A 120135-nucleotide genomic window follows, 5' to 3' on the forward strand; every position below is an offset into this window, starting at 1 on the left:
AGAAACTGATTGTCACGTGAACCAGTACGAATCTGGTGCTCAAATACAGACACTCACTAAACTGAATGAAATCTCCATGAAAGAATTTGCCAATAGCAATTAGAAGCTGAAAGTGCTTCTTTCTTTGACTAGTAACACTGAAGGCCACAAAAGTGCACCTTTACTGATATACAAACATTGTCGCAGGTATGTCCACACAGAGCAAATATATCACTTCCACCCAATCAAAATCTGTTGGACAATTATCTCAGTGTTTGGAATGCATGTCCAGTATACCTGTAATATAAGAAGCCTGTTCCTAGGAGGAACAAAACATTGAATTAATGACGTAAGTTTACCTCTCATGCACCCTGCGCTGGACCGCAGGCTAGCACCATCAGATCCTATCATTGTTGTGTTTAATTGAGTGAAACTTGTGAGGCAATGTTGGTGAATATACACACTGCTCTATAATCTGGGTCATGTTGAAGTGGGTTTGTTTAATATTGTACAGTTGACCCTTCTTTAGTTGTTACCTTAGTACATAGCCCTTAATTTGAGCAACTCAGGCAAAGGGCATTGGCCCGAGGTCCATCACGTACGTTCAAAGGTGCATGATAGGTGAGTTAATAAAGAATTGGTGATTCAGTGAACAATAACAACAACATGAATTTGTGCAATGCTCTTTCTGTAAAATTCCTCCCCAAGTATTTTGTAAATAAGACATAAACTGAGCATGAAAATGGAAGAATTAGAAGGGGTCACTAATAGCTTGATCGAAGAAAAGAGTGTTAAAAAGGATTTTTAAAAGAGAGAGAGATGAAGATGACCCAGTTGAAGTATTTCATACCAATGATGGGAATGGGCAGGAAAAGCTGAAGTCAAGGAAATGGAGCAGTGACAGGATTTTAGAGTTGGGGGAGATTGTGGAAGGATGTGTGTTGTGAGGTTATTGAGGAATTTCGAGAGGAGAATTTTGATTTTAATTCTTTGGAGGGTTAAGGAACCAACATGTGTCAGTGAGGAGAGCTTCTGTAGATTTATGAAAGACTTGAGGGAGGGAAAGAATTGACTGTTTTCAGCTCCAGAGAAACACTGAGTTATGAAGCAGTGCAGTTAATGCTTAAAGGCTTAAACTTATACCTTGAAAGGCTGGCGACCACCAAGTAGATTAACAAATAAACGGTTTATTAATGTAAATAACTTTACAGAGAATGAGATAAAGACCGCCATAACCATGCCTCCAGGTTCCAAACTGCCAGCGAAAAGTCACACTCAGTCCCAGGCTTTGCACGCTCTAGCCCAATTGGCCAAGCTGGTCAGATGACCCTCTGAGAATTTGTCTCTTAAAAGGCCACGCTGTCACACTGATTTGTGTCCGGTAATTCTATTCTAAGGAAGCCGTAAAAATGAAGGAAGGACCGATTTGAAATATTCACCAAGTACAACATTAACCAAGAATATAAATGTTTTAAAGACCACAATATTTTGTGTCTTCATTGCTTGCAAGGAAGGTAATTTTTATGCATTATCAAAATGCCTGCATGACATGCAGTACATGTAGTACATTGTATATATTGTGGTGCCCTATTATGTATTCTCATGTATTTTCTTGAATTCTGTTTAATTCCCTTTTCTTCCCATGTACTGAATGATCTGTTGAGCTGCTTGCAGAAAAATACTTTTCACTGTACCTCGGTACACGTGACAATAAACAAACAAATCCAATCCAACATGCAGAAACCTATCACCATGTCCAAAGGTACTGATAAATTCACAAAGCTTTCTGTTGCCTGATATGGTAAGCACAGCCTCCATGTAATGGCACACCCCACTTATCAAAGTCCAGAAGTCATATAATCGCACACTACTGAGGAAACCACTTGGCTCATTGTGCTTGTGTCAGCTCTTTCAAAGAGCTACCCAGATAATCTCACACCCTTGCTTTTTCCAATTCCTCTGCGAATTTCTACTTTTCAAGTATTTATCCAAGGACCTTTTGAATGTCATTACTCACCAGGCACGGTGTGTCCCAGATCATAACAGCCCTTTGCATAAAGCAATTTTCTTTTTTTAATATAAATTTAGAGTACCAAATTATGTTTTTCTAATTAAGGGGCAATTTAGTGTGGCCAATCCATCAACATCTTTTGGGTTGTGGGGGGAAATCCCACGTTGATACGCAGCACCGGCCCTAGGGTTGCTGGCGCCCCGGGCAAGCTGAACTTCGGCGCCCTTGGGGGGGGGGGGGGGGGGGGGGGGGCCTGGGGGGGGGCCTGGGGGGGGGGCCTGGGGGGGGCCTGGGGGGGGGGCGGGGCCTTGGGGGGGGCCTGGGGGGGGCCTGGGGGGGGGCCTGGGGGGGGCCTGGGGGGGGGGCTGGGGGGGCCGGGGCGGGGCGGGACCCGCGGGGGGGGGCGGACCCGAGGGGAGGGCGGACCCGAGGGGGGGGTGGGGGGGCGGACCCGCGGGGGGGGGACGCGGACGGAGGGGGGAGCGGACCGGGGGGGGCGCCCTGGGGGAGGGCGGCCACAGCGGGGGAGGGCGGCCACCGCGCATGCGCTGGTTGGCAACCGGCCCAACTGCGCATGCGCGGGACCCGAGTCTGGCGCCCCCTAGCACCATGGCGCCCAGGCGACTGCCCAAGTTGCCGGTGCCTTGAGCCGGCCCTGTTGATACGGGGGGAATGTGTAAACTCCACACAGACAGTGACCCGGGGCCGGGATCGAACCTGGGTCCTCAGTGCCGTAGACAGCAGTGCTAACCACTGCACCACCTCAGCATAAAGCAATTTTCATCAGTTTCCCTCTGACTGTTTTCCAATTATATTGGGCATGATTTAATGGTCACGTTGCACTTGAACGAGAACTTGACGCAGCCGTTAGATCACAGGAGAGGCCAAAATCGGGAATCCGTGCCCGGCACTGACCTGTTTCCAATCTAACCGGCCCGCTCCATTGGCAAAATTAGGATCCGGTCGTGGTGTGGCAAGAAACCAGTATTCATGAATTAAGGCCAATCTCCATACAATTAACAGGGAAGATCTCCTATCTAACGGCCTCCTGTGACCTATCCACCTCACCAGCAAGTGGTCACGCAGGCACCGATTAGAACTCCTTTTTAAAAATGTGAAGCTGGTGGAATGGCTACTGTGGGGACACGAGGTGGTGACAAGCCGTCATCGCTCCCAGGCAATGAGCCTGGGGAACTGGGCTTGCTGGCCCAGTGATTGTGGGGAGGGCGCCCCCGGGGGGACCGGAGGGAGATGACCAATGTGGACACCCGATACAATGAGGCCCAAGCAGCCACCTGCCCTGTCATTGAGTGGCGTATTGGACTCTCAAAATGCGGTTCTGATTCCTCGACCGCTCTGGTGGTGCACTGCTGTACACCTTCCAGAGGGTTGCCCACTGTGTGGTGGTCTGCTGTGCCTTCCATAACTAGGCAAAACAGTATGGCGAGGTTTTGGGGGCTGGTTTAGCTCAGTGGGCTAGACTGCTGGTTTGTGATGCAGAACAAGGCCAGCAACGCGGGTTCAATTCCCGTACCAGCCTTACACAAACAGGCACCGGAATGTGGCGACTAGGGGCTTTTCACAGTAACTTCATACTTGTGACAATAAAAGGTTATTATTATTAGAGATGGAGGGCATGGAACATTTGGCCACCTCCAAGGAGGAGGACATGGAGACGCCGCACCAGGAGGCGCTGGATGATCAGGCCGGGGAAGACACGCAGGGCCAGACAGGTGATGGAGGACAGGCAGCAACGGTGAGGATCCGCCAACCCTGGAGGGCCATTGAGGCCCTCATCCTAACCCACTTCACATAGGATAGGCCTTGTGCATCATTGGATCCCCTCCGCCCCACCTACATTCCTACACTCCTCCTCCTACCCTCCCTTCTTCCCTCTCCCTTCCCCTTCCTCTTCTCCCCCCGCCACCCGGTTCCACCCACCCAGGATATGTGTAACATCACTCCAGGATGATGGGACTGTGTTGCCACTGTCAATGGGTCAGTGTCAAAGGCAGGGGAGGTAATGATAACTTGCCGAGCGCTGAGAGCTGCTGCTCAATCTATGCCATAGTCTGACATAGTCGCATACCCATCACCTACACGTGGTGTGCCTAGGTGGGAGGTGGAATTCAAGGCCTCCGTGCCCGGGGGTGTTGGGTCAGGGGATTGGTGGTTGGCTTGTATTGCGGAGGTAAGTGCCAGAGGTATCGTATTTCTTGGGTGCAATGATTTTTAATGCTGTACTTTTGTGTCCCCAACTGCCCCGAACCCACGATGGTGCCACCCACCTAGGTGTGACAGGTCATCTAGGTGGGGGCCGGTGGAACCTCACCTCTGTGCCATACGGCAGGGGGGCCAGCTTGTGCGGCACTGCTGGGCATGCGTGGGCCGGGGCACAGTATGCTGATGGATGGGCATGGTGCCAGGTGCATGCTGTGGGGGGCTGATGCAGGATCTGTTTAAGTGCTACTCCCCCTTGTTAGTAGGGAGCTGATGGTGCGGTCCTGTCAATCAGCTGACAGAACCATCATTTGCGACGTGAAGCCCTTGATAAGTGGACAACTTAATTTTTGGGGATTTTATTTCATAAATTTAGAGTACCCAATTCATTTTTCCAATTATTGGGCAATTTAGCATGGCCAATCCACCTACCCTGCACATCTTTGGGTTGTGGGGGTCAAACCCACGCAAACACGGGGAGAATGTGCAAACTCCACATGGACAGTGACCCAGAGCCGGGTTCGAACCCGGGTCCTCAGCGCCATGAAGCTGCAATGCTACCCACTGCAAGTGGACAAATTAATGTTTGATATCGATGATGGCCTCACAGGTTGTCCATCAGGAAGCTCATGGCAGTTCCCACTTGCTACCACACGTAGAAACATTTCCATGGGCGGCATGGTGGTTCGCACTGCTGCCTCACAGCGCCGAGGACCCGAGTGCGATCCCGGCCCCAGGTCACTGTGCATGTGGAGCTTGCACATTCTCCCCGTGTCTGCACGGCTCAGTCTCACCCCCACAACTCAAAGATGTGCATGGTAGGTGGATTGGCCACTCTAAATTGCCCCTTAATTGGATTTTTCTTTCTAAAAAAGAAACATTTCCATTAAATCACGCCCATTAGGTTTATGCCCTCAGGTTATCTACAAGCACTGTGAGTGTACCGACACCACATGGACAGTGGCACCTTCTCAAGGGCAAATATAGATGGCAATAAATACTGGCCTTGCCAATGATGCCCACATTCCATGAATGAAGAAAAGAAACCCTTCTTATTTAATCTATAAAACCCCTCATAGTTTTGAAAACATCAATTTAATCTCCCTTAATGGTCTTTGTTCTGCACAGTCAGCTGTTAGTGATCCCGTGCACATGTGACACTGTTAGAACTTAAACAATTAATATCATAGTCAGCTAATTTAGAGTACTGGAAATGTTCTTGCTGCTTGTCTAGACAGGACCATGCTAAATATTAAAGCTTTGGGTTTCAGGGTTATCTGAAATTGAATGGGAAGCATCCCAAGAGGTCTACACTTGCAGGGTCCAACACTAAGCCATGCTAGTTGTCTTTAGTAAGACAATAGCCCAGGAGTACAGCAGACCAGACTGGCAAAGGTATTAGTTATAGGGCTGTCACTGTGGGGTGCCTTGCTTCCAAACTTCCAATCTCCAACAACATTCCCTTTCCTAAGATGCATAGTCAAATTCGGCAAGCAAGAATTCAGCTGCAAGTTTGAATCCTCACTAGGCAGGCAGAAGGTATCAGAAACTCTTTTGAGCTTTATAGTAGGCAGCAAAAACAACAGTAAGATATGTGCATGTTTGTCACCAGGACTCCTGACTATAGAATGGCATAGAAACACACCCATAGCCAGTTAGATATAGTTCCGCTAGGCAGAGGGACCACGACCACCACCTCCCAGCCAGGAGAATAAATAATTTAGCATGTTTGAAGTGGAGTGTCGCAATGGAGGAATTTGAAGATGAAGAAGAATTTATACAGTGCCTTTAATGGAATAAATGTCCCAAGGTGCTGCACTGGAGATTTATGAAACACAATTTGACATTGAAGGAGATATTAGGGTAAGTGATAAAGTTTGACCTAAGAGGTAAATTTCAAGGAGCATCTTAAAGGGAAAGCAAGAGATAGAGAGGCAAATAAATTGAGGGAGGGAACTACAGAGCTTAGGCCCAGGCAGCTAAAGCCATAGCCACCAGTGATAGAGTACCTGTAATAATAATTGCGGATGCTCAAGAGGCTAGAATTAGATGAGTGGAAATGCTTCAGAGTTGTGGGGCTGGAGGTTATTAGTGACAGAGGTGAGGCCATGGAAGGATTTGAAAACAATAATGAACATTTTAAAGGCAAGGAATTGCTTTACCAGGAGCTAATGTAGTACAGTGAGCACAGCGGTGATAGGTGAACGTGGTGTGGTGTTAGTAAGGAGTTGAGCAGCAGCCCTTTGAGTAAAGTATTCCAACAGTATCTCTCTTAAGTCTCAGAATATCCTCATCTGTTATCCAACTGACATCTGCCTTGAGCTCGATGAAAGGACCGACATGGCGATATTTTTCCAAGTGTTCTAGTGCATCAATGTTATTGCGCAATGAGCATCTTTGTTCTTTATAGCACATCACTTGATCAATTGCTTCCTGTTCAAAATAGCTTCAGACCTGTACATGTTGGCAGGACAATTTCACCCTGTCATATCACAAATCTATTCTGAGAGTGAGGAGGCTTGATAATCCTGACCGTACAGAAATTGTTTTGGATGGCTGATTCCTGCTTCTTTTCTTCTTCGACAAATTATGAAACTAACAATTCTGTTGGCACATTTTTTGGAACATCCCACATTTCCCACTGCAATGAAAAAATGCTTTAAATGTGAGCCAAGTTGCAGACGGTCAAAAGATGTCCATTCTAAAAGTCTATCTTTTTGTGAGTACTGACAATGGGTCACAGTTTCAATTAAAAATCTCTACTTTCTGCAAAAATACTGTGAGAATTAGGTTTCCTTGGGAATTATTTTTATTATTATACAGTGTCAAATTATGATGACCTGGATTGTTACCCAGACGCTGACATGATAAAGTCCTGTACTTGCAACATGAAGTTAAGCATGTCACTTTCAATAGTAAGTTTCATCAGTTGCCAGACAAGCTTTTGAGAGAGAAATTGTGTCAGCTGGGTGCTTCACTTTGAGACCTATGAAAAAGTGGTTATGCCCACCTGTCATAAGATCCTACAGTGCCATTGATAGCAGGCAGAATGAGCTCTGCAAGCTAGAGCATCCAAAGAGTAACACTTATTGGACTCAGGAGCAGGGCCGGTTTTAAGCCTATTTGACCAATTTCATCAAATTGGGCCCCGCACCTTAAGGGGGCCCCGCGCCAGCGGCGACAGAGTTACCGTTTGAAGCCTTTTCTGTATTCTAAGAGGAACTATAGGGTAGTTTTTACTTTTGGGGAACGCACCGCATTACTGTCGACAAATCCTTCAGCCCTGCACCGCCAAATCCTTTCGCCCGGGTAAGTAAGTTTCAAAATTTTAGTATATCAAGCATTTAATGTTTTTTTTTGGTTAAAGACAAGCATACTACACGAAATATAAACATACATAAATTTTTACTTTTGTAGAGTAGGGGCCCCGCCATCACTTTTCTAATTGGGCCCGCAATTCCTAGCACCGGCCCTGCTCAGGAGCAACAATATCCATTTTAGTTTGTTTAAATTAGCTTGTACTGAGTGCCACTCTACTCCTCATGAACTTTATTTCTAAGATTTCTCTAATATTGGCAATTAAGCATGAAAAGGAGAGTCTGGCTGTCAGATTCATGTCACGCTATTGCATCTATGGCACATTTCCATACTGGGACTGGTCCTCCGATATTTTCTCCCCTTCACAAGGACATTCTACTGTTAGCTAAGAATCAATTATCTTCAAATGCTGAAAAGAATGAGGTTAATGTGAATGACAGTCATGGCTGGGATTTTTACTGTGCCAGTATCTTTCCGTCCTCTCCGAACTCGCTGTCTGAGTGGAACAGTTCTCCTCCAGAACCTTATTCCACTATAGTAGGAGGCACCTCAGACAAGAGATCCACTCAACACTACACATACGCACCTCAACGAGTTTTATGGTGGTGATCAGGAGTTACAGCCTTGCTTGATATTTCCCTAGCTGTTTCGGGGAATGGAAGTTAATTACAACTCTTTAAATATTACTCCAACTGAGATTAGCTAATGCAGCACAGTTCAGCGGTAAGTCTGGACCGAATGGCTCAGATACTTTATTGAATTGACTTGCTGACCAATCAGGGGAATCAAACCCCAGGATTTCTGAATGGAATTATTGTACTATGCCAGACTTAGCAAACATACAGGAAATTGATTGGTTTTAAAGGATACCTTCTGACTCACTTCTAACAATTTCATGTACATAGTGGAAAAAGGCAATTACATGCACATGTATCAGGTAGACATGATAATATACTGAAAGCCTTTTAATACAGATGATATGGATGAACTTGAGAACTATTGATCAGAGCTACATTACTCTAATGCTTCTTTCCATTCTTTCCAGTAGTGTTTATGTGAGAAGATATTGATTAGGTTGAATAACTGTGTCACATGATGGTTGCTGTTACAGCAATGGAGACAAGCGAAGGAGAGAATTAAACTGCCTCTCAATAGATTTCCATCTAGATCTCAGTCACAATAGAGACAATTAACATGGTTTCCTGATCCTAATTGCTAACTCATGATCCTTCTCGAAGTGCATATGTGCGAAAGTTATGATGAAACAGATCAGGTTCAAAATAATTCCTAGTTTTCTACAGACCGGTATGTATTTTCTTTGGAAAGCCAAGATGAAGGATCTTGGCCCACAATCTAAGACACAAGCAAGGATAAAAATGTGGATAAATCGGGAATTAATTAATGGACGATGTCAACCTTGGCCTTCAGAGAGCTGAAGCCTGTCTGAGGAAGGAAAGACTGAAAGAGGGAAGGTATTCCACAATGTGGGGTCCTAGAAAGGAGTATACTGGTGCAGGAGTATGTTCGAGAAGCTGCTGGGGGAGGGTGCGCTTGCTCGACCCTCGACCCTTGGAGGTGGACAGGGCGCACGGAGCGCTTATGAGGAAGCCGCTGAGGAATGAGCCGCTGTGGGCGATGATGGTACAAATGCACCGGTTTCTGGACAAGGAGCAGATCTTGAGGTGGGCCAGGCAGATGAGGAGCTGCATATGGGAAGGCAAAGAGCTGTGTATTTACCAGGATTTGGGTGTGGAACTGGCCAAAGGAAGGGCGAGTTTCAACAAAGTGAAATCAGCCCTCTTTAAGAAGGGGTTGAAGTTCGACATGTTGTACCCAGCGTGTTTGTGGGTCACTTATGAGGGCCAGGAACTTTATTTTGGATGAGGTGATGAACTTTGTTAAGGACAGGGGACTGGCAAGTGATGGAGAACATTGAACTTGGAAGCAAGGAGTTGTGTTCTTGGTATGCTGCTAAATTTTTTTTCTCTTGGGGTTTTGTATGTGTTGTTTTGCACTAAGTGTTCGGCCGTTGCTCAGTTTTCTATGCGGGTTAACTTTGTTCTTAATGGGGGATGGTGGGTGGAATTTTCTTCTTTATGTTTGTTGAGAGTTGTGATGTTTTGCATATGTATGTTTGAGCAGGGGAGGGGGACGTCAGTGGGGGGTAAGATGCTTGGTGCCATGGGCGGAAGCTACTAGGCTAGCTGGGCGGGCTAGCTCACAGAAGCGCAGTGGGGAGCGAGCAGGTGATAAGTTTGTTGAGGGGGTTGGGATTGTTATTTTGTTATACGGGAGGGGAGTGACGGGGGTATTTATCTGCTGACAGGGGAGGGACCAGAGCTTGGAGACAAATGGGGGATCGATGACAGTCGATGACGGTGGGCATCTGAGGGTGGGCCTAAGGAGGAGCGTGACACAGGGGAGGTTTTGGCTGCAATGGTATGGGAGGCATTGAAGGCGGTAGTTAGGGGGGAGCTGATTTTGGTGCGAGCTCATAGAGAGAAGGTGGAGTGGGCAAAGGTGGATAGCTTGGTTAGGGAGATCCTCCAGGTGGATAGAAGTACTCAGAGGCCCCGGAGGCGGGGTTGTTGAAGGAGCGGCAGAAGCTGCAGATGGAGACTTCCGGTGGCTGTGATGGAGTAGGAAGCCACATATTTGGGAGCTCCCGTTTTAAAGAGATTTAACGGAAATTTTTCGACGTCTCCCGGTGGGGGAAGGTGTGCTGAACGACTTTCCCCGCAGTCCATGCCTCGAACACGGAGTGGAAAGGGGGAAAAAACAGCAGCAGCTTCTCAGAAAAAACGGGGGAAGGGATACAAGATGGCCGCCGACAGAGCTCCAGAGGAATGGAGACTCTGGGCCCAGGAGCAACAAACTGATCTCCTGCGCTGCTTTAAAGAATTCAAGGATGAAGTACTGAGCTCTCTGCAGGAAACGAACAGAAGGCTGTCAGAGATTCAGTCCACCCAGGGTGCTGCCATCAAGGAGTTGCAGACGCAGGCCACTGAACGAGAGGAGGAGGCCGTGGTCCTCGTGAGTAAGGTGGAGGGGCACGAGGCACTCCACAAGAAGTGGCAGGAACGCTTCGAGGAGCTGGATCACCGCATGAGGCGGAAAAACCTGCGGATCTTGGGCCTTGCGGAGGGGCTGGAGGGATCGGACCTGACAGCCTATGTGGCTGTAATGCTGAATTCGCTAGTGGGGGCCGGGTCTCTCCATCTGCCCTTGGAGCTGGAGGGAGCGCACAGGGTGCTGGCCAGGAGGCCCAAGGAAGATGAACCCCCGCGTGCGGTGCTGGTGCGGTTCCACCGGTTCAGTGATCGGGAGTGCGTGCTGCGCTGGGCCAAGAAGGTGAAGAGCAGCAATTGGGAGAATGGGGTAGTGTGGATCTACCAGGACTGGAGTGCGGAGGTGGCTAAGCGGCAGTCTGGATTTAATCGGACAAAAGAGGTGCTTTATAGAAAAAAGATAAAGTTCGGAATGTTGCAGCCCGCGCGCCTGTGGGTAACTTATTTGGACCGGCACCATTATTTCGATTCCCCGGAGGAGGCGTGGGCCTTCGTGCGGACGGAGAAACTGGACTTGAACTAGGGGTTGGGGGTTGCGAGGTCGGCTGTAAGATATTAGTGCTGGATTCTGCTGTTGCTGTGTTCTCTTTTTCTTCTGTTTTTTTCTTCTTGTTTTAGTACTTTTGCAATTTTGATATGGTTATTTACGGAGGGGTTGTTCTGCTATGTTTTTGTTTTTGTGCTGTGGGGCATTGTTTGGGCTGTGTATCTTGAGGGGAGGGTCGGGGGGGTTTGTTGTATTCTATGTCGGAGTGGGGGTATGGAGTGGGGCTGATATTTGGGAGCTGCGTCAGAAAGGTGTGGTGGGACAGGGCGAAAGCGCGGGCTTTCCTCTGGTTTCCCGCGCTGCGGGGCTGGGGGGTGGAGACGGTGACGGGGGAGGCGGGGCCTTAACTGGTTCTTCCCCACGCTGGAGCGGTGCCAGGAGGAGGGATAGATTGGGGGATGATCCCACTTCGGGAGGGGTCGGGCTATTGGCGGGAGTTTCCGGGGTCAGCAGAAGTTAGCTGACCCACGGAAGTACAATGGAGGACGGTTCGCGGCTGGGAGGGTTCCTAGCCTGGGGCGGAAGGGAGGGGGAAAAGGGGAATACCGGGTTGCTGCTGGTAGGGTCAAGAAGGAGTTGGTGGGGGCTGGGGGGACAGAGGTGAGGGGTTGTCGCTATGGGGACCGGGTCAGGCAGGGGGTGCTGGCCTGGGGCGGGCAGTCGACGGGCTATGGCTAGCCGACGGGGGAGGGGGCGGGACGCCCTCTGATCCGGTTGGTCACCTGGAATGTGAGAGGGTTGAATGGGCCGGTGAAGCGGTCGAGGGTACTGGCTCACCTGAAGGGGCTAAAGGCGGATGTGGCAATACTTCAGGAGACCCACCTGAGGGTGGCGGACCAGGTCCGCCTGAGGAAGGGATGGGTGGGGCAGGTTTTCAACTCGGGGTTGGATGTGAAGAACCGGGGAGTGGCGATTCTGGTGGGGACAAATGTGTTGTTTGAGGCATCGGAGGTGGTGGCGGATAAGGGGGGCATGTATGTTATGGTTAGGGGCAGGCTACAAGGAGAGAAGGTGGTACTGGCTAGTGTGTATGCCCCAAATTGGGACGATGCGGGCTTTATGAGGCGTATGTTGGGACGGATCCCGGATCTGGAGGCGGGAGGTCTGATCATGGGGGGGGACTTTAATACGGTGTTGGATCCTTCACTGGATCGGTCCAGCTCTAGGACGGGTAGGAGGCCGGCGGCGGCCAAGGTACTGAGAGGGTTTATGGATCAGATGGGTGGAGTGGATCCATGGAGGTTTGTGAGGCCGAGGGCACGCGAGTACTCTTTCTTCTCCCACGTACATAGGGTCTACTCTCGGATAGATTTCTTCGTGGTGAGTAGGGGACTGATTCCGAGAGTGGAGGAGGCCGAGTATTCGGCCATTGCAATCTCCGACCACGCTCCGTATTGGATAGAGTTGGAGATGGGGGAGGTGCGGGACCAACGTCCGTTGTGGCGGTTGGATGTGGGGTTGTTGGCGGAGGAGGAGGTGTGTAGGAGGGTCCGGTCAAGTATTGAGGGGTACCTTGAGGTGAATGATACGGGGGAGGTTCAGGTGGGGATGGTCTGGGAAGCCCTGAAGGCAGTAATTCGTGGGGAGCTGATATCCATCCGGGCACACAGGGAGAGGAGCGAGAGGAGTGAGACGGATAAACTGGTGGGAAAGATGCTGGAGGTGGACAGGAGGTATGCAGAGGCACCAGAGGCGGGACTGTTGGGGGAGAGGCGCAGCCTGCAGGCTAAATTTGATTTGCTGACCACTAGAAAGGCAGAAGCACAGTGGAGGAAGGCACAAGGGGCAGTGTACGAACATGGTGAAAAGGCGAGTAGGATGCTGGCTCATCAGCTCCGTAAGCGGGATGCGGCTAAGGAGATTGCTGGAGTGAGAGACAAGAGTGGGAATGTGGTGCGGAAGGGGGTAGAGGTGAATGAGGTCTTCAAGGACTTTTACGGGGAACTGTACCAGTCGGAGCCAACGGGGGAGAGGAGGGGAATGGAGAGGTTCCTTGACAGGCTTTCTTTCCCGAAGGTGCAGGAGGAGAAGGTGGAGGGGCTGGGTGCGCCGATTGAGCTGGAGGAGCTAGTTAAGGGGATCGGGCAGATGCAGTCAGGGAAGGCACCGGGGCCGGATGGGTTCCCGGTGGAATTTTATAAAAAGTTCGTGGACCTAGTGGGCCCCTTGCTGGTGCGGACACTCAACGAAGCGTGGGAAGGGGGGACTTTGCCCCCGACGATGTCGCGGGCGCTGATCTCGTTAGTTTTAAAGAGGGACAAGGACCCCCAGCAGTGTGGTTTATACAGGCCCATATCTCTCCTCAACGTGGATGCTAAGGTGCTGGCAAAAATCCTGGCCACCAGGATAGAGGACTGTGTGCCAGGGATTGTGCATGAGGACCAGACAGGTTTTGTGAAGGGAAGGCAGCTGAACACGAATGTGCGGAGATTGTTGAATGTCATCATGATGCCAGCGATTGAGGGGGAGGCAGAGATAGTGGTGGCGCTGGATGCGGAGAAGGCCTTCGATAGAGTCGAGTGGGGGTACCTGTAGGAGGTGTTGGGGAGGTTTGGATTTGGTGAAGGGTTCATTAGATGGGTAAGGCTGCTATATGAGGCCCCGATGGCGTGCGTGGCCACGAATAGGAGGAGGTCGGAGTACTTCTGGCTTTACCGAGGGACCAGGCAGGGTTGCCCCCTGTCCCCCTTGTTGTTTGCACTGGCAATCGAGCCGCTGGCGATGGCGTTGAGAGATTCAGAGAGGTGGAGAAGCTTGGTGCGAGGTGGAGAGGAACATAGGGTGTCGTTGTATGCCGACAACCTGTTACTGTATGTGGCAGACCCGGTGGGAGGGATGCCGGGAGTGATGGAGTTGCTAGCCGAGTTTGGGACCTTTTCAGGTTATAAATTAAACTTAGGCAAGAGCGAGGTGTTTGTGGTGCACCCTGGAGACCAGGAGGAAGGAATTGGTAGGCTCCCGCTTAGGCGGGCAGGGGAGAGCTTTAGGTACCTGGGGGTGCAAGTGGCCAGGGACTGGGGGACTCTCCACAAGCATAACTTTACCAGACTGGTAGATCAGATGGAGGAGAAGTTCAGGAGGTGGGACATGCTGCCATTGTCGTTGGCGGGGAGGGTACAGTCCGTCAAAATGACGGTGCTTCCGAGGTTCTTGTTCCTTTTTCAGTGCCTGCCCATCTTTATCCCCAGGGCCTTCTTTAGGAGAGTGACCGGCAGTATTCTGAGCTTTTTGTGGGCACATGGGACTCCGAGAGTGAGGAGGGTGTTCCTGGAGCGAGGAAGGGATAGAGGCGGGCTGGCGCTGCCCAACCTTCTGGGGTACTATTGGGCAGCCAATGTGTCAATGGTGCGTAAATGGGTGATGGAGGGGGGAGGGGCGGCGTGGAAAAGAATGGAGATGGCGTCATGTAGAGGTACGAGCCTGGGTGCCATGGTAACGGCGCCGTTGCCGCTCTCCCCTAAGAGGTTTACCACGAGCCCGGTGGTGACGGCGACCCTAAGAATCTAGGGACAGTGGAGACGGCACCGGGGGGAAACAGGGGGCTCGATGGAGGCTCCACTGGGTGGTAACCATCGGTTCATCCCGGGGAACACGGATGGGGGATTCAGGGGATGGCAAAGGGCGGGCATCAGCAAATTGAGGGACCTGTTTATTGGCGGGAGGTTTGCGGGCCTGGGGGAACTGGAAGATAAATTTGGCCTCCCCCAGGGGAACATGTTCAGATACCTGCAGGTAAAGGCGTTTGCTAGGCGACAGGTAGAGGGATTCCCTTTGCTGCCCTCGCAGGGGACAATGGACAGAGTGCTTTCGGGGGTGTGGGTAGGAGAGGGGAAGGTGTCTGACATCTATAAGGTAATGCAGGAGGTGGAGGAGTCGTCAGTGGAGGAGCTGAAGGCTAAATGGGAGGAGGAACTCGGGGAGCAGATAGAGGACGGGACTTGGGCGGAGGCCTTAGAGAGAGTCAACTCTTCCTCCTCATGTGCGAGCCTTAGTCTCATCCAATTTAAGGTGCTGCACCGGGCCCACATGTCCGGGACTAGGATGAGTAGGTTCTTCGGGGGTGAGGACAGGTGCACCAGATGTTCGGGGAGTCCTGCGAACCACGCCCATATGTTCTGGGCATGCCCAGCACTGGAAGAATTCTGGAAGGGGATGGCGGGGACGGTGTCGAGGGTGGTTGGATCCAGGGTTAAACCAGGTTGGGGACTCGCGATTTTTGGAGTTGCGGTAGAGCCGGGAGTGCAGGAGGCGAAAGAGGCCGGTGTCCTGGCCTTTGCGTCCCTAGTAGCCCGTCGAAGGATTCTGTTACAATGGAAGGATGCAAGGCCCCCAAGCGTGGAGACCTGGATCAGTGACATGGTGGGATTTATAAAATTGGAAAAGGTCAAATTTGCCCTGAGAGGATCAAGACAAGGGTTCTATAAACGATGGCAGCCTTTTCTGGACTTCCTGGCTCAGAGATAGGTAACTTGGTCAATAGCAGCACCAACCCGGGGGGGGGGGGGGGGGGGGGGGGGGTTGTTCATGGGGATGGGGCGAATGTATATGATTGTTAATATTATTGTTATTTTCGGTATTTGACTAAGGTGCGTCAATGTTGTATAAAATCAAAATTTTTCAATAAAAATTATTTTTTTAAAAAAAGAAGCTGCAGATGGAGTTTGGTCTGATATCCACAGGGAAGGCGGTGGGGCAGTTGAGGAAGGCGAGAGGGGCGGTGTATGAATATGGGGAGAAGGCCAGTAGGATGTTAGCACACCATCTCAGGAAACGGGAGGCGGCCAGGGAGATAGGAAGAGTGAAGAATAGAGGGGGGAACACGATTTTGGACCCAGTGGGGGTGAGCAGGATGTTCAAGGAATTTTACATTTGGCTGTATGAGTGGGAGCCCCCAGATGGGGTAGAGGGGGTGAGGCAATTCTTTATCGACTTCCTTGGGGGAAACTAAACTGTTAGCAGATACAATAAGGGGGGGGGGGGGGTAGGGAATGGGGGGGGGGGGGGCTAGAGGGGAGTTAGTTTAGTTTACTTTAGGTGGGATCAGCGAGAGGGGATGGAGGGACTTGGGAATTGTGTGTATAAGCTATGTTGGCTGGGTATGGTTGTTAGTTGTTGGGGGTGATATGTACGGAATTATGTTTACATTAATATTTGTATTTTTTGTTGTTATAAAACCATAAATGCCTTAATAAAATGTTTGTTAAAAAAAACTCTGTTTAAATCTTCACTGTTCATGAATTCACAACAGTTCACACCATAGTGCGGCAATAGTGAATATTGAAATTTTGGTCAAGGCCTCAGTGTGGAGATTCATTGTAAATTAGGCAGAAACAGAAAAAAATGTTCTTACCAAGATCACATACAATGCATGAATAGCACAGGTCATTAGCCCAACCAATCCATGCAGGTGTTTATTCTCAATGCAAATGACTTCGGATTTTTACACTAAAACAGTGACTACAGGGCGGCATGTGGCACAGTGGTTAGCACTGGGACTGCGGTGCTGAGGATCTGGGTTCAAATCCTGGCCCTGGGTCACTGTTCCATGTGCAGTTTGCACATTTTCCCATGTCTGCATGGGTTTCACTCCCACAACCCAAAGATGTGCAGGTTAGGTGGATTGGCCACGCTAAATTGGCCCTTAATTGGGAAAAAAATAATTGTGTACTCTAAATTTTAAAAACAAACAAACAAAGTGACTACACTTCAGAAAGTACTTCATTGGCTGTGAAGTGTTTTGGGACCTCCCAAGGTTGTAAAATGTGCTATAAAAATGCAAGTGTCTCTTCTTTTTTATTTATAAAGAAACATTATTTTTTTTTAATCAAACCTAAGTCTTTAAAAGCTTACATCAGGGATTCCTATTGTTCCTTTAAAATACTGTGGGTCGTTGGCAGCAGTTTCTCCATGTTAAGTAATCACTGGCTCGAACAAAACTGCTTTGCAAATTCCATTATGGCACACAACAGGATAGAGAAGCGATAGGGCTGGGTTTGTGTTCTGTACTTCTATGATAAGAAGCAGATTATAATAATATCATAATAGCATGACAAAGCATGCATTGTATTTTCAGTCAATTAATTGGGACCTCAGCTGCCATGCTGAATGTTGCAGTTTGGTACCCGTAGTACTATAAGCCACAAAATAACAGGAAATTACATGATGTCCTGACAAATGTGTGAAAACAGGTGCTATGTTCTTCACAAAATATATCTGTTTATTAGAAAGAGATTTTAAAAATAATACAGCAGTTTCATTGTGAAGCTAGAATCATAGTATCATATGGTATAGGAGGATGTGACTCAGCCAACATGTCTTTGAAAAAGGTATTTCATTAGACCCATGCCAATGCTCTTTCCCCAGAGTTCAATTTCTTTTAAAGTACTGTATACATCCAGTTCCCTTTTGAAAGTTACTATTGAATCTATTTTTCAGGCATTCCACATCATAGCAAATCATTGCGTAAAATAATTTATCATTTCCCCTCTGGATTTTGTTTTTGCTTGGCGTCACTTTCAAGAGGTAATATAGCATAAACCAAAAGCTCCATAATGACTCAATTGATGAATTCAGTGTTCAGTTTATAACTGAGCCTCACAGAACCAGGAAGCTCCACAATTGGCTCTCTAATTTGTGCTGATGTTTGTGAGAACAGCACCCAGCACATTTCAAATTGGTGCTGATGTTAAATGAGGACAGAATCAGTGTCAGCTGTAATACCCTATAACCTTCCAACAAATACTGTCTACAATCACACATCATCCTCTGCATAAAAAAACCTACATTGCACATCTCCTCTAAACGTTCCCACTCGCATCTTAAACCTATGTCCCTAGAAATTGACTTTTCCATCCTGGGAAAAAGCATCTGACTATCCATTCTGTCCATGTCACTCATAATTTTGTAAACCTCTATCAGGTCGCCCCCTCAACCTCCTTCATTCCAGTGAAAACAATCTGGGTTTATCCAACCTCTCCTCATAGCTAATAGCCTCCAGACCAGGCAACATCCTGGTAATCCTCTTCTGTACCCTCTCCAAAGCATCCACATCCTTCTGGCAGTGTGGCAAACAGAATTGCACGCAATATTCCAAATGTTGCCAACTAAGGTTCAGTACAGCTGCAGCATGACTTGCCAACTTTTATACTCAATGCCCCAACCGATGAAGGCACAAATGCCATTGCCTTCTTGATTACCCTATCCTTAGCCACCTGCGTTGCCACTTTCAGTGATCTGTGTACCTGTGCGCCCAGATCTCTCTCCCTGTCAATACGCTTACACTTCGTCCATTTACTCTATAATTCCCACCTGTATTAATTAGACCTTCCAAAATGCATTACCTCACATTTGTCCAGATTAAACCGGATTAATGCATCACTTGAATCCCCAGAGTCTGTCCACCATGTACAAGGTACAAGTCAGGAGTATGATGGAATACTCTCCACTTGCCTGGATGAGTGCATTTCTAACAATGCTCAAGAAATTCGACACAATTCAGCTCAAAGCAGCCCGCTTGACCAGCACCCAATTTTTATTTATCTTTATTTAATTTTTTAAACCATTTTTATTTATAAATTTGGAGTACCCAATTATTTTTTCCAATTAAGGGGCAATTTACTGTGGCCAATCCACCTACCCTGCACATCTTTGGGCTGTGGGGATGAAACCCACGTAGACACGAGGAGAATGTGCAAACACCACACAGGCAGTGAATCGGGGCTGGGATCGAAACCGGGTCCTCCGCCATAGGCAGCAGTGCTAACCACTGCACCACCGTGCTGCCTGACCAGCACCCAACTAACCTACTTAAACATTAATTTCCCCGATCGCCAATGCACACTGGTAGCAATGTATCATCCACAAAATGCACTGCAGCTACTTGCCAAAGTACCTTCAATAGCACATCCCAGCCCCATGATCTCTGCCATCTGGAAGAACAAGGGCAGCAGATACATGGGAACACCATCACCTGCCAGTTCCCCTCCAAGCCACTCACCATGCTAACTTGGAATTGTATCGCGGTTCCTTCACTGTCGTTGGGTCCAAATCCTGGAATTCCCTCTCTAACCACACTGCGGTTAAACCTACACCACATGATTGCAGCTGTTCAAGTAGAGGGCTCACCACTACGTTCCCAAGGGCAATTAGGAACGGGCAACAAATACTAGCCGTGACAATAATGTTCACATCCCAAGAATGAACATTAAAAAAAATCCGAGAAAGATGCATGTGTAACGCTGATGAAAGACTAAGTAAGTGGGCAGAGAACAACTGTCAGAAGCTAGAAAAGATCACAGGAACCAAGAACACAGTGAAAGGAACAATGATGGATTGATGACACTGGATAAACATATCAATGTTACTTGCAAACCAGTCAATTTCTTTGTCCCACAAATCTTCAGCATTGGAAGACAATGTACTACTGATTAATTGGCAAAGTCTTTCATGCCAGCAGGATTTTCTAAAACACATCCCAAGCTGTCAAATTCCTAGGTCTATTTTATTGTATATAAGATTTACATTCAGTTTACACCAGGCTCGGATTCAACCCTTTGTTTCAGCAGGAAGATGTTGGTGTGAAATACCTGCACCTGGAAAACTTTGACTAATACTTTTCTTCAACAGCACTTTCCGTACCAACAACCTCTGTCTCTAGAAGGACAAGGCCAGCAGATGCAAGTGAGCTTCACCCTGGCAAGTTCTCTCCAGGTCACACACTATCCTGAATTGAAATATATCACTGGTCCTTCATTTTCACTGGGTCAAAAAACTGTGCTCCCTCCGAACAGCACAGTGAGTGAACATACACCACACAGACTGCAACAGTTTAAGGAGGCAGCCCACTACCACTTTCTCAAGGTTGACTAGGAGATGACAATAAATTCTGGCCTTGCCAGTGATGCCAACATCTCATAAGCAACTAAATGATCATGGGCTGGATTCCCCGTTGACCGATGTCGAAATCGGGAACGGCAATCGGACGGAGAATAGCTCCCGACGCCGAAATCGCTGCAGGCGGCTGTTTAACGTGAATCATGATGCGCCATCCGCTCCAAATGGCATCATTGCGACGCACGCTGAGTGTAGTTGAAACACCATTCACATCTCATCAGTGAGAACGATGACAGTCCGTTGGAAACCAGTGCCCTGGGTCACATAGGTGACCCCCCACCCCCACCCCCCCTCACCCCGAACACCTACCTGGGTGCCCTCTGGCCCCAGACGACCCATCAGCCCATCAGCTGTATGGGCGATCCAGGACAACAAGTGCCATCCTTTCGGCTGCGATCAGTGTGTGTGGGGGCGGGGGTGTATAGTGTGAGTGCGACTGCAACTTGTCAGCCCTGCAAGTGTTCATCATGTACTCGGCAATTCCCTCACTGTTCCACACGGCGCAGATGCTAGCCCCTAACTGGTGGCGGAATCGGTGCGGGTGTGGTGCTGATTTTTCTGATGTGGAACTCCACGGATCCTCCGTTGGCGGCAGCACTTAGACTCAGGGATGGAGAATCCAGCCCTATGAATATGTTAGAAGGAGCAATGCCAGGTGCAGATTAGAGTTATAGATATTCTACAATACACATGGAAGCCAATTGTTTGTGATATATATTTACTAATCAATGTATACTGCCTTGGAACAAAATTAAACTAGCAGAAAGAAATCCCATTTATTTACATTACAGTGATATCACTGACAGTTAATGCAACTGTACCTAAATCCCTATTTAATTGTTATCTGCTAAAGTGCCCTCAAAGCTGGAAGAAAACTTTTTATACACAGATAGGTACACCATAAATCTAGTTTTCTTTTTAATATAGCACAGGAACAAAAGAACATTGCATTTTAAAAATTGAAACTAGGTTTTTCGAGACACTACATTACAAGGAAACAATTTAATATATTAAAATGGGAGAGAATTTTCATTTTATTTAACCTGATCATACAAACACATCGTGTAAATGTTCATGCTTTTGTCATCCTCCCAATATCCCAATCAGCAAATTCCCCATGGGATACAATTTAAAGCCATCTAGACTTAGAAAGTTCCAGGTTTGATCCCAAATCTTTATGATTTACCCAGATTCAGCTGGTGTGACTGAGAGAGCACTACTGTTAACTTCAATGTTTCTAGGCTAAGGAAAGGAAAAGTCAACTTTTCAATTCCTGATTCCTAACCCAGAGGTTCTTTTTCAAATGTATAGATTTTTGTGCGTTTGGTGAGAATATGTTGGATTTTGGTCCAGTTCCCTTCCCTACATCTTGACTTCTGGTCCACCAATGCACCGATTTTAAAATATGTATGTGCAAATTCTTCCATGGTTTCACCTTAATTTCCTTATCTCTGTATCCTTCATCAGGCCGAGAACCCTCCGAGAATTGTAACTCTGTCCTTTCGTCTCTCCCCAATTTACTTTGCCTTACTTGCAGCTATACCTTCAGGCATTTAGATTAGGATCTGAAACTCCCTTCCTAAAGTTTGTGCTTCTCCAGCTGTCTCTGCTCCTTTAAAACACTCCTTATCTGTTTGACCAAACTTTTGGTCACCTGTCCTAATGTCCCATTGCCGCAATGTGAAGTTTTGTCTTATTATGCTTCTGTGAAGCACCTTGGAGCATTCTGGCAAGTTGAATGCAGGTTGTTATTGTTGAATGCAAGATTTTTATTCGCCTTTTGTTCTTTACGGTGGCACAGTGGTTAGCACTGCTGCCTCACAGCGCCAGGAATCCAGGTTCAATTCTGACCTTGGGTGACTGTGTGATGTTTGCATGTTCTCCCCATATCTGCTTGGGCTTCCTCTGAGTGCTCTGGTTTCCACCCACAGACTAAAGATGTGCAAGCTAGGTGGATTAGCCATGCTAAATTGCCCCTTAGTGTCCAAAGATGTGGAGGTTAGGTTATGGGGTTATGGGGATTGGGTGGGGGAGTAGGCCTGGGTGGAGTGCTCTTTTGGAGGGTCAGTGCTGACTCAATGGACCGAATGCCCTCCTTCTGTACTGTAGGGATTCTATGGATTTCTAAGAATATAAGATGTTGTGTTATGTAATTTCATGCAAAAACTCACCTTTGGCTAAAGGTACTAGGCCTTTTGATATCTGTGGCTCTCTCATGGTCTCCACAACTCCGAATTGTGGTAGTCGGTATTAGGGGTATTACGGTACCCAGGTTGATGCTGTAAGACCATTGGTGTGGGAGGTACCTGAGACAGCAAGATCATTGGTGAAGCCTGCCTGCTGATTCCGCCCAGTAAGGCGGAGTATAAGAGCCTGTGTCTCCCCAGCTGCTGCATTCTGTACCTGCGCTGCTGGGGGAAACATCTAGTCCAATAAAGCCTTAAATTGTAGTCTAATCACGCTTCTGGAGTCATTGATCGAGCATCAATTTATTGGACTAGATTTTAAAGAATGGAGCTCCGAATCAAGCCGGAGTGTCTGCAACTCAGCCCCCACGCGGCAAACTCAGCAGCAACCTTCAAACACTGGCTGGCGTGCTTCAACGGTTACCTCAGGACGGCCACAACTACACCCATGGAGGACCAGAAGATGCAAGCTCTCCACTCGAGGGTGAGCCCAGAGATCTACATCCCTCATCAAGGATGTAGACAATTTCGAGGCCACGATGGCCCTGTTGAAAGGACACTATATTCGCCCAGTAAACCAGGTTTACGCCCGACATCTGCTAGCGACAAGGCGACAAATCCCCAGGGAATCACTGGAGGAATTCTACCGTGCGCTCCTGCTGTTAGGTCGGAACTGTGACTGCCCGCAAGTTTCAGCCAGCGACCACACAGAACTTTTGATCCAGGACGCATTAGTTGCAGGTATGCTGTCCTCCCAAATCTGCCAGCGGCTGCTGGAGAAAGAGACACTAGGCCTCAAGGGGGGACAGGCCCTTGCTAGCTCCCTGGATGTCGCCTCCCGAAACGCCCGCGCGTACGTCCCCGACCGCGCGGCAGCCCCTTGGGCAGCGTGGAACCCCCTCGCGGCCGACCCCGATGCATTCCCCATCTCCCCACAAGCTTGTGCTGCGCGGCTACAAGGCAAACCCGGGGGGCACCGCTGTTATTTTTGCGGGCAAGCCAAGCACCCCCTGCAGCGCTGCCCAGCCCGCTCCTCCACCTGCAAAGGGTGCTGCAAAAAGGGCCATTTTGTGGCAGTATGCCAGGCCCAGGCGGTCGCTGCGGTCTCCGGGGGCGAACTGGGACCGCCACCACAACTCTTTCCACGAGCCACATGCGGCCAGCAGGCGCCACCATCTTCCTTTTCCCGAGCCACGTGCGGGCCCTGGGCGCCGCCATCTTGTTCCCCAGTGACCACGTGCGACGGATAGGTGTCGCCATCTTGCACACCACCAGCCATGTGTGACTAGTGGGCGCCGCCATCTTGGCTGGAGTCTCAGGACCCCGATTCGGATGACCACACACCGCCCAAGGAAAATATCCAACTTTTACCATGACTCGCCTCAGTGACCCTGGACCAGTCATGGCCTCGAACACTCTCGACCGCGACGATGACCGTGCTCATCAACGGGCACGAAACATCCTGCCTGATCGACTCCAGGAGCACAGAGAGCTTCATACACCCCAACACGGTAAGGCGCTGTTCTCTTACCATCCACCCAGTTAACCAAAGAATCTCCCTGACCTCCGGGTCTCACTCTGTAGAGATCAAAGGGTTCTGCGTAGCGATCCTCACGGTCCAGGGAAGGGAATTAAAAATTTCCGGCTCTACGTCCTCCCTCACCTCTGCGCTGCCACACTCCTAGGGTTAGACTTCCAATGTAGCCTCCAGAGTTTTGCTTTTAAATGCAGCGGCTCTATACCGCCCCCCCCCCCCCCTCACTGTCTGCAGCCTCGCAACCCTCAAGATCGATCCGCCTTCCCTTTTTGCAAACCTCACCCCGGATTGCAAATCCATCGCCACCAGGAGCAGACGGTACAGTGCCCAGGACCGGACCTTCATTAGGTCGGAAGTCCAGCGGTTACTGAAGGAAGGTATTATTGAGGCTAGCAACAGTCCCTGGGGAGCCCAAGTAGTGGTTGTAAAGACCGGGGAGAAGCACTGGATGGTCATCGATTATAGTCAGACCATCAACAGGTATATGCAGCTCGACGCATACCCTCTCCCCCGCATATCTGACTTGGTCAATCAGATTGCACAATACAAGGTCTTTTCCACGGTGGATCTCAAGTCCGCCTACCACCAGCTCCCCATCCGCCGTAGCGACCACAAATACACTGCATTCGAAGCAGATGGGCGGCTCTACCACTTCCTAAGGGTTCCCTTCGGTGTCACAAATGGAGTCTCGGTCTTCCAACGGGAGATGGACCGAATGGTTGACCGGTACGGCTTGCGGGCCACGTTTCCGCACCTCAATAACGTCACCATCTGCGGCCATGACCAGCAGGACCACGACACCAACCTCCGAAAATTCCTCCATACCGCAAAAATCCTGAATCTAACCTACAACAAGGACAAATGTGTGTTCAGCACCGACCGTCTAGCCATCCTCGGCTACGTAGTGCATGATGGAATTACAGGCCCAGATCCCGAACGCATGCGCCCCCCTCATGGAGTTTCCCCTCCCCCACTGCTCCAAGGCCCTGAAACGCTGCCTGGGATTTTTCTCATATTATGCCCAGTGGGTCCCCAACTATGCGGACAAGGCCCGCCCACTAATTCAATCCACGGTTTTTCCCCTGTCGGCAGAGGCCCGCCAGGCTTTCAGCCGCATCAAAGCGGACATCGCAAAGGCCACGATGCACGCAATCGATTAATCCCTTCCCTTCCAAGTCGAGAGCGACGCGTCCGACGTAGCTCTGGCGGCCACCCTCAACCAAGCGGGCAGACCCTTGGCCTTCTTCTCACGCACCCTCCACACTTCAGAAATCCGCCATTCTTCCGTTGAAAAGGAGGCCCAGGCCATAGTAGAAGCTGTGCGGCACTGGAGGCATTACCTGGCCGGCAGGAGATTCACTCTCCTCACTGACCAACGGTCAGTTGCTTTCATGTTCAATAATGCACAGCGGGGCAAGAGACAAAATGGTAAGATCTTACGGTGGGGGATCGAGCTCTCCACCTACAAATATGAGATCTTGTATCGTCCCGGGAAGCTAAATGAGTCTCCTGATGCCCTATCCCGCGGCACATGTGCCAACTCACAAGTGGACCGACTCCGCACCCTCCACGAGGACCTCTGCCACCCGGGGGTCACTCGATTCTTCCATTTCATCAAGGCCCGCAACCTCCACCCACACCCCTCCCACCAATCCCACCCTCCCTCCCACCGGCGCACCCCACAGCCACCCCCTTACCAGGTGGATCGGTCCTCCCACTGGTCCCATCTGGGGGTGATGAAGCTACCGAAGAAGCCGAAGCCACGCTCCCGGAGCAACGGATGCCCGAGCCGGCGCCTGCATAACCGCCGAAACTGTGACGATTGCAGAGGATGACCAGGGCCCCTGATCGACTAATTGCTTCATTTTGACACATGAATGTAAATAAATACTGTAAATAGTTGCGACATGTAACGAGGCAAAACACTGTGCTAATGTATACCAGGTACCACCATAACCTCAATCTCTACCACTGTATAACGCGAGACCACCACCCCGCCGGACTCTATTTTTTAACAGGGGGTGAATGTGGTAGTCGGTATTAGGGGTATTACGGTACCCAGGTTGATGCTGTAAGACCATTGGTGTGGAAGGTACCTGAGACAGCAAGATCATTGGGAAGCTTGCCTGCTGGGTCCGCCCAGTAAGGCGGAGCATAAGAGCCTGTGTCTCCCCAGCTGCTGCATTCTGTACCTGCGCTGCTGGGGGAAACATCTAATCCAATAAAGCCTTTAATTGTCGTCCAATCACGCTTCTGGAATCATTGATCAAGCTTCACAAATCATACCAGATAAGGCCATCAATTACTGGTGTATAAGCAGTGTCTCTGGAGCAGCCTCACGCTACACCTGTCCATCCCAGAATTGGAAGCCCAGCCGATGTTCCCCTCTTGCAATGAAAGTTCAGCTGAAGATCTGTTTCAACTAACTCAGCAAACGGCTCAGTTAATCACTGCCTTAACTGACTGAATCAGAAAGGGACCTGAATCCTAATCTTCAGTTTCTGGCTTCCCCTTGGGCCTACAGGTTGACTTTTAGTGGCCTTGGTTGGGGACGAACCCAAGATTGCATGGTGTTTTTACCATATCGTCCTGAGGTTGTGAAAAGCAATATCCAAATAAAAGTCTTTTGTTTGCATTTATTGTTGCTGCAGTGCAGCTGAAGGAGTTAACCAGGGTGCAATACTGTGATATTTGTTGAGATATCTTCAGAGAATACATTCTTTTAACCAATGAAGAAGCCAGAGGTACAGGAGATGAAAAGTGAAAATCGCTTATTGTCACGAGTAGGCTTCAAATGAAGTTACTGTGAAAAAGCCCCTAGTCGCCACATTCCAGCGCCTGTTCGGGGAGGCTGTTACGGGAATCGAACCGTGCTGCTGGCCCGCTTGGTCTGCTTTCAAAGCCAGTGATTTAGCCCTGTGCTAAACAGAGATACAGAGGGAATATTTTCAGGAGGCAGAGTGCAGCAAATCGTTTTAATTTGCTCAAGACCTTAGTGTAACCTGTGCCATACTGAAAATCCAAACTCCAGGCAAATACAACGAAATGCTGACAATCAAGTTGGTGTTGCTGTTAAATTTACAGATGCCAGGATGCATTTTGCAAAAAAAAAACCCTCAGTTTTACACTCTACAATACTCAACCTGGCACAAAACCAGGAATGTTTTGATGACTTGGTAATGCTAATTTTCAGTGTGTTCACATCGGTAATGTGGCGCAAAGTTTAGAACGATCTTTTATCAGTGGCTTGTGTGCCTTGTGGTGTCGGAGGGGAGGGCACAATCTTGAAACTGCGAGAAGAGCCTTCACCAAAACTCAGGAGCCAATTTGCACCCACCAATTAAATGAAAATCTCCCCTGCCCCTTGCGCAGTCTCACGTAAGCTGTTGAAGGTGCTATGAGCCATCCTTACATTCAAAGAGAGGGGACGGGAGGGGTGGAGGTACAGACAGATTAAGGTTGTCCTACCTTTACAAACTTTTGCTGAAGCCATTTCCAGATAAAATTGCATCAGGTTCTTGCTGGGCAGAAGGGCAAAAGGTTGATGCCTTCTCCATGGGAATAATCAGCAACTCCAAACGTTTCTCAGCTTCCAAAAAGAACTGAGCCAGCTATCTTCTATTTTGCGATCACATGGAAATGTCATGTACAGAGTATGTTGTAAAGATCTTTGATTTTTTTAAAGAATACAACCCTGGTTTAAATGCACAATAATATATGCAGGCACATCTATCTATACATATAGTGTACAGATGGTATATTTATGCATACATTTACAGTACCCACATTGCAACCCTTTATAACAATGTCACGATATTGCAATGCTAAAATGTTCACAATGTCACCGTAAAGTGAAAAAGTAAATGGCGAACCATCACTAGCTTGCAAATCTCATAAAACTGATAGATTATCCAGTAAAGCAATGAAGATAAAAGATTGCATGGATTCATATTCTTTATGAATGGCAATTCCACTAAAACTGGTTTAATTCTGCAGATTGATTTTATCCTTAAGCAATGGGGAACGTGATCATTATTAAACAGTTTAAAGGAATGACACCGAACATTTAGTGTGGGTAACACGGGCCAACCAAATGAGAAAGAATAAGGAGATAAATGGTCAAGTTAAACACAATGTAATTTTATTACTGAACGGATTGTGCCCTTTAAAAGAAACCTTATGGAATCAAGACGTCTCCACATTGTGGCTCCCTGTACACTTCGAAATAGAAATAAAGAGAAACTTGGGCTGAACAGTGGTATTTTAATCATTTTCATTTTAGAGCCCATTTTTCAAACGTAGAACTGCAATTTGCACTTTAACCTTTGCTATCGCTCTAATTGTTCATCTTCATACTTGGTGAGCCCACGGTGTAACTACAGGCCGGCACCAGACATTAATAAACCCCATTTATTTCTACAAAAATCATTTGGCACTTTGAATGCGCTGGGTGCCTTTTTTTTTAAATAAAGGGACAATTCTTGTAGGCACATTTCGTGGCAAATTGCAATGCAAATAAGAGGCGAGTCGTTGACGTTTCCTGCAAGTGACAAACCTTCCCTGTAATTAAAAACAAACTGTGCCGGGGTAGGAAGGCAGCAGTCAGGAAACTCGAGAAGTGGTGGTGCGGGGAACGGGGTGGGTGGGAAGAGGCCAATCATTGGTCAAAGAAAAAGTAAACAGGAGGCTTATCTGAGGCTCTGGGTGAGACCAAAGTTAAAATAATACGCTTACGCATGGTGGACGAGCCAATCATTTAGGAGCACAAGACGTTTGCAAGCTCCTCCCCGCGTTGCCCCTCTTCCGGAACACTATATAATCTCCATCTGACCCAGTAACAAGAGGCACGCTTCAAGGAGCTGGATACAAAGTGAATCTTAACAATTCATGTAATGTGCGAGTGTACGAGCGAAATTTCATAGGCGATTGAGGTTTCCAGTCCAGTGACTTCGTTCTGCAGTTTTTGTTTTTTTTTTAAAAAGAAGAGGCGAATAAGGTGGGTGTTTTTTCCTCCCTACTTCCAGTTGCACTTTCTTTTTTTTTTAAAGGTAATTCTAAACTGGTCATGAAATTTGAAGGTTATCTGAGCAATGAACCTCCTTTTAAAGAATCAGTTTTTTTAAAAAAAGAATCCGTATTCGGATTTGCAGTCCCGTCCGCCACACAAAGGCACGATGTAAAAAGTTTGGTTGGGGAGCGCGGATGCATTTTTCCAACCTGTGTTGGGGATGGTGCGGGTTACAGTGTAATTTGTTGGTGCGGGTTACAATGTATTTGGTGTTTTTTTCATTGCAGCGACTCGAGATGGCAGAGCACATGATGGTGTCAATGAATCCTGGGCGGTTTCCTGATGCCACGAACGGCCTCCAGAATTATCGCATGGGGATAAACAGTCTTCAGAGCCCGCAGCATGCCCAAGCCGGATTAAGGCGAGATCTCCCCGGCGCCCCACTTCTGCACTACGGCGGGGCCGGTATGGACTCGAACGGGGGCATGAGGCCTCGCCCTGGGGTGGGGAACCTGGCCGGACAGATGAGCCATCATCAGATGCCCACCAGCGTGATGTACAGCCAGCAGCAGCAACAGCAGCAGTTCCTGGGAACCCTGAGCCCTCAGCAGTTAATGGCCACTATGCATCTGCAGAAACTGAACAATCAATACCACGGCCACCCGCTGATTGGCATGAATAATGGGATGGTAGCCGCTGGGCAGCAGTACCGGAATACCATGAACCAAAACCCGTTGCCCAATATCCAGCACGTTACGCCCTCCTCTCTCTCCTTAAACGTTATGGACACCGATCTGATCGACGAGGACGTTTTAACATCTCTTGTGTTGGAACTGGGCTTGGATCGTATTCAGGAGCTACCGGAACTCTGGCTGGGACAGAACGAATTCGATTTCATCTCAGACTTTGTCAACAAGCAGCAGCCGAGCACTGTGAGCTGTTGAGAACGGCTGCCTCTGGGGTGGGTGGATTATCGGCTACAAGAATCATCACAAATGTTGCACTGGAAAGAAGGGGTCGGCTCATTCATTGGAGTGTGGACGCTTTCTCGCTCTTTTTGTCTCTCTCTCTCTCTCTCTCTCCTGACGCCTGGCATCGTTGCTGCACTTCTAAAAGTGGCAGCTTTTGTTGTTGTTGCTGGGGTGTTTTTGTTTTTTTTTTGGGGGGGTGGAATTGCTTTAACTACCTAAAACCTAGCGCAGGACTCGTCAAAAGAAAAAGTAATTAAGTTCTCAAAGGAAAAACCCAAACACTTTTTTTGTTGTTGCAAGAGAGAATTCACTAATGCAATGTCATTCTGATCGCTTTCAAAACATACTTTCGTTTCGAGCTCTGGCCAAATGTGGCGCCCTGTTTGCTGCTGCCAATAACTTGAGCAAATTGATTTCAAATGCTCTTTTTGATCATTCAAACATGGCCAGCAATACGGGCATCGTTTCTTTTTGAAGCAACAGCAATGTCTGCCTGTGAGGATACTTAGACTCCACTCAGAACTTTCACCGTTGTTCCGACCTAGATTTGCAACTCTGACCGCAGCAGAGTATTAAATGTATTGTGTATAAATATTTTAAATCGTAGACTTCAGAGACTGGCACCTCCGGAGCTGTTTATGACTGATGCAATCATGTATAACTTTAACTATTTTATGAACAAGATCAGTGTAAAGTCCAGTTGTACTTTATGTTTGACCGCTGGATTTTTTTTTTTGCTTTTTTTTTTGGGAGTGCTTAATTTCGTCTACTGCCAGTTGCTTCCGCCACCTATTGTTCTGGATAGCAAATTGCAGCTCCTCATTGTTGATCGATGAAGCGAGACTTTTAAAACAAAACACACAAAAAAACCGAATAAAGACATTTCTTCCAAGTTACTGCGAGCTTTCTTTTCCTCCTCCATCATTTGCATGACATAGTTGCTCAAGGCTTAAAGCTGAAACTACACAATAGTTCTGGGCTTTTTTCAAAATGTTTGTAGTTAAAATTTGGGCTTTACTTTTTCAACATGATCAAGACCAAAGCATTTTGTATTTATTTTAAAAAAAACAGTTCTAAGGAAACCAGAGATTAAAATTACCTCTAGGGATACCTGATCCTTGAACTAGGAGATAGTTTTCTTTCAATTGCAGAATATTTCATTGAGAACACATAGGAACTCATTAGGATGAAAAGTTCCAAGGTCCTCGATCCAACCAATTAGTCAGAGGTGAAATCAGGCATTCAAGAAATAACTGAAATTTTGTTGCAGCTGGTAACTGACACAAAGCTAGGATTTATTTAAATAGTAGTACTGTACCATCATTGCAAGTGAACATGTCAGTTCTCCTAAAACAACATTGCTATTCACTACTGGTTTAGTTCTGTTTTCTCTGGTTTATTAGAACCAACATCTACTTCTTTCTCCTAAAACTTAATGTCCAATAAGTGTGTGCGTATGCATTCAATACACTCTGCTGATAAGGGCTTGTTGCTAAACCTTATGTACTTTTAACATTGGCTTTGGAGAGTTGGGAGAAAGTCAAGACAAAAGACAAACTTTTAATATATTGATTAAAAGTAGTCCAAGATGTTCGGCTTCTAGCATATGATGCTTTGTAAGAGAGAAATAGATTTCAGATTTTCCAGAATGAGATTGGTTTGAAATTGTCCTTGGTAGCAAAGCCAATTTTCTCTTTTTAATCTGTTACTGACTGAGAACAATTTTGTTGATTTGTGATAAGAGTGTGAAAGTAACAGTTGAAATGTCTAATCTTATTGGACTATAATCTGAAGATTTTGTCAGTCACTTGCACCAAAAGCACTGTTTCAAAAATGGAACTGTTGCAAGTCATTCTCATTATCTTTAATATTTGGCTTTGTAGTTTTTTTGTTTTTTGCAGGTTGAATTCATGAAGATCATTTATCCACATGTTTCAACAATTGTGCCATTTTAATCTTCCAGTTTCCTCCCCTTTTCTGAAGACATTGGCTGGCACTCTCTGGCCATTGGGGTTCTTTCTTCCTGCCTGCAGGTTTCCTGGCGGTGTGGGGTGACCATTAACAAGCAGTGGGAGTAGAGAAGCCTGCTGCCAGTGACTCTGGCGAGCCGCTGGGAAACGGAGCTGGGCGACTAGAGAATCCTGCCCATTTGATTTGATTGATGTCATGCTGAGTGCTCTCTGATATTGCAGCTACAACTAAAGTTTGAGTGATGGCAAGTTATTCAGTTTTTGGGCAGTGGGGATTGTAACTTGATTCATTGGCTGGTTTTCCTCTTCTTGCCCAACTGTAGCATGTTTACAACTACCCACTGAAATATCTGAAGTGGTTTTAATATTTAAATTTAGTTATGATGCTGTCAAGATAACCAGGAGTAAATTTGACAGATTTGCTAAGGCTGCCCACCAGGAGAACTTGGTGAAAAATAAGTCATTCCAGCAACTCTGAGCTAAACAACATTTACTTTGCAGATAGCACTGACTATGTTGGACCTGAGCATCAGTTGCTTTTTATCTGGGATTTAACAGGTTAGTTCATTTCATGACCATGGTTTAAAAATTGGAACCTACCACACTAGCCTTGACTTGGGGTATCTTGATAGTGTCACTATGATTGATTATTGTTCACAGCAATGCCCTAATCATGTCTATTATCCAATGTATGAGCAAAATAGAAAAATCAATGGATGGTAATGTTCATAATTAATATGTATTTAATGAGGCTAACTTTGCATGTTAAATAGATCGTACAACATATACAAATGACTAGAGAATTGTTGGCGATGTTGTTGCTATTTTTCCAAATACCTGGAGGCTCTTGCGTAAATGAGCTAAACTGCAAAGGGTTTATTTTATTTGTTTGCTGCTATTGGTATTTTAACCCTATTAACTCGTGTAGAATGCTTAATCAAGTATTCCTCCTGCACCTCACAAATGACCACAAGAAGCCATCACCTTCCTGTTTTGTTTTATACCTACCGGAAATGTGTACAGCCTTAATGAAAGTAGCTGGGGCAAAGCACATCATTTAAAAACTTTAAATATCTATTTTGAGATTACTATTTGACTTTGTGCACTTTTGAAAAACAGGGCTGCATGATGATTCTTATGCAGCTGTTCTAATAGTTTTTGTTAAACAAAGTGACTAGGAGGAAGGCTACAAGGTCATAATCTAATTGTTCAAAAGAAGGGAGTTACAGGAAGTAAGGGTGATACTTGCACTGACAACACAATCTCTTGTTGCATTCCACACAGTAACTCAAGACAGAGTGTCACCTTAAAGTGAAGCAAGGTTGGGAGTGGGAGATAAGAGTCCACTCATGTGAGTCAGTCCCCATGTTTTTATTTGTTTTTTAAAAAAAAAAAAATTCCAATTTTGCATGGCCCACCCTGCATACCTTTTGGGTTGTGGGGGTGAAACTTCCACACAGGGCAGGGATCAAACCCAGGCGCTTCGGTGCCATGAGGCAGCAGTGCTAGCCACCACACTACCTAATCAGTCCCATTATAAATCCTGGTCTTTGCAAAAAAAAAAAAAAGATTTTTTTAAAAAATCATTCTTGCTCTTGCATACAATTCTTAATGCAATGAAAGTGTGTAAAGCTAACATGCTGCAATTACATCCCCCCCCCCCCCCCCCCCCCCCCCTGTGTCTGCATGGGTTTTGCCACCACAATCTAAAAGATGTGCTGGGTAGGTGGATTGTCATGCTAAATTGACCCTTAATTGGGGAAAATGAATTGGGCATTTAAAAAAAAACAGTTCAAATTCAATGTTAAACATGATTTGGATTTGTACTTCCCATTTACTGAATGTTTCACCTACCGTAACCATTTAAATCTGTTAATTGTATAGCCGAGAGTGTGTATTTTAGATTAAACTCCTTTTTTTGCTGAAAGAAGTCTGATTTCAAAGCAAGCTACATTTATATGTTATTTGTGTTATTTCCTGTATCCGTGTTTAAATAAAAATTTCAGTGAGGTATTTGTTATATTAGTTTAGTACGAGTTACAAAGTACATAAACTTCCTTTCATCCATAAAAATGTTCCACTCTGTTCCAACTTCTGTATTTTACATATTTGTATGAATACATTAACAATTACACAGGGATGTATTTCAAGGCAAGTAACACATCTGGGGACTTGGTTGGATTGAAATGATTCCTGCAGCTGTTAGTTACTTTTAGTTGCCTGCTGGCTTTGCAGTTAAACGGAGTGCCCAGGCCATGTGCTCTGATGCTCTCCCATGCTTATGAATAGTATGTAACCTACAAACAGGATACAGGTGGACTTAAAGTGCAGAATTACATTTTTTTAACTTTAATTTTCCTGAAATATGCAAAAACTCCACTATGAGCCTGTAACTGATCTATCACACACATGTGAAATGAAAAACATTGGTTTTCTGAACATTTTCCTTGAATGTATCCCAGAGTATACTCGAGGAGGAAAGGTAACTTGCAGAGATGACAGCTGGTTAGTGGTCTGCAGTCTTGTAAGGAGGCCAATTTAATGGAAAGCAATGCTTGTACTTTCCTGCAAACACTAACCTTCCTGAGGGTTGGCGCGGGGGGGGGGGGGGAGGTGTGTGTGTGTGTGAAGAATCAGATGAAGGAATTTTTCATTTAAATAAAAAATTCCAGTACCAATGTTATCATAGCGAAACTAGTATTAGGCTATGCCAGTATTGAGTCAGTATTACAAACGGTACTTCAATAAAGACATAGTATCTCTTCTGAACAAACATTTAAGTCTTTTGCACAAACATTAAGTCTTATGAAACCCATGGGGGTTTCCAGAGGCCTAGACTTCATCATCATAGTTATAAAGATGCTCCTGCCCTACTGAAATTATTATCTTCCTTTGATGGTCATACATAAAATTTTATAAACACTTTCTGAGCCTTCCGAAGCTTGCTATGTGAACAAGACAAATTTAATCTTATTAAGACCAACCGTAGTGTAGGAAACAATCTCCCATTGTTTAACATGACCTGAATTTTGTTGGTTTTGCATAAATTCTCTTCCAAAATAAAATGTTTATTTATAGAAGCATTGAAGAACTTGTTTGTACAGTGTCTTGCACAGCACCAGGATGTCCTAAAAGAGTATCATCGTGAATCAATTTTTTAAAAAAAAGTAGTTACTGTTTTGTAGATAACATATCTTGACTCCCCAAAGCCTGTCTATCATCTACAAGACACAAAGTTTGGTGTAGTACTCTCCACTTGCCTAGATGACAGCAACTCTTAACACTCAAGAAGCTCAACACCAGGTAAAGCGGCCTGTTTGATTGGCTCCCCAACCGCCACCTTAAATATTCACTCCCTCCATCAATGTAAGAACTCCTCACATCTCTTTCAACAGCATATGTCTAGCAGTGACTTCTATCACCTAGAAGAACAAGTGCAGCAGATGCATGGGAACCCCACCTCAAGTCACATAACATCATCACTTGGAATTATGTCACTATTCCTTCACTGTCACTCAGTTAAAATCTTGGAATTCCTTCCTTTAATAGCACTGTGTGTACCTACACCACATGAACTGCAGCGGTTCAAGAAGGTGTGTCACCACCACCTTCTCAAACACAATTTGGGATGAGCAATAATTGATGCTCTTTTCAGCAATGTTCAAATTCCGTGAATAAAAACAATGAGCAACAACTTTGCATCCTGCAAGGTCCCACAAACAGCAATTAGATGAACATCGAACATACCGTGCGGAAGGAGGCCATTTGGCCCATTGAATCTGCACCGACACACTTAAGCTCTCACTACCACCCTATCCCAATAACCCCTCCTAATCTTTTTGGTCACTAAGGGCAATTTATCATGGCCAATCCACCTAACCTGCATCTGTTTGGACTGTGGGAGGAAACCGGAGTGCCCGGAGGAAACCCACGCAGACACGGGGAGAACACTGCACAGACAGTGACCCAGTGGGGAAATCGAACCTAGGACCCCTGGTGCTGTGAAGCAACAGTGCTAGCCACTTGTGCTACTGTACTGCCCACACACTCATGGTCATGAATGCGCAGTAAATCTGATTTCATGGTGTTAGAGAGATACGTGTTGATCATTAGAGATTATCTTGAAATCTTCCTATGTCCACCTGAACAGTTGGACATTGCTTTATTTTAACACCACCATCAAAGAGATGACAATTGTAACAATACAGCACTCCTTCAGCACAAATGTTAGCCTAGATTATGAACTCAAGTTCTTGAAGGATCTGGAACCCTATATACTGAGGGGTGATGGTGGTGTCGTGACAATGTCACTGGGCTTGTAATACAGCCACCCAGGCTAATGCTCAGGGGATGTGGGTTCAACTCTACTATGGTAGCTGGTGGAATTTGGAATATAAAGTTAATGGTAACCATCACTACTGCAGTAAAAATCCATTTGCTTCACTAATGCCCCTTTGGAACTCTGGCCCACAGCAAATGTTGTTGACACTTAACTGCTCTCTGAAATGGCCTAATAAATCACTTCAGTTCAAGGGCAATTAGAGATGGGCAACAAATGTTGGCCCTGCCAGCGATGCCCACATCCCATGAAAGAATAAAGGGGATATTTATCTGGCACAGACATTTTCTTTTTCATAAATTTAGAGTACCCAATTCATTTTTTCCAATTAAGGGACAATTTAGCATGGCCAATCCACCTACCCTGCACATTTTTGGGTTGTGGGGGCGAAACCCACGCAAACACGGTGAGAATGTGCAAACTCCACACGGACAGTGACCCAGAGCCAGGATCGAACCTGGGATCTCGGTGCCGTGAGGCAGCAGGGCTAACCCACTGTGCCACCGTGCTGCCCTTGCACTGACATTTTCTAACATCATAAAGATGTTCAAATATTTTTATGACCAAAGTTATTGTCAATATATTTAATGGTACGTCAGTGTTGACATATGTGCAAAAAGACCTTGATCCTATATCTGATTTAAACTCTGAGATGAATAAAACAGATCGTTAAAAACATGCTGTAAGGGGAATCAGGGAAAATGCTATTACGAGAATTCTGCATTTGGCTACAATCTTTGCCGACAAACATTCACCAGCTCATCAGGAAATAATAACATTCTGCTGAAAAACTATCAATGCGCTATATAGTACGATGCATGTCAGTTACCAAACTGTACTGTTCAGAATCAAAAATGAAATGAAATTGTGGTTTCCCACACAAGTGAAAAGAAAAGTTTCCACTGCATTATAAGCGATTCTTAGGTCATAAATTACAATTGAAAATAAAATAATAGGAACTTAGTTTGGCCACCTACAGAGGTTTCCTGTAGAATAACACTCTCCCATTTATGCCGGTTTAACCTGTGGTTTTCAACAGGCAAAATGTTAAAGCAGGGCTTCATGGGGGTTACAAAATGGCACTGGAATGAACACAGACATGGTTTGGGGAGACCTGATGGTTACAGAGGAGTGACTTGTGGAACTAAATATGCACCGCATAATTGTTTCGGTTTTTGCCAACATTCTGCCCTCCTTTCTTGAAGGCGATGATGATTCATGTTGGGGTTCTATTAGCTTCAGCACCTCTGCAGTGCTATGCCTATGTTTATTCTTAATGTGCGAGCCCAGACAATGAGAGTTGGACAGCTGTTAAGAGTGTGGAGGTCGGGAGCGGCACGTGATGCAATGGTTAGCACTGAGACTACAGCATTGAGGACCCGGTTTCGAATCCCAGTCCTGGGTCACTGTCTGTGAGGAGTTTGCACATTCTCCCTGTGTCTGCATGGGTTTCACCCCCACAATCCATAAGCTATGCAGGTTAGGTGGATTGGCCACACTAAATTGCCCCTTAATTGGAAAAAAATAATTGGGTACTCTAAATTTATTTTTAAAAAGTGTCGAGGTCACTACAGCCACAAAAGATCTGGACCTCCCTTACATCAATGCTTTCCAGCAGTGCTCGGTCACTATTCAATAATTGTTAACCTGGTTGACCAATTTCAACTCCCCTTGCCCAAACCCTAGATCAGGGTAATGAGGTTAACTACTGTTTACTACTGTCCTGGCTGAGATAAGCCAATACAGTTCATACTGCAGATTGAACCTTAGACTTTATCCTAGTCTCTGGCTTGGTTACACATTACCTTCACCAACAGAGCAATCAATAGAGCTGTTGGCATGGTTTTAAAGGAGGATTGTGCAAGGCTTGGTCACAAATCAGCTTTGGAAGAGATCTTGGAACACACAATGAGCTAGAAGTAAGTTATTTTGTCTTTTGCAAAGATTGACTATGGTATTTATCCATTTAATTTTTAAAGTGTGCATTGATTTTGGTGTCATTTAGTGTGAAGGCAATAATAATAATAATAATTTCAGATGTGGTCAACAGCACAAACCTTAGACCCGATTTTAACATTGTCTAAGTGAATGGGTTTTGAGTGAGTTAAAATCAGGAGCAAAGTTTGCCTCTGCCTGGCCTGTCTCCAATCCTTCACTTCTTCCATCTCTGAACCAAGCAGCAGGAGGAGTGAGAGAAACTCTAATTTTCTTTCCCTTGTGAGGTACTAAGGTGTTTGATATGTACTGAGAAGCATCGTAAATGAAGGATGCAGCAAACGTGTGTCACACAAGTGCTTGCTCCAGACAGACCTGGACACAAAATCTGGGAGATATATATTTCGAGATAGAAGGATATAGCAGCTTTGCTGTACCACGCCAAATAAAAAGGAACTCCATTTGTTGACATGACAGAACCATGATGAGTGCCCTGAGTTAGATTTACTGTATGAGTGCTGGAACAGACACACTTCAACAGTATGGAACTATTAAATTTTCTTTTTCAATTAAGGGGCAATTTATCGTAGTCAATTCAACTACCCTATGGGTATGGGTGTGAGACCCATGCAGACACGGGAAGAATGTGCAAACTGCACACAGATAGTATCCCGGAGCCGGGATCGAACTCAGGTCCTCGGCGTCATGAGGGGAACTACTGAAATAAAAGCAAAATACTGCAGGTGCTGCAAATCTAGAATAAAAACAGAAAGTGATGAAAATACTCAGCAGGTCTAGCTGCATTTGTGGAAAGAGAAACATCGTCAAGAGAGGAAGAACAAAAGAGAAGGTTTGGGATAGGACAAAGGTTGGAGAGATTAAATAACAAAGGTGACAAGGATCAAAAAGCAACAGGCGAGGTAATGGTTGTAATAAAGGAAGAAAGCATTGGTCCAGAGCAAGCAAGTGTTAGTGACAGAATAATGAACAGCTCTGAAAGCAAAAGCATGAAAACAAGATACAGGCTGGCACTTGGCCAAAAAAACTAATCAAAATGGAGGACAGAGTTTATGGTCTGAAGTTGTTAAACTCATTGTGAGTCCAGAAGGCTGTAAAGTGTCTAATTGGAAGATGAGATGCTACTCCTCAAGCTTGTGTTGAGCTTCTCTGGAACATTGCAATGGCCCAGGACAGAAATGTGACCTTGAGAGTAAGATGGTGAATCAAAATGGCAAACAACTGAAAGCTAAGGGTCATGGAACTACTGAAGTCTTGCATTGTACTGTTGTCATAACAAGGCAAAAGAAGCTGTAATATCACTCTTGGATGTGCAGTTATTTATATACATTCCTAAACATTAAAAATTGAGGACACCACTTTGAACTGTCTAACATTTACGTGGTTGTTGCAAAGCAGTATTCCACGGGGTTAATAAAGTTGAAATTATTGATTTAAACTTCTAAAAATCCAGCCTTTGAAGGTGAAACTTAGACGAGCAGCTAAAACCAACACACCAGTGCCCTCTATTGATTGAACTGAAGAAGCTTCCAAACAAACAGGAATCTTTCTCCTAACCTTTCTAAAATGGGCTGCTGCTGCGGCCCACTGGGCCCTAACCCATTCAGTCCCTCCGCATGTTAACAGATTATTTGACAGTGAACCAGGCACTTTGCCAAATCCACCGACACCCACATTCCAACGTTTGCATGCAGTCTCCTGAATTATTTTTCCATTTCTTAACCAAGAGCCTATGAGGCTGCTGTGACCACTTATTTTTATTTAATCATTCACATGGTGCCTGTGTCACTTGCATGTCCAGCGTTTATTGACAATCTTGAATTGCCCCTGAGAAGTTGATGGTGACAACTTGGCATGTTAGGCCATTTCAGAGGACAGTTATGAGCCAATCACATTGCTGTGGGTCTGGTGTCACATATAAACAAGACTGGGTAAGGACATCAGCTTTGCTGCCCTAAAGGACATTCAACAACTGGTTGCGATTTTATGAAAACCCAATAGTTTCATGGTCCTCGTTGCTAGTACTAATTTTATTTTCCAGATTTATTCAATTAACTGAATTTAAATTCCCTAACTGATGGGATTTTAACTCTCGTCTCTGTCTTACTGTCCGGGAACATAACCACTATGTCACTATATTCATTAACCATTACATCCCGATTGTTTCTGCAATGTAGACCTGGTTTCCAAACTAGAGCCTTCCCTATCAGGGTTACTTTTGGAGCATATGTTTTATGTAAGCTGTGTTTTAGTAGCAGCACTCACCTCTGGGTCAGAAGGTTGTGGGTTCAAGACCCACTCGAGACTTGACCACAAAATCTAGTTTTTCAATATTAATTTCCGGGATGTAGGCATCACTGGTTAGGCCAGCATTTATTGCCCATCCTTAGTTGCCCTTCAGAAGGTGGTGGTGAGTTGCCTTCTTGAACCACTGCAGTCCTTGAGGTGTAGGTACACCAACTGTGCTGTTAGGGAGGGTGTTCCAGAATGTTGCCCCAGCGACAGTTAAAGAGCAGCGATATATTTCCAAATCAGGGTGGTGAATGACTTGGAGGGAACCTCCAGATGGTGGGGTATCTGCTGCTCTTGTCCTTCTAGAAGGTGTTGCCTAAGGAACCTTGGTGAGTTACTGCAGTGCACCTTGTAGATGGTACACATGGCTGCCACTGTTCGTCAACGTGGAGGGTTTGAATGTTTGTGGAAGGGGGAACAATCAAGCGGCCTGCTTTGGCCTAGATGGTGTTGAGCTTCTTGAGTATTGTTGGGGCTGCACTCATCCAGGCAAGTGGAGAGTATTCCATTACACTCCTGACTTATGCCTTGTCGATGGTGGACAGGCTTTGGAGGATCAGGTGAGTTACTCGACGTATGATTCCTAGCCTTTGGCCTGCCCTGGTAGCCACAGTAGTAATGTGGCTAGTCCAGTTCAGTTTCTGATCACTGGTAACCCCCAGGATGTTGATTGGAGTTAACATTCCAGCGTAGTACTGAGGGAGTTCTGCACTGTTGGAGGTGGTGCTATTCAGCTGAGATGCTACATTGAAGCCCTATCAGGTAGATGTAATAGATTGCTGCACATTATTTTTGAATAAGGGGAAGTCTCCCCAGTGTGCTCCATATCACAGTGACTACACTTCAAAAGTACTTGATTAGCATCATGAGGATATGAAAGGCTCTATCAGAGGCAAATTAGTCTTTGTGTTGTAGGGCTGCAATTTGGTCCTTTGATTTCTAAAACATGCATCGTTGTAATGGAAATTAGCAATGAAGGCATATTGTGCATTGGGATATACTGTGAGAAACAGAAGGGAGAATACACAACAGCGCCTTTACTTCCTCAGGAAACTAAGGAAATTTGGCATGTCCACATTAACCCTTACCAACTTTTACAGATGCACCATAGAAAGCATCCTATCGGGCTGCATCACAGCCTGGTATGGCAACTGCTCGGCCCAGGACCGCAAGGAACTTCAGAGAGTCGTGAATACCGCCCAGTCCATCACACGAACCTGCCTCCCATCCATTGATTCCATCTACACCTCCCGCTGCCGGGGGAAAGCAGGCAGCATAGTCAAAGATCCCTCCCACCCGGCTTACTCACTTTTCCAACTTCTTCCATCGGGCAGGAGATTCAGAAGTCTGAGAACACGGACGAACAGACTCAAAAACAGCTTCTTCCCCACTGTCACCAGACTCCTAAATGACCCTTTTATGGACTGACCTCATTAACACTACACCCTGTATGCTTCATCCGATGCCAATGCTTATGTAGTTACATTGTATATCTTGTGTTGCCCTATTATGTATTCTCATGTATTTTCTTGAATTCTGTTCAATTCCCCTTTCTTCCCATGTACTGAATGATCTGTTGAGCTGCTTGCAGAAAAATACTTTTCACTGTACCTCGGTACACGTGACAATAAACAAATCCAATCCAATCCAATCCAAATACATGAGGAATGTAGAAATATTCATTTTGTTGTCATAAATAGAATGGAGAAAATGTTGATGTCCAAGAGCACTCTACTTTTGGTGCTTCCTTTATATCTAGGATTATTGACGAATGCTGTGATTGACTCATTATGGGATTAACAGTGTTATGGCCCCCTGGGCTAGTGCAAGGTCAGTTCCAGCCCACTTAACTCAGAGTCGCAACACAATTGAAATTAATAAATAATTCTTAGAGAAATACCCAAAGAATTTGGCCCTTAGCTGCTCAAAAACTACAGTCACTAGGTTTGTAAATACAAACATATATAAGTTTATTAATAATAGTAACTACTACTAAATAAGCAGCAAATATAACGGGTTAACTATTATCTAATTCTTACCCCCCACACACTTAAACTCTCTCCGCTCACTATATATACACACACACATGACAGTCAAACACAGAAGGGAGAAAAGTGGTGTAAAAATAAGGATAAAAGTAAAAAGATACGAGTCTTTGTTTCAGATGGTCATTTCTAGCATAATTCTTCTCTTCAAACTTCGCTTTCAGTTCAAGGTTTTCATTTGTAGATTTATTCAAGTCACCGCAGTTTCAGAAATACAGCAGCTTTTCTGGAGAAGACAAGAGTGAGAGAGCGAGAGAGCGGGTCCTTTACCCTCAGCATCCATGTTTCAACTCCGCTTTCCTTGAGTCTCTGGAAATCACTCTACTCGAGTATGACCCAATCACCACCTGTTAATGGGCAGAATACAGCCTTTGGGCCAATTCATTGGACACCAGCCAAACAATCAAACCAAGACCCACCCCATCTCTCGGGTGCCACAAAGTATGAGTTCTGTTGCTCTAAAACTAGCACCATATAGTATGTTTCAACATTTTGAATTCCTCATTCTCCCTGCTACTTGACTTAAAGATACATGTCCATTAAGCATCCATGGATCACTTCCGGTGGCGGCCATGGAGTGAGCGGTCACACATTTGGTGGCTCCCGCTCAAGGTGGTATTTTTTGGTTGTTTCCCCGTCTGAAGGGTAACATTTTGGATGGAAAGAGGAGTACCTGGAGAAGATGTAACTCCTCTGGTGTGGTTGGTGGATGGATCTACAAATTAGGAGTGGGATGAGAAGAAAGGAGCTGTTGGAACAGGGGAGTGTTAGTGGTGTGCCACAGGTAAAGGTGGCGGAGAGCAAAGGGTCTGTTCTGCCCGCCCAATGGTCAACGGAGCAGTTGGTGGAAATTTTGAATGCTACATTCAGCCAGTAGAGGAAGGGGGCCTGGAAAATCTGGCCAAGGTGGTGGAGCTGGTTAAAGCAGGTATCGAGAGAGTGGAGCAGAGGCTGGGGTCCCAGGGCCAGGCGATCCAGAAAATGGAGAAAGCGATGGGGGAGCATGAGGAGCAAACCAGAAGAGGCTGAAGGAGAAGGTGGAGGATCTGGAGAACCGCTCCAGAAGGGAAAATTTGAGGATTGTGGGAATGCCCAAAAGCATTGAAGGTGTGGAGGCGGCACGTTTAATTGGGTCAAGGCCGCCCTCGTCAAGAAGGGGGTGAATTTTGGAGTGCTGAACCTGGCCTGCCTCTGGGTAACTCTCCAGAAGCGTGAATATTATTTTGGCAGGCCAGAGAGGGCGATGGAGTTTATGAGGGACAATGGACTGGGAGGAGAATGAGGACATCGAACTTTGGAGGAGGTTTTTTTTGTTCTCGAGAAACTTTTCCCCTGTTCTTTTGCTTTTGATGGCGGGATGTTTGGAGGACAGGTCCTCCCATGGGAGGAATATCAAGGGTGAGTACACCTTTTCTGTTTTTTACGGTAGCGTGGATGGGGCGGGGGAATTGGGGTGGGGGGGCAGGGGGTTCGGAGGCCTTGGCCGGGAGCCACCATGCTAGCTGGGCGAGCTAGTAAATGGTACTTCAGTGGGGGGTTGTCATGAGATAGGAGTAGGGGAGGAGGTTGGGGTTGTTGTTTTGCTTGGGAGAGGGGGGATGGGGTGCTGGGTGCTGTGGCGCAGCTGGAAAGGGAGTGATGACGGTGGACATCCAAGAGTAAGCCCTGAGGGTCACATGACATGGGCTAGGGGCTGGTCCAAAAAGAGATATGGTTCATCGGCAGGGGAGGGGGGGCAGGGGCCTCCCCAACCAGGCTGATCACATGGAACGTAAGCAGCCTGAATGGGCCGGTCAAGCTGTCACGTGTGTTCGTGCACCTGAGGGGTCTGAAGGCGGACGTGGTCTTTTTGCAAGAGACGCACTTAAAGATAGGGGATCAGACAAGGCTGAGGAAAGAATGAGTGGGGCTCACAGTGGAGGCTGGATGTGGGATTGTTGGCGGATGAGGAGGTGCGCGAGCAGGTGAGGGCCGCCACTCGGGGATGTGTGGAGCTCAATAACATGGGGGAGGTCACAGCCAACACGCTGTGGGAGGCACTCAAGGCAGTGGTTCGGGGGGAGTCTATTTCAATTTGAGCGCATAGGGTGAGGGAGGAGTGGGCAGAGTTGGCAAGGCAGGTGGAAGAGATTCAGAGGGTGGATAGAAGGTATTCGGAGGCAGGGTTGTTGAGGGAGAGACAGAAGCTCCAGATGGAGTTCAGATTAGTGTCCACGGGGAAGACGGTGGGGCAACTCCAGAGGGGCAGTATGTGAACATGGTGAGAAGGCGAGTACGATGCTGGCCCACCAGCTGCAGAAGCTGGAGGTGGCGAGGGAGATTGATAGAGTAAGGATGAGACGGGAAGACTGGTTTTGGACCCGGTGGGGGTGAATCGTGTGTTTGAAGCTTTTTACACGAGATTATATGAGTCACGCCTCCCCAGCCGGGTGGGGGAGGGGGGTGCGGAGGCAGCTCCCTGATGGGTTGGAGTTTCCCAGGGTCAACGAGGAGTTGGTGCAGGGAATGGGGGCCCCCATCAGGTTGAGGGAGGTGATGGAGAGTATGGGAGCAATGTAGGCAGGATAGGTCTTGGGCCCGGATGGGTTCCCGGGGTAGTTTTATAAAAGGTTTGGTGGGGGGGACCTGGGGCCACTGCTGGTGAGGACATACAATGAGGCTGGGGAGAGGGGGGATCTCCCCACTACATTATCACAGGCATCCATTTCTTTGTTATTGAAACAGGACAAGGATCCGGAGTAGTGTGGATCGTACCATCCAATATCACTACTGAGTATAGAACCAAGTTGCTGGCAAAGGTGTTGGCTTTGTGAATTGAAGTCTGCGTCCCAGGGGTGATAGGTGGGGACAAAAACAGGGTTTGTGAAAGGGAGACAGCTGTTGGCGAATGTGAGGAGGCTGCTTAATGTGATTATGATGCCTCGAAGGGGCAGGAGGTGGAGTTGGCAGTGGCGATGGATGCGGAGAGGCTTTCGACCGGGTGGAGTGGGAATATCTGTGGGAGGTGCTGGGGAGGTTTCAGTTCGGGCAGGGGTTTGTAGACTGGATCTGGTTGCTGTACAAGGCACCGGTCGCAAGTGTGCCAACGAACTGGTGAGTTTGGGATATTTCGGGCTGCATCACGGGATGAGGCAAGGGTGCCCGCTCTCCCCATTGCTTTTTGCCTTGGCTATAGAGCCATTGGCTATGGCACTTAGAGCGTCGAGGGAGGGGGGTCGTCGAACACAGAGTTTTGCTGTACGCGGTCGACCTGCAGTTATATATTTTGGACACATTGGGTGGCCTTAGGGACATTTTGGAGATTTGGAGGACTTTGGCTGGTTCTCCAGGTTGAACATGGGAAAGGGCGAGGTGTTCCAAATTGAGGCTAGAGGACAGGAGTTCCTGATCAAGGCAGTGGGGGTGAGTTTTAGATACTTGGGCATTCAGGTGACGCAGGGTTGGGTGCAGCTGCACGTGTTTAATTTGGCTCGGCTGGTGGAGCAGATGAAGGGGGTCTTCAAGAGGTGGGATATACTGTCACTTTCGTTGGCCGGACGGGTGCAGACAGTAAAACTGGCGGTGCTGCTAAGGTTCCTGTTCGTATTTTAGAACCCCCGATCTTTGTCCCGAAGTCATTCTTCATAATAATAATCTTTATTAGTGTCACAAGTAGGCTTACATTAACACTCCAATGTGAAATCCCCTAGTTGCCACATTCCAGCACCTGTTCGGGTACACTGAGGGAGAATTCAGAATGTCCAATTCGCCTAACAGCATGTCCTTCGGGACTTGTGGGAGGAAACCAGAGCGCCAGAAGGAAACCCACGCAGACATGGGGAGAACTTGCCGACTCCGCACAGGCAGTGTCCCAAGGCGGGAATCAAACCCGGGTCCTTGGTGCTGTGAAGCAACAGTGCTAACCACGGTGCTATCATGCCGCCCATCAAAAAGGTTAAAGCGCTGATCTCTGGGTTGTTTTGCTGTTCTCGCTGGCCAAGTACTCTGTGTGCCCAGTGGTAGTGTCGGCCTTGAGGATGTGGGGGCAGTGGGGCAGCATTTGGGACTGGAAGGTGCCTCGGTGTGGGTACCGATTTGTGATAATCATAGGTTTGCACCAGGGAGGCTGGATGTGAGGTTTCTGGGGTGGCGGCAGGCAGGGATTGAGCGATTTGGGACCTGTTTGTAGGGGCATCTTTGCAAAGTTGGAGGACCTGGAGGAACAGTTGCCTAGGGGGAACGGTTTCAGGTACCTGCAGGATTGGGATTTTGTGAAAAGGGAGGTGCCCTCCTTTCCTGGGTTACTGTCCTTGTGGTTGCAAGACAAGGTGCTGTCAAAGGAGGAGATAGGGGAGGGGAAGGTGTCCAAGGTCTACAAGGCCTACTGATGGATGGGAAGGGGACCCTGGTGAGGGATATAAAGTGGAAATGGGAGGAGGAGCCGGGTGGGGAGATGGAGGCTGGGACGTGGACCTGAGGAGGGTGAATGCATCCTCGTTGTGTGTGAGGCTAAGCATCATCCAGTTTAAAGTACTTCACAGGGCACATATGAAGGTAGCGTGGATGAGTCGATTTTTGAGGGGGTGGATGATAGGTGTGGGTTGTGCACGGAGAGGCCCGCGAATCACGCCCACATGTTCTGGGCATGTCCGAAGCTAAAGGTGTTCTGGCAGGGATCTGCGGACATAATGTCCAAGGTGCTGGGGGTGAAGATAGCCTCAAGTCCAGAGGTAGTGATACTCGGGGTGTTGGAAGACCCAGGAATCCAGAGGGCGAGAGAGGCCAATGTCTTGGCCTTTTCTTCCCTGATAGCCCAGAGATGATTCTTACTTGCACAGAGGAACTCGGAGCTTCCGAACGCGGGAGTGTGGGTGAGTGACCTGGCAGAATTCCTGAGGCTGGAGAAGGTCATGTTCGTCCTGAGGGGGTTGGTTAATGGGTTCACTTGGAGGTGGAAGCCGGTTTGTTGACTTCTTTAAGGAGGATTGAGGGGTCAGCCAAAGGGAGGGGGGAAAGGGGTTAAAATGGGGGAAACAGGACGGGAGGAGGTGGCGTGAGTGGGGAGCAGGGGGGAGAGTGGTGGTGGTCATTTATAATGGTATATAATTTTGCTTCCGCTTCAGTTTGTTTTTTATTAAAATGCCTGAATAAAATATTTTTTTTAAAAAGCATCCATGGACCAAAATGATAATGACAAAATAATAAATGGGAAAGAAAGGAAATCAACATGAAGGACCCTAACATCAGCAATGCGCTTGAAACTGACTCTCACTTACATGTACTTTATCAAGACCAGAGTCTTTATTGTTATGGCTGTCCTTACAACTAATATGAATGAAGATGATGTATATTAAAGTGTGACTAGATTTTTCTAAAGTGCTCGGTACATTCCTTCATCATCACTGGGTCAGAATCCTGGATTTTTTTGCAGACCACCATCATGAGAGAACCAGCAGCACATGGATAGCTGCAGCTCAAGGGAAGGTTCAAGAATATATTTCCATGGGAAATAAATGTGGAGATTCAGCATTGCTCACATCACAAGATTATTTTTTAAATATCCAGCTCTAAGGAAGCTAATGGAATATTAGCTCAGAAATAACTGGGTGTGATATTAATACCTGCTACTTTCGTGGTAGCATTAAACAAATTTAAGTAAGCTGGATAACTCTTGGAATGTCATCAAATGAAGTAAACATTTTTTTGCTAAAATCAGGCAACAAGTGTCCTTTTTTAAAATACGTTTAAAATGCCCAGTTCTTTTTTCTACTTAAGGGGCAATTTAGTCCTTTCCCCTCTCTCCCCACCATCCCTTTCCTTTCTGTTGGTGCAGAAGCGAGGGTATCTGGTCTCTCCAGCGCAAGGTTTAGTGCTTGCACCATTTGTTTTTTTGTACAACTGTGTTGTGAACTTTAAATAATCAGAGTATCCTACCCACCCACCCCTCCCTGTACGTTGGTACTGAGGGAAGGGTACCCTGTTTCTCCAACACAAAATTAGTGTTTGTACCGTTTGTCCTTGGATATATTTTTTACTGTTTTAATAAAAAGATATGGCCAATCCACCTACCCTGCACATCTTTGGGTTGTGGGGGTGAGACCCATGCAGATACAGGGAGAATGTGCAAACTCCACAAGGACAGTGACCCAGGGCCAGAATCGAACCCGGGTCCTTGGCGCCATGAGGCAGCAGTGCTAACCACTGAGCCACATGCCCAGCATGGTGCTTAATATCTAGTTTAAAAAAAAATTCATTTTAGAGTATCCAATTATTTTTTTACAATGAAGGGGCAATTTAGCATGGCCAATCCACCTACCCTGCACATCTTTTTGGGTTGTAATATCTAGTTTTAATCTGCTGTTATATAAAACAAATATGATTGTCTCTTGGGAAATTATGTGCAATAAATATTGATACATTTGTCAATACTTTCAAGTGTCCAACATCTCCATTTTTATTAGCCTGAGAAATCATTCCATTACATTTTCGGTATTTCCTTTGCGTGTACAGGCAACAGATAATATCTGAACACCAATGTTTGTTTTTCTCATTAGAAGTCGGCCAAGTACCTTGCAAGGTCCAGTGGTGACAGTGGACGGGTCCACCATTCACATCTATCCATTCAGGTTTGGGGATCTGTAACCTTCGTGAGCACCTGCAAAAGAAGCACAATGCCAGCACTCCTAAGCCAGATAATCACTTGCGAATACTCAGACAGCTGCTCCACAGGCTCCTAGAGTCTCCAAGAATAACAGGATCTCATGTCCAGCATCAACGTGCTGGCCGGGATAAAGACAGAAAATGCTGGAAATACTCGTCAACCTCTGTGGAGAGAGAAATAGAGATAATATTCCAGAACTGATAGAGAAAGAAAGCAAAATCATTTTTTGAAACTTTCTTAACACGTGGCTTAAAATTATCCTTTGGTTAATGGCACCAACCAGTATCTCTAAGCCAAAGGGTGTGTGATGGAAGACAGAATAAGGAGAGAACTTGTGGAGTGTGTCGAGAAATTCCCGAGGTTGCAGTAAAGAAGACAATGTGAGTCAGTCGTCTCGTAGATCAGAACTTGAGTATTGCTGAAAAAAATATTCCCCACTGGGTCACTGTCTGTGAGGAGTCTGCATGTTCTCCCCGTGTCTGCATGGGTTTCCTCTGGGTTTTCCAGTTCCCTTCTACAGGCCAAAGATGTGCAGGTCAGGTGGATTGGCCACGGTAAATTGCCCTGAGTATCCAAAAGTTAGGTGGGGTACCTGGATTACGGGGATAGGGTGGAGGTGTGGGCTTAAGTAGGGTGCTCATTCCAAGGGCTGGTGCAGACTCGACAGGCCGAATGGCCTCCTTGTGCACTGTAAATTCTATGATTCCATGTGGTCAATACTCCACCCACCAACTTATGTGGTGTATGTGCACTATCTACAGAATGCACTTCAGTAACTTGCTAAGGCCTGTTCGGCACCACCTCCCAAAGCAGTCCAATCACTAGCAAGGTCACAACTTCAAATCCACATTTCCCTCCAAGTCACAAAACATGCTGAATTGAGCGTGTATCTTTGTTCTTTTATCGTCACTCGGACCAAATCTTAGAACTCACTGATGAACAGCGCTGAAAAAATACCTTCACTATGGACAGCACGATAGCACAAGTGACTAGCATTGAGGCTTCACAGTGCAAGGGTCCCAGGTTCGATTCCCCGCTGGGTCACTGTCTGTGCGGAATCTGCATGTTCTCCCCGTGTTTGCATGGGTTTCCTCCGGGTGCTCCAGTTTCCTCCCACAGTCCAAAGGTGTGCAGGTTAGGTGGATTGGCCACGCTAAATTGCCCTTAGCAGAAGGGGTTATTGCGTTATGGGGATAAGGTGGAAGTGAGGGCTTAAGGTGCAAACTCGATGGGCTGAATGGTCCCCTTCTGCACTGTATATTCTATGTTCTATGCACGTAGATTCAAGAAGGTGTCACGTTTCAAGAAGGTGGCTCATCAGCAATTTGCCAAGGCCAACCAGGCAAGGTAATAAATGCCAACATTGCTCCTGATACCCACATGAATCATAGAATCATAGAATTTACAGTGCAGAAGGAGGTTATTCAGCCCATCGAGTCTGCACCGGCTCTTTGAAAGAGCACCCTACCCAAGATTAACAACTCCACCCTATCCCCATAACCCAGTAACCCCAGCCAACACTAAGGGCAATTTTGGACTCTAAGGGCAATTTATCATGGCCAATCCACCTAACCTGCACATCTTTGGACTGTGGGAGGAAACCGGAGCACCTGGAGGAAACCCACGCACACACGGGGAGGATGTGCAGACTCCGCACAGACAGTGACCCAAGCCGGAATCGAACCTGGGACCCTGGAGCTGTGAAGCGATTGTGCTATCCACAATGCTACCATGCTGCCCCACAAAGAGTTACTTTGAAAAATATCATGACTAGATATTGCCTGCTGAAACTTGCCCATTGATGATGCTAGCTAGTATAGTCGGCAGAAAGGGGAGCTAAAGTGAGCAGGAATTGGGTGGCTAAAGGATTGAGGTACAGAAGTTGGAAAGGGCAAAGAAGGGATGAGGATAAACTGCCAAATACCAAGCATTCAGTGCCCCAGTGGTTGGGGGAATTGGAAGAAGGGCTATTGGGGAGGGCAGGTGAGAAGGAGGTGGTGATACATCAGAGACAACAACAGTAATTGACCATTCCTCAGAGATGAGCCGAACACACATGAGGATTGGTTTCTTGGGATAGGTACTAGGGGCAGCTCACATTGTGGCAGGATGATCATGTAAGAATCAGTTCTTCAGGACAGAAACAAAGAATCACTCAAGATATTTAACCAATATAATCTGAAATTAATATACGTCACTGTTATTCTGTTGAAACACCATAGATCTGCACCACATTTTCTAATATTTTCACAATCTGATACCTCTGCATATAATCAATGTCTAATGTGTGTATTCAGATTATCACTTCTGTTCAATGACAAATGAACCATAGAATCCCGACAGTGCAGAAGGAAGCCATTCGGCCCATCGAGTCTGCATCAACCCTCCTGTGTTGGAGCACTCTACCTAGTCCCACTCCCCCGTCCTATCCCCATAACCCCACCTAACCTGCACATCATTGGACTGTGGAATGAAACGCACACAGACACGGGGAGAACATACAAACTTCACACAGTCAAGGCTGGAATCGAACCCGTTCCCTGGCGCTGTGAGGCAGCAGTGCCGCACCATGCTGTCAGTATTTTCTTCAGATGCCAGGCGATTTGCACTGTGTGCGGCTGTGTTGCATAGAAAGCCAGCTTGTGGTAGCAGCCGAGTTCATTCCACATGAATTTGATTCAAATTCTCAGAAGAAAATGTTGTCCCAGTTGGTGCACATGATCCAGAGTACAGGGCAGCAAACCATTGACCTTGCTAAAAGCTCATTAGTATTTCTGAGTTTAGGTAATGAACTTTGAATAATGTGGCCCACTTGGGATCATTTGCATTGGGGAGTTGATCATTGTGCAACCAGCAGTAGCCAGGCAAAATATTGCTCACTTTATAGAAACATAGAGTGACATGATGCAGCACTGCAATATTCCAAGGTGAACGACAATGACTTCATAACACAGCTGTCCACAGCTCCGAACGGTTGACAGTTGATTTTGCTGTTATCATCAACTGATGGGTCAAAGTACTGTTCGGAATTTCAACATGTCACGCACAAGATTGCAGCTTTGATCCAGTATTTTGCAAACAAACCTCAGTCAGTCATTATGTGGGATGGTTGAATGGTTCAAATCACTACAACAATCCTCTTTTACAATTTTATTCTCTTATGATAATTTTTTATATTTTGCACCATATCAAAACTTTTTCATTGCAACAAGAAACAGTATTCCATCATTAAAAAGCCAAGGGAAATAGAAAAAAGTTTGTTGCATCCATTTATGCATTCAGGGATATGTGCATTATTGTCAATTCCTTATTGCTCTTGACAGGGTGGTGGTGAGTTGCCTTCTTGAACTGCAGCAGTCTATGTGGTGTAGGGAACATTCACAGTGCTGTTAAGAAGAGGGTTCCAGTATTTTGACCCAGTCACAGTTAAGGAACGGTGATACAATTTCAAGATAGGATGATGTGAGACGTGGAGGAAATTTTGCAGGTGGGGGTGTTCCCATACATCTGCCCTTGTCTCCTAGATTGTTGGGATTGCAGGTTTGGAAGGAGATGTTGGAGGATTCCCGGCAAGTTGCTGCAATTCATCTCATGGATGGTCCAGACTGCTGCCATTGTGTATTGGTGGTGGAGGGAGTAAATTTTTAATATGGTGGACCAGATGCCAATCAAGCGGACTGCTTTGTCTTTGATGGTGTCAAACATCTTAAGTGTTAGTTGGGGAGCTGCATTCATCCAGGCAAGTGGAGAATGTTCCTTCACACTCCTGACTTGTACCTCGCAGATGGTGAATAGGCTTTGAGGAGTTAGGAGCTAAGTTACCTACCACAGAATTCCCAGCCTCTGACCTGCTGTTGTAACACTGTGCTTATATGGCTGGCCTGGTTACATTTCTGGTCAATCGTAATCCCTAGGATGTTGCACAATGTTCAGCACCGTTCATTATACTGCAGCAAGAGCTGGACAACATTCAGGCTTGGGCTGATAAGTGGCAAGTAACATTCAACCTCAGCAAAACTAAAGAGCTGGTCATTGACTTCATGAAGTGAAGTATTGTACACACACCTGTCTGCATCAATGGTGTCGAGGTGAGACTTCCGGTGGCGCTTGAGAGCGGAACGGCCGCATCGGAAAAAGCTCCCGCCGGTGGCCACTATTTGCGGCGCTTTCAGGGGTTTCCCCGACTTTTCGATCGCCCCCCCAAATATTGACGGCCTTTGGGACCGTCACGAACAGCTAGCGGGTCCGGTTTGAAAACCGGCGAAGAACCCCGCGCAGGTGTTTGGCGGCGGGTGCCGAGGCGTCGGGCCCAGCACGCGCTCGAAGGGCAAAGCAGCGGGATCGGAGCCAAATGGGGGCCAAGGCGGCAGGGCCGAAGTCAGGGCGGGATGTAGAAGAGATGTCCCACGTCGGATGGCTCCCACCTAGAGTGTGCTGCGAAGGTTGAAGTCCAGTCCCAGGGAAAGTTTGGAGGGATGCAAAAAAGAAGAAGTTTTAAATAAGTTTGGTGAAAGCTTTTTATTTCTCCCCCCCTTTGAAAAATTGACTGTTTTTCAAAGCAAAAAACAGATTGAAGGACAGGCGGGTGAAGGGAGGAAAAGGGGAAAGAAAAAAGAGAAAGGAAAAACAATACGCCGTTAAAGGATGCGAAAATCCGCGTCGAAGAAGGGAGGAAACTAGGGCTCGCCGCTGAATGAGAAGACGAGCAAAAGTGCTGACAAGATGGCGGATGCCGAACCGCATGGTGGGGCTGCACTACTTACGGTGGAGAAGATGACCGAGGTGTATGCGAGGCACTTGGAAGCCTTGAGGAAGGAGACGGCGGCCGCATTGAAACCAATGGTGGAGGAGGCAATTGCCCTGGTGAGGGCGGCTGTGGCAAAGACATCGGCCGAGATAAGAGAGCAGGGCGAGAACATAAAGGAAGTGGAGGAGGCTGTGACACAGCACAGCGACCAGCTCACCTCGATGGGGGACGAGCTGCGGAGGGTGGTGGAGGTCAACAGAGGACTCCGTGCAAAACCTGAGGACTTGGAGAACCGCTCGAGATGGCACAATCTGAGAATTGTGGGCTCGCCCGAAGGGACAGAGGGCCCAAGGCCAACACAATACTTCGCTAAGAAGTTGGCAGAGCTGAGGGGCGAGGGTGAGAACCCCTCCCAGTTGAGTAGACCGAGCTCATCAGTCATTGAGGCCGAAGCCCAAAGTGAACAAACCGCCAAGAGCAGTTGTTATCTGCTTCCATAAGCACTGCATGAAGGAGATGGTGTTAAGCAGGGTGAAGCAGAAGCGCGAGGTGCAGTGGGATGGTGCTGGGGTTCGGATCTACCAGGACTTGACGGTGGAGTTGGCCAAAAGACGAGCGGCTTTTGGGCGAGTGAAGGTGGCACTGTTCAAAAAGGGAGCGCGCTTTGATATGATATACCCGGCGAAGCTGAGGGGAATGTATGAGGCCAAAGATTTTATTTAGAGACAGCAGAGGCGGCTGAGGCATTCGTGAGGGCAGAAGGCTTGGGACAGACGTGAGGGGCAGAGCTGGAAGCGAGACTGTGGACTGTGATTGGGGAGCTGGAAAATGTATAAATGCTACAGCTTTCTGTTTACTGATGTGTATTGTAATTTACTTCTATTTACATTGTTATAGAGTTCAAGTTAATGGTTGGGTTGATTGGCATTCTGTGTTGTGATGGTTATATCTTATTTTAGTGAATAGTATGGGTTGGATTGTTGTTTTTGTTTTTTCTTGCTCTGGGACTGGGTGGGAGGGGACAATATATCTTGGCAGGGGGAGCCACCCACGCTAGCTAACTAAAGTCGGCTAGTGAACGGAGGTGAGGTGAAAGGAGGACTGCGGACATTGGAGCCTGGTTAGCAGGTTTCAATGGGCCTACGAGGCGAGCGAGGGGAAGGGAAGGGATTGATGCTGGGAGATGCTTTTTCCAGAGGAAATGTTCTTGGGAGGGGGGAATGGTTCGATGTTAATAATGGATAGGGGCGGGTCAGGCTTATGTGGCAGGGCCTGGTGGTATGATGATGGTGGATAAGAAGGGGGGGGGAGGCGGGGGGTGAGAGACCCCCAGTTAGGATAGTCACGTAGAACGTGAAAGGGTTAGGAGGACCGGTCAAGAGGTCAAGGGTGCTTGCGCATCTTAAAAGTTTGAAAGCCGATGTGGCAATGCTGCAGGAGACTCACTTGAGGGTGAAGGACCAGGTGAGACTTAAAAAGGGCTGGGTTAGTCAGGTGTTTCACTCTGGATTTGATGGAAGGGCTCGAGGGGTAGCAGTGTTGGTCAGCAAAAGAGTACGCTTCCAGATGGAGAAGGTGGTGGCAGATCAGGGGGGTAGATATGTGATTGTGACAGGGGCACTGGAAGGGAGGTTAATGGCGCTGTTAAGTGTATACGGTCCCAATTGGGACGATGTGGGATTCGCAAAGAAGGTGTTCGGGGCCATCCCCGACTTGGACACACACAAACTGATTGTGGGGGGGGGGAGAACTGGAACTTGGTGCAGGGCCCAATGTTGGACAGATCATGGCCGCACTCGCTGGTCCCATCAGGGGGGGGTGAAGGCGCTGGCTGGGCTAATGGTGGAAATGGGAGGGGTGTACCCTTGGAGGTTTCTGCACCAGAGGGAACGGGAGTACTCGTTCTTCTCAGCAGTCCATAAGGCATACTCGCGGATCGACTTTTTCATGGTGGGGGAGGCTTTGTTGGCTGGGGTTAAGGGGTCGGAATACTCGGCAATTGCAATGTCAGATCATGCTCCGCATTGGGTGGATATGGTACTGGAGAAGGGGGTAGCGCAGAGGCCGGGGTGGAAACTGGATGTGGGGCTTTTGAGGAACCAAGTGTTCTGTGAGAAAATTGAAAAGGTAATTAAGGAATATGTAGGTTTCAACTGTACGGGTGAGGTGTCAAAGGCAGTTGTCTGGGAGGCTCTAAAGGCGATGGTGAAGAGTGAGGTAATTTTGTTTAAGGCCAGGGTGGACAAAGAGGAGAGGTTGGAGCGGCAGAGGGTAATAGATGAGATGTTGGAGGCAGATAGGAGTTATGCAGAAGATGGGGACCCAGTGAAGCTGGAAAAGAGGAAGGAACTACAGGCGAGCTTCGACCGATTGTCTACCAGGAAGGCGGTGCGCCAACTGAGACAAGCAAGGGGTGCAGTTTATGAACATGGAGATAATGTTAGCAGGTCAGCTCCGGAGGGAAGCAGCGGCAAGGGAAATTCTTCAAGTGAGGGATAGGGCAGGGAAGTTGGTGGTGGCTCCGGAGCTGATTAACAAGGTTTTTGAGTTTTATGAGAGGTTGTACAGGTCAGAGCCACCCGGGGGAGACCGTGAGATGCAGGAATTTCTAGATGGGTTGGAGTACCCGAGGCTAGTGAAGGGGGACAGGGCTGCATTAGAAGAAGCAATAGTGGAGCAGGAGATAAAGGATGCGATTGGGAGGATGCAGTTGGGGAAGGTGGCAGGGCCGGATGGGTTTCCGGTGGAATATTATAAAAAATTCAAGGATAAGCTGGCACCCCTGATGGCGGGGATGCTTGAAGACGTGATAGGGAAGGGGGTGTTGCCACAAACCTTGGGGCAGGCATCGATTTCACAGTTGCTAAAAAATGATAAGGATCCAACGGGGTGTGGGTCATATAGGCCCATATGACTTCTGAATGTGGACGCAAAAGTATTGAAATGAAATGAAATGAAAATCGCTTATTGTCACGAGTATGCTTCAAATGAAGTTACTGTGAAAAGCCCCTAGTCGCCACATTCTGGCGCCTATTCGGGGAGGCTGTTACGGGAATCGAACCGTGCTGCTGGCCTGCTTGGTCTGCTTTCAAAGCCAGCGATTTAGCCCTGTGCTAAACAGCCCCTGGTGAAGGTACTGGCGGGTAGGCTGGAGGAGTGCCTCCCGAAGGTGATAGGTGAGGATCAGACGGATTTTGTGAGAGGGAGGCAGCTTTTTTCGAACATTAGGAGGGTTTTGAACGACGTTATGGCACCGGCGGAGGGGGAAGGAAACAGGTGGTTGTGGCATTGGACGCTGAGAAGGCATTTGACTGGGTAGAATGGGGGTATTTGATGGCAGTTCTGGAGCGGTTTGGGATTGGACCAAGATTTGTGAACTGGGTAAAGCTATTATATAAGGAGCCGAAGGGCAGCACGGTGGCCTAGTGGTTAGCACAACCGCCTCACGGCGCTGAGGTCCCAGGTTCGATCCCGGCTCTGGGTCACTGTCTGTGTGGCGTTTGCACATTCTCCCCGTGTCTGCGTGGGTTTCGCCCCCACAACCCAAAAATGTGCAGAGTAGGTGGATTGGCCACGCTAAATTGCCCCTTAATTGGAAAAAATAATTGGGTAATCTAAATTTATAAAAAAAAATAAAAAATAAAATAAATATAAGGAGCCGAAGGCGAGTGTCCGCACAAACAACATCACTCGAGATACTTTTCTCTCCACCGCGGGACGAGGCAGGGATGTCCTATGTCCCCCCTGCTGTTTGCACTTGCGATGGAGCTGTTGGCCATCGCATTAAGAAGTTCGGGAGCATGGAAAGGAATAGTGCGGGGGGGGGGGTTAGAGCATAGGATGTCCTTATATGCCGACGATTTGCTGTTGTATTTGTCGGAACCGAGTGTGTCGATAGGGGGAATATTGGAGCTACTGCGAGTATTTGGGTCTTTCTCGGGTACAAGCTGAACCTGGACAAGAGTGAGTGTTTTATGGTGTCTCGGCCGGGGGTAGGGGTGCTGCCATTCCGTAGGGCAGGGACTCACTTTAGGTATCTGGGGGTGCAGGTTGCCCAGGAGTGGGGGAGGCTTCGCAGATACAACATCACTAGTTTGGTGGGGAGAGTGAAAGCCGATCTGGCAAGGTGGGATGGTCTCTCTCTGTCACTGGCGGATCGGGTACAGGCGGTTAAAACGAATGTGTTGCCGCGATTTCTGTTTATTTTTCAATGCCTACCGATTTTCCAGCCAAAGGCTTTTTTCAGGGAGATTGAGGGAAGGATTACCTCGTTCATATGGGGAGGGAAGGTGGCCAGAGTGAGGAAGGTGCTGTTACAGAGGGGAAGGCAGGCAGGGGGTTTGGGCCTCCTGAACCTGATGTACTACTACTGGGTGGCAAATGTGGAGAAGGTGCGGAGCTGGGTCAGAGGGATTGATTCCCAGTGGGTCAGAATGGAGGAGAGTTTGTGCAGGGTGTCGGGGCTGAAAGCATTAGGGAAATACTCAGGGAGTCCGGTAATAATAGCTTCATTGAAAATCTGGAGGCAGTTTTGCCAACACTTTGGGTTGGGGGCAGGGTCAAGGGAAATGCCGATTCGGGGAAACCACAGATTTGGCCAGGGAAGTGGGACGGAAGTTTTCGGAAATGGGAAGAGAAGGGGATTAAGACGCTAAAAGATTTGTTTCTTAGGGGTCAGTTTGCAGGATTGAGGGAGGTGGAAGCAAAGTATGGGCTGGAGCAGGGGGAAATGTTTAGATACATGCAGGTTCGAGATTTTGCCAGGAAGGAGAGACAGAGCTTCCCGGAGGAACCGGCCTCCACATTGCTGGAGGAGATGCTGACGACAAGGGGACTGGAGAAGGGGGTAGTGTCGGCGGTGTACGGAGCTATTTTGGAAGAGGATAAGGCACCACTAGAAGGGATCAAAGCAAAGTGGGAGGAAGAGTTGGGAGAGGTTTTAGAGGAGGGGGTCTGGTGTGAGGTGCTCCGGAGAGTAAATGCCTCCACCTCATGTGTGAGGTTGGGAGGGGGCAGCACGGTGGCGCAGTGGTTAGCATTGCTGCCTATGGCGCTGAGGACCTGGGTTCGAATCCCGGCTCTGGGTCACTGTCCGTGAGGAGTTTGCACATTCTCCCCGTGTCTGCGTGGGTTTCACCCCCACAACCCAAAAGATGTGCAGGATAGGTGGATTGGCCACGCTAAATTGCCCCTTAATTGGAAAAAATAATTGGGTACTCTAAATTTTTTCTTAAAAAAAAAATTTTTTTAAATGTGTGAGGTTGGGGCTGACAGCTGAAGGTGGTATACAGAGCACACCTCACGAGGGCGAGGATGAGCCGATTCTTTGAAGGAGTAGAAGATGTGTGTGAACATTGCGGGTGGGGGGGGCTAATCACGTTCATATGTTTTGGTCCTGTCCAAAGCTAGAGGAGAACTGGAAGGAGGTTTTTAGGGTAATCTCCAAGGTGGTGCACGTGAAACTGGACCCGGGTCCCCAGGAGGCCATATTCGGGGTGTCGGACCAGCCAGGGTTGGAAATGGGTGTGGAGGCAGATGTTGTAGCCTTCGCCTCGTTGATCGCCTGAAGGTGGATCCTGCTGGGATGGAGAGCAGCCTCTCCACCCTGTGCCCAGGCGTGGCGGGGGGGCCTGTTGGAATACTTGACCCGTGAGAAGGTTAAGTTTGAACTGAGGGGAAGGACAGAGGGGCATTATTCATTATGCACCTTCAAGAACTGGATAACATTGAACATTAGTTGGGTGGTGTGGGTGGGAGGGTTAGGGGGGCTGTGTGTATTAAGGGTGACTATGGGTAATCCCCGATTCCTTTTTGTCATTTGTTTATGTAAACATGCGGGCTGATGTTTGGGGGTTGGTGGGAAGATGGGATCCTTGTTATTGTTATGGGGATTGACATATTTGTTGCTGATTATTGTTTATTGTTGGTGGGTGTAAATTCGGGAGAAAATGTGAAAAAGGAGAATAAAAATATATTTTTTTAAATCAATGATGTCGAGGTGGAAATGGTTGAAAGCTTCAAATTCCTAGGTGTGCACATCACCAACAATCTGTCCTGGTCCACCCACGTTGACGCTATGACTAAGAAAGCACAACACCAACTATACTACCTCAGGAAACTAAGGAAATTTGGCATGTTCACAGTACCTCTTACCAATTTGTACAGATGCACCATCGAAAGCACAGCTTGGTATGGCAACTGCTTGGCTTAAGACCATAAGAATCATAGAATTTACAGTGCAGAAGGAGGCCATTCGGCCCATTGAGTCTGCACTAGCCCTTGGAATGAGCACCCCACTTAACTCAACGCCTCCACCTCGCCCTGTAACCCCACCTAATGTTTTGGACACTAAGGGGCAATTAAGTATGGCCAATCCACCTAACCTGCAAATCTTTGGACTGCGGGAGGAAACCAGAGCACCCGGTGGAAACCACGCAGACAAGGGGAGAAAGTGCAAACTCCACACAGACAGTCACCCGAGGACGGAATTGAACCCGGGGCCCTGGAGCTGTGAAATATCAGTTCTAACCACTGTGCAAACTACAGAGTCGTGAACACAGCCCAATCCATCATGTGAACCCGCCTCCCATCCACTGACTCTCCTCCTGCTGCCTTGGGAAAGTGGTTAGCATAATCAAAGATCTCTACCACCCGGGTTATTCTCTCTTCCAACCTCTTCCATTGGACAGGGGATACAAAGGTCTGAGAACATGCACTAACATTCAAAAACAGCTTCTTCCCCTCTGTTACCAGACTTCTTATTGACCCTCTTATGGACTGAACTGATCTCTCGGCGCATATTTCCTACTGAGTAGCATTACACTCCGTATTCTTTACCCAATGTCTATATCTATGTATTTACATTGTGTATTTATTGTATGTTCTATGTCTTTCATGTATGAAACGACCTGTTTGCACTGTATGCAGAGCAATACTTTTCACCGTACCTCAGTAAATGTGACAATAAATCCAAATAGATGTTGTGAATTATTTTTTTAAATTAATTATTTCCACTTAAGGGCCAATTTAGCGTGGCCAATCCACCTACCCTGCACATCTTTGGGTTGTGGGGGTGAGACAAGAGGAGAATGTGAAACCTCAATTCTGCAGAATGTGGTGAGTAACTCACCTCCTTACTTCCAGAAGCCTGTCCAACATTTATAACGCACAAGTCAGGATTGTGATGAATACTCTCTACTTACCTAGTGAGTGCAGCTCTAACAACATTCAATTAGTTCAACACCATCCAGGACAAAACAGTCCATTTGATTGGCATCCTATACACCACCTTCAGAATTCATTCTCACCACCACTGAAGCACAATGGCAGCAGTGTGTACCATCTGCAAAATGCATTACAGCAATCACCAAAGTTCCATTGACAGCAAATTCCAAACCTGTGACCTCCTCGGACAAGGGAAGCAGACACATGGGAACATTACCATCTGCAAGTTCCCCTCCAAGTCACACATCATACTGGCTTGGAACTGTATCACTGATTCTTCACTGTGGCTGGGACAAAATTCAAGAACTTCCTTGTGGGTATACCTACACCACATGGGACTTCAGTGGTTTAAGATGTCTCACCACCATCTTCTCCAGGGCTCTTAGGGATGGGCAATAAATGTTGGCCTTGCCAACAATGCCCACATATAGTGAATTTTTTAAAAAATGTTAATAGTTGGGATTCATTGACAATAATGCTGTGGAATCTAATGGGAGATGGTTAGATTCTCTCTTGTTCATTGCCTGGCACAAATGTGGTGAAAAGGTTGCCACTTCTGCAAACAAGCCTGAGTGTTTTCCAAGTCTTGCTGCACGTAGACACAGCCTGCTTCAGTATCTGAGAAGTTGCGCATTCAACTGAAAACTTGTGCAATCAGCAAACATCCTGAATTCAGACCTCATGATGGAGGAAAGATCATTGATAAAGCAGCTGAAGATAATGGGACATTGGACATTACCCTGAAGAACTCCTGCAGCAATTTCCTGAGAATGAGATGATCGGCCTCCAATAACGACAACCGTCTTTCTTTGTACTAGGTATGATTCTAGCCATTGGCCATAATTCCCATCGGCTACCATTTTACTAGGTCTCCTCAGTCAAATTGCTGCCAGCAGCATTCATTCTCACCTCACCCCTGGAATACAGCTCTTTTATCAATAATTGAACCAAGCTATAATGATGTCTGGAGCCAATTAATCCGGGCAGAACCCAAATCAAGCATCACTGAGCAGTTCTTGATGAATAAGTGTTGCTTGATAGTCCTGTCAACAACCTTTTGCATTACTTTGCTGATGATTGTGTAGGCTGATGGCGTGGTAATTGGCAGAATTGGATTGGTCCTGCTTTTTGTGGATTGTTATGTGTTGAGGTATAGAAATACTTCCCTGAATTATTCAAGTTATCCATGCTCATTATGTTGAAGAAAAAAAACAGGCTATCAAAAGTAGGATTTGGAGGCTTTCCAGAAAGGGCCATCGAGCTGAAGCCAATTATCTGCGATACGGCTAAGAATGGAATTTCCTTCTTGGCAACATTTTGACAGCCACGTGACCAATGGAATTACTTGATTTTCATGTTGTCCTGTTACTATGGCTCTAGATTGGCAATTTTAACAAAAATTGGTTCTGAGCCTGGAAACATGATGCATCTTTACTTACTGGCATTGGCCATCCTGAGGATATCATTTACTACAGTCTGAAAACAACTGTAGATTGGAAGTTTCTGGGGATCAGCCATAGAATTTATAGTGCAGAAGGAGGCCATTCGGCCCATCGAGTCTATACTGGCCCCAGAAAGAGAACCCTACCAAAGCCCACACCTCCATCCCATCCCCGTGACCCAACCTAACTTTTGGACACCAAGGGGCAATTTAGTGTGACCAATCAACCTAACCCGCACATCTTTGGACTGTGGGAGGAAACCGGAGCATCCAGACGAAAGCCAAGCAGACACAGGGAGAACATGCAGACTCCGTATAGACAGTGACCCAAGCTGGGAATCGAACCCGGGTCCCTGGTGCTGTGAAGCAACATTGCTAGCCACTGTGCTACCATGCCACCCTTGCAACCCTATTCATAAAATCCTTAGTACCATTTTACTGTTGAGCTTTTCAGACAATTCAACTCTCCTTATATCACATATGGCCTATAGATTCTCAATAGAAAATTGAAGTATAATCATTAGAACTGATTCTGAAATAGGAAATTGGAGTAATTTAGCAAACAAAATGTAATCTGATTGATATAACATTACACCTTCGATCAGTGATACACAAATGGAAAACTACATTGTGTTGCCAATTTATTTTTTAACACTGGACTGATGCCTGGATAAGGTGCATTCATTTGTCTTGTTTCATCTCGGGTTCAACGGTATGGTAGCATTATGTTACCGTCTAGTAATCCAGAAGCCTAGCCTAATGATCAGGTGATAGGAGTTTATATCCCATTATGGCTACAGGGAAATTTAAATGCAATGAATTAAACTCTGGGAAGAAAAAGCATTTAAATATTTAAGGATGGCAAATAGCCGAAGGCCTAGAACTGATCCCTATGACAACCCAGTAGTCACAGCCTATGAAATTGACAATGCCCCATATATATCCCTGCACTCTGCTTGCTGGTTATTTACCAATTTTATATCCGGAATCCCATATTGTTTCAGTAACAGACTGCAGATTGAGGTTTCACATCTTCTAGAAAAGGTTTGCAGCATTTTGGACAGGCACACAATGGGCTGAATAGCTTCTTTCTGCACCATAATTTTTCTTTGGTTCTATCTAGTTCGTTTCACAACCCCAGGACATTTCAAACCACTCATGTTGATAGGATAAATTCAGGTCAGGGCACATCCTCCTCCATAGCACAGTACTGTGTATTGGTTTGCATGTGTGATCCTGAAGTGAGACTTAATGCCCCAATGGAACCACAGCTTCATTTTTAAATTAATTTTTATGGAATGTGGGTTTCACTGGCAAGGCCAGCATTTGCTGACCATCCCTAAATGCCCTTGAGAAGGTGGTGATGAACTGCCTTCTTGGACTGCTAGTCTATGTGGTGTAGGTACATAGCTGTAAGGGAGGGAGTTCCAGGATTTTGATCCAGTAACAGTGAAATATTTCCAACTCAGGATGGTGAGTGACGATGTTCCCAAGTATCTGCTGCCCTTGTCTTAGTGTGGCCAATCCACCTAACCTGTACATTTTATGGGTTTGGGGGTGAAACCACACCGACAGAGAGAACGTGCAAACTTCATAGTGACCCAGGATCAAACCTGGGTCCTCAGTGCCTTGGGAGCAGTGCTAACCACTCAGCCCTTCCAGACAGTAGTAGTTGTGGGTTTGGAAAGTGCTGCCCAAGGAGATTTGGTGAGTTCTTGCAGTGCATCTTATAGGTGATATGCACTGCTGCTATTGTGTGTTGGTGGTGGACAGACTTTGGGGAGTCAGGTGGTAAGTTACTCGCTGCAGGACTCCGAGCCTCTGACCTGCTCTTGTAGCCATTGTATTTACATGGCCAGTCCAGTTTCTGGTGTGGTTTGCTGATAGTGGGAGATTCAGTGATGGTAATGCCATTGAATGTCAAGAGGTGATGGTTTGATTCTTACTGGAGATGGTCATTGCCTGGCACTTGTGGCACAAATGTCATTTACCACTTGTCAGCCCAAACCTGGATATTGTCCCGGTCTTGCTGCATTTGCAAATGGACTGCTTCAATGCCAGAGTTGCAAACTGTACTGAACATTGTGCCAGTATCAATGAACATCCGACCTTGTTAGGATAGCCATTGATGAAGCTGCTAAAGATGGTTGGACCTAGGATATTACCCTGAGCCACTCCTGCACCGTTGTCCCAGAACTAAGCTGACTAACCTCCAACAACCACCTTCCTTTGTGATGAGCAACCAGTTTTCCCCATTTCCATTGTTTGTGGAGGCCTCTTTGATCAATTGCTGCCTTGATGTCAGGTACAGCTACTCCCACCTCACCTCTGGAGTTCAGCTCTTGGGTCCATGTTTGAAGCAAGGCTGTAATGAGTAGGTCATTTCGAAGTAAATGCCACTTTCTGACAATTCCATCACTTTACTAATTGAGATTAGACTGAGAGCAGTCACTGGTTGGGTTGGATTAGTCTTTTTTGTAGACAGGACATAGCTAGGAACCTTTCCACAATGCTGGGTAGATGCCGGTGTTGTAGTTGTACTGGAACAGCTTAGCCCTGGAGCACAAGTCTGCAGTACTATTGCCAGGGCCAGTCTTTACAGTATCCAGCACCTTCAACTGTGTGTTGATATCACATGGGGTGAATTAAATTGGCTAGCACATGTGATGCTGGGGACCTCTAGGAGACAGATGGATAACCCACTCAGCATTTATTGCAAGAAGCCATCATTGAAGATGGGGATATTTGTGCAGCCTCTGCCAGTGAATTGTTTAATTGCCCACCACAATTCACAACTGGGTCTAGCAGGACTGCAGAGCTTAGATCGGATCAGTTGGTTGTGGGATCACTTAGTTCTATCACTTGCTACTTATGCTGTTTGGAATACTAGCATCATAGAATCAAAATTCCTACAGTAGTCTGCATTAACCCTTCGAAAGACCATTTTACCAAGGCTGAATCCCTGACCTATTCCAACAACCCCAACCTAACGGACAATTTACAGGGTCAATCCACCAAACCTGCATATCTTTGGACTATGGGAGGAAGAGCAAACCCAGACATTATCAGAATTAAACCTGGGTCCTTGGCACCAAGGTACTAGTGCTCACCACTAGACACTCCAGTAGACATATGTTGTGTCTTCACCAGGTTAACTACTCACTTTTTGGCATGCCCTCATTGAACCAGGATTGATCTTAGTGTTAATCTTAACGCAAGTTAAACTGGAATCAGTTTTTGACCAAATGCCCTCACTTTGTCCGTCCGTCCAAACTTTGCCTTGTTTTGCTCACTTAGTCCCCACTAGGTGCGCAAGGATTAAAACCAGATCCTCAATGTTACTAACTTTTTGAAAAATAATAAATTTAGATTACCCAATTTTTTCCAATTAAGGGGCAATTTAGCATGGCCAATCCACCTACTCCGCACATTTTTGGGTTGTGGGGGCAAAACCCACGCAGACACGGGGAGAATGTGCAAACTCCACACGGACAGTGACCCAGAGCCGGGATCGAACCTGGGACCTCAGCGCCGTGAGGCGGTTGTGCTAACCACTAGGCCACCGTGCTGCCCTCAATGTTACTAACTTGATATGATGTGGAGATGCTGGCGTTGTACTGGGGTGAGCACGGCAAGTCTTACAAAACTAGGTTAAAGTCCAACATGTTTGTTTCAAACACTAGCTTTCGGAGCACTGCTCCAAACGGTAGTGTTTGAAACAAACATGTTGGACTTTAACCTAGTGTAAGACTTCTTACTATACTAACTTGATAAGTTCTTATACGATTGATGCAGGTAGGGCAGTGGATGTTGTCTATATGGACTTCAGCAAGGCCTTTGACAAGGTCGCTCATGGCAGACTGGCACAAAAGGTGAAGTCACACGGGATCAGAGGTGAGCTGGCAAGATGGATACGGAACTGGCTAGGTCTTAGAAGGCAGAGTTGTAATGGAAGGGTGCTTTTCTAATTGGAGGGCTGTGACTAGTGTTCCGCAGGGATCAGTGGTGGGACCTTTTGCTGTTCGTAGTATACATCAATTATTTGGAGGAAAATGTAACTGGTCTGATTAGTAAGTTTGCGGACAACACGGAGATTCGTGGAATTGCAGACAGCCACGAGAACTGTCAGAGAATACAGCAGGATTTAGATCATTTGGAGACTTGGGCGGAGAGATGGCAGATGGAGTTTAATCCAGACAAATGTGAGGTAATGCATTTTAGAAGGTCTAATACAGGTAGGAAATAGTGAATGGTAGAACCCTCGAGTATTGGCGGCCAGAGATCTAGGTGTACAGGTCACTGAAGGGGCAACACGGGTGGAGAAGGTAGTCAAGAAGGCATACGGCCTGGCTGGGGAATGAATACAATTGGCAAGTCATGTTGCAGCTGTATAGAACCTTAGTCAGGACACACTTGGGAGTATAGTGTTCAATAATTCTGGTCGACACACTACCAGAAGGATGTAGAGGAGGGTTTAGAGAGGATGCAGAAGAGATTTACCAGGATGTTGCCTGGTATGGAGGGCATTTGATACAAGAGGTTGAATAAACTCAGTTTGTTCTCATTGGAACAAAGGAGGTTGAGGGGCAACCTGAGAAGAGGTCTACACTATTATGAGGGGCATAGACAGTGGATAGTCAGAGACATCCTCTCTCTCTCTTTCCTTTCTCCCCCCCCCCCCCCCCCCCGGCAGGAGTAGAGGGGTCAATTACTAGGGGTGAGAGGGGTAAAGTTTAGGAGAGGTACGAGGCAAGTTGTTTTTTAAAAATAAATAAATAAATAGAGGGTAGTGGGTGCTTGTAACTCCCAGCCGGAGGAGATGGTGGTAGGAGGGACGAGTGTGACGTTTATGGGGGATCTTGACAAATACATGAATAGGAAGGGAATTGAGAGATACAGACCCCAGAAGTGTAGACGGCTTCAGTTTAAACGGGCAGCACGGTTGGCGTGGGCTTGGAGTGCTGTACTTGTTCTTTTGTGTGCAATCCTGTCCATTGACCAGTCCCCAGCAGCAAAACCAAGCTAGTTTTGCAAGTCAATACATTTAATTTTAACAACTCACATGAATGCAATCTTTAACCAAAGATTTGCTTTATTAGTACACTAGTAGACTAATACAGAATCAACTTGAAACATCGGAGTCAAATATTCCAGGATGGTGATGCGTCAAGGTTTTCAAGTGCAGCACAATTTTCAATGGAGATCACTGCACCTGTAAGGAGACCCAAAAAACCCACAATGAAATAGCCTCAAACTACTTTCAAAAACCCAATTACATCACAACACCACTGATCTCAGTCCCATATCCGCAAGCATCATCCTACAGTCCACAATATGTGAATCATCATCATTGATCAGCATTGTAATATCTTAACCAACTCCTGATCACCACAGAACAAATCCAGACGAGACTGTAGTTGATTAATTATGCTATACCTCCGTCACTGACCACAAGCTTGATGAACAAATCTCATGGGAAAGGGTGGAGGATATTTAACTAGCATTTTGTTCAAATTTGCCAGAAAAAATGAACACTAAAACAAGCATCTTATCACTGAAATTAACATTCCAATATTAGCAGAGTGCCCAGTGCTTTAATTTAATGCAAAAATCACCACCAGCCCAGATCCAGCACACAAGTTAAACCTACCTGCAGGCATCCAGTCATCTACAACAGGAAAGCATCAGAAACAGCTGATCTGAGGGGCTCTGCAAAGAAATACAAAACAGTCAATTTATGTACAGATGTAAAAAGTACATGCTCATTTATCCAGTCAGACTCAGTAATCAAAAGACTCTGACATTCACTGCCAGAAGATGTAGGAGAGTAGAGTGACAATCAGAGGTAATACAGGACCAATGCTGTCAAAGTCTCTCCAATTTTCTCTTGCATGCTATTGGAGAATCCACAACTACCAACTGTGAAGCTGCAGCTCTTGGTTACCATGCATCAAGATGGCTACATCAGACCTACACTCCTTGGGGGTGCTTTTGCAAATGCTGTTGGGAGTGCTTTTGCAAATGCTGTTGGGGAGTGTTTAAACTATTCACCTGAAGAAGGAGCCGTGCTCCGAAAGCTCGTGTTTGAAACAAACCTGTTGGACTTTAACCTGGTGTTGTAAGACTTCTTACTGTGCTCACCCCAGTCCAACGCCGGCATCTCCACATCATTTAAACTATGTGGCAGGGGGATGGGAACCAAATGAAGAGGTTAGTGGACAGTAAGGAGGTTGTAACTAAAGCCTGTAAGGAACTAGATTATAAGTCAGCTTGACCAAGGGAAAGAGTAGACACAGAGCAGATGATGAACACAAAGGGACTGGTGGTCTGAGGTGCATTGGTTTTAATGCAAGTGTAGTAGGTAAGGCAGATGAACCTAGGGCTTGGAGTACCTGGGAGTATGAGGTTATTGCTATTACTGAGACTTGGTTGAGGGAAGGGCAAGATTGGCAACTAAATATCCCAGGATATCAATGCTTCAGGCACAATAGAGAGGGAGGTAAAAGGGGTGGAGGAGTTGCATTATTGGTCAGAGAGGATATCGCAGCTGTGCTAAAGTAGGGCACTATGGAGGACCCGGGCAGTGAGGCGATATGGGCAGAGCTTAGAAATAGGAAGGGTGCAGTAACAATGTTGGGGCTGTACTAGACCTCCCAACAGCAAGCAAGAGATAGAGGTACAAATATGTAAACAGATAATGGAAATATGTAGGAGCAACAGGGTGGTGTTGATCGATTTTAATTTTCCCAACATTGACTGGGATACACTTAGTGTCAAAGGTCTAGATGGAGCAGAATTTGCAAGGAGCATCCAGGAGGGGTTTCTAGAGCAGTATGTAAATAGTCCAACTCAGGAAGCCGCCATTCTGGACCTGGTGTTGGGGAATGAACCTGGGCAGGTGGTTGAATTTTCAGTCGGGGATTACTTTGGGAATAGTGATCACAATTCCGTACGTTTTAGAATACTCATGGACAAAGACAAGAGTGGTCCTAAAGGAAGAGTGCTAAATTGGGAGATGTTCTATACCAAGATTCGGCAGGAGCTGGGGAATGTGAACTGGGAGCAGTTGTTTGAAGGTAAATCCACATTTGATACGTGGGAGGCTTTTAAAGAGAGGTCGATTAGAGTGCAGGACAGACAAGTCCCTGTGAAAATGAGTGATAGAAATGGCAAGATTAGGGAACCATGGATGACAGGTGAAATTGAGAGACCAGCTAAGAGTCATACATTGAAGTCTAGGCAGCTGAAGACAGACAAAGCTTTGGAAGAATATCAGGAATGTAGGACCAATCTGAAACGAGGAATCAAGAGGACTAATAAAGTGGTCATGAAATATCTTTGGCTAACAGTGTTAAAGAAAATCCCAAAGCCTTTTATTCATATACAAGGAGCAAGGGGGTAACTAGAGAAAAAGAGTTGAGCCACTCAAGGACAAAGGAGGAAACTTGTGTGTGGAGTCAGAGAAAATGGGTGAGATTCTTAACAAGTACTTTGTATCACTATTCACCGAGGAGAGGGACATGATGGATGTTGAGGTTAGAGATAGATGTTTGATTACTCTAGGTCAAGTCAGCACAAGGAGGGAGGATGTGTTGGGTATTCTAAAAGGCATTAAGGTGGATAAATCCCCAGGTCTGGGTGGGATCTATCCCAAGTTACTGAGGGAAGTGAGAGGGGAAATAGCTGGGGCCTTAAATATCTTAGCAGCATCCTTGAACACAGGTTGAGGTACCGGAGAATTGAGGTAATTAGACCGGTGAGCATTACGTCAGTGGCAGGGAAGCTGCTGGAGAAGATACTGAGGGATAGCATCTATTCCCATTTGGAAGAAAATGGGATTATCAGTGATAGGCAACATGGTTTTGTGCAGGGAAGGTCATATCTTATCAATTTAATAGAATTCTTTGAGGAAGTGACAAAGTTGATTGATGAGGGAAGGGCTGTAGATGTCATATACATGGACTTCAGCAAGTTATTTGATAAGGTTCCCCATGGTGGACTGATGGAGAAAGTGAAGTCTCACGGAGCCCAGGGTGTGCCAGCTAGATGGATAAAGAACTGGCTGGGCAACAGGAGACAGTAGTAGTGGAAGTGAGTTTCTCAAAATGGAGAACTGTGACCAGTGGTGTTCCACAGGGATCCGTGCTGGGACCACTGTTGTTTGTGGTATACATAAATGATCTGGAGGGTGGTATAGGTGGTCTGATTAGCAAGTTTGGAGATGACACTAAGATTGGTGGAGTAGCAGATAGTGAAGGGGACTGTCAGAATACAGCAGAATATAGAGATTGGAGAGTTGGGCAGAGAAATGGCAGATGGAGTTCAATCCAAGCAAATGCAAGGTGATGCATTTTGGAAGATCCAATTCAACAGTGAACTATATGGGAATACTGCGTCCAGTTCTGGTCGCCACATTACCAGAAAGATGTGGATGCTTTGGAGAAGGTGCAGAGGCGGTTCACCAGGATGTTGCCTGGTATGGAGGGCACTAGCTATGAAGAGAGGTCGAGTAGATTAGGATTATTTTCATTAGAAAGACAGAGGTTAAGGGGGGACCCTCATGGAGGTCTACAAAATCACAGGGTGGATAGCAAGAAGCTTTTTTCCCCAGAGCAGGGGACTCAATTACTAGGTGTCATGAGTTCAAGGAGAGGGGAAATGTTTAAGGGAGATACGTGTGGAAAATTCTTTAGAGGATGGTGGGTGCCTAGAACACTGCCAGCAGAGGTGGTAGAGGCAGGCACAATAGCATAATTTAAGATCTATCAAGACAGATACATGGGCAGGGAGCAGAGGGATACAGGTCCTTAGAAAATAGGCGAGTTTTAGATAGAGGATCTGGATTGGCGTAGACTTGGCGTATCAAAGGGCCTGTTCCTGTGCTGTAATTTCTTTGTTCTTGGAGTGAAATAAGTGCGATTTTACGTCCCCCTCCAAGTCATGAGCTAATTGTTACAAATAGATTAGCAATAGAAAAAAGTTACCACCAGCACTTACTGCACTTTCATTCAGCAAGTCATTTATGGTGCACAAGACACGAGTTAATAATATTCACAGTACTTTTGCATCTTTGAAACTTTACCTGGAAAAGTTAATGCGGCTCAAAGCAGGCGGTCAAACAGGAGTCAATGTCTGGCAACAATACATCTGCAATACAAGATAATTAAGGAACCACGGTCAAAAATGTCTGGGAAACAGTGGGTACAAAAGAACATCTGAAACAAATACAACATCTTGCACCAAACAAAATAGCATTCGGTAAGAACATCCAACACGGCACACGTGTTATTAACTCAAATCTAAAAAAGGTATTAACACTGTTTTCCATGAATATGTTGCTGAATCAGATACATCAATAAAACTGAGCAGCGACCGTCAATGGAAATAAAGTTTAATCTGGGCGCCTGCTTTGACCACATGAGCTACAGGATTAGCTCCACGTGGCTTCGATCAGGGCCTGCCTTTCGAAAGGTCTCCACAGGAAAGCCATCCACATCACTAAAGGCTAAACAACACAGAGAATAACTTACATCCTCCACCGGTAGCACATCCTTCTCCCGGTAACAGAGTCTAAAACTCGATCAGGGCGTTGTCCATAAAACAGGATATCCACCCCGTTAGATGGATGAATTGGGGGGGGGGGGGGGGGGGGAGTAATTGCCCCGAACAAACTACATCGAGAACAAAAACGACTCAAGTAACATCTGAGAAAAGCATTGAGGGCAATTTTAAGGCGTTAGTAGAAGTATAAAATAACGGATTGTGCTCGATTGCATCTTGCAGCCACCCCATCAACACGACGTCGGACAGGAATGAGAGGCCGCATAGCCGGCGCGCCGGCCTTTTATAGGCTGGCAGCGCCTCACGCCGATTGGTCATTTGATAACATCTGACACTATCGTCCTACTGCGCCTGCGCCTTGTTCTGCCGCTCTGCATTATGGGGGTAAATGTAGTAGTCCATCCGTCTTTTCAACCTCGCATCAAACGCAGTTATAAAAAAAAAAGCAATCCACAAGTTAGCAGAACCTTCCTTCCTTCTCCAAACTTCATCGGCAGCTGGCCGTCTCCGTTCCTTCCCCGCCACCGAGTCTGTCAATGGACAACTCGTCCCAGAGTGCTTTGCGGAGTGGGCGGGTCAAGGTGCACTGCGGGCCGCCCGCCCCCCGCCCCTATTCCGGGCAGGCTAACAGTTCACCAACAGCCTGAGGCTTCACCCGAGCTGCCATGTTCCGGGCGCTCTCCATCACTGACTGGCTGGGAGGGGGCAACAAGGCCCAACATGCTGCTTCCGAGGAGAGGCAGCTGCTGACACCCGGGGTGGAGGATTTGGAGGCGCCGCACGGGGGAGTGAGCGAAGGAGCGGGAGCGGTTCCGGAACAGGCTAAAGGGATGGGAAGTGAGTGAGTGACAGACACAACAACCCCCCCCCCCCCCGCAGACACAACAACCCCCCCCCCCCCCCCCGCAGACACAACAACCCCCCCCCCGCAGACACAACAACCCCCCCCCCCGCAGACACACCACCCCCCCCCCCGCAGACACAACAACCCCCCCACCCCGCAGACACAACAACCCCCCCCCCCGCAGACACAACAACCCCCCCACCCCGCAGTCACAAACCCCCCATTCTGCATTCTCAACCCCCCCACCCCGCAGACACAACAGGCCCCCCCCTCGCAGTCACAACCTCCCCCCCCCACCCCGCAGTCTCAACCCCCCCCCCCCCGCAGTCTCAACCCCCCCCACCCCGCAGTCTCAACCCCCCCCACCCCGCAGTCTCAACCCCCCCACCCCGCAGTCACAATCCCCCCCACCCCGCAGTCACAATCCCCCCCACCCCGCAGACACAATCCCCCCACCCCGCATACACAATCGGCCCCCCCCCGCAGTCACAACCCCCCCACCCCGCAGTCACACCCCCCCCACCCCGCAGTCACAACCCCCCCACCCCGCAGTCACAACCCCCCCACCCCGCAGTCACAACCCCCCCACCCCGCAGTCACAACCCCCCCACCCCGCAGTCTCAACCCCCCCACCCCGCAGTCTCAACCCCCCCACCCCGCAGTCTCAACCCCCCCCACCCCGCAGTCTCAACCCCCCCCACCCCGCAGTCTCAACCCCCCCCACCCCGCAGTCTCAACCCCCCCCACCCCGCAGACACAATAGGCCCCCCCCCTCGCGTCACAACCCCCCCACCCCGCAGACACGTACCACCCCCCCACCCTGCAGACACATCATGCCTCCCCACCCCGCAGAAACAACACCCCCCCTTCCCCCAGCCCGCAAATACACCATCCCCCCACCCCGCATACACAACATCCCCCACATCCTGCAGACATCCGCCTCACCCACCCCCACCACCCCATCCCATCCCGCAGACACAAGACTTCCCCGGAGTACTTTGCGGGGTGGGGGTCAGGGTGCACCACGTGGCATAATGAAAGACCCCTCCCACCCGGCTTACTCACTCTTCCAACTACTTCCATCGGGCAGTAGATACAGAAGTCTGAGAACACGCATGAACAGACTCAAAAACAGCTTCTTCCTCGCTGTTACCTCCTAAACGACCTTCTTATGGACTGACCTCATTAACACTACACCCCTGTATGCTTCGCCCGATGCCGGTGTTATCTAGTTACATTGTGTGCCTTGTGTTGCCCTCCTGTGTATTTTCTTTTATTTTCTTTTTTTTTAATGATCTGTTGAACTGCTTACAGAAATATACTTGTCACTGTACCTCAATACACGTGACAATAAACAAAATCCATCCAATCCAAATCCAATCCCCTCACCCCGCAGAGACAACATACCCCCCCACCCCGCAGACACACCACCCTCCAACCCGCAGACACAACACCCTACCCACCTCGCAGACACAACATACCCCCCCCGCAGGCACAACATCCTGTACCCCGCACCGCAGACACAACACATCCCCACCCCGCAGACAGAACACCCCCGCCCACACAGCAGACACACCACCCCTCTAGCCCACAGACACAACACCCCCACGCAGGCACAACACCCCCACGCAGACACAATGTCCCCCCCCCCGCAGACACAATGTCCCCCCCCCGCAGACACAATGTCCCCCCCCCGCAGACACAATGTCCCCCCCCCCGCAGACACAATGTCCCCCCCCCCGCAGACACAATGTCCCCCCCCCCCGCAGACACAATGTCCCCCCCCCGCAGACACAATGTCCCCCCCCCGCAGACACAATGTCCCCCCCCCGCAGACACAATGCCCCCCCCCGCAGACACAATGTCCCCCCCCCGCAGACACAATGTCCCCCCCCGCAGACACAATGTCCCCCCCCCCGCAGACACAACGTCCCGCCCCTGCAGACACAACACCGCCCCGTCGACACAACATCCCCCCCCACCCCGCAAACACAACACACCACCCACCCCGCAGACACAACATCCCGCCCACCCCGCAGACACAACATCCCGCCCCTGCAGACACAACATCCCGCCCCTGCAGACGCAACACCGCCCCTGCAGACGCAACACCGCCCCTGCAGACGCAACACCGCCCCTGCAGACGCAACACCGCCCCTGCAGACGCAACACCGCCCTGCAGACGCAACACCGCCCCTGCAGACGCAACACCGCCCCTGCAGACGCAACACCGCCCCTGCAGACGCAACACCGCCCCTGCAGACGCAACACCGCCCCTGCAGACGCAACACCGCCTCTGCAGACGCAACACCGCCCCTGCAGACGCAACACCGCCCCTGCAGACGCAACACCGCCCCTGCAGACGCAAGACCGCCCCTGCAGACGCAAGACCGCCCCTGCAGACGCAAGACCGCCCCTGCAGACGCAAGACCGCCCCTGCAGACGCAAGACCGCCCCCGCAGGCGCAACACCGCCCCCGCAGGCGCAACACCGCCCCCGCAGGCGCAACACCGCCCCCGCAGGCGCAACACCGCCCCCCGCAGGCGCAACACCGCCCCCGCAGGCGCAACACCGCCCCCGCAGGCGCAACACCGCCCCCCGCAGACACAATGTCCCCCCCCCCGCAGACACAATGTCCCCCCCCCCGCAGACACAATGTCCCCCCCCCCGCAGACACAATGTCCCCCCCCCGCAGACACAATGTCCCCCCCCCGCAGACACAACGTCCCGCCCCTGCAGACACAACACCGCCCCCGTCGACACAACATCCCCCCTACCCCGCAGACACAACATCCCCCCCCACCCCGCAAACACAACACACCACCCACCCCGCAGACACAACATCCCGCCCACCCCGCAGACACAACATCCCGCCCCTGCAGACGCAACATCCCGCCCCTGCAGACGCAACACCGCCCCTGCAGACGCAACACCGCCCCTGCAGACGCAACACCGCCCCTGCAGACGCAACACCGCCCCTGCAGACGCAACACCGCCCCTGCAGACGCAACACCGCCCCTGCAGACGCAACACCGCCCCTGCAGACGCAACACCGCCCCTGCAGACGCAACACCGCCCCTGCAGACGCAACACCGCCCCTGCAGACGCAACACCGCCCCTGCAGACGCAACACCGCCCCTGCAGACGCAACACCGCCCCTGCAGACGCAACACCGCCCCTGCAGACGCAACACCGCCCCTGCAGACGCAACACCGCCCCTGCAGACGCAACACCGCCCCTGCAGACGCAACACCGCCCCTGCAGACGCAACACCGCCCCTGCAGACGCAACACCGCCCCTGCAGACGCAACCCCGCCCCTGCAGACGCAAGACCGCCCCTGCAGACGCAAGACCGCCCCTGCAGACGCAAGACCGCAGGCGCAACACCGCCCCCGCAGGCGCAACACCGCCCCCGCAGGCGCAACACCGCCCCCCGCAGGCGCAACACCGCCCCCCGCAGGCGCAACACCGCAGCCCCCCACCCTGCAGACACAACAGCCCCCCACCCTGCAGACACAACACCCCCCCCACCCTGCAGACACAACACCCCCCCCACCCTGCAGACACAACACCCCCCCCCCACCCTGCAGACACAACACCCCCCCCCACCCTGCAGACACAACACCCCCCCCCCACCCTGCAGACACAACCCCCCCCCACCCTGCAGACCCAACACCCCCGCAGCCTGCAAACACAACATCCCCCCCCCATCCCGCAAACACAACATCCCCCCCCCCATCCCGGAGACATCCCACCCCACCCCATCCCGGAGACATCCCACCCCACCCCATCTGGCAGAGACAAGACCTCCCTGGAGTACTTTGTGTGTTGGGGGTCAGGGTGCATCGTGGCCCGCGGGGCATGATCAAAGACCCCTGCCACCCGGCTTACTCACTCTTCCAACTTCTTCCATCGGGCAGAAGAGTCTGAGAACACACACGAACAGACTCAAAAACAGCTTCTTCCCCACTGTTACCAGACTCCTAAACGACCCTCTTATGCACTGACCTCATTAACAATACACCCCTGTATGATTCACCCGATGCTGGTGTTATCTAGTTACATTGTGTACCTTGTGTTGCCCTACTATGTATTTTCTTTTATTTCCTTTTATTTTCATGTATTTAATGATCTGTTGAGCTGCTCGCTGAAAAATACTTTTCACTGTAACTCGGCACACATGACTATAAACAAATTCCATCTAATCCTAATCCAATCCCCGCAGAGACAACATATCCCCCACCCCGCAGACACAACACCCCCCCAACCCCATAGACACAACGACCCCCCCACCCCGCAGACACGACCCCCCCACCCCGCAGACACGACCCCCCCACCCCGCAGACACGACCCCCCCACCCCGCAGACACGACCCCCCCACCCCGCAGACACGACCCCCCCACCCCGCAGACACGACCCCCCCCACCCCGCAGACACGACCCCCCCACCCCGCAGACACGACCCCCCCCACCCCGCAGACACGACCCCCCCACCCCGCAGACACGACCCCCCACCCCGCAGACACGACCCCCCCCACCCCGCAGACACTACCCCCCCCCCCCGCAGGCACTACCCCCCCCACCCCCGCAACCGACCCCCCACCCCGCAGACACGACCCCCCCACCCCGCGACACGACCCCCCCACCCCGCAGACACGACCCCCCCACCCCGCCAACGACCCCCCCACCCCGCATACACGACCCCCCCACCCCGAACACGACCCCCCACCCCGCAGACACGACCCCCCCACCCCGCAGACACGACCCCCCCACCCCGCAGACACGACCCCCCCACCCCGCAGACACGACCCCCCCACCCCTCAGACACGACCCCCCCACCCCGCAGACACGACCCCCCACCCCGCAGAACACGACCCCCCCACCCGCAGACACGACCCCCCCACCCCGCAGACACGACCCCCCCACCGCAGACACTACCCCCCCACCCCAGACACGACCCCCCCCCCCTCAGACACGACCCCCCCACCCCAGACACGACCCCCCCACCCCGCAGACACGACCCCCCCACCCCGCAGACCGACCCCCCCACCCCGCAGACACGACCCCCCCACCCCCGCAGACACGACCCCCCCACCCCGCAGACACGACCCCCCCCACCCCGCAGACACGACCCCCCCCACCCCGCAGACCGACCCCCCCACCCCGCAGACACGACCCCCCACCCCGCAGACGACCCACCCCCACCCCGCAGACACGACCCCCCCCACCCCGCAGACACGACCCCCCCACCCCGCAGACACGACCCCCCCCCCCCCGCAGACACGCCCCCCCCCACCCCGCAGACACGACCCCCCCCCCCACACCCGCAGACACGACCCCCCCACCCCCAGACACGACCCCCCCACCCCGCATGACACGACCCCCCCACCCGCAGACACGACCCCCCCACCCCGCAGACACGACCCCCCACCCCGCAGACACGACCCCCCCAACCCCGCAGACACGACCCCCCCACCCCCGCAGACACGACCCCCCCCAACCCCGCAGACACGACCCCCCCACCCCGCAGACCACGCCCACCACCCCCGCAGACACTGACCCCCCCACCCCGCAGACACGACCCCCCCACCCCGCATACACACCCCCCCCCCCCACCCCGCAGACACGACCCCCCCCCCCCGCAGACACGACCCCCCCACCCCGCAGACACGACCCCCCCACCCCGCAACACGACCCCCCCCCCCGCAGACACGACCCCCCCACCCCGCATACACACCCACCCAACCGCAGACACGACCCCCCCACCCGCAGACACGACCCCCCACCCCGCAGACACGACCCCCACCCGCAGACACGACCCCCCCACCCGCAGACACGACCCCCCCCCCCCACCCCGCAGACACGACCCCCCCCCCCCGCAGACACGCCCCCCCCCCCCCCCGCAGACACGACCCCCCCACCCCGCAGACACGACCCCCCCACCCCGCAGACACGACCCCCCCACCCCGCAGACACGACCCCCCCCCCCGCAGACACGACCCCCCACCCCGCAGAACGACCCACCCCTCAGACGACCCCCCCACCCCGCAGACACGACCCCCCACCCCGCAGACACCTACCCCCCCACCACCGCAGACAACGACCCCCCCACCCGCATACACGACCCCCCACCCCGCAGACACGACCCCCCCACCCCGCAGACCCGACCCCCCCACCCCGCAGGACACGACCCACCCACCCCGCAGTACACGACCCCCCCACCCCGCAGACACGACCCCCCCACCCCGCAGACACGACCCCCCCACCCCGCAGAACGACCCCCCCACCCCGCAGACACGACCCCCCCACCCCGCAGACACGACCCCCCCACCCCGCAGACACGACCCCCCACCCCGCAGACACGACCCCCCCACCCCGCAGACACGACCCCCCACCCCGCAGACACGACCCCCCACGCCGCAGACACGACCCCCCCACCCCGCAGCACGACCCCCCCACCCCGCAGACACGACCCCCCCACCCCGCAGACACGACCCCCCCACCCCCGCAGACACGACCCCCCCACCCCGCAGACACGACCCCCCCACCCCGCAGACACGACCCCCCACCCCGCAGACACGACCCCCCCACCCCGCAGAACCGACCCCCCCCACCCCGCAGACACGACCCCCCCACCCCGCAGACACGACCCCCCACCCCGCAGACACGACCCCCCCACCCGCAGACACGACCCCCCCACCCCGCAGACACGTTCCCCCCCCCACCCCGCAGACACGTTCCCCCCCCCACCCCGCAGACACGACCCCCCCCCCCACCCCGCAGACACGACCCCCCCCCCACCCCGCAGGCACGACCCCCCCCACCCGCAGGCACGACCCCCCCCACCCCGCAGACACGACCCCCCCACCCCGCAGACACAAGACCCCCTTCCACCCGCAGACACGACCCCCCCACCCCGCAGACACGACCCCCCCACCCCGCAGACACGACCCCCCCACCCCGCAGACACGTTCCCCCCCCCCCCCGCAGACACGTTCCCCCCCCCCCCCCCCCGCAGACACGACCCCCCCCCCACCCCGCAGACACGACCCCCCCCCCACCCCGCAGGCACGACCCCCCCCCACCCCGCAGGCACGACCCCCCCCACCCCGCAGACACGACCCCCCCACCCCGCAGACACAAGACCCCCTTCCACCCCGCAAGCACAACAGTCCCCCCCCACCCCGCAGACACAAGACCCCCTTCCCCCCCGCAAGCACAACAGTCTCCCCCCCCCACCCCGCAGACACAAGACCCCCCACCCCGCAGACACAAGACCCCCCACCCCGCAGACACAAGACCCCCTCCCACCCCGCAAGCACAACAGTCCCTCCCCCAACCCCGCAGACACAATATCCCCCCCCCCCTCCACTCTGCAGACTCACAGATAAACACCACTCTCCTCCACGCACACCGTCCCCAGGCACATGTAAACACCGTCCCCAGGCGCATGTAAACAGCCTCCCCAGGCGCATGTAAACAGCCTCCCCAGGCACATGTAAACACCCTCCCCAGGCACATGTAAACAGCCTCCCCAGGCACATGTAAACAGCCTCCCCAGGCACATGTAAACAGCCTCCCCAGGCACATGTAAACAGCCTCCACAGGCACATGTAAACAGCCTCCCCAGGCACATGTAAACAGCCTCCCCAGGCACATGTAAACAGCCTCCCCAGGCACATGTAAACAGCCTCCCCAGGCACATGTAAACAGCCTCCCCAGGCACATGTAAACACCCTCCCCAGGCACATGTAAACACCCTCCCCAGGCACACGCAGACATAAATAATGACCTTTATTATTGTCATAAGTAGGCTTACATTAAACACTGCAATGAAGTTACTGTGAAAAGCCCCTTGTCTCAACACACCTGCGCCTATTCGGGTACACAGAGGGAGAATTGAGAATGCCCAATTCACCTAACAAGCACGTCTTTCAAGACTTGTTGGAGGAAACCGAAGCACCAGGAGGAAACCCACGCAGACACAGGGAGAACGTGCAGACTCCACACAGACAGTGACCCAAGTGAGAATCGAACCCGGGTCGCTGGCGCTGTGAAGCAACAGTGCTAACCACTGTGCTACCGTGCCGCCCTACATTACCTATTTAACCTACATCAACAACCCTCCACCCACACACACGCAGACATAAACAACCCCCCACATGCACGCACACATAATACCCATAACCCAGCCATAAACATCAGAGACAAACTCTACATACAAAACCAATATATATATATATAATCATTTGTAACATTCTTTGTCAAACTTAAACCAATGTATTAAACTAATAAACATCATCAGTGGCTTATTTAATCTCTTAACAGGTCTGACCTCTTAAACCAAATACCCCATCACTGCAGCTGAAATTTAATTTAGAAACACTTTATTAAAAGAAAGCTACCTGTTGCGGAGCAGACTCGAGGGGCCAAATGGCCTGCTTCTGCTCCTCTGTCTTATGATTTATTTTGTCTTGCAAAGGCAAGGGGGTTGTGTCTAGACCCAGAATGATTACAACACAGGAGGAGGCCATTCAGCTCCTCGTGTCCATGCTGGTCCCTGCACAAACAATTCACCTAGTCCCTTTTCCTCTCCTGGTAGCCTTGCACATTCAAGTGTCTTACCAAATCCCCTAGTTGACCCTGCATCCACCATATTATCATTCCAGATCACAACGATTCGTCACAATGGAAACATTTTTTTTCTCATGCTGTTGTTCTTTTGCCAATCACCCCATGTCTGTGCCCTCTGGTTCTAGACCCTCCTGACGTTGGGATCAGTTTCTCTGAATTTGTTGTCTAGACCCCTCATTATTTTCTATTAAATCCCCTCTCACCCTTTTATTCTCCAAGGAGAACAACCCCAGTTTCTCCAAACAGTCCATGTACCGAAGTGTTTCATCCCTGGAACAATATTGGTAAATCTTCTGCATGCTTTCCGTGGCCTTCACATCCTTCCTAGAATCATAGAATCCCTACAATGCAGAAGGCAACCATCAAGTCTGTACCGACCCTTGGAAAGAGCACCCACCCTATCCCAGCAACTCAACCTTTTGGACACTAGGGGACAATTTAACGTGCACATCTTTGGACTGTGGGATGAAACCCTCGCAGACACGGGGAGAACGTACAAACTCCACTCAGTCAAGGCTGGAATCGAACGCTGGTCCCTGGCGCTGTGAGGCAACAGTGCTACCTGAGCAGAGAGATGGAGCCTCAGTTTAATGTCTCATTTGCGAGACAGCGCCTCCAACAGTGCAGTACTTCCCCAGTGCTGTACTGGAGTCTTAACCTTCATTTTTATGCTCACATTGCAAGGCGTTTTCCACTGCTCCATTCTCCTGGCATCTACTGGCCTCCCCAAGAAGACCCCAGCCAGGTGCCGTTCAGTACTGGTCCACACAAATGTGGACCAGGCACCTTAGGGCTGAGTGGTCAGGGACAGGGTTGGGTGGTAACCTGGCTCTCTTCCTGGCAATGCCAATTGTCAGGGGCAAGGCCTGAGGAGGACCATGCCAATGAAAGGAGGAATGATTACCAAGAAGGGTGGGGGAGAGAGGTGGGTATGAAAAGGCCTCTGGAGGTGGTGAAGGCTGGGAGTCCTGAAAGGGGGCGTGGGAAGGCCTGAAAAGTGGGGCGGAGCGGGCACGGGAGCCCTCACTTGGGGGGAATAATGCCCATGTGTGTGGGAGGTGGCATTTCCTGTGGATGAGGGTTGTGGAGACCCTCAAGCTCACCTGGCGATCGGGGCAGCCTTTCAAAGTAATGTTCTGACCAATGAGTTCAGCTTCCCAATGATGGGAAAAATTCGAAGTGTGGACAAGCCTGGGGAGAAACTCCCCAGGGCCCAAAAAAGTGACTAAGTGTAGTTAGGTAGTGGTGGGAACTCCTGACAGAGCTGGGGAGAAATTCCCAGCCCAGTCCGCCTGAAATGGCACTTCGAAACTTTTCCATTAGATCACGCCCTACATCTCCTTTACCTCAGTATCTATATCTGAATACCCTTCTGCAGTGTTGCATGACTTTTTCCACTGTTACAAATGTATAAATGTAAGTTGGTGTTTTCTTTAAGTTTCCTCAGCACTGCAATCCCTTTGCATTGACTGTCTCTCACAAACATTCCATTATAAAGCAATGTCAATCATAAGGCAGACTGCAAGTGTCACTTAAGTGACACTCTGTCACTGATTATGGATTAAAGTGTGACCTGCTTTCTCAGCAGTCACTTATTAACTGGTTTTGCAATCTGTGTCAGTCCTAATGTTTCCCTGCAGTGACAGCTCTGCCATTTAGAATGTTATTCATGAAGAAAAGATGAAGGATGATTCCAGTCCGATAATAGCTTATGAAACCTAAGATTGAGATTGCATGTATATAGCTGTCAGATGAGGAGATCATAAAATGCTGGAAGCACTCGGTATATGTGGTGAGAACAGGCAAGTTAATGTTTCAGATGCAAAACCTCCTGGTTTCTAAATCTATATATGCTATATATAATATGGAAAAGCCCACATATGCAACACCACAGGAAATATAAGGTCAGGTGTATCCTGCAAATTAATTCAAATTTGATGGTATGGGAAAGTGGGACTAAGGTTTGCAGATGTAATTTACTCTCCATTTAAAAGTTATAGATTATGTCTTATTTTTATAGGTTCCCATGATAAATTCCTTGTTCCATATTTTTATAATGGAAACGGCTTGTGCAAACTTATGCTGTAATTGCATTCAACTGTTAGTGGTACAGAACCTCCTGTGGAAGGAGTTGTGGTTATACTGTGACAAGTTTACATAGGCAGTTTCAATTACAAATATGCACCTCGGATTAATAATTGGGATAACTGTTAGGAAATGTGAGATTTTCCATGCTTGGATGAAACTAAATATAGTTATGATATGGTGAACTTATTTAGGACATTAATGTTAAAGAGAAACAGAAAAATGTTCAATAATATCAGCAAATCTGTAGAAGCAGAAAAGCCTTGTGCACTCTTGGTTAATGCTTTTGGGAAGACAAAAGAAATATTTTAGGGAAAGATTGTACACCAACAAAATGAAACATTTGGTCGATAGCACAAGTGGCTAGCACTGTGGCTTCACAGCACCAGGACCCAGGTTTGATTCCCCGCTGGGTCACTGTCTGTGCGGAGTCTGCACGTTCTCCTGGTGTGGGTTTCCTCCGGGTGCTCCAGTTTCCTCCCACAGTCCAAAGACATACAGGTTAGGTGGATTGGCCATGCTAAATTGCCCTTGGTGTCCAAAAAGGTTAGGAGGGGTTATTGGGTTACGGGGATAGGGTGGAAGTGAGGGCTTAAGTGGGTCGATGCAGACTCGATGGGCCGAATGGCATCCTTCTGCACTGTATGCTCTATATTCTGTATAACTTCATCTATGAAATTGTGTCTGGGTTTTGTGCCTCATTGCTATTAGTATATTTATTTCATGAAACTGCTGCAAGCCATTTATTTATGTTATGCCTGCCAAATCTATAAAAATAAGAGTTTAAAAATAAAAGTTTTGTCAAACATAATTGTGTCTTATTTATATGTATCTTTTAATTAATTGCAGGTTACCTACGGGATGTTGCTACGTCTGCTACAAAGAAAGTATCGAACACAATGCGAGAAACTGCGCAAACAATAAAGAAATCTGTAGAGGAACATAAAATAGACAATCTTCTTGATATGGTTTGAACAGCTGCACTTTTGCAAGAAATTACCTGTTAAAACAACTTGAGTGTTAAGTCAGATATTTCACTGAGTGGTAAAGATAGTGCGCTGGTTCCCTATTTATTTTACCAGCTCAGAAATGTTCATTTGGTAAAATCAGTAGTGGTGATGGGATAGCATTGATAACCTAAGGGTTTGATTTAGTTTGCATACAATTTGTCTCTTAAAATAATGTGCCCAATTAGCACAGCTGCCTCACGGCGCTGAGGTCCCAGGTTCGATCCCGGCTCTGGTTCACTGTCCGTGTGGAGTTTGCACATTCTCCCCGTGTCTGCGTGGGTTTCGCCCCCACAACCCAAAAAAAAAATGTGCAGAGTAGGTGGATTGGTCACACTAAATTGCCCCTTAATTGGAAAAATAATTGGCTAATCTAAATTTATAAAAAAAAATAAAAAAAATAATGTGCCCAGAAATCAAATGCAGGTGCACTATAAATAACATTTGGAGGAGATAACATTATTGACTGTTTGATTTTGATTTGCCAGTCATAGAGTCATAGTCATCAAGGCACAAAAGGAGAACTGCAAGAGAACTTTCAGCTCATCTTGTATATGCCACAATGACACTCTTTACTGGAGTCATGACCTATAACATCTGGGCATGAACTGAATACTTGTAGGCTAGATGATGTCTTCTCGCCCTTTCAGTTTGTGCTGCTCTTTTGGCCTAACAGTTGGCAATTTTTTAAAAATTCATTTACAGGATGTGGGCGTCGGTGGTTATGCCAGCATTTATTGCCCATCCCTAGTTGCCTTTCAGAAGGTGGTTGCCTTCTTGAACCGCTGCAGGTACACTCACTGTACTGTAGGGAGTTCCAGGATTTTTCCCCAGTGACAGTGAAGGAGCGGCAATATATTTCCAAGTCAGGGTGGCAAGTGACTTGGAGGGGAACTTTCGGGTGGTGGGGTTCCCAGGTATCTACTGCTCTTGTCCTTCCAGTTGGTAGTTTGGAAGAAGCTGTCTCAGGAATCTTGGGGAGTTACTGCAGTGCTTCTTGTAGATGGTACACATGGCTGCCACTGTTCGTCGATGGTGGAGGGTTTGAATGTTTTGTGGAAGGAGGAGCAATCAAACGAGCTGCTTTTTCCTGGATAGTGTCAAGCTTCCTGAGTGTGTAGTCTCCTGGCATTATACTATAAAAAGTAGTCTCCAGGCAAGTGAAGAGAATTCCATTACACTCCTGACTTGTGGCTTGTAGCTGGTGGACAGGCTTTGGGAGGTTCAGGAGGTGAGTTACTCACCATAGGATTCCTAGCCTTTGACCTTCCCTGGTAGCCACAATACTAATATGGATAGTCCATTTCAGTTTCTGATCAATGGTAACCCCAGGATGTTGATAGTGGGGAATTCAGTGATGATAATGCCATTGAATGTCAAGGGGCAATGGTTAGATCCTCTCATGTAGGAGATGGTCGAGTGAAACTTGCCACTTATCAGCCCAAGCATGGATATTGTGTCGCTGCATTTGGACATGGAGGACAGAGGAGTCGCGAATGGCGCTGAACATTGTGCCGTCATCTGCAAAACCTTCCACATCTGACTTTGTGATGGAAGGGAGATCATTGATGAAGCAGCTGAAGATGGTTGGGCTTAGAACACTACTCTGAGGAACTCCTGCAGTGATGTCCTGGAGCTGAGATAATTGACCTCCAACCACCAAAACCATCTTCCTTTGTCCCAGGTATGACTCCAGCCAGTGGAGAGTTTTCCCCCGATTCCAATTAACGCCAGTTTAGCTAGGGCTATTACAACTAATGCAGCTGCAAATAGTCAAGTTTGTCAAATACTTATGGCCATTGATGTTCAGCATTACAAAATTTGTATAGCATTTACAGTCATTTAGTACACTGCAAAATCACGCCCTGTAGACTGAGGTTTCAGGCTCTTGTGAACACCACTGCTCAGAACTGCCATGATGTGTATGTCGGTGACAAATTTTACTGTGACAGAAAAATTGTAAAATATGAAAACAACATTTGTCTAAGATTCATCATTTGTGTATAGGGACGTTGTATAGGGACATTACAGTGTGATATTTCTGCAGTACGCCTGAACTGCTAAGGACTGAAATATATTTATTATTGTGCAGTAATGACACAGTTTTCCACAAACTAACCTAGATTTCTAGTGATAAATCGTAGCAAAAGAGCCAGGGCTCTGTCCCACTGAATTTTCCTTTTTATTTCATAGCCGCTCCTAATTGAATGGCTATATAACTACAGTATTTAAAATGCAGGGGTTTGCCAACTATTCTTCGCACATAATGCAAATTTTTGGCACTTTCATACTGTAATGAGGATAGAGTATTTGGAAACAATGGGGAGGTGACAAATAATTTTTTTTTAAAGTTTATTGCTGGACTCCTAGGCAAACAGTACCTATGCCGATGAATCTGTAGAGAGCGATTGTGCAGTAGAGGGTGCTCTTGTTACAGTTACCTCCATATAAGGACTGTTGTAATATTAATAGGATTGTGAAAATGCTTTATTAAAACCAAAATTATAAATCAAATCGGCGACTTTCCATTTTTTTAATAAACTGTCTAGTTCATAGAATCCAATTGGCCCATCGAGTCTGCACCGATCCATGTCCTGCCCTATCCCTGCAACCCCATAACCTAACTTTCACATCCCTGGACACTAAAGGGAAATTTAGCATGGCCAATCCACCTACCCCGTACATCTTTGGACTATGGGAGGAAACTGGAGCACCCAGAGGCAAACTGCGCAGGCACGAGGAGAACGTACAAACTCCACACAGACAGTAACCCAAGGCCGGGTCTCTGTGAGGCAGCAGTGCTAACCACTGTACCACCGTGCACTGGTCTCTTGTATCCTATACACTCTGTTGGTAGGAGAATTTATAAGTGACTGTTCACAGAATACCTCCAATACAACAATGAACAAGCAGCTTTAAGGTACCTGCTGGGCATGACACTTCTCAGAATGCACCAAGCAGAGTAAGGAATTTAGTTCACATGAGTCTACTTCAGAGCTTTAACAATGCTTTAAACCCCCCCCCCCCCCCCCCCCCCCCCCCCCCCCCCCCCCCCCCCCCCCCCCAACAACACTGCTCAGAACTGTCCTTGGGATGAGGAGTCAACTTTTACTTCAGTAACCCACTCTCGGCTCCATTTAAAATTTGTTGCCCAGCTGATTGAATGATGCATTTGATTCCCTTGACCATCGCATGTTGTTCCCTGCATTCTCTGTGAAAGTATTTCTCACATTTGCTTTTGCAAATCACGTCAAATCTATAACCTCTCATTCTTGATGCTTTTACAAGTGGGAACAGTTTCTCCCTATCTACTCTGTCCGACCTCATGATTTTGAACATGCCTATAAAATCTCCTCTCAGCATTCTTCCCTTCAAAGAGAGCAGTCCAAAATATCTTTAATCTATCCTCATAACTGAAGAATAATCCAGAGGGGAATTGACAAATTGGATGCTGTGGGAGAGACTAGAACTAGGGTACATAGTTTAAAATAAACGTCTCTCCCATTTAAGACGGATATGAGGAGTGAACTTTCTCTGGGGGTGGTTGATCTGTGAAATTCTCTTCCCTAGAGAGCGCCGGAGGCAGAGCCATTGAATATTTTTAAGGCAGAGTTGGATAGATTCTTGATTAGCAGTGGAAGTATGGGGGTAGACAGAAAAGTAGAGGTGAGGCCCCTATCAGATCAACAATGATCTTACTGAATGGGCAGGCTTAAGAGGCCAAATGGCTTACTGCTGCTCCTAATTCATATGTTCATATATACATAGGCATTCCAATGTTTTTGTGAAGCACAACAATACTAGAAACAACTTATTCAGTATCAGGCGAGGAGACCTGCAAACCAAAAGTTTAGACATGAGGAATAAAAAGAGTAACACTTAAACTTTCAATGCCTTTAAATTGAGGCGGCACGGTGACACAGTTGTTAGCACTGCTGCCTCACAGCTCCAGGAACACGGGTTCAATTCTGGCCTTGGTTGGATTGGCCATGATAAATTGCCCTTGGTGTCTAAAAAGGTTAGGTGGGGTTACTGGGTGACGGAGATAGGGTGGAGGTGTGGGCTTAAGTAGGGTGCTCTTTCCAAGGTCCGATGCAGGCTCGATGGGCCAAATGGCCTCATTCTGCACTGTAAAATGCTATGATTCTATGAACCCAAAGATGTGTGCAGTGTAGGTGGAATGGCCACGCTAAATTTCCCTTTAATTGGAGAAAAAAAGTTTTAGAGGTCATTTTAGCTGGGCCCAATCCTATTCACATAAGCATTTTCCATCAGGATTACTGGAAGCATTAAGGAAAGAAAAACTGATCTGATGCTTTAGTTTCTCTTCATTCGATGGCATTACTGAGGTCAGTAATACTCCCTTGTTTGAAATTGGCTTACTCACTTTGAACGAGAGTTTGATCTTGGGTCTGCCCTGCCTGTGGGCTTTTGCACTCATCACTCAATGCTTTTACCTATTGAGCTATTGAGGTTGATTTCAACTGGGAATGGGCAAGAAGGGTGCATGAGGAGGAAAACCTTGGCTGGGGTTGTAGTATTTGTTCTGAATCATTTTAACTCCCAAGCAACATTTAAATACTCCTAGTTTGAATTTACTGTAGTCTCTTGACCCAATCCACAACCCCGACTATGGTTTGGCTGTCAAGGGTTGCCCTGGTGCAGACTTCCCAAATTCCACATTTAACATCCACCTATGTGCCAATGGGCTAATTAGGCCGCAACTTGCAGGTTTAAATCAGGCCCCATCTGCCTGCAATAGGAGCCTCAGACAACTTTAAGGTACCCGAACGGTATTTGGGCTAGTATGTGGATGTGGCGATTTTAACACTCGGGAAGTTTAAAATCAGCTTATTTAAGGACATCTAAATTATCAATATTTACCAAGCAATGCTTTTTTTTTGCATTTTATTGGTATGTTTTAAGCCCATCAATGCATTTGTTGCAATAGAATAAAAGTGATTTTTAATCAGCTTAATACTTTTCATCTTTTGTAACTTATAGACAATTATTGGAAATTTCAAAAAGGAACAAGAAAAATTTGTAAAAGAAAAGAAATTGAAGAAGTCAGGTACTATATTTCAATAAATGGCCCATATTTGTGTACAAATATTATTAAAATACCATCCAATGACTCTCTTTCAATACTGGTTATGTGTTTATTGTACTTTAAAAAATAGTGAAGTGGTCCACCATCGCCTCTTACAATTTGTGCCATCTGCTCCCACTGTTGTAAACCTCATTTTCTTTTAGGAGTTAAATCTGTCTCTCCCTAATTTCACATAAAGCAAACCCTCCATAGACCTCAATGGATAGCGTTGCAAGCTATGGTTTAAACCTTAGAGACAAGTACAACTTAACAAAAAGACTGTAAAGGTATTGCAGTATGAACAAAGAGCTTGAAATTTAAAGAGTGCTTTTTACAGAATGTACCAAAGTACTCAACAAACAATTGATGTACTTTTAAAAGTGTAGACACAAGTGTTACGTAGGCAAACTGTGACAGCCACTTTGTGCAGTGTTGGCCAGGACAGTAAAGGATCTCTCCTGCTCTTCATTCACTTGGTACCTTCTTCAAGGACAACACGATAGCACAGTAGTTAGCATAGTTGCTTCACAGCTCTAGGGTCCCAGGTTCGATTCCCGGCACTGTCTGTGCGGAGTCTGCACGTTCTCCCCGTGTCCGTGTGGGTTTCCTCCCACAGTCCAAAGATGTGCAGGTTAGGTGGATTGTCTATGCTAAATTGCCCTTAGTGTTCAAAAAAGGTTAGTTGAGGTTACGGGGATAGGTGGAGGTGTGGGCTTGGATAGAGTGCTCTTTCCAAGGGCCGGTGCAGACTCGATGGACTGAATGGTCTCCTTCTGCACTGTAAATTCTTTGATATCTTTACTATGATAACCTTTGAAAATTGGCCATTCATCATCAATGGTTCAAAATTTAATTTTGTGGATTATTTCACAATGCAACTTTACTCTCTGCCAATTCTCTCTTGAATTTGTACCTGCAGATTTTCTTCACGCATTTCTAAATAGCAATCCAAGCAGGAAACTTGACCTCCCAATTTCACATGTATGCTGACGACACCCAACTCTACTTCTGTCAACTCCTCCACTGTTGCCAATCAATTAGATTCCATATTCGAAATCTGGATAAGCAGAACTTTTCTCCAATGAAAAATTGGGATGACTGAAGCTACTGTTTTCGGGGCCCGCTCCAAACTTTGTTTCCTAACTACCGTGGAAACAGTCTGAGATTAAGCAAGTCTGTTCACAACCTTGGTGTCACATTTGATCCCAAGATGAGCTTCCGGCCTCCTATCGCCTGTTTCCATCTCCATAAAATGGCTCAACTTTGCCCCATCATCCACCGCTGAAACCCTCATTCATGCCTTTGTTACCTCTTGGCTCGACTATTTCAATGTACTCTTTGCTGTTCTCGCAATTCTACCCTCCGTAGGCTTTAGGTGATCCAACATTTAACTTGCAGCAAATCCCATTCCCTTATCATCCCTGTGCTTGATGATCTACATTGGCTCTTGGCAAAACGACAATTATCACCCATGTTTTCATGGCCTCACCCTTCCTTACCTGTGTAATCTCCTCCAGACCCATGACCCTCCAAGATATCTACCCTGCTGTAGTTATGGCCTCCAATGTATTCTGAATTTCAGTAGCTCCACCATTGTTGGTTGAGCCTTCAGTTGCCTGGACGCCAAGTTCTGGAATTACCTCCTTACACCTCTGCCTCTCTGCCTCACTTTCCTTATTTAAGATACCCCATAAAACCAACCTCTTTTGACCAAGTTATTGGTCATCTCTGGAATTACCTCCTTGCATCTCTACCACACTTTCCTCATTCAAGACACCCGTAAAACCTATCTCTTTGACCAAGATTTTGGTCATCTGACCTGATATCTTATGTGGCTTAGTATAATGTTTTGTTTTACAATGCTGCAAAGCTGGATGTTCCCACTGTAAAGATTCTGCGATTGCGTTAAAGGGGCTATTTAAATAAAGTTATTGTGGTTAAACTCCTTGCTCTGTTGCATTGATTGAGCCATCGAAAAGGATGACGCTGTGCGAAGCTTATGAAAGATGTGCCTTGTTTTACATTTTTTTAAATAAATTTTTAGAGCACCCAATTCTTTTTATTCCAATTAATGGGCAATTTAGCATGGCCCTTCAACCTACCCTGCATATCTTTTTGGGTTGTGTGAGTGAGACTCACAAAGAACACGGGGAGAATGTGCAAACTCCATATGGACAGTGACTCGGGGTCGGAATCGAATTCGGGTCCGTGGCACCACGAGGCAGCAGTGCTAACCACTTTGGTTTTACATTCCTTTAAAAGTGGGCCATAAATTAAATGTGAAATGATTATCTTTTGATGTGATAAAATGTATTTGCATAATGTAAAATTAATTTAGTTCAATTGCCAGTCATTTTATCAGGGCCTTGTGCTTTTTTATTAACTAAGATTTTCACATTTTCTCCTTTTCTGAATGTGGTGATTGTTACTGGATTAAAATTTATGTCTGAGTGGTGATAAGCCATTTGACCACGTGGGGCATCGTAGATGACCCCAATTCTGCTCTCGTCGACACAGGTGTACATTCTGACCTGGGAGAGGGTCACAGGTTGGCAGTTGCGAGTAGGATTCCTGGCTCCTATTCTGCTATAGTAAAGAAAGCCAAGACTAATTGTAGCTACTCAACTTGCAACCTTGCTGCAAAACACTTCCTCAGTATAGTATAGGTATGTCCAAACTACAACTCAGATTCTACACCAGTTCAGCCCTTAAAACCCAATGCTACTTAGGTGTCGATGGTAGCACCTTTGCCTCTGTGTTTGAGGGTCATGGGTTCAAGCCTCACAGCGGAGGTTTGAACACACATCCTGGACTGACATTTCAGTGCAGTCCTGAGGGAGTGCTGTGCTGTCAGAGATGCCATCTTTTGGGTGAGGCATTAAACCAGCTCATTTATCTCGTTGTTTGTGGAACCATGCTGTACACAAATCAGCTGCTACATTTCCCTATACTGGAGTTGTGACTACACTTCAGAAACTTACACCATTGGCTATGAAATTCTTTGAGACATCATGAACAGACTATGTAAATATAGCCCTTTGTTCATTTCTTTTTGCTGGATTGTCTTTTTGAATTGTATGTAGCTTAAGGCTAAATCAGATCACTGAGATACTTAATACAAAGATGAGAGTTAAACACCATTCTCCTAGCATATCTCATTTAGTGGGCTGATAAAAGCAAGAAAAAGGGCAGCACAGTGGCATAGTGGGTTAGCCTTACTGTCTCACGGCGCCGAGGTCCCAGGTTCGATCCTGGCTCTGGGTCACTGTCCGTGTGGAGTTTGCACATTCTCCCCGTATTTGCGTGGGTTTCGCCCCCACAACCCAAAGATGTGCAGGATTGGTGGATCCCTTAATTGGAAAAATAAATTGGGCACTCTAAATTTATAAAACAAAATAAAAGCAAGAAAACTGCTTCTTAATTGCCATATTTGTTTTATTTCCAGATTCAGCACTTCCACCATGGGCCGGCTATAATGATGAGGAGACTGTAAGGCAGCAAATTCTCTCTCTCTCTGCAGTAAGTTGCTTCCTAAGGTCACTTTGATCTCTTTCCCCCAAGTTGACTTATTATGAGATGGTGATGTACAGGCCACTGGACTATTAGTCCTGAAGTTCAGGCTCAGGGACACATGTTCAAATCCCACCATGGCAGCTGGTGGAATTTAATATTCAATTAATAAAATCTGGAAGTGAAAGCTAGTCCCTGACTATTAGTGACCATGACAATTGCCATCAATTATTGTTAAAACCTATCTGTGGGAAGGAAATCTGCTGTCCTTCCCTGGTCTGGCCTGGATATGTCTGCAGAACCACTGCAATGTGATTGACTCTTAACTGCCCTCTGAAATGGCCTAGCAAGCCAGTTGGTTCAAAGGCAATCAGGGTTGGGCAATAAATGCTTGCCCATGCATTGACACTCACGCTGAGGAATACATTTTTTAAAAATGCATTTAAAGAGTTGAATCCTCATTGTAAGCACTACAGCACCTTCAAGAGCAGAAGGAGCCAGAAGGCTGACACACAGAGGAATAGGACAGGATACTCTGCAAACAGAAAAATTCCATTTGGCCCTCTGCCTCCTTTTAGTTGCTCTGTGTTACCACACCCTCAGCATATCCCTCTATTTCCAAAAGGTATCTTGACCCCCACATATACTATCTGCTTCAGGCTTTTATACTGATATTTCTTTCCATATGTCTATTAACCGTCAAATGAAACCAGTTTACCCTAATTCACAATTCCAAAATTCTAAGCACAGTGCGTGAATAGTTTTATTTCTTTAAAAAAAAGTCCTCATCATTTAAATTTTTGTTGTTGTCCCTAACTGCCCTATTTAAAGGGCTATAATATTTTTGCTGAATGTGAGGCTGAGTACTGCATAGTGCTCAGAGAGACGTTGATATAGTGGTACTATTTAACCAGAGGCTCAAGCTAATGCTCTGGGGGCAGAGGTTCATATTGCAGCTGCTGGGATTTACATTCAATTAATAAATTTGAAATTGAAAACTAGTCTCAGTAATGGTGCCCATGAAACTATCATCGATTGTTTTAGAAATCCATCTGGTTCGCTGACGTTCTTTGGTGGAGGAAATCTGCCCTCCGAACCCAATCTGGCCCTACATGTGACTCCAAACACACAGTAATTTTGATGACTCTTAACTGCCCTCTGCAATGGCCTAGAAAACCACTCAGTTCAAGGGCAGTTAGAGATGGCTTGCCAGCGACATCCACATCCTATGAAAGAATAAAGAATGGTGCACTGCAAATGGTCATGCAACCAGTGCTTTATACGGTTACACTATCACCTCATGACTTGTGCTAAGGTTTGAGCACACCCCCTACCTGCTCAACCACCTTACGAAACACAATCCTAGACCGTGTAGAGTAGCTGCTTATTCTGAGTGACCAGCATCCTTCAGAAGACCTCTCCAGCACAACAATCAATCTAAGACATATACCACTGCTGTGCAACTATTACAGTTTTGCCAGTATTAATGCATGCTCCTGGAAATGGTGTCTAAGCAAAATGTATAACACAATCATTGTATAAATCAGTATTCTGGAGAAATAAACACATAACTCTCACTTTCAAGATAGTAATTTTTCTGGCTTCAGCACTAATATTAGTTTAGGTTTTCCAGTTTTAATGCCATTAAGTAGCACTTTCACTTTGGTTGGCACTGTGTTACTGTTGGCATCACAATTAGCAAGCCTGGGCCATTGTTTATGCTTAAGAAAATGTATCGTTTCCGCTCGTTTGATCTTGAACTTTCAGCATGTTCTTGTATGCTGAGTTGCAAAAAAAAAGCTAATGACATTTTTGAAGTTTGTGCAATTATTTTGTCCTTCGCAGACCTGATTAATTAGATATTGTGTTACTTCAGATTCACTCAGGCCTTAAACATTGAACGTTACATTCTCATTCTAAAGGTAGCATTCAGTGTTTTTGTCTTTGACATAGTGAATATATTTAATAATTGACCAGATGTTCATTTGGGCTACTCTATATAATAACTTTAAAATAACTTAATCACCAAAGTCAATTTTCATTAAACTAACTTCAGTGAAAACTGGAAGAGATGTGAAGAATATATGGGTAAATAAAGCTATACACGTTTAAACTTTACGCTTGTAGGTTATGTAGTTTGTGTGGATACGCAATATACATTTATTGGGTGGGAGAAAGGCTATAATCTTTTTGTATTTCAAAGGTAATATTCTAGTATTATCCAGTCACTTGCATTCTAAGCATTACTGTGTGGCGAGGAGCTAAGTATTGAATTCAATCAAATAAAATCCAGACCCCTAAGAATTTGTTTTTCTCGGAACAACGTTTTGTTTTTCTAGGAACGACGAAACTTTATTCGGGATCCTCCTGCTGGTGTACAGTTTAATTTTGATTTTGACACTATAGCACCTGTTGCCATTGTGATGCTTCAGGAAGATGAGCTGCTCAGCAAAATGCGTTTTGAACTAGTGCCAAAACTGTAAGTCAACACAAATATCAGTACTTTCTTTCCATTTACGAAGAAACATCTTTCCCAATGAATATTTGTACAGATAGATCACTTTAGGTTGTAAATTATCTTTGTACAAGGCTGTATGCTCAGCCATCAAATAAATATTTAAAAATTTAAAGTAAGTAATTCTATGCTCCGTTTGTTTTTAGCTTGGAGCAAGTTCACTTTTTCCCAGCAGCAATGATAGTAAATTGTACTGACTTACATCAATGTAATTTTGTAGTCTTAAACATTGCAAATGCTAGTAACACAATAATACATTGTTTTATAAATGCAAACAACAGGGGCAGCATGTGGCGTAGTGGTTAGCACTGGGACTACGGCGCTGAGGACCTGGGTTCGAAACCTAGCCCTGGGTCACTGTCCGTGTGGAGTTTGCACATTCTCCCCATTCTGCGTGGGTTTCACCCCTACAACCCAAAGATGTGCTGGTTCGGTGGATTGGCCATGGTAAATTGCCCCTTAATTGGAAAAGAAAAATAATTGGCTACTCTAAATTTATATTAAAATAAATAAATGCAAACAACTGCAGATGCTGGAATCTGAAACAAGAACCAAGATGCTGGAAAAATTCATCTGCTCCAGCAGCATCTGTAAGGAGAGAAACAGAGTTAACCTTTCGAGTTAATCTTTTCAGAACCCAAGGGAGGGAAAACTCGTTGGAGCAGTGTTTTTCCAACTTTTTTTCTGGGGACCCATTTTTGCCAACTGGCCAACCTTCGGGACCCAGCCTGGCAGAACTTTGCGTCCCAAGCCAGCTGGCCTTCGTGACCTACGATGGCCGGCCTTCGCGACCCGCACCGGCCGGCCTTCGCGGGCCGAAGAGGTCGGCCGGCGTGGGCCGCGTAGGTGGGTCGCGATGGCCTACCGGCGTGGGTCGCGAAGGCCGGCCGGCGTGGGTCGCGAAGGCCGGCCAGCGTGGGTCGCGAAGGCCGGCCAGCGTGGGATGCGAAGTTCTGCCAGGCTGGGTCCCGAAGGTTGGCCAGTTGGCAAAAATGGGTCCCCAGAAAAAAAGTTGGAAAAACACTGCTCCAACGAGTTTCGCGACCCACGCCGGCCGACCTCTGCGGCCCGCGCCGGCCGACCTCTGCGGCCCGCGCCGGCCGACCTCTGCGGCCCGCGCCGGCCGACCTCTGCGGCTCGCGCCGGCCGACCTCCGCGGCCCACCATTGACAAAAATGGAGAAAATGGTTTTGGGTCCCTTTGGCCCCAATGGCCCCTTTAGACCTTATATAAAAAAAAAAATGCGGCCGTATTATGCATGCGTCACCGATCATCGGGCACGCATGTGAAGTGCGGCCAAAAAAAATTTCATATGTTCATGGCCATTTTGAAGGCCACTCGCAGCCGGCATTATTAAAAACTGGCTGTTGCACGCGGATTTGCGCGATCGGGAGCGCCACAACAGACTGCTCCGTGTCCCTCCCGACACCCACCCGCGGAGGCGCCCCCGAGTTTGACAAGCCTTTGTTAGAGCTCTAGAAACTTTAAGAACAAAAGGCAGATGGTCTAGTGTGGGAGGGGTGGGGTTTGCATTGAGGCAGTACATCTGTGATATGTTTTTTAAAAAGAGTTTAAAATGGAAGAGAAAGGTCATAATCTCAAGTTGACAAACTCAAAGTTGAATCCATTAGTAAATTGTTTTTTGTGTTGCATACAATGTGTCTCCTGACTTGCTACGTACAATACCATTGATGTTAGTTCATATATAAATGCAGAAAAGATTATAAAAGAAATATTTAAAGCATTAATGATTTGCATGTATGTAGCACCTTTTGATAACCTCAGGACACTTTTCAAAATGCTTTACAGCCAATGAAGTCTTTAAAGAAAGTGGAGAGGTTTGCTCTAGAGGAGAAGAGCTGTAATGCTTGAATTTAGAGCCTCGGTAGCTGATGTACCTTCAGCTGTCCAGGCATCAAGTTCTGAAATTTCTTCCTCGCTACCTCTCTCTCCTACTTTAAGATGTTCCATAAAGCATACTTTTTGACCAAGCTTTTGGTCATCTGTTCAAATGTCTTTCAAAGTGGCTGGGCATCAAATTCTCTTTGATAATGCTCCTATGCGTTGAGACATTTTACAATGTAAAAGGTGCTACATAAATGCAAGTTCTTGCTGTACATTCAATTTGTTGCTTTTGTACAATTGTATATACAGTATCATTGCAGACTGACTAATTAATCGATTTTATCAGGGCAACAAGGTGGATTAATTTGATAGTTTAACCAACAATTACTTTTATCAAGTATATAGTTTTCGCAAAAATAAAAGATTAATGAATCATCAGCCTAATCTTACACTACATAATTTTATCTTTGGCTTGTGCCCATGCTGTTGATTCTATCTCTGCACTTCACCTCCCCCCAGCCACTGTCCCGTGGCCTTCCCCATCCTATCTCTGTAACCTTATCAACTCTGCAATTCCCTTGTGAAATTTTACCCCACCTCTCCTTCACTGTTAGTAACTGTGCTTTCAGCCACTTATGCTCCATGTTGTGATGTTTCCTCCTTGAAGCAGTTACCCCATTCGTTTAGACCCTCCGAAAGCCGCCCTCTTACAGCAAAAGAAAATAAATACTCTATTTAAGGCATATTGAGTCCCATATTTGTTGTCCAACTTTATTGATCTCTTATATTGTTGAGGAGATTGGCTGTTGATGTTTCCAGTGAGTGGTGATAGAAATATTTTTGCACAGTAGCAGATACTCGCGCAGAAAACATGACTGTGTACATCAACGTGTCAACAATTTTTCCATTGATTCATGAGTTCATTGCCATGCAGATGATTATATCACATACTGAATGGTTCCTAAATTATAGTTTGTAAAATGTCATTTGATGTGCTTTTGAATCTGCATGTCAAACAGTCAAGCAACAACTACTTGCATGGTAGGTAACACGGTAGCATAGTGGTTAGCACTGTTGCTTCACAGCTCCAGGGTCCCAGGTTTGATTCCCGACTTGGGTCACTGTCTGTGTGAAATCTGCATGTTCTCCCCGTGTCTGCGTCGGTTTCCTCTGGTTTCCTCCCACAAGTCCTGAAAGATGTGCTGTTAGGTAATTTGGATATTCTGAATTTTCCCTCCATGTACCGAACAGGCGCTGGAATGTGGTGACGAGGGGCTTTTCACAGTAACTTCATTGCGGTGTTAATGTAAGCCTACTTGTGACAATAAAGATTATTATTATTTATATGGCATCTTTCATGCAGTAAAACATGTCATAATGACACCAGGTCAGGTCTCATTTTGCAGGCTATATTATATATTCCTGTGTGTCAGAGATAAATTGAGTCCCCTGCTTTGAGAAGAATATGAAGTGTAATTGGTAAAAAGAGTTGCAACCATTGAACAGTGCAGTGTTAAAATCTTTTACGTCATCAATCCTAAACCGCTATCCATCACAAAGAAGATGTTTTATAACTGCAGCACCTCACAGACTTGTTACCAAGCAAAAGGAGGCCATTTGGCCCATCGTGTCTGCATCGTCACTCCGAACAAGCATCGTGGCTTAGTGCCATTCTCTGCCTTTTCCCCCGTACCTATTCATCCACAGTGTAAATCAAATATTCATGAATTTTGGCAAAAAGCTTTTCTCAAGACAGGTTGGCTTCTCATAATTCCAAATTTCTACAGCCTGTTCTGTCATGTTCACATCCACGAGACAGCAACATTCAAAGGTGCTTTGATTGGTTAGTAAGTGCACTGGCTATATGGACCAGGATAATTTTAGGTTAGTTGTGTTGTGTGAGCTGATCTTTGTTAGACTGGCATAACAATGGTCTCCATTATAAATTACCACATTGCTTGACTAGGAAGGGGGGTGGGGGAGAGGGAGAGTGGGGGGAGTGGGGGATGTCAGCCTATGTTACTATTGATAATGGAGCAAGCATTTGGATCATAATTAAGCCCTTCCATTCATAAAATACCTAAGCACAGAAGTAGATCATTTGGCACACCCAGCCCATGTTTGTGCTCCACACTTCCTCCCCTTCTTAGTTAGCATAAGGAAAATCAGAATGTTGCATGTTTTGTGTTACACATTTACTGGTTGTGGAGCTTGGTATTGTCTTGTGATGTACATTTGAAGCTTCTAAAATTTCACTAACATCCTGAAAGACATGCTTGTTAAGTGAATTGGACATTTCTGAATTTTCCCTTAATGTACCCGAACAGGCGCTGGAGTGTGGCGACTAGGGGATTTTCACAGTAACTTCATTGCAGTGTTAATGTAAGCCTACTTGTGACACACATAAAGATTATTATAATACCCCTATGTATGCTTGGAGTATGTCTTGTACAAACTTTATACCTTTCTTTGCAGTGTAAAAGAGGATCAGTTCTGGAGAAACTATTTCTACCGAGTATCTCTCATTAAACAGTCAGCACAACTCTCGTCACTAGCTGTTCGGCAGGCTGAAAATTCCAAAGAGAAATTGGAGCATCATCTGAGAAAAAGCATCGCAGTTACAGGTGATCACTTTTATTCTGTTCTTAAGTCAGAATAACAAACGGTATCACTCTATGCTCCATTTTAATTTTGCTTGTGCATTTTCTATCTCTCCAGAGCAATAGCACTCTGATTTTTAACAGGAAACAAATTGGCTAATTCAAACATCCTTTTTTAAAATAAATTTAGAGCACCCAATTATTTTTTTTCAATTGAGGAGCAATTTAGGTGCCCAATTCCACACGGACCCGGGGCTGGGATCGAATCAGCACCGCGAGACAGCAGCGCTAACCACTGCACCAACATGCCATCCACTGCAAATTCCAACTTCTAAAATATTTGCGCTTTGTGAGTTGATACAGTTCTACAAATATGTCTGCTTGTTTTATGCTAGATTCAACTCTGTCAAAGACACCCCCAGTCCCGATGAAAAAACAAAATGAATCTGCAGAGGTAAGTTTTTATTGTGTTTTTTATTGTTTTTTTTACAAAAAGTGAATGCAAGGAGTATTCATTGGCTTATCAAATATAACAAATCCCTGATTACTGAGTATAGAACACTGAGCTGTATATTTGATTCTATGTTTACGCTGGTTTGGCAAAGCTTAGATGCAACTTTAGTGACAATAACAGAAAATACTGGGCAATTGCAGCAGGTCTGACAGCATCTGTGGAGAGAGAAGGGAGCTAATGTTTTGAGTCTGGATAACTCTTTGTCAAAGCTGGAGAGAACTGGAAATAGGGGGTCATATTTATACGGTTGTGGGGGAGTTAGTGACAATGTTATAATTAGCTTCAGTATTTACTTTCTTCAGTCGTCATAGGATCCCAGCTAAGATTAAAATTGGGCCCAATTGTGATGGTCAATTTAGTCCACCTGCTGCACCTGGGTTCTCACATCAGAATTTCAGTATTTTATCCCTTGTGAGTACATTGTACTACTAACTAGAAGCATTAGTTCTCATTTGGAGAGGTAGAAATCCAGAGGAAAACCGAAAGATTCAAGTAAAATGTAATGCAGTGATACCTTGTTTAGATTTCTCAATCCACATTCAGTTTGTAAATGTGAATAAAATCAAAACCGGGTGCAAAATTATTGGGAACAAATTGCTGTCAAGGTTACAACATAAATAATCGCTAAATTCAAATTATTTTTTTCATGAGGCAGTACTGGTAAAGTAATTTATTCAGACAAGTGTGATCATTAGGGAACATTTTCCGTTCCACCATGTTAGAAATACAGAACAGAATCAATTATCTTGGCATTCTCAGGATTAAAAGAATGCTGCTAAAAGTGTCTCGAGTACCAAAACATTTTTCTATATTTTACTCCTCCAGTACCTGTTTTCTTTTGCCCAGATCCATGGGATTGCCTTTGCATGGTTCTACTGCCATTTATGTGACCAACCAGAGCACCTGCAGCAGTGCAAGCATAGTTCACCGTTGCCCTACCTCAGTTCTTCTACCAGTGAATCTTTAGTACGATGGCCACCTTCACACTTCGCATATCCCTCATTCTCTTTATCGCCCTTTCCATACCCCTCTCCCCAAAGTCCAACTTGTCCAAAGCACAGTCACATGTATTCTGTGCCACACTTAATCCTGTTCACCCATCCTCATTGGCCAACAATATGTAAATGTTAAATCCCTCCCTGATCTCATGGCCACTCCACCTGTCCTTCTTGACAGTCTCATAACCCATTTTGTCAACCTAATTTTTAGTCACCCTTCCTACTCTTTCATTCCTTAGCTTTGCTAGTTTCCCTGAAACATTAACTCTATTTTCCTCTCCACGGATGCTACCTGACCTACTGAATTTTTTTTTAAAAATGGGATGTGGGTGTTACTGCCCTCAGCAGCATTTATTGACTATTCATAGAATTCATAGAACATAGAGTGCAGAAGGAGGCCATTCGGCCCATAGAGTCTGCACCGACCCACTTCAGCCCTCACTTCCACTCTATCCCTGTAACCCAATAATCCCTCCTAACCTTTTTTGGTCACTAATGGCAATTTATCATGGCCAATCCACCTAACCTGCACATCTTTGGACTGTGGGAGGAAACCCACGCAGAAATGGGGAGAACATGAGGACTCCGCACAGACAGTGACTCAGCGGGGAACGAACCTGGGACCCTGGCGCTATGAAGCCCAGTGCTAGCCACTTGTGCTGCCCAATTTCCCTTGAGAAGGTGGTGGTGAGCTGACTTCTTGAACTACTACTGTCCATGTGGTGTATGTACACACACAGTGCTGTTAGGAATGGAGCTCCAGGACCTAACAACAGTGAAGGAACAGTGATATAGTTCTAAGTCAGGATGGTGTGTGACTTTCCAGCATTTTTTGTTTTTATTTCATGTTTGCTATGAGTATCCAAGGAGCCTTAGCTCAGTGATACTAGTGTTGATGTCAAGAAGGTTTAGGGGTCTGACTTTGTTGTGATGGTCCCCACACTTCAACATTCCTTAGTTGTCATGAAGAAAGATAGTTTTGTATCTCATCTTGCTCAGAGTATTGGGAAAACAGGGTAGATAGCAAGAATTGTTATTATATATGTTCCAACTATTTATTATAAAAACAAGAAGCCTTGCCTTTATAGGTTCATACTTTAGACAAGATTTCAACAAGTCCGGTTGCTAATGAGTTCGTGAGTGACGCATATGATACATCATCCCTAAACCAGGAAGACTTATTGAGGGGCATGGAACAATTAGGCATGAGAGGTGATCAGACAGCATCTGTTGAAGCTGGTAGGTGCAACAGAAAAATATCAAGCTAAAACCTATTTGATTATGTCCTTGGATGAAGGAAAAATGGTACATACTCAGATAAAATACATTATTTCTGGATACGATTGCCCAGTAAATGGACACTGCTTGAAATAATCAATTATCGCATATTCTGTGCAAAACTTCATGTAAAACCATATCTGTAAAGAGACTGCACTCTTTAACTGAGTACCATAATTCATCCAAGTTACAAGGCAGCCTCCAAATTGCCCCAAAATGACTTGGTGTGGTACTCATCTTTTTGTGACTGATTCTTGAAGTTATTTTCTTTAATTTTAAGAATAGAGTTTCTTTGAGTAAGCATTTAGTTTCACAGCTTATTGACCAAAATACAATTATGTAATTTAAAAGTGTAACTCTTTTGTCAAGTGCTGCTATTGAAAGAAAATTATATTTCTACACTTGTATGTGAAGCAGTTGTTTGGTTCCATTAATGCCGTGGGTCAGCCATGAATGAAGCGAGCTTGCGTTCCATATGTCAGGTACAGTAAGTACTATTACAGTTTGCATTCTTCTGTGAAGAAAAGCACTAGTAAACAATTCTTCAGTTTGATTACACCTACCGTAGTCTTCTGACATACCTGGTGTAGCAGGAATTCTGTTCATTGCCTCAGTATGGTTCGAGAGTTTTATTCGATTTTAAAATAAAAGGCAATTTATAAAAATAGGATCACAACCTGAAGCACTCAATGGTGGGTTCCCCCCTGATCCTTCTCATCTTGGTATTTATTGTAAAGACTCTTGGAACAACATTCCATAGTAATTTTCTGCCGAATCATTTTTTTTTTTTTTAAGCAGTTCTCCGTATGTTTGCGCAACGATCTCCTAAATTCAGACTGGCAATAGAATCTCAGAAGTGATAGGTAATTAATCACTTGTACTGGTTACTTAGAAATCACATTCCACTTTCAAGACTTCCAACTATCAGATCAAAATCTTTTCTCTGCTCCACCCTTGTTAGTACCATTCATTGTGAAATCATTATTTATTATTACTTTATTAACATTGCTACTTTACAGCATGGCACGGTGGTGCAATGGTTAACACTGCTGCCTACAGCGCTGAGGACCCAGCTGAGGAGATTACCCAATTATTTTTTCCAATTAAGGGGCAATTTAGTGTGGCCAATCCACCTACTCTGCACATTTTTTGGGTTGTGGGGGCGAAACCCACGCAGACACGGGGAGAATGTGCAAACTCCACACGGATAGTGACCCAGAGCCGGGATCGAACCTGGGACCTCAGTGTCGTGAGGCAGCTGTGCTAACCACTAGGCCACCATGCTGCCCCATTATGAAATATTGCTCTTGAAACTATGTGGAGTGCTCAGCACATTTTCCTGTCTCCTCCACACAGTGCCAAATAGTCGGACCATTACAACCCAGACTAATGATAATCAGTAATTTATCACACACAACTGCTGTTGAGCTGGTGCACAATACCCTACCAGTTTTTCTATTTTATTTTTTATTGTATTTTTAAAAAATTATTTACTATTTTCTTTTCTTTGGTATGTTTGGGTCTGCCCTTCTATATATCCTGGGTACATAACAGTAAATATACTTTGTTCAAAAACCCAATAAAAAACATTTATTTAAAAAAAATTATCATACAGAAGCAGCGAGGCACACAAAATTCAATTCTAACAATGCAAATATTTAAAAACAAGGGAGTAAATTATCTCCACAAGGGATTTCACTATTTTTTGTATTTCTTTCATGGTCTGATAATTTTCAGGTCTCTTGGATGAAATTATTTTTGGAAGACTTTTCAGTGGGATATGAGTGATATGAAATACCTGCTACCAATGGAGCCTAGTCATCAGTGGACTAATCTAAAAGCAGTGTTTTGGGGGTTAGTATATTGAGATGGATAGGAAACAGGTTGGCAGACAGGAAACAAAGAGTAAGAATAAACGGGTCCTTTTCTGAATGGCAGACTGACTAATGGGATACCACAGGGATCAGTGTTGGGACCCCAGCTATTCACATTATATATTAATGATGTAGATGAGGGAACTAAATGTAATGTCTCCAAATAGTGTATGAAGTTTTGCTCTCTTTATTTGAGGGAGAATGCTCTTACTCTTAAAGGAGTGCAGAGAAGGTTTACCACACTGATTCCTGAGATGGCTGGACTGACATATGAGGAGAGATTGAGTCGGTTAGGATTATATTTGCTGGAGTTCAGAAGAATGAAGGGGAATCTCACAGAAACCTATAAAATACTAATAGGACCAGACTGGGTAGATGCAGAAAGGATCTTCCCGATGGTGCGGGAGTCCAGAAGCCAGGATCACAGTCTGAGGATATGGGTAGACCATTTAGGAATGAGATGAGGATACATTTCTTCACTCAGAGAATGGTGAGCCTCTGGAATTCACTACCACAGAAAGTCATTGAGGCCAAAACATTGTATGTTTTCAAGAAGGAGTTAAATATAGCTCTTGGGGCCAAAAGGGATCAAAGGGATGTGGGTTAACAGGCTAATGAGTTAGATTCATAGAACGTACAGTGCAGAAGGAGCCGTTCAGCCTATCGAGTCTTCACCGACCCTTGGAAAGAGCACCCTATTTGAGCCCAAGCATCCACCCTATCCCAATAACCCCACATCCCACCTAACCTTTTGGACACTAAGGGACAATTTAGTGTGGCTAATCCACCTTACCTGCACATCTTTGGACTATGGGAGAAATCCGGAGCACCTGGAGGAAAACCACACAGACACGGGGAAAAAGTGCAAACTCCACACAGACAGTTACCCGAGGCTGGAATTGAACCCGTGTCCCTGAAGCTGTGAAGCAGCATGCTAACCACTGCACCATCCTGTCGCCCCATTATTAGCCATGATCATAATGAATGGCAGAGCAGACTCAAAAGACCGAGTAGTTCCTCCTGCTCCTATTTTCTATGTTTTTAACTGAATAATTTGGTTCTACCTTTAAGACAATCAACTGAGATCAAATTTGCTATGCAAAGGACCATTACAAGGTTCAGTTATGAGCAACTTGACACCACATTTTCCAGGCAATATGCATCTTGAAATTCCTCCTAGAAATCCTCCTCTTCCAGATACCAAGTCCTAAGAGGTCATTGGCAACCATAGACTTCCATTGGATTGGTCTGCGATTATGCTTGACAAAGTACTGCAGTAGTTTGCAATTGCCTCCTGCAGCATGGCCGACCAGGAAACTCTCCCGCTGTCATCAGACATTGGAAGGATTTACAGGCTTCAACATAATCAACATCTTTTGCCACGTTATTACCATCAAGTCCCTAGGTAGGACTTGAACACAGAGCTTCTGCTCAGAGGTGGGACACTACCACTGCGCCTCAAGACCTCATCCTAGAATAAGGCCCTCTTTATTTGCTTAAAAACCAGGTTTATCCCAGTTAACAAACGCTTACATTTAAAGGCTATTTTTTTATTCGTTCATAGAATGTGGGTGTTGCTGCCAAGACCAGCATTTATTTCCCAACCCTACTTGCCCTTGAGAGGGTAGTGGTGAGTTGCCATCTTGAATACAGCCCATATTGCCTGCTTAATCCCTTGTGTTTAGTAATAAGGTACTGGTAAGTAAAACATGTATTTGTGGGAAACAAAATTAGGTTGATTAATAATGTGAGGACAGCTTTGGTGTATATTTATATAATATAAAATATTAGCCAGGGCAGTAAGTCCCAGTAACCTGTACAATCATTGTGGAACATCTTGGCTTGGATCCTGTTCTTGTCTGCGACACAAAGGGATTTTTTTGGGATATTGACCTAGATTAGGAAACCTGACTGAGGTTTTTTTTGGAGTGTCTCCTAACCCAGTGGCGCTAAACTGGGTTATAGTCATTCTAATTATTGCATGTAATCTTTAAATGTTCATTGTTGTAAATGTCCATAGATTAATCATTCTTTCTATCCCAAGCAGATGACATTCCAGACTGGGAAAAGGAGCTGCAAAGAGAACTTCAGGAGTTTGAAATTGTTGACGTGAAAGCAAATGTCAGTGATGCCTGGGAGAAGGAAATTGAGGAGATGCTTCAAGAAGATGACTAAATAGTTGAAAACATGACCCTATAATAAGAGTTCCACTTTTTGGAGACAAGTGCTTTGTATTAGACTCATTATCTCAAAACGTTCCTGAAGAAATACAGAATGCTATGAATAAATCTTTTGTTTCTTCGTGGTGGAATTTAAGCTTTGTCTACGGGCAGAATTCTCTGGGCCTCATTCGTCCTGCCAGCACTACCAGCAAGAAGAGAGTTTGGTGTGCAGCCAAAACATCATTCACTGCAGTGGGCCCGGAGCATCCCAGCCGCGGGTGCGAACGGAGAATTCCAACAGCAGCTTTATTATTACCACATTTTGTACTTTTTGAACCATGATAAGAAAAACAGGTGATTCCTGTGCATTTCTAATGATGAAAAACATTTTAGAAAGGTAAGAAGCCGTAAGTATTGTAGTTTTCAACTGTAGCCAAAGGTCACGTCTTTTGTTAACGATATTTAATTTCCCTCTGTATAAACTGTGACTTTTCTTAAAACATACATGCCTTATAGAATCTTCTCTTTGTGCCTATCCCAGCCAATACACACACTAGACCAATGGGTTCAGGGTGGCATATTGCATTGATATAATGTGTTGTACTGACAGCGTAAGACCCAGGATTCCCAGTTCCTTGCACGGTCGGTTCTGAACTTCAGGCTGTGCTATCAAAGGCTTCTGGAGTAAAGTAATGATTTTGGAACAAAGAAAATACAATGTACCGTAAATATTCGGTAGAACTCAGTAGCCTTCTGCGGACCATTTAAGAAAGCGCACAGTGAGCAATCCATAGAATTACTTTGAGGAGTCCACGTGTTGTTCAGAACATTGATCAGTGACTTGGAGAAGGATGGTTTTGATTTCAGGGGAGCTTCAGAAACTCGTTCAGGTGCTGGATTTGGCTTCCCAGTAACACCGGAAGATCCCATATTTGACTTGTGACCGGTTCTGTTTGACTAATCTTAATGGAGTGACCGGAAAATATTGACAGATGAAGTTATTTATTTCCTGTGGAATTATTCTGTCCGTGCATACAAGACTTTAGTAATATTGTGAAACTGCAAGGTGTATTGGGATGAACAGTGTTTATTGGGTTCAAAGGCCTTCCTTGCATCTTCAAATATAAAATTTGATATGAGTGATGTAAAAATGTTTGATTTTCTTTGCCTTAATGCCTTATGTATATTGTATATGTTTATGGCTGTACCTGGTGTTATTTTATCTTGGTTTTTTTTACAAATACTATTGTCAAAATTTTATGCAAAGGTTCCTATCAATAGCAAATAGAAATAGAAAGGTGATTCACCCAATTTAATACCATTTAGAATCTGGTTAGAGCTGTATTGGCAAGACCTTGGAATCAGATCAGTTGCGTACTCTGAATCAGGGAGTGGATTCTGGAACGGGAGCACTGTTGAACGTTTTTGCAAAAAAAAAGTGTACAGTGAAAATAAATGCTGTGCAATATTTAAATCTTTCAGCAGTTTTTAGTTTACTTGAAGTATCTTTGAATCATTGTCAATGGCGAGTGGGGGAAATGATGTTTGTATTTGTGACTTACGAAGTCCCTAGCTGACAAAATCTCTGCTCGGAAAATAAGTCAGTAAACAATGGAGCGACATAATGACGTGGGTTGGACAGCCATAATTACTCTTGTGAATTTCTGTATCTGATTTAGTAAAGAATTGCAATGCTCTGTACAACCCTTTAGAAGTTGTTAAAATAGAGGCTCTTGTTTTAGTTCAGGAGACTTCTTGAATCGTGTGGGACTTGATTTCTGACATGGTTTTTTCTGAATATCCAAGCAGCATTTTAACAAAGGCACTGTAAAATGCAAGAGACGATTAGCTCTTGAAAGGTAACTACAGGTATTGCTATTAGGCACAACTGAAGAATACATAAAGAAACCATGGAGTAAAAATTCTTCTGTGTTCATCAAAACACAATTTTCCCTCGATTAAAGTGAGTGAAAAATGTGTGGGCTGAAAACACATGTGGAATGTCAGCTCCCATCCCTCATTGAACAGAGCAAGCAAATGTTTTCACAGAAACCTGCATATTCAACAAGCACATGGTTTTAACTTGTGTGGGCAGAAATTATTTGGATTCCATAAGTATGCCAAAAATGTAAGTTTCTGCCAAGTGTTTTGGGATTATTTTTTTCCTTCCTGAGGGGAAAACTATATATTATGCATTTTTTTCTCCAACTGACGCAAATGGTCAAAATTCTATTTACAAAATTATTTTCAACAAAGCTTTCTCCTTCATTTATATCCTTTTAAAAATGCAGAAACATGTTCGAAAAAGTACTGTACTTTTAAATTTGTAAATGCTGTTTCCAAGAAGTTATTGGGTATTGTGGAATTTAGCAAACATTCTGAAATTCTTGCACATTACACAGCGATGATCACTTCATAGAAATGCTTACTTCGCTCTGTGATCATGAAAGATGCCAGATAAATGGAAGTTTTATTGTTTGTGATAGAAAGACTTACATTCATATAGCGCCTCTATGATCTTGGTAAATCTCGAAGCACTTTATAGCCAAGTGCTTTTGAAGTGGAAGTTGCAATGTACAGATTAGAAAAGTTTCCATACTAAATGTAAATTTCAAAATGACACAAACATATTAATGGGGAAATGTTTTTAAACATGGTGGGTTAATTGGTGTTGCTGATCCAAACAGACATGCAATGTCCCATGTTGGAATCAGTTACTTGATCTCATCCTAGTCCGCAGTGGGAATAGTAAAATACATTTCTTTGCCCACAATTATAGATATTTCAAAAACAACCAAGATTCATGTCTCCAGCTGTTATTATTGACCCCATCATTGTACAAATAGGGTGAGGTTAGGATCTAGCTCAGCTGCTCTTATCAATCCCTGTGCCCCTTGCAACCAAATAGTTTCCCATCGTTCACTGCCTTGGCATGCATCTGAAGAATGGGAAATTCTTCACTTGGGAAATGTATCGGTGGACAGCCTGTGCCCATGGAACCGTATCCCCACCATGAGTAACTAGCTTCAGAAAGAAAAAAATTGATAGGGAGTGAGGAACAAGCAATTATTTGTGTCTGGTTAAAATGCTCCGTGGCCACAAATTTTAATGCACGCCTTATGTAGTTGGGAAATTTGCAAGTTTTACAATTTGATGGGTATAACTTCAGACAACTTGTAAACATAAGGGCATCACGAAAACCATTTAAAGAACAAGTCCCATGAAGAGACTTCAGAGGATAAAGCTCATGATTCGATCACGAGCCCAGCTGTGTTTCTTCAGTACGAATGTAGCATTGTATTTAAGATGTTGCACATCTTTCAGTTAACTGGTTTTGTGTGTAATCTGAAAGACTATTTACTGTTGCATTCTGTATATGAGAGATTGTTACACAAACTATATTGCCAATGTGATTTAATTAAATATATATGTATGAATGTGGCTGATGTACTTACATTGCAGAATTATATTTTTATTTTAATTTTGCCAGCTATTTTAAGTTTGGAATCCTTAGATGCTGGGTAGGCAAGGAGTAAATGGTGGTGTGGAGGTAGTGTCACTGAACTAGTAATCCGGAGGCTCAGACTAATGCTCTAGGGACAGGGGTTCAAAACCATGGTAACGTGTGGAATTTGAATTCAGTTAATAAATCTGGACTTGAAAGCTAGTATCAGTAATGGGGACCATGTCGTTTGTTGTATAAACCTATCTGGCTCACTTATGCAATTTGGGATGGAAATCTGCCATCCTCTACTGGTCTGACCTACATGTGACCCCAGAACCACTGTGATGCGGTTGATTCTTAACTGCCCCCTGAAATAGCTGAGCAGGCCATTCAGGGCAACACCCACATCCCATGAAAGAATAGAGTGTTCCCTTTTCCTTAGCCAGTTCACCTGCCCAATTTTATTTTATGCTTTAAAGTTATATAATCTATATTTGCTGTTCCTCGCAACTATATATGCATTATTTCTCAAGCCGATACTTCTAAATATTTTTAGATTACTGAATAATGTAAAACATAAGGAAAAGGAATAGGTTACATGGACAATTGAACCTGATTCACCATTCAGTAAGAACATAGCTGAGCTTGGACCTCACTTTCCCACATCCTTTGATTCCCCTAAAATCCGAAAATCCAATTATCTCGGTCTTGACTATGCCCAACAATTGAACTTCAAAGAAGAGTCCTGTTCGATTCAAAATATTGGGCGGGATTCTCCAGTCCCTCGACTGTGTGTTCCTCAGCGACACCCCATCCGCTGGTGGCGGGATTCTCTCCTGACCCCCCCCCCCCCCCCCTACTTGTCATTGAAGCCACCCCATGCTTCCGGGAAACCCTTGGGCAGGGGTGCACTGTCAGCGGGAAAAGAGAATCCCAACGGCCGGAGAATTCCAGTCATTAACTATTTTAAAGCATAAATAAAGCCATTAACTGTCTCTCTCTCCACAGGTACTGCCGGACATGCAGAGCTTTTCCAGTACTTTTTTTGTATCTCCAACGTCTGCTGTATTTTGCATCTGCAGGATATATCTTCGTTGGTACCCCACCCTGTAATTTATTTGGACACTGAGCCAGTAAAAAAAGTTTTAAAATTAGCACCTATGTGGGTTACTAGTTGTTAGTTTATGTCCAGGGACATTTACTTTATGTCCATTTTTATTTGCTTTGTTTGTTGTTGTTTAAACAAGAATTTCACAATATGTCTCACTGCATTCTCCACCCCCGCCCCCCCGCCCACCCCCACCACCCACCCCCACCCACCCCCACCACCCACCCCCACCACCAGATATAAAAAATGTAATTCTTAATTAGCAAGGTTCAAACACGTTTTTTCTACTTTTCAGTTTGAGGTACAAATGTCACTGCAATGGTTTAATGATTTGCTATCAAATAAACTAGAGTGTTTACAAGTACGATGGCATCTTTCATTTAGCTGAACTAAATCTTCTGTTCCTGATATCTTGCTGATAATATCTCATGAATTGTATCAAATCTCACAATGACTCAAAAGAAGACCAACTTTTATCCCGTGATTTAACAGGGTCTCACTATGGAAAGCTTTGCAGTTCCACAGTATCCTTTGCAATGATGATTTGTTTAATCAATTGTACTTCTGCAGCACCCAATAATTTAAAAGGCCCAATTTTGTAAACTTTGGGGGTCATTCTGTGCATTTATGCTTTGATTTTTTAATAGTCTCTAAAATTTGTTTCCAGTTGTTCATCCGGAAATTGGTGTAATTGAAATCAGCACAAGCTGTGCTGAACTTTGTGTGGAGCATCAATGCTGCACCAAGGCCATTTTCTCACCCTGTCGCTGTCCAGGACTAAGACAACTAGGGATAGCAATAAATGTTGGCCTAGCCAACGACACCCACATCCTGAAAATGTTTTTAAAAGCTTCATGGCAAAAGAGAATGTCCTAATCCTATTACCCCGTTCCTTTTCTCTAAGTGTTCTCCCTCTATGGAGGGGAATCACTGGGTAATGATCAGCCTGGAAAACAGGTGCTCAGTGTGCTCCTAACGAAAATAAATTCATTTAACACACGCATAGATAAAATGTGGGATCACCAAGCTGTTCCTTAATACCATCCAATGGCATAAATACCACTGGGTCATACAACAAATCCATGCCTTTCCCCCCAAATTCCCCCACCCCCGGCGTTGAATAAACAGGTCCCTGCTTTTATGTCACACCAGTGAAGTATTTTCAAGGAATCATTCTGGTCAGAAACAGTATGAAAACCCAAACCATTCTATTACGTTGTAATTTATTTCCTATTTTAGTAAGAAAAAAAGACTCCTTTTCAAGGAACCGAATACATACAAATGCACAATTGAAACATACTAACAGTCTCAAGGTGTGTTTGGAGATATAACATACTACACTTGGGTCCAAATCAAAGCAACAGTTAGATTACTGATTAAAACTACCATTTAGCACATGCCAAATGTTCTTCAACAGATCTTTTGAATAAAATTCACTGGTAAACAAGCAACCTTTTATTGCACATTAAGTGCCCTAATGTTTCACAACTATTTCATATTGTAAGAATATAGATTTGTTTTTTTTGAATACAGAACAATAGCAACTGACACAATTCATTTCAAATGGCTTGCTCACAATTTTTAAAGTGTTATAATTGACTCTGTCTGGGGCACTGATTAGCACTGCTGCCTCACGGCGCCGAGGACCCGTGTTCATTCCTGTCCGTGTGGTGTTTGCACATTCTCCCCATGTCTGCGCATGTCTCACCCCCCACAACCCAAAAAGATGTGTAGGATAGGTGGATTGGTAATTACCCACTGAGGTAGGGAGTGACTCTCCCAAGTCTACTCCCAGCTTTGATTACATGATGAATAAAACCAATCCGTGCTTTTATGTCACACCAGTGAAGTATTTTAAAACTCAATTCATTCCATTAGGTTGTGATTTTTTTCCCCCCATTAAAACGTGGCTACTTTTCAAAGAATCAGCCAAAATAAAAATGCGCAGTAACAACATACTACTTACTGCCTGAAGACTGGTTTGGAGGTATAATTTACTACACTTAAGTCTAGATCGAAATAACAATTCAATTACTAACTAAAAGTACCATTTAACATATGATATATGTTCTTCAAATCTTTTGAATAAAAATCACATTTAGTAAACAAACAACCTTTTATTGTACAGAGTGCCCAATTGTGTTTTTGTTATTAATAATTCACAATATTTATATTGTAAGAATAATGTAAAAATTGCCATAGTCACAGATTACTAGTGGCTGCTTTCTCTTTTGATATGATGATTTAACCTGAAGAGTGACGGGGCAAGGGTGAGAAGACAGAGCCTTCATGAATTTTTTTTTAATGTTTTTATTGAAGTTTTTCATTTATGACAGGCAAATTTAATAGACATATAATTCAATTACACATTTGCATCAGTCATAACAAACATTATAAATAAATTACGCTATTTTACTATCAATACCCGAAATGTGATCTAAATTTACACTTGCGTTAAAGCATAATAAAAAAAAGAGAAAAGTGACCTATTTACATTGTTGTAACCAGCATGGTAAATATATAGTCGGAGCTGCCCCTTTGTAGCCTAAGCACTGAACCCCAGGAAGAAGCAAAAGAGATGAGGTCTGGCACAGTGGTTATGCCCTTTGTATGGCAGCATTGCTGTTTGTGGGCACCCACATCCCTCAGTGTATTGTGAAGATTTCACCTTCCCTTGCTGTGGTGTGGGTGTTCTATGATCTTGCCCATTCTGGCTAGGGGCTTCGAAACGTAGAAGAGCAGGTCATCCACATAAAGAGAGAGAGAGACTGTGCTCCTTGTCACCTTTCTGAATGCCTCTCCACCCCTTTGCTGATCTAAGACGATGGTCAGTGGGTCGATTGCCAGTTCAAACCGCAGCGGGGGCAAAGGGCATCCCTGCCTCAATGCTCAGGTTCGATCCCGGCTCTAGGTCACTGTCCATGTGGAGTTTGCACATTCTCCCCGTGTTTGCGTGGGTTTCACCCCCACAACCCAAAAGATGTGCAGCGTAGGTGGATTGGCCACGCTAAATTGCCCCTTAATTTGAAAAAATGAATTGGGTATTCTAAATTTTTTTTAAAGTACGCCTCCTGTAAAAAAAACTACATCAGCCTCAGGCTATTTAGATGGGCGAAGTCTGGATCTTTTCACCGGTCTATTGAGTCGCCTCATGTTCCAGGTGACGATTCTATGGAGGGGTTTCTGTCTTCCTCCTGTGTGGTCAGCCATACTTAGGTCGTGAACATGCCCCTGTATGCTGGGGTTTCCCTTTGTTCATTGGTCATCCAAGGTGGCTGTCGTCATCTCTCTCTTTCCTGTCTTCTCCACATGTAACCTGTCGTAACCTGCATTCTATCCTCCCCCTTCTGCCCCCCCCCCCCAAATCACCCCATAGCCCAGCTCCTTTGCTCCTCCTTTTCCACATTCCCCCATTATCCCCCGCCCCCCCGCTTGTCCACCACACCCTTTCCTTCTAGCTTGCCTCCTTCCCGCCCCACTTGCTGCTTTACCTCCCCCCTCCTGCCAGCTGCTCCTTCTTCTCGGGAGGTACGCCACACCCTGCCTTCCGCCCCTTTTTTTATCCCGTGCATTAGCCTGCTTGCTATTGTGGTGGTTCCCTCCTGGAAAAACTTTTCCAGTCGTCTGATTTCCCCTCTTGGGCATCTCCACATGCCCAAGAACGTTTTGGTACCCTTTCCCCTTGGTTTGTGTGGGTCCACATTTTCCTTGGTCTCCCTCACTGTTTCTTCCTGAGTCTTTTGAACAAACTTGTAATGTTCCTTGTCGTTGAACGTGACCCATAGTTTTGTCGAGTACAACATACTTTACTTTTGAACAGTGTGATTTTCACCTCATTAAACGCCGCCCGGCGCTTGGCCAGATCGGCTCCAATGTCTTTGTATTTGCATGATGTGGAGATGCCGGCGTTGGACTGGGGTGAGCACAGTAAGAAGTCTTACAACACCAGGTTAAAGTCCAACAGGTTTGTTTCAAACACGAGCTTTCGGAGCACGGCTCCTTCTTCAGGTGAATGGAAAGGCTTGTTCCAGAAATGTTTATATAGACACAGTCAGAGATGCCCCGGAATGCGAGCACCTGCAGGCAATCAAATCATCAAAGATGCAGAGAGAGAGGTAACTCCAGGTATTTGCAGATTGTGTCCTTCCCGACCGCACGCTCCTTGCCCACCTCAGAACCCGTTCCTTGTCTTTAAACTTGTGAAGTTCCGTAATTATTGCCTGTGGTGGTTCTCCTGACTTGGGTTTTTGTCGGAGCTACTTGTGGGACTGTTCCACTTCTGGGGGCTTGGCGAAGCCCTCCTCCCCAACCAGTTTTCTCAGCATCTTCGGGACAGATTCCTTCAGGTTCTTACCCTCTGCGCTTCCGGAAGTCTAACGATCTGCAGTTTCTACCGGCGGGACCTGTTTCTCGGTCATCCACCTTCCCCTTTAGCGCCTTCTGGGTCATACCCAATCTAGCCAACTCGGCTGCGAGCCAGGTAATCTGCTCATCCTGGTTGGTGGCAGCCTTCTCCAGAACTCACACCGTCACCTCTTGGGCATCCAGTCTCTGCTTCGTTCTGTCCATTGCTCCCTTTATGGGGGCGGGCACGGTCTCTATTGCCGATTTAAGGCCGACACGAGGTCCTCTTTCGCCGCTTTTGCTCAGCGGAGATTAATTCCATCAGCTTGTCTGTCGACAATTGGGCTGGAGTTTGCGATCCTGTCGAGTCCCCCATGATGAGTTCTGGGTCACCACATGGGTCTCCCTGTTCAGGGGTCGGGTTTTCATTTCTTTGCTTTTGCAAGCTGCTGGCTCGCTGCATCTCAGTCAGTTGAGTGGTAGATGGGGGTTAACTTGGGGAGAACGTTTTGGTACCCGTTTGATTAGCAAGGTCTAATAAGAAGTTTCTAGGAGAGAACCACCTTTTGTGCAACCGCTCAGCTCATGGCAGCCACCAGAGGTCAAGGGGCCTTCATGAATATCCTCAGCCAGTACGGGAATTGAACCCACGCTGTTGGCCTCGCTCTGCATTATGAAGCAGCTGTCCAGGGGCCGGTTTAGCTCAGCTAACAGATTATTCATGAAGGCCCGGCCCTCACTTTTTTTTTAAATTAAGAGTACCCAATTCTTTTTTCCAATTAAGGGACAATTTAGCATGGACAATTCACCTACCCTGCACATCTTTTTGGGTTGTGAGGGTGAGACCCACGCAAACGCAGGGTGAATGGGCAAACCCCACACGGATAATGACCTGGGGCGGGATCAACCCTGGGTCCTTGGCGCAGTGAGGCAGCAATGCTAACCTTTGCGCCACCGTGCCGCCCTAGGCCCTGCCTTCTCAACCTTATCCCTTGCCTGAGGCTAAATCGCTACCAGTCAGCTCTCTCCCTCAAAGGGGAAAGCAGCTGTTGGTCATCTGGGACTATGGTGATTGTAAGAATATAATATTCTAATACAGAGAAAGGATAGAACAGTGTCTATTTGTTTTAAAATGTTCTCTCACAAATGCTGTCTTTCCACTTCAATGACAGTGATAATGTGAGAGGATGGTACAAAATTGAGGGTGCACGTTTAAGGCTTTGATCAAGCGATACAGGGGGAATATAAGGAAAAACGTTTTGGGTTGCAACTAGTAATAACCTGGAACTCCCTGCCCACAAGATTTTTGGAAATAGAGACAATTAAATACTTCAAGTACAGCTGCGACACTGGCATCTACCTGGAAATGTGAAACATTTCCCAGGTATGTTCAGTCCGCAATGCAGGACAGATTTAACCCAGAGAATTACCGCCCCATTAATCTATTCTTGATCATTAGGAAAGTAATGGAAGGGGGCATTGATAGTGTTACCAAGCGGCACTTAATCAGCAATAATCTACTCACTGACATTCAGTTTGACTTCCCCCAGGGCCACTCAGCTCTTGACCTAATTACAGCCTTAGTTCAACCAGGGACAAAAGAGCTGAACTCGAGATGAGGTGAGAATGACTGCCCTTAGGCAACATTTGATCAAATGTCATCAAGGCGTCCTAGCAAAACTGGAGTCAATGGGAATCAGCGAAAACTCTCCACTGGTTGATGTCATACCTGGCACAAAGGACGATGACTGTGGTTGTTGGAGGTCAATCATCTCAGTTCCAGGATGTCACTGCAGGAGTTCCTCAGGATAGTGACCTAGGGCCCAACCATCTTCAGCTGCTTCATAAATCACCTTCCTTCCATCATAAGGTCAGAAGTGGGGAGGTTAGCTGATGACTGCTCAATATTCAGCACCATTCACTACTCCTCAAATACTGAACTAGTCCATGTGAAAATGCAGCAAGACCTGGCCGCCAGGCTTGGTTGACAAGTGGCAAGCAGCATTCAAGCCACACAAATTCCAGGCAATGACCATATCCAACAAGACAGGATCTAACCATCACCCTTGACATTCAATGGCATTAATTCATCTCTTGATTCCCAAAAGCCTGTCTACCATCTACAAGGCACAAGTCTGGAGTGTCATAGAATAATATTCCCTTGCCTGGATGAGTGCAGCTCCAAAAACACTCAAGAAATTTAACACTAATCAGGACAAAGCAGCTCGCTTGATTGGCACTCGAACCACCATCTTCAGCATACACTTACTCCATAACCGACACACAGTGGCAGATGTGCGTATCATCTAGAAGATGCACAGCAACAACTCACCAAGACTCCTTCACAGGACCTTCCAAACCCACAACCTCCACCACCTAGAAGGACAAGATTGGTAGATGCATGGGCTCCCCTCACCAGCCTGACTTGGAACTATATCACCTTTGCTTCATGGTTGAATAAAAATCCTGGAACTCCCTCCCCAACAGCACTGTGGGTGTACCTACACCACATGGACTGCAGCGGTTCAAGAAGGCAGCTCACCAAGGTGGTGGCCTAACCAGTGAAGCCCACATCCTGTGAAATAATTTTTTTTAAACTAAATTGGATATGCACATGAAGAATCTAAACTTGCAGGGCTACAGGGATAGAGGAAGGGATTGGGATTTACTGGATGACTCTAGGGAAAGCTAGCATAGACTAGGTTGGCCAAATGGTCTCCTTTGACGTCATAAATAATTACTATATAAGTTTTTGTACTGTAAGGATGGGTACATAATGATCATTCATAAATAAGATAATTGGATTAGATGGAACTCAAAGTTTTAAATCACATAGGCTTTACAAACAGGTATTTCCTCATAGCAGAGGGAGTGTAAGGAGAAAAGGTTTCTGTTGCTGTAGAGTGCAACATCAAATGTTTGTACAATAAATCTCTGGCTCAGAAAAAAGTAATGATAGGAAGTGGTTATGGTGTGTCAAGGCTCCTAAAAAATATATTTAAAACTCAAAAAACAACTAGTAGTTTTTTTAAATAGAACCGGAACTAGACCTTAAAAAAAGGTACAACATTTTACTCAGTTGCAAATTTTGCTTATCTTTAAGATCAGGTACTGTGTTCATTTCTGGTTATTCACAAACATTCTTTGTACAGATGGTTTTAGATGTAGTACTAAATGTGTACCATTTCTTTGAAGTTTTAAGATGAATGTTTTTGAACTATAATAAATTAAGTTACTGTTTGGTCATATTACTGTCTGCATTCTTGAATCTGTTACAAAGAAGAAATCAGCCCAATGATTTTCATGCTCACAAATATTTGTACCTTTCATGTACTGAACATCTGCATATATATCATGATATTCTAACATTGTCAATCAAGGAATCATTTAATCAGAGGATCAATTTAATAAAATCAAAGCAAAATACAATGGACACTGGAAATCAAAACAGAAAATGCAGAAAATATTCAGCAGGTCAGCAGCATCTGTGGGGCAAGAAACAGAATTAACAACTGAGGGACGTGGAGATCTGTGGCTAGGCCAACGTTTGTTACCCATCCCTAATTGCCCTTCAGGAGGTGGTGGTGAGCTGCCTTCTTGAACCGCTGCAGTCCATGTGGTGTTGGGATGCCCACAGTGCTGATTGGGAGAGAGCTCCAGGATTCTGACCCAGCAATGGTGAAGGAAAAACAATAAAGTTCCAAGTCTGACCTTTCATCAGAACAGGAGAAAGCTTGAAATGTAGTAGGTTATAAACAAGTACAGAGGCTTGGGGGGGGAGGGAGAAAATAAAAGGAAAGGTCTGTGGTGGGATGGTGGGCAGGAGAGTTTCAATCACAAAATAAATAATGGTGCATGGGGAAAGGAAAATATAATGGGACAAATAAAGGTGTTGTAGAAGACTCATTACCAACAGCTGCTGTCTGATGAACTAGGGGAAGTGATTATGATCTGACATTGCTGAACTTAATTTTGAGTTGAATCCAGAATCCTGCAAAGTGCATACAAGATGAGAGGCAGTTTACCTGAACTTTAGTGGACTAGGGTATGAGGCTGAGGGCACAGAGGTCAGTATGGGAATAGGGGTGGCAAATTAAAATGACAGGTTGAATTAAGACACTAGCTGTGGCAGAACGTCCCAACGCCTGGTAATTGACCAGAGCCCACGAAGGACCACAGGCTCTCCTACCATTAGAGAGGGAGACATACAGATGCAAATGGGGCATAACTCCACAAGGGCAGGGTAGGATGGGGAGGCTCCATGGACTGCCACATCTGGTAGGGGGATTGAGCCAACACCATTGACATAATTCTGCACCACACTCTAGTTATCTA

At 46.6% G+C, this 120135-nt stretch overlaps 2 protein-coding genes, 1 long non-coding RNA gene and 3 other non-coding genes across 17 annotated transcripts; 2 read left to right on the forward strand and 4 right to left on the reverse strand.

Moving 5' to 3' along the window:
• Window positions 1-28543: 28543 nt before the first annotated feature.
• On the forward strand, window positions 28544-30633 carry cited4b (Cbp/p300-interacting transactivator, with Glu/Asp-rich carboxy-terminal domain, 4b). Its single transcript, XM_038795636.1, has 2 exons — window positions 28544-28754; window positions 29054-30633. Exon 2 carries the CDS (start codon window positions 29063-29065, stop codon window positions 29708-29710), a length of 648 nt encoding a protein of 215 aa, XP_038651564.1. The 5' UTR covers window positions 28544-28754; window positions 29054-29062; the 3' UTR covers window positions 29711-30633.
• Window positions 30634-42245: 11612 nt separating this feature from the next.
• Window positions 42246-72225, reverse strand: LOC119965225. 8 transcript variants are annotated; one of them, XR_005460466.1, is made up of 6 exons: window positions 71919-72225; window positions 71471-71535; window positions 68039-68097; window positions 67451-67600; window positions 48885-49139; window positions 42246-42562 (listed from the first exon to the last, which is right to left on the reverse strand). It is a non-coding gene; the product is annotated as an uncharacterized LOC119965225 (long non-coding RNA). The 8 variants fall into 8 exon arrangements; XR_005460475.1 differs by having other exon boundaries at window positions 48885-48970; window positions 71919-72224; XR_005460464.1 differs by lacking the exon at window positions 42246-42562 and adding an exon at window positions 42669-42683.
• Window positions 67675-67747, reverse strand: LOC119978786. The gene has a single exon (XR_005463571.1). It is a non-coding gene; the product is annotated as a small nucleolar RNA SNORD99 (small nucleolar RNA).
• On the reverse strand, window positions 68204-68339 carry LOC119978748. Its single transcript, XR_005463561.1, has one exon. It is a non-coding gene; the product is annotated as a small nucleolar RNA SNORA44 (small nucleolar RNA).
• On the reverse strand, window positions 71704-71849 carry LOC119978727. The gene has a single exon (XR_005463557.1). It is a non-coding gene; the product is annotated as a small nucleolar RNA SNORA16B/SNORA16A family (small nucleolar RNA).
• A 131-nt stretch (window positions 72226-72356) lies between the features above and the next one.
• LOC119965163 (synapse-associated protein 1-like) lies at window positions 72357-110342 on the forward strand. Of its 5 annotated transcripts, XM_038795575.1 has the most exons (10): window positions 72652-72786; window positions 83048-83228; window positions 84361-84479; window positions 89523-89589; window positions 93053-93126; window positions 95457-95596; window positions 99953-100101; window positions 100473-100531; window positions 102678-102828; window positions 106786-106996. In XM_038795575.1, the coding sequence occupies exons 3-10, from the start codon at window positions 84411-84413 to the stop codon at window positions 106914-106916; spliced, it is 840 nt and encodes a 279-aa protein (XP_038651503.1). In that variant the 5' UTR covers window positions 72652-72786; window positions 83048-83228; window positions 84361-84410; the 3' UTR covers window positions 106917-106996. The 5 variants fall into 5 exon arrangements, with proteins under 5 accessions (XP_038651466.1, XP_038651475.1, XP_038651495.1 ...); XM_038795538.1 differs by lacking the exon at window positions 83048-83228 and having other exon boundaries at window positions 72357-72786; window positions 106786-110342; XM_038795547.1 differs by lacking the exon at window positions 83048-83228 and having other exon boundaries at window positions 72360-72786; window positions 106789-107001.
• Window positions 110343-120135: the final 9793 nt, after the last annotated feature.

The sequence above is a fragment of the Scyliorhinus canicula genome, chromosome 1 (genome assembly GCF_902713615.1).
Source record: "Scyliorhinus canicula chromosome 1, sScyCan1.1, whole genome shotgun sequence".
NCBI lineage: Eukaryota > Metazoa > Chordata > Chondrichthyes > Carcharhiniformes > Scyliorhinidae > Scyliorhinus > Scyliorhinus canicula.

What these genes read in the sequence shown, in the direction of transcription:
- cited4b (XM_038795636.1), top strand. Translation starts at nt 29,063, where the DNA reads ATGGCAGAGCACATGATGGTGTCAATGAATCCTGGGCGGTTTCCTGAT.
- LOC119965163 (XM_038795538.1), top strand. Translation starts at nt 72,615, where the DNA reads ATGTTCCGGGCGCTCTCCATCACTGACTGGCTGGGAGGGGGCAACAAG. An exon ending in AACAAAATGAATCTGCAGAG is followed by an intron (nt 100,532 to 102,677) that starts GTAAGTTTTTAT and finishes TTGCCTTTATAG; the next exon opens with GTTCATACTTTAGACAAGAT. An exon ending in GACAGCATCTGTTGAAGCTG is followed by an intron (nt 102,829 to 106,785) that starts GTAGGTGCAACA and finishes TTCTATCCCAAG; the next exon opens with CAGATGACATTCCAGACTGG.